This window comes from Triturus cristatus, chromosome 5_1, assembly GCF_964204655.1.
Source record: "Triturus cristatus chromosome 5_1, aTriCri1.1, whole genome shotgun sequence".
Lineage (NCBI taxonomy): Eukaryota > Metazoa > Chordata > Amphibia > Caudata > Salamandridae > Triturus > Triturus cristatus.
In genome coordinates, this window is record NC_140587.1 from 147,149,978 (window position 1) to 147,294,156 (window position 144,179).

A 144,179-nucleotide genomic window follows, 5' to 3' on the forward strand; every position below is an offset into this window, starting at 1 on the left:
CCTCACACCGGGTAAACTTAGGAAATACTTCGGGGCGGAGGAAGCAGCGTGCCCTAGGTGCGGCACGATTGGAGCAGAACTAGGCCATATGCTGTGGGACTGCCCTCACCTGCGCGATTATTGGAGGGAGGTGGGCGAGACGCTGACCGAGGTAACGGACAGGGATTTGCAATATAGCAAAGCGGTCTGCGTACTGCACTGGTTCCCGCACACGCCCAAGAACAAGACCACGAGTAGATTCATAGACATGGGCCTCCTTTTAGCAAAGAGGAAAGCGACGAGACTTTGGAAGTCAAAGGTGGGTCCTACGCATAGCAGATGGCTTAAGGAACTGCAGAAATGGGCGGCGAGTGAAAGTACACTTAGATACCGACTGGCGAGCCGCAAGGACGATGATAAAGCGCTGGAAGCGGCCACAGCATGGGAGGTGTTGGTGCAGGCCCTGCGCAGCAGTGCGGTTGAGGAGGAGGCGGGATCCGCGGACCTGGGGGATAGTCCCCGGGCGATTCCGGCCACACACACACAGTAGATAGTTATATAATTCTGATACACACCCGAGTCGGCATGCCCAGGCCGGGTCCAGTCGTAGGCGGGGACACTGAAGGGAGGTGAGGGAGGGGGATGGCAATATAGAAGTTGGGGGAGGGGTGTGTTGGGGGGAGGGGGGGCGGACATAAACCTCAAAGCGGATCATAGACATCCTCAGATGACACCAACAACAGTACAGGATGCCATAAATTATATATGCTGACCTACATGTTATCGCTGCCCGGCCTCTGGGATGTGGGAGAACAAGCTGTATATGAGGGCCTTATGGCACAGAAAAGAAACAGCACTGGAGTCTGCGGTGCAGGGCCTCTGTGTATGTATGTTGCCTATCCTGTGATTCCGCAATAAAAACGTTTAAAAAAAAAAAAATAATAACATGTGCCCGAGAAATCAGGGGGCAACCATGTATATGCTCGGTCATTGCAGATAAAATATGTACCCTTGGCAGCCAAAAACGCAGGGGAAAACGGTGACGGAAAAGTGTACGTTTCAGTACAGTCACTTCTTCCCAGTTGAGCTCTAGGATTCTGACCATTACCTTGCAAACAGAACCGACCTATGTGGGGTACGACCCAGATTGGGGATGAGATTTTTCGCTGTCTTTCACCCAGGCTAATACTATACCCCGTTGCGTTCCACCCTACATAAGCTCTCAACTCTTCTTTGGGAATAGATGAGTATGCATCGATATCTCTGCTCATATCAGCAACTCCTTTCATTAAAGCTTTGTTATTGGTGCTAGGTCTGATGGAACGCGGCTGTCGCGGGGAGTACGCATCTAGTGCAAAGAGAAACCTGGTCTGGAATGCCCATGACGATCCATTGTAACTAAACGGCAGCACTAAATAGGGAATACCCTTATTAATGGTATGTGGCATTAAACCACACACCCAGCAATTGGTTGTATTCATGACTAGTTGGTGCTGGTGCAGGAGCTGAATAAACGAGTTGTTTACAAACTATGATCGTCTAGCTTGTTCGTGTTCAGGCAGAGGGTGAAAAGAGTGTGAGGAGATAGTAGGAGGAGGTATAGGCTGTACAGTGGGTGCAATAGGCTCTTGAGAGGAGAAGAATACAAATCCTACAGTAAACACAATCATACTACATAATATAAACAGACATAATAATACAAAACGTTTGCTTCTCATTATTTTACACATTCTTGCTTTAAAGTTCATTTCCTCAGCGAGTCTCTCCATCTTGAAAAACTCCATCCTCTAATCGTGCCGCTCGCGGCGGGTGAGTATCTTCTGCTAAGGAGTACGCCTGTCAGTCCAGGGAACGCCCTAGACCAACCAGAACCGTTGACCTAACGTCTTCGGCCTGTACCCCAAAGTCTTGGCACCGCGACCCTGCGGCTGAACCCGGATGGTGGTTCGAAAAACAAAAATCAAGAAAGTCCTTCAGATGGGAGAGCTCTGGTATCAAAAACAAAAGGGTAAGGAAAAAGAATATTTATTTGTCCATAGGCCTTGGTCTTAGATTATAGTGGAGACGGCCAGGTACTGTCTGATCTTGAAACAAGAGTTCAGGCTCTGTGGTGTCCAATCGAATTGACGGTGGCACAGCTTCTTGCAAAATATCGTCACTTTCCTGTGCTGAAGTTGTGCCTTTTATGCGTGCATCACTGAACGGCACAAAACGAGGTACAGTGTCTGTTTCAGAGTCTGCGATACCCTCCTGGACCCGCTGGTCATACGGCAGAGGCAAAGGGATCCTTTTCACGTAGGCGCCGTGGATCCAGTTCTTCTTCCCCTTTACTCGAACAGCTGATCTTGTAGATAGGAGTACGAGATGAGGGCCGATCCAACGAGGCTCATCGTTGCTCTTGCGCTGAAAATTTTTCACCAAGACCCACGTGCCAGGGTCGATAGGGTGTCCTGGAGCCTCAGGGGCCTGGGGAAGAGTATCGTGCACCTGTTGGTGTAAAACGCGTAATTTAGCCGTCAATTCATACAAGTAATCAAGCAGTACTGGGTGTTCGATTTCACTGAATTTTGTCGGTCTTGGCACACCCCATACATTGGCCGGGCGGCCAAAAACGACCTCGTAGGGACTAAGTCCCACTCGTGAATGCACAGTCATTCTGGTGGACAGGAGTGCTAGAGGCAGAGCGTCAGGCCATTTGAGACCTGAGCTCGCTTGGATTTTGGCCAGCTTGAGTTTTAGAGCGCCATTGTAGCGCTCTACTAATCCAGCTGATTGGGGGTGATTTGCAGCGTGGAATTTCTGCTTAACCCCTAATCCCTCACACACATTCTTCATCACTTGACCCACAAACTCACTCCCATTATCACTCCACACCATTCTTGGCATTCCAAACCTAGGGAAGAATTCCTTCACAAGGGCTTTGGCTGTGGATAGAGCAGTGTTGTCTTTTAGTGGATAGGCCTCTATCCATTTTGAGAAAGCGCAAACAACCACCAATACATATTTCAGGTTGTTGCACCTTTCCATGTGGATAAAATCTAGCTGCAAAACTTCAAATGGATATGATGGAGGCGCAAAATGACCAGCTGGAGTTGGGGTTCCCCTACCAGGGTTGTACTTCAAGCATACCATACAATTCTTGACCACATTCTCTGCACACTTAGGAATTCCAGCATTCTGCCATACTGGAGCCAACAACTTACAGATTCCTTTCATACTGATATGTGCCATCCCATGTGCCATAGTAACCACTGGAAGCACATATGCATCAGGTAACAACCATCGCCTATGTTCTGACAAATCAATCCAACAACCATTCTCATCCAACTTACCCATACTTTCTCTCCACTTACTCAACTCTTTCTCTGTGGCTTCAGCTTGAAGGGACTTTACACTTTCTATTGTGTTTTCACACATTCCAACATCACCAACCCATCTGGCAGGGCCTGCAACATACATTCGAGTCTTCACATCTTTTGCTGTTTCTTTTGCGACTTCATCAGCAAACGCATTACCACGACCAACATCATCAGTGATTTTCTTGTGCGCACTGCATTTCATAATCGCAACTTGTAACGGTAGGGTCAGTGACTCAAGGAGATCATTCACCAACTTGCCATTCTGAATCTTAGCTCCATGCGAAGTCAGGAACCCACGTTCCTTCCACAATCGCCCAAAACTATGAGCCACGCCAAAGGCGTACTGGCTATCCGTATATATGTTCACTTTCATTTCTTCAGACAACACAACATGATCTCGTAAGGGCAATCAATTCTGCTGCTTGAGCCGAATTATGTGGCATACGTGCAGTTTCAGCAATCGTGTGCAAATCCCTTTCACACTGATATGCGCCATTCCATGTGCCATCGTGACCACTGGAAGCACATATGCATCAGGTAACAACCATCGCCGGTGTTCTGACAAATCAACCCAACAACCATTTCCATCCAATTTTCCCTTACTTTCTTTCCACGTGCTCAATTCTTTCTCTATGGCTTCAGCTTGAAGGGACTTCACACTCTCTATCGTGTCTTCACACATTCCAACATCACCAACCCATCTTGCAGGGCCTGCAACATACATTCGATTCGTCACATCTTTTGCTGTTTCTTTCGCGATTTCGTCAGCAAACGCATTACCACGACCAACATCATCAATAATCTTCTTGTGTGCACTGCATTTCACAATCGCGACTTGTAAGGTCAGTGATTCAAGGAGATCATTCACCAACTGACCATTCTGAATCTTAGTTCCATGCGAAGTCAGGAACCCACGTTCCTTCCACAAGCGCCCAAAACTATGGGCCACGCCAAAGGCATACTGACTGTCAGTATATATGTTCACTTTCATTCCTTTCGACAACACGCATGCTCTTGTAAGTGCAATTAATTCTGCTGCTTGAGCCGAATTTTGTGGCACACGTGCAGTTTCCACAATCGTGTGCAAAGTCGTGATAGCATATGCAGCAGTCGTATCACCATTTGGAAGCTTGAAACACGAACCATCCACCCATAAAGTACCATCACACTCAGTCAGGGGAGTATCTTTAAGATCTACTCTCCCTTTCGTCTCTTCTTCGGTTCTGAACAGACAATCATGTTGCTCAATCTCATCTAGGTCTGCTGGAATTGGTAATAGTGTAGCTGGATTCAATGTGTTGCATCTCTTTATGTGTATATGATTTGCTAACAGTGTCAGCTCATAACCAGATAATCGCGCACTAGTTAAGTGTTGTGTCTTGGTCCTGTTTAACAATGTGTTCACAGCATGTGGAACCATAACAATCAATGTATTATCCATTACTAGGCCAGTAGACTGTCGAATAGACATAGCTGCGGCGGCTGTGGCTCTCAGACAACTTGGCAATGCCCTCGCTACCGGGTCCAAGGTTGACGAAAAATATGCGCATGGACGTGGTCTGTCGCCAAAAGGCTGTGTTAACACTGATAATGCGCAACCATCTTTCTCATGAACATACAATGTAAAAGGCTTGCTGTAGTCAGGGGTACCCAACACAGGAGCTGAACATAATGCATTGCGCAATTCCAAAAAACTTTTCTGACACTCTTCAGACCATGGGATAGGATTCGGTGTGTCTTTACATGTTAATGCTAACAAAGGTTTTGCCAACAAGGAAAAATTAGGAATCCAATGCCTACAATATGAAGTAATGCCTAAGAAAGCACGCACTTCTCTCTGTGTTCTTGGCACACTCAACTGTGCAATGGCTTGAATTCTTTCTGGGGTCAGTTTCCTTCCCTCCTTCGATAAGAGATGACCTAAGTAGGTCACTTCTTGTCGACAATATTGCAGCTTTGAGAGAGACACTTTGTGATGGAAGGCAGACAAATGACGCAACAATGACAAGGTAGCGTTTTTGCAAATCTTTTCAGTATCCGCGGCGATTAGTAAATCGTCGACGTACTGAATAAGGATAGCGTCACTCGGTAAAACAAGTGCATCAAGCTGCGCTTTTAAAGCCTGACTGTATATTGATGGACTTTCACAGTAGCCCTGGGGAGCGCGTTTAAAGCGGAAGCTTCGACCTCCTAAACTAAAGCCAAAAATGTCTCTGCTCTCCTCTGCAATTGGGATGCTAAAGAAGGCATTCTTTAAATCGATCACTGAGAACCATGCAGCAGAGGCTGGAATCATGGTTAACAAGGCAGTTATATCAGGGACAACTGGAAACTGTGGCACAACAATCTTATTAACCTCTCTAAGATCAATCACAAATCTGTAAACAGGTGGCTGTGAAGGGTCCGTTCGTTTTAAGACAGGTAAAACAGGACTATTGCAAACGTTGCCTCTTGTCTCTTCAATTACATCCTTTTTAATCAAATCACTGACAATTGCTAACAATGCTTTCTGACCTTCATTGGAGATCTTGTACTGGGGAATACGTGGCAATCTGACATTGGCTTTTAAAGTGACCACATATGGCGGTATTTCCAAAAGACCCACATCATTGGGACCAGTAGCCCAAAGGACATCCGGAAGGGATGACAATTCAGGTGGCATTGCATTTTTAGACAAATACATCGGGGAAATCACTTTCTTGCCTAATGTAAGTTGTACTCCTGAGGGAGAACAATATAGCGTTGCATGCAATCTTTTTAGCAAATCTAATCCTAGCAGATTTTCACCACATCCTGTCGTTAGGATGAGGGGTGCTCTTAGCTCACAAGGTCCAACAGAAAGTGACATAGGACTAGAAATCGGATTCCTAACTGGGGCGCCAGAAAAACCTACTGAAACATTCATTTCGCCAGACAAAGGCGCGCCAGGGAGTTTTGAATGCATGATTGAACTCTTTGCAGCACCAGTATCCAGCAGAAAGAGCTCCGTTACATTTGCTGTAGTTACTTTAACATAAGGTCCGCTCTGATCCACTGGCACTGAAACAACTCCCTCTCTCTGTCTACGGCGGTCCTAGTAATCATCATCTTCTACATTGTCGTCTTCTGCATAATAATCATTATTGTAGTACTGAGCTGTATTACGAGTCGCGTTGGCTTGCTGATCAAAGCTATTTATGGTATTTTGAGGCGGAAGAGGACGCGCGTTCTGGGGAGCATTTCCACGCCCTCTACCCCTAGGAGCTTGCTGACCACCTCTACCTCTTGCGCCATACGCATTACTGTTACGCTGCATTAATTTAGGGCAACTATATTTAAAATGACCTTCCTCCGTGCAATATGAACATTGGTTGGGACCTACAGGGATTCGTGGTTGATAATACCCATTCATTTGCTGATTATTCTGAAAGTGTTGGGGCTGCTGATAGATACCTTGTGTTTGCCTAAAATTATTCTGTCCTCCACGTGGCGGATAGGCCTGCTGTAAAAGGACCTTTGTTTTAAGTTCTTTCGTTTTCTTATCTGTTCTATCCTTCTCATCTTTGTCTCTATTCTCATAATACTGTGCAGTAGCCAGTATTTGCGCTGAAGAGGAAACAGCCCAAGAACTTTCTGAGTCTTTTAATTTTTTACACAACTCGGGAAGTAGATTCTGCACAAATTTATCAACAAATAACCGTTGGCCACCTTCAGTGCTCATGTCTTGACCACTGTGGTCGATAAACGTTTCTTCAAACCTGGTGAAGAAATCAGACACTGTCTCATCTTTCTTCTGCTTACATGCGGATAGTTTATCCCAATTTACGCGCATCGCAGGCATTATAGTTTTCATGTAGGTAATAATTCGACCAGGGAGTTCTGCTACTAAAGGGTCAGGTTTCGCGCCACCAACTTGGCCAGCGTCTGCAGCAATGATATTAGCCCATGTGTTACCCAATTCTGCAGCGTGATCTACATTACGAATGGATCCCCATAAAGGCTGTGGAACAACATTCCCAAACAACATGTCTATGTCAGCCAGATTCATTACACATGATTCTGCAGTTTGTGATAACTCCTTATAATAACCTGTAGGGTTTTTACGGGGGTCAGGCAATGTCTGTTTAAGCGCTAAGACCTCAGAACGCTTCCAAGGGACATGCACCCAAACACGCTGAAAATGAGCTAAGACAGGTGGAACAGCATTTGGATCAGCAGGTCTCCAAACTGGAGGAACCTCACGCATCGGATATTGGCGCGCTTTTACCTTTTTCCCCACAGGGAGTTCCTGTTCGAACAATGATTGCTGACAATCGCCATTTCTGAAGGATAGTAAAGTCGCAACTGCTTTATCTACATTGGGACCCACAATTGTACCTTTTTCAAAATCAAATCGCACTCGACACAATTCCTGTGGGTTTGGGTTTGCACCATTATCCTCCAATTCCTCACAGAGGAATTCACACATTTTGTCAAAGACATACCTCTGTGTTGGGGCATTGGTGAAAAACGGTAACAACTGATTCCACATTATAAAGTAAAGGGAAACCAATCCACCTACGCGCCAGATGATCTAACACCTCTTTCTCGTCGGGACCAGGCAGCTGACTGCGCAATTGCTTACGCTGTAAGGCAGGAGTCGCACTAGATGACCCAAAGAGAGGCGACATTAGACTAGTAACTACATTAGCTAGTCGTTGTCGTGCTGAAGGAGAGGTTGAGGCGAAAACAGGGGGATAGACAGAGGGAAGAAAAACGGAGTCAGATACAGGTACCTGGGTAGTGTAAGAAGGAGCGCCAGGGGAAGCCGCTGGCGTGCTAGGCAAAGTCGCAGGAAGCGCGGGGGTAACAGGTAACAAAACTGGCGACCCTTGAGAGGGCTGCACTGCAGGGATAGGAGCCAGCTGAAGAGGAGCTGGCGGCTGCGGGAAGGCTTGCGGCATATTTACTGGAGGCTGCACATTTACAAGCTGTGGAGGTGCGGTGGCATTTTGCGCATACGGGGGTGGTGAGCTTAACAAATGGGACATTAGGGAATCTTTTTCTTTCTCTTTTGTCTCATCTTGCACAAGGGGTGACAAAACAGGGTAACATTTATCGATCCCTAGTTTGTGCTGTCTATGTAACTGTTCCTTCATTTGTTCCTCCTCATTATCTTTAAATTGCACAGCTGCTTGCATCACTGACATACCTCTTTCTCTCTTATTCCTCTTTGCTAGCTTAATTTCCTTCTGTTTGGCTTCCTTTCGCCATAGGCGGAAAGAATCAAACATCGCCGGCCGGGCTTTCTTTTTAAACAATTTTACTTCCAAATTATCTAAGATATCTGTATCGAAACTACCATTTTGGGGCCATTTTAAAACACCGTCCTTTCTGGTGTATCGGATCCATACTTCATTATATGCAATGGGGCCCACGCCATGTTTTACATAAAGCTCATAAGTTGGAGTTCCAATTGGAGGAACCGGACATGAATCCTTTAATTGGGAATCCCTTCCACAACTCAAACAAAACCAATTACCAAATACACTAGCACCAGGCATCTTCGCTCACTAGTCTAGTTCCCAACTTCAAAGGATTAAAGATTATGATAGTCTCGTGAATACACGAGTCCTCTGGCTTTGGGGTTTGCAAACTCCAAATAAACCAAAATTATCCCGAAGGATACCAAACAAATTGGGGGACGCTCCACCTATACTTAACTGAATATCGATGATCAATGGCGTCACCAGAAGACTCTCTCGATTGTTTCGCTCTACCAAAATCGTCAAGGGTCCAAAACCGGGCGATTAATCAGGGCAGCAGTCCTTCGTAGCCGTCGGGACGCGGAGAACCTCGCAGAAAAGACTTTCGGACCACGTCGACATGCAGGGGTCGATGAAGTGGCGGCCTTCCTCCAGAATTTCCACACGAAGCTCCTCACGAACCTCTGGCTTGGACCGGTACCGCTGAAATCGCGCCGAGTTGGGCGCCAACTGAAGTACTGGGAATTTTAAGCCCAGCGGTGCAGGGGAACACACCCTATGACTTCGGGTTCTTCCTGTTTCAGACCTACAGAAACACAGAGTCTTCTGGGTGAAGTCAAAGATCAGTTTATTGGCTGCAGACCAATTACAGGTATCCTAGAAGTACAACAGCGTGTATGTTCTCAGGAGACTGCTAAAAATCACAGAAACGGGCTTCTCCTTAAATACAAAATATCCTGCTTCAGGCATACATTCCTAGTTTTATGGCATGGTCATTTGGATGTATACATTTCAAACGAAAAGGCAGAGTCATGATGACCATCCCACATTCCAGTCAAACCAGCCCACAATTATTTACCCAGTAAGGCTCAGATCCCACATCAGATATCGATAGGCCCCAATAAACATGAGCATCTCCTGTTTGGAAAACAAGCCATAAAGCAGGAACAGTCAGGTGAGAAAGAGATTAGCTGGAGGCTCGTGTTTAATGTAAAGGCTTTATGGTGTGTCAAGCCCTGATGCTAATCACAGGTGGCCAGAGGACGGGGAGCTCGTGAGACCGGACTGACCTGGGGCAGCGGAGCCAAGCTGCCCAGGTCACAGAGAAGTCAAAGGAAGGCACATGTGCTCTAAAAGGCCCGTATTTGCTTCATGTTATGTAGCCTATGTGAGGGCAACCATAAGATGGCCACCGCTCTAAAATGGAACCCACGTAGTGATGTATAATAACGTATACACAGTGCATTCATAGCTAAAATGTTATACAAAGCACTTGTACATACCGCATTAACCATTCGCGGTTCACTAATACCGGGATAGACAGGGGTAGGGCCCTGCCTCCTACGCGGTCCCAAATTCTAAAGTACGACAAATTAAAGACTCCTTTCTCCACAGAGGAGAGGCTGGACTACCATGTAACACCTGACTTTCATACGACGGCCACTATCTACACATAAGCGAGCAGTAAATGTCCTTGAAGCTTTCTCAAGAGTTAACGTTATACAAAGGGAGCATTTTGGAAAAAGAATTCCACAGATGAAACTGTTTTGGTCTACTTGCAATAATGTGTCACTCTAAGTGTCACACATAAGCATTCAAATATCAGAGTTAAGAGCACAGAGAACATGGAATTGTCACATGTAACATCCCTGCCAAGTACTACTCATTGGGGGGGTTAGAATAACGCATTTTAGTGCTGGTGTCCGCATCACACTAAAATGCATTAATCATGCTTATTATCGCTCTCCAAGGACTGAAGAGGCGCTGCATACAATAACAAAAGCATAAACCACTGCTAGTAGCTGCGCTGGTGGCTGCCCAGGCCAGCCATTATTAGCTCATACTGTCTGATTGGGAGGGGTGAGCTACGGGTTGTTTCAAACCTGTGATTTTACTCACAGTGTTTATTCAATAAAGAAATTCCAATTAAGCTTGGCCCGCCTTGGCCAGGTAATCATGCAGCATCAGAAAATATTACACCCAGACAGGAAAGATCCAGACCCAGCCTCACATGAATCCAGTGCCTTCTGTCATTTTCTGGATTGCGCCCGCAGTGATTGGACCAGACAGCAGCACTTTGTTTCTTTCCCCTGTTGCTGCCCCCACCCAGACAAGGTGGCATTGCATGACCCTCGCAGAGTGGTCTGTGTGATGGTTGGGCTGGAGGACTGCGGGTGCTGCACAGGATGTTTTTGCTGCCTACAGGAGCTCCAAACTGGTACCGCCCCTCAGCCCCTGGGCAGAATTGATTTCGGACAGAGTCGATGGTGAGATTTAGCAATCCCCGCTGTATTCTTCTCTCCTCCGAACTTCCCAGCTGCTCTCACTCATGCCTGTGCTCCTCACCCTACCAGGGACTGTACCTTAGTTCCTTGGTCTCATTATTCACCCTCTGTTCAGGTGTTTGTCGGGATTGGATCTATAGTCTGGTTTTGTGGTGGCACCAGCCAATCTGCACTTACCTGCCACAACCGGAAAGTCCTTTTTTAGAGCAAAAAGGTTCTCCCTATATGACTTAAGGCCCCAGAGGAGGGAGAGAGCAATATAAACAGGGATATAAATGCCTCTGAGACGGCCTATATACTTAGACAATTGATCTATTAAGATTCCACATTATCTAAACAACATTGCCAATTGTCACTTCAGATTTTATCATTGTCTTTGTAAAAACATAAATGGTCTTTTATAGTTTTTGAATCCAAGAATTTTTTATTTTTTATTAGAATCAAGCAAAAAATACATTTTTTTCTTTTTTTAGAACACTTACATTTTTAGTTCTAACATGTCACATAATCGATGTGATAAAAAGTATTCATGACATCCTAGTCAGCAAATAACAAAATAATTTTTTCTAAAATATCCTAAACAGCAATATACACATATTACTAATCATTCATACTTACATACATACAAGAAAGAGTTTTTCTAAATGCTAAAGGAAAAACAAAGGGAAAAGGGGAGACACCGGACCCTTGAATTGGTCAACTTAGGTCAGATTGACAAGCTGGAGTTTAACAATCTTCAATATCACTGAGGTGAAAACAAAATCGCGGACAACCGGAAAGTCCTCCTGCAAAATACACCATTACCCTGAGATGAAGAAAGACTAACAGCAACATGACAAAATCAGATCAGCTGCCCTCACTGCAGTTGTAATACGGTTTCCACTAGAAAAGTTAGGTCTGTGTACTAGGATGTCAGAATGCAGGGACTGAGTCCATCTATACGATCAGAGACTGTTGGCCCAATTCCTAGCTTGCTAACAGTGCCTCACAGGAACCCCTAACCTTCCTGGGGTGCCAGGTGATTTTAGCAACCTAAAAATCATGACACTGTGATCCCCTAGGGAATCGTGGAAAACAGATCTTACCCCTTTCATTCTCAACTCATGCATGCCCTTGGTAAACATAAGAAAGATATGAATTAAGTTTTCAGTACATTTATTGAAACAATCGTAATCTTGCATAGAGGGAATGAGCTGTAAATATTAGGCAGATAAAAACAAAACAAAGTAACCAGCATTATGAACTTGGTGAAAAGTATTGACAACCCAACCATGGCAGTCAAAATATATTTAACCTGGCTAACATTAACCTATCGGCAGCTGAAGCCCAAATTCTAACTCTGGGATTGTCCCACTGCCAGGAGTCAAACTTTCAGTATACTACTACTCGTGTGGATGTCTATCAATTCATACGGAAACTGAAATTACTCAAATTTCACCAGCTTAGAGCATCCACTGATCAATCAGACGGGAAAACCAACAATGTGGAACAAGATAACTACTCGGGATTGTTGGTATCTGATGTGGAAACATATCGTGATATGTTGGAATTGGGTGAGGTGGCACAAACCAATGGAGCCTGCATGTCCCCCTTGGAACCTTGTGTTAGACCAACTACCCCGTTCAAAAACAAATCTAAATTCGTACCAATCATGGCAAGGGACGGGCTTGATGCATTTAATGAACATGTGGTCAACCAAATTAAAAAACTTAACCACATAGTCAATAGCCCGGACAGGAAGTATACCAACAAAGAAAGGAAATATTACCAACTGATTGCAAAATTACAGAAGGAAGACATTGTTGTCAGGAATTCAGACAAGGGGGGTAATATTGTTTTATGGTCCATGGAGGAATATCTCAAAGAGGCCTATACCCAACTCAATGATGAACAATGTTACAGGAAGAGCACTCCTACTAAATATAAGAGCACACAGGAAATGCTGGCCAAGTATCTGCTGGCATGGAAAGGCCTGGGATTATTGAGTGGAGATGAGTACAAATTCCTCAAAAGAGAACACCCTACGATCCCATGTATATATTTCATACCTAAAGTGCATAAAAACATGAACAAACCCCCCGGCAGACCAATCATTGCTGCTTGTGATGATCCACTGGAGAATCTATCTAAATACATAGACTACTTTCTGCAGCCATACATGAGGAACTTAAAATCATATATTCAGGACACGTGTGATTTTTTAAACAAAATTAACAATCTACAATGGAGCACAGATTACCTGTTGATAACCTTGGATGTGTGCTCACTATACACATGTATACGTAATAAGGATGGCTTGAGAGCAGTAGAGTATTTTCTCAGCAGTAGATCCATCGTGTATGCTCAACACACAAAAATGATTTTGGACATGTTATTATTTAGTCTTGACAACAACCTCTTCCTTTTCAATGGACAAATGTACCAACAAAGGCAGGGTGTAGCCATGGGGGCCAGTTTTTCTCCCAGCTATGCTTGTATTTTCATGGGCTGGTGGGAGGAGCTGGTCCTCATGCGACAATATGACTACACCTACAACAACAATGTTATCTGTTGGTACAGATTTATTGATGATTTGTTTATTGTCTGGAGGGGAACTGAGAGGGAAGCTATCGAATTCATTGATCAGATCAATAATAATGATATTAATTTAAAATTTACTCATACCATCAGTAAACAAACAGTGTCCTTCTTAGATGTACAGATAACAGTTGAAAATAGCAGCTTAACCACTACATTATTTCGAAAACCCACTGCAGGGAACACTATCCTCCATGCATCAAGTGCTCACCCTCCTCACCTAATTAAAAGCATTCCGTACGGGGAAATGCTACGTATTCGGAGAATATGCAGCAGTGAGGAAGAAATGAAAATCAAACAACAGGAGAGCCGTATTAGGTTCCTAGCTAGAGGATATAATGCAGGAGTGGTTGACGCAGCCATCAGAAGGTCACGTTCCAAGGCGAGAGAGGAACTTTTAATTTACAAGGCCAATCGTCCTGAGCAAAGGGTCAACACTTCCGCCCAACCGGTTAGATTGATTCTGTCATATTCTAAACAGGAAAGGCAGATCAGAAACATTATTAGGCGGAATTGGCATTTCATACAAGATGACCCGGTGATAGGAGGTAACATGCTTACTAATCCCTCCATCACTTATAGGAAAACAAAAAGTTTGGGTAACAAATTGACAAACAACAGTCAAGATGTGAGTCGCAAGGATATGTGGCTCACTGCTAGAAAAGGTTTTTTCAAGTGTTCCACTTGCAAGGCCTGCAAATTTGGTAACAACACAAAAACATATACTACAGCATTCTCACCTAAGATCCGGGAGATTAAGCAACATCTTACGTGCAAAACAGAATTTGCAGTATATGTTTTGGAATGCAGTTGCCATCTGAAGTATATAGGGAGTACAAGATTAGCTGCACACAAGAGAATATTGCAGCACATACGAGCGATCATTAACAAAGATCAGAACTATCCAGTCGCAAGGCACTTCCAAACATTTCATGACAGTGATCCGAATCATTTAAAATATTTTGTCATAGAGGCTATCCCGGTCACCAAGAGGGGAGGGGATAGAGAAGCGAAGCTTAGGCGGCTAGAAACTCACTATATATTAGAATTTGACTGTAAGCACCCAAGAGGATTAAATGCAACTGAAGACCTCTACACCTATTTGTAATTTCCAACTATACTAGAAAAATGGATTATATCTGAAATAAGGAATCTGTGAATTATTTGCTATGTACGTTTGGCCTTGGGTATTTATAGGATATCTTATTGCTCTTATCCCAATATTTATTGTATTTTAAACTTTTTAGACTTACATTTTAGACATACGGTTTTAATATTTTATGTCTATTGTTTGTTCTGATGGTTTATAGATCAAGGTCATCTAATGATTCAGTAGCAAAAAATATTAGCTCAATCAGCCTGACTCCCCTATTAGCGTCTCTATTTGGCATGTATGCAAAAATATCAATCCCTCTTGTTTTAGATTCTGTGGCTCTTTTGAACCAATTAGCACTTTCTGCACCTTTTTCAAATTACTGAGTGCCTCATGTTTGCATTAATGAATTTACAATTTGTAAATATGGGAATTTTATGCAATGATTACTCATCAATGCATTTTTCTATTGTATTTAACATAGACGCCCTTAATACAGACAATTGTCATTAAATTGCAACCGAGGTAGCACTCAAGAAGTAGTTTATATAGATAAATGGCAAGTAGATTTTTATCATTCACTTAATTATTCTTTTTCACAATCACGCATGTAATATAACGACTGAAAATATTTCCATGAAGGATATTTATTTCTTTATCTGTATTTAAACAGTTATTTGATAAACATCATATTGATTGAGAATAGCCCTATGTGGGATATTTACCATTCTGTATTCAAACAGTTAACCGAGGGAAAGTATAAATACCATCAATGTTTTTCTAATTGTTATAATGGCCTTCATGGGCATGTATGAAATGTACTAAGGAGGTATTTTACCAATATTGTTTTTTAATTGCATTCTTGCAATCAAGTTTATTGTACATGAACTACATATGTGGATCCTCATTTATAGGATGTTAGTTCAGTCTTTCTTCACTGTTCACGTATTTCTACATGTGTGATAGGTTGGTTTTGGAAGCACTAGCACTTTAAATAATGGAAAAAATGTCTGAACATTGTCATGTGATCAAGGCCGCTTTTGACGGCTGAAACGCGTAATGGCGGACAAGGAGAAATAAAATTTTGAATTATACAACGAGGTCCACGTTCGTTCTTGTTTCTCTTGGAAGAAACGTGTGAGCGAAGCAAAGCTCATATATATATATATATATATATATATATATATATATATATATATATATATATATATATATATTGCAGTAAACCTTTCTTCGAGCGATCCTCTTTACCCTGGATCAAGAAGGGGACGGACTCCACTTAGATTGTACCCAATTTGTTTATTTTTTGTTCGTGCGCTATGCCGCCATGACGCGTTTCGGGCTCAGCAGCCCTTGATCACATATATTTAAGGAAGGAATTCGGTAGCATCCCCCACCAAGGTATCCACGGCACCAAGGAAGTCCACAGCACGGCAAGGTCAGTCAATATCGTTTATTTCATCTACTTCACAAAGTGCACAACAACAATGCCTTCAACTGGACCATAGAGTCCCAACATCTAGACAGTCTTTTTAAAGTGACAGAGTGCAATAAAAACAAAGAGTTCACCTTGTGTGTTTCAGTAGGCTAGAGTTTTAACCCACACTCAACGATGGCATACATTAGGCGCCATTTTGCATTTCAATTTTATTTTTATATATTTTTTTATTTTTTTATTTTTTTATATTTATTTATGTGTTTTGTTGTATATATAAGAAACATTTCCTATTTATAGTTTGGATCCTTAAACAGATAACCAGACAGCATTGGCAGGTTTATTGAGTAAAGTACTCATCAAATTTGGAAAACTTTTTTATGAGAGACATAGAACATTGTATATGCTGTGATTATCAAGATCATGCATATATTCACATTCTGAAAAGGATCCTAAAAAAATCCAAAAAAAATCCTAATGAGATATACAGGGAATAAATGGATTTGAGTTTAGACTAGTTTCAAGAAATGACCTCAAAGCGCAAGGGAAATGTCAATAATTATAAAAAATTATTAAAAACCATGGTCTCGAGTTAATCATCTCCCGAGTTTAAAAAAAGGTTCTAAAAGTTTTTAAGGGAATGATGGAAAAGTGATTTGTGCAATGTGCAAATTGTATCAATAGGGTCAGCAACCTGCTAAGGTATTTAATAAAGTGCAGGTGTATCGTGCAAATTTGCAATTATTTAGGCTTATGAGATCCAAGCTGCCGTAACTATTACACAGTGCATTTTAGTAAGGTGCAAGTGTATCGTGCAAATTTGCAATTATTTAGGCTCATGAGATCCAAGCTGCCATTACTATTACACAGTGCATTTTAGTAAGGTGCAAATATGCAAGTATATTGTGCAAAGTTGCAATTTTTTAGACTCGTAAATACAAAGTGCCATAGCCATCATCTAATACAAAGATATTGTGCAAACAAGCGGTTTCAATCCTATGGGATATGTCATTTGATGCTGCAAGTAGCATAAGTTCACATATAGTCCTGATACATTGTGCAAATTTGCAATTTCAAATCTACCATCAATGTTATTGTCTTTGCCTTGAAAACTGTTTTATTTTCTCGGGGTAGACCACAGTTCATTTCTTGGCATTTCAGTTGGTTTCAGTCTCACTTTAATAGTCATGATTTTATAAAAACTCATCCTTTTGTTCCCCTGAATTTCTCCACTGAAAGCAAAGGGTCAGGGTTAGATCTTCCATGGTTTTTATAAATGAACATGTAATTCCGCATCCAGGTTATGGCCAAAGCGCTTTTCTGTTCCTAGTGCTAAAATGAATCTGGACTCAGCCCTTCTTAATTCCAGAGTTATATCACCACCTCTCTCATTAGGTTGCATCATTTTAGCTCCGAAATAGCGTAGCCCTAGTGAATTCCCTTGATGTTGTTCGGAAAAATGTTTGGCCATAGGGTACGCCAGATCTCGTTTTTTTATTGCTCGCAAATGCTGTAGAATGCGCAGTTTTAATTTTTTGATGGTACTTCCAACATAAAGTTGTTTACACGGGCACTCTAGAACATATACCACGTATTTTGTTTCACACGTGATATGTGCAGTGATCCATTCCTTTTTGCCATTGGCCAATGTGTATGACAGTGTGTTATTTCCATGTTCACATGCTTTGCATTTGGAGCATTTCCAAAAACCAGGTGTGGTTAACCATGTTACTCTTTCCTTCTTTGGTGTTTTTAGATGGCTTTGTGTCAAAATGTCACCTAATGATGAGGTATTCCTATAGGTTATTTTAGGAGTTGGTGGTAAATTTTTCTTTAGTGAGTCATCAAGCAATAAAATGTTCCAATTCTTTCTGATGATTTTCCTTAGGCACTTATTTTCAACGTTAAAATCCATAATGATCCGAATTGTTTCGTCATTGTCAGTATGATCTCGTTCTTTCAGTAGTTCTTTTCTGGATTTTTCCATAGTTTTGGTCTTTGAGTCATTTATGACCTTCAGGGGATATTCTCTTGCCAGGAATCTAGCACTTGCGTCTTCCAGGTTTCTCTCTATGTCACAGGTCTCCGAGCAATTCCTCTTGATGCGGAGCATCTCACCATACGGAATGCTCCATTTTGATGTTGTGGGTGTCCACTGTTGGCATGGAGGATGCTGTTTGTTGACGTGGGTTTCCGATGGATTCTGGTGCAGATCTTTTGTTTACATATAAAAACTTCTACATCCAAGTAGGTTACTTGATTTTTGCTCCAGTTGGATGTGAAGGATACATTATAGTTGTTCTCGTTCAGGCTTTAGATGAAATCTTCCAGTGTCGATTCGTCTCCTTCCCACACTATAAACAAATCGTCTATGTACCTCATCCACGTTTTGATATTAGGCCTGTATCTGCTTCTCAGGATGCCATCTTCCCAAACTGCCATGAATAGATTGGCATACGTCGGGGCAAAGGAGGTCCCCATTGCTGTGCCTTGTCTCTGAAGGAATATCTCCCCATTGAAAAGAAAAACTTTATGTGTCAGGCAATGATTCAACATGTCTAGGATCATTTGTGAATGTTCCAAATAACTCAGTGATCTTGTGTCCAGAAATGTGTTCACTGCTGCCAGACCATCTTTGTGTACAGTGAGGTTACATCTACTGTGATCAGAATCTGATGCTTGTTCCAGTGGATGGTTTCCAATTTATTTAGAAAAGCCGTAGTATCTTTTAGGTATGAGGGCAATTTTGTCACGTATTCAATCAGGAACACATCGATATAATGAGATGTTCTTTCCAAGAGTGAGCCCATAAAGCTAACAATTGGTCTGCCCGGAGGGTCTACAATTGACTTGTGCACTTTCGGAAGAAAGTAAATTGTGGGTGTAATAGGATTGTCAACCTTGAGGTACATAAATTCCTCGAAGTTGATTAGTCCTCTCTCTTTCCAAATTAGTAATTGTTGATGGTATTCTATGGTCCATTGTGTCATCGGATTTTTATCCAATATTTTGTAATGATCCTGGTTCCTCAGTTGTCTGTGGGCTTCAGCAATATCTTGCTCTCGGTTTTGTAGGACAATATTGCCGCCTTTATCGGTGGCTTTTATAATGATGTTATAATTTTTTTTTTTTTTATTATTATAAAATTTTTTATTGTGCAGAGAAAAAGGGTACAAGCACGGGCCTACAACCTCCTGGGCCGGCCGCTAGTATTCAGAGATCAAGCAGTTCAAAAACAATGACTGGCCCGCAGGGGCTCCACTAAATAACAGGAGATCAGGCTGCACATAAGGGAAGTCAGGATACACCATTTTTACATAAATATCAACAAAAGTAAAGAAAAACAAAAAGCAAGGCGAAAAACATTAAAAGGACGTCTAACCACAGCAGAGGAACTCCACATAGGAACACCCTAGGGTGGTCAATAAAAAGGGGGTCTGAGAGGGAGGGGGGGCCACGGGAAAACCAAATCTATACTCAGATGAACAAATTAAGCAAGGAACCCTCAAGGATCAGGGGGACAAGGCAACATCAGAAGTATCCACCAGGGGGGGAGAACAGATAGTCCCTCGATACACATTCCACTGACCCCAGATTCTACCCCACGCCCCCGGTTTACCACGAGCCACATACACCGTCTTCTCCCTGAACATGCACCAGTCCATGTTCTCCTTCCATACGGACACGGTGGGAGGCCGTTGGGAACCCCAGAGCTGCGCAATATCTCTCTTTGCGATCATGTTCCCAAGGGCCGCCCACCGAGCCTGGGCCGCATTATAGTCATTGGGCTCCCACACATTCAGAACACATCGGCGCACCTCCGGCAGCAGAGCGACCCCAGTGACTCGTTTCATAACATCATGCACCTGGCGCCAATATTCCGCCACCGCGCGGCACTCCCAGAGCATGTGGAGAAAGGTGGCACTGAGCCCGCAGCCACGCTTACAGAGCCCATCGTCAGAGAACCCCATCGAGACCAAACGGGGACCCGTCACATAGACACGATGGAGAATCTTAAGCTGGACCAGACGGAGACGGGCCGGGATGGCAACCTCCTTAGGGGATGACAGCGCAGACTGCCAGTCCTCGTCGTCCAACTCAACCCCATCTCCCGTCCATGCCTCCCGAAGACGCACCAAGAGATCAGCCCGATTATTTATTAGTTTTTTATAAATCAGGGAGATAGTACTGTCGGGGACGTGTCCGTCGAGTATACGGTCCTCGAGAGGCGAAGAAACAGGGACCGTGGTCCCCTCCCCAAAGACCGATAGTAGGGCGTGCCGAACCTGGGCATAGCGGAAGAACTCCCGTTCACTAAGCTCGTACTCGCTCTGAAGCGCCGCGAAGGATTTAACCGCGCCTTTAACCCATAGGTCCCCCACTCTGCTAATGCCGATCGTATCCCAGTGCTCAAAGCCTTTCGTTGTCCAGAGGCTTCCCAAGCGCTCTGAGGCGAATAGAGGAGTAGCACACGTTAACCGCTCACTCCAGCCCACAGCTACATTCGCCGCCTTCCACACACGTACCGCAATCCTAGTAGGGCCCGTGAGGGTCCTTCCGGCAGATCGAGAGTAGAGCGCTCTGTTATAGTTACCGCCGGGAAGCAGGAATTTATCCATCTCATATGCCGGGTTCGAGCCAGGAGCGTACGTAGCATGGTTAATGGCAGACAGCTGGGAGGCCCAATAGTACCTTCTAATGTCAGGAAGCGCGATGCCCCCGTCATACCAGGGAAGAGTCAGCTTTGCCAAAGCGATACGCGCACGACCGTCCCAAACCAGTCTCCTCTGCAAACTCTCCACTTCCCTAAAGTAGGCCGCCGGAATGATATCGAAGGAGTTCTGGAGTGCGTAAAGAAATCTGGGAAGGGACATCATTTTAAACAGTGCTGCGCGACCAAGTGGAGACAAGGGCAACTTACACCACCGAGCCGTATCCGCCCTCAAACGCCGGAGGGGAGACAGGAGATTCTGCTCGTAGCGGACAGCCGGATCCAACGAAACGTATACCCCCAAGTATCTAAAGCCGGATTGAGATGTTTGGATCGGAAGCCGAGGCGGCAAGAGAGGAAGACCACCGGAGATAGGATACACGCAAGATTTGGACCAGTTAATTATCAAACCCGAATTTCTCCCGAAGGAAGTAAGGACATCAAAAAGAACATTGAGCGACTTCCGCGGCGAGGTGAGGTACAGAAGAATATCATCCGCGTACAACGAGACCCGATCCTCGAAGCCCGGGGCCCACCGGATCCCTCTGATCGAGGGCTCCCAGCAGAGCCAGGCAGCGAGCGGTTCCAGGGCGAGAGCAAAGAGCAGAGGGGACAACGGGCACCCCTGCCTAGTACCCCTCCCGAGAGCGAAGGGCCGAGAAACCCGCCCATTGACAACAACCTGAGCCATTGGACCAGCATAGAGGAGCTTCACCCAACTAATAAATCCCTCCCCAAAGCCAAACTTCGCCAATACGGCCCAAAGGAATGGCCACTCGATGGTATCAAAGGCCATCGTGGCGTCTAAGGAAACCAATATGGCCGGTTCAGAGAAGTACTCCGCCCTAGCGAGGACGCCATGTAGACGCCGCAAGTTGAGAGCGGTATTACGATGAGGGATAAAGCCGCATTGATCCGGATGTATCAAATCACATATAACTCTCAGCAAGCGATTAGCGAGGACCTTGGCAAGGATTTTCGGTTCGGCATTTAGTAGGGAAATAGGCCTATATGAGGCACAGCGGTCTCGTGGCTTACCGTCCTTGGGAATAACAACTATAGTAGCCAGACGCTGGTCGTCGGGAAGGGAACCCCGCTCGAGCGACTCCAGAAACATACGATGGAGGAAGGGCGCGATTTTATCCGGGCGTAGTTTATACAGTTCAATCGGCAGTCCGCTGGGGCCAATAGCCTTGCCCGAGCGAAGGGAACGAAGCGCGGTAGCAATCTCGTCGACAGACAGGGAGGCATCCATCTGCTCACGGTCCTCGACGGATAGGCCGGGCAAGGCAATATCCCGCAGCAAGAGACGAGAGTCATCCTCATCTCTATCAGACACCGGGGAGTACACCGCCCGGAGGTGGTCAGCAAAACACTCCACAATCTCACCAGGGTCAGTCACACACACTCCATCCGAAACCCGAAGCTCCGGGACCACACGATTCACTCTCACCTTCTTATCCAACCAAGCAATCAGTTTACCCGCCTTGTCCCCGGCATCATACAACCTACCCTGTTGCTCCCTATACATGATCTTGGCAGCGTCAGTGACAAGAGACTTATATTCAAACTGCTTTAAGCTGAGGGCATGAAGCCCATCCTGAGTGACACCCGTCTCCAAAGCTGCCTCCAGCCCCGATATTTCAGTCTCCAGCTTCACCACCGCCTCATTCTTAACCCTCTTAGCCTCCACTATCTGGGATAGGGCATGCCCGCGGAGCACTGTTTTGAAGGCTTCCCACAGGGACACTGAGGACAACACCGACCCCTCATTCTCGAGAAAATACTGATCAATCGACTTAACAAGGCTATCACGAATCCTGGGGTCTCGCAAGTACCAAGGGTTAATAGGGGCGATCCGCCCAGCGGACCGCATCCCGGTGTCGAAAAGCAACCACAGTGGGGAATGATCAGAGATACCCCGGGCCAAGTGCTTTACCTCTCGAATCCGGGCAGTCTGGGCCGCGGGCATGAGAAAATAATCCAATCTGGAGAGACTCCCATGGGCCCCAGAGTGAAATGTGTACTGACACTGTGTCGGATGCATTAACCTCCAACAATCCACAAGACCGAAGGTATCCAAGAGTCCGCCGAGCCACGCCTGTGCAGCAGGGAGGGCCCTGGGCGGGTGGCGATCCAAATCACCCGAAACAACCGAATTAAAATCCCCACCCATAAGCAAAAGACTGTCAGGAAGCTCAGGCAGCATACGACCCAAGTCTGAGAAAGTGGAGTTCTGGAGGCCCGGGGGAACATAAACCGAAACCAAGGAAAGGGACTGTCCCTCCCACCTCCCAGTCAGAGCCACATAGCGCCCTCTATCGTCTAGGACAACCCTGGCGATCTCTAGCGGAAGTGAAGATCGTAGGAGAATGCCCACCCCTCTAGAGCCAGTGGTGAAACCGGAATGGGCCACGAGTCGGTATCCCCCCCTGTTCATGGCATGACAAACATTACCAACCAGATGCGTCTCCTGTAAGAATACCACATCAGGAGTCAAACGACGCAAATACTGCAGCACAACACCCCGTTTGATACGATCCCCCAATCCGTTGACGTTCCAAGACATCAGTCTCAACCCGTCCCCCCCCACCCCCTCCAGTAGATCAAGGGTCCCCCAGCAAATAGCGCGACACCTGAAACTGAAACAGAGCCAATACCTCGCCTTGAAAACAAAAAACACAAATCCAAACAACCCCTCCCACCCACCAACCCCCCCCCAATTTCAACTCCCCCCACCCTGCACCCCTGCTGTCCAAAAAACCACCCCAACTTGCAGTGTGCCTGTCGCCCTAAAAACCCCATTCTACGAAAAGACCCCGGAGGAGGAAAGGGACCCGTCCCCGCCCGCCCCCAACACAGATCATAATTAAACAAAATGTACAAAAGAAGTAGAACCCAGCCGAACAAAACAAAATATCAAAGTCAAGGACCAAAAGTCACTCCGAAGGAGGCCCGCCACCCTCGGTACCACCAGAAGGCCCAGGCCGGTCACCCCGGTCCGGCAGAGAATCCAGCCAGTCACTCACGGTCGCAGGACAGTCACAAAAGGTAGTCCGGTCTTCGTATTCCACTCCCTGGAAACCCATCCGCTGTTTCTGGACAAGTTGGGTGAAGTCCGGGAAAAAGTTAACGGATGAGTTCTCATATCGGACCGGGCCATGTACCCGTGAGGCCTGCAGAATCGCATCTCGGTCTCTGTAGTGAAAAAGTTTTGCGACAATAGGCCTCGGGGGAGCTCCCGGTCGCGGCCGACCGCCTGGGACTCGATGGGCCCGCTCCACGGCAAAGAACTTACTCAAGCCAGTGGGGGCAAGCTGTTTGAGGATGAGTTCCTCAACCATAAGATCCACCGGGCGATTGTCGGAGGTCTCCGGAACACCTATGACGCGGATGTTATTGCGTCGAGCCCGTCCATCGAAGTCCTCCAGCCGCCGGGCCATCAGGTCGTTGGCCGACTTGAGATCGCCGAGAGCAGTCTGCAGGTCCGACACATCCGTACCAAGGGTGGACGTCCGCAAATCCAGCGATTGAACCCTCTCATTGGTCTTAGAGAGATCCGCCCGAATTAGCGTAACATCAATGGCTACCGTGTCGATTTTACGGGCCAAGGCCTCGTACTGCTGAGCGATGGTCTCCTTGATGCCGTTAATGGCGCCCATGATGTCCTGCAGTGACAAATCCGGAGGGGCGGACGGAACACCCCCAGCGTCATCCGGGAGAACACTGGCCGTCCCAGGGGACCCTTTACCATGAGTGTAGCGGTCCATGTTGTTGGTCTGGACCGGTCCCCCACGTAGGGATGTCTTGGTCTTACGCCTCTCGGGATCCCCTCTGCCTCCCATGTGGAACCACGCTCGCCGAAGGGGACCACCGAGCAAGCGTCAAAGTGGCACAGGCGAAGCCGACACGAGCCGTACCAGGGACCGCAATGTGGCGGTGCGAGAGGATCAAAGTCAATGGGCACACTGGTTTCAGGCGGAGGCAAAGGCACGAAGCGAAGGCCGAGTGAAAACCCAGCCGCACAAAGCAACTCCACTGTCCAGCCACTCAGAGATCCAAAAGTGAAACCGAAAGTGATGAGACGGCCGCTGGCACAGCCCCGATGCCGTTGTTGTTCAACTATGCCCCGGCTCCACAGTTCACCTTCGCACCGGGCACAGCCATCCGTTGGGCCTCAAAAGTTCAAACCACCATAGATCAGGTCTCCCAGGTCCGATTTGGTTTCTGAAAAGAGTTTAGGGTTCAGCCAACGTTCATCCTCCAGAATCCGTCAACCAAGTCAGGATAAAGTCAGGATAAGTTCCGAGGAGCAGCGAGGGTCCGGGGAGCCCTGTGCTCACGCGACCATCTTGGATGCGTGCTAGGCTCCTCCTCCAATGATGTTATAATTATCTCTCAATTCCTTCATTGCTTTCTGTTCCCCCCGTGAAAGGTTCCATGAGGGTTTATTATTCCTCCTATGTTTTCCCATGGTGATTTGATTGATTTCATCTACCACGATCTCATGAAATAGGTCAATCTTGTTTCCTGGGGGTAGCTGTGGACAAAATTTGGACTTGGATTTTAACCCACTTTCACCACCTACATGAGTGGTGATGCCTTCTTCTTGGCAGAATTTTAGATCATCTTTAATGCTAGAACCAATACTGGTGCTTTCGTCAAAGTTCGAACTTCCAAGATTGGACAGTGTCTTTAAAGCTGGTAGATGTTTGCGATTCAAAGGGGAGATGTCTTGAGTTTTAGAGGTTGGAGCCCTTCCTGCTGATGTCAGCTTTTCTTAAAAGTATTTCTTTAATTTGGCTTTGCGGCAAAATTTGTATAGGTCAATGCGCATGTTTGGAATGTCTAAAGTTGTATTTGGGCAGAATGTGAGTCCTTTATTGAGCAGGCTGATATGGTCTGTATTTAAAATCATGTTGGAGAGATTGATGACCAAATTTTTATCAAGTGAAGTTATATATATATATATATATATATATATATATATATATATATATATATATAATTTCCAAAGTCCAAGAAGTATGCAAATAATGCATAAAGCAGGGACAGACCACTCCGTGACTAGAAAATAAAGTGCTTTATTCTTCAAAGGAACAGCAGCATGACGCGTTTCGACCAGGAAATCCCGGTCTTGATCACATCACATATATCACTACTCCCATTCTGAGAGCAGAGCAGTGGTACCCTTTGTCCGATCTCATAGGTTAGCTTCAGAACCCATATCTGGATGACTTTGTCTGAAGCAGGATTGGCAATCTCTTTCTGATGGTAGATCAGCGTTACCAGAGCTGCATGTCAAACACAGCCTTTGTTCCAGGACCATCGTGGCTGGAATGCCCCTCTCACCTGTAAAGGGACAGTGCAATGTTTATATAATAAAACAACTATGTTAGAGGTACAGTTTTGATGCAATGATGTATCTAAATATTAGAAGCTGTCTCCGAGAGGGCAACACAAACACTACGATATCTTGTTCTGTTCTTAGCCTTGAAAAAAGTGTACAGATTATGTGGCTGGAAAGCCTTTCTAAAAACAAGCAGCATGTACAGTGTCAAAAATAGAACATGAAAATAAAATATGGCTAAAACTAAGTCTATTAAAACGTGTAAAATATAAATATAAAATGGAGAATGAAAGTGGGTCCCAGAGAGCCTCACTACACAGTCAGTTCCAGTGACAGCGAAACGATCACCATCAACACCATCCACGAAAGCCAACAGCCTTGCCTGCCTGCAATCAGCACAGCAGTGTGACATCTTTTGCACTGTGGTCCCTAGTTTACCCACAGATTCAAAGATGCGGTCTGCTGGCTCAGCATGGCAAACACTGAGTCCAGCAGACTCTAACTGGAAAAGTGCTGAGTTGGAGGTAGTGTGTCAGAGTGGATGGGGGATATTTGACATGGCTAAAGTGACAAAATCTTTTTATTCTCTCACAATTTTGTTGATCTTCAGGAATCTCATATAACACAAATAGTGTAAAATAATGGCACACGCATCATAAAACTAATGATAAACGCAAGTTTTTTTTTTTTTTTTTATGAAAAGCTTTATTCGGTAAGGAAATTGCATACCATAAAAGCACATACAAATATACATATAAAATAATTGATCACAATTCCTTACAAATTTTTAAAACATTAAAAATGTAAAAATGTACAGACGGTGCTCGAAAAACAGAACCCCCCTGTTGCAGGTTTAGGGTGCAAGGGGGGCTAATCCCAGTTCATCGTAGGGTATAATTAAGTGACTCGAGGGGCCGTCTGGATGAAATTTCATTTAGAGATTTGCTCTGTGTCGCACGCAAAATTTTAGGAACTTCGCCATGTTAGTTGCCAACATTTCTGTTTCTAACATTTGAAGAGTCATGAAGGCTGGTCTACATTGGGTTAAGCCCAGATGCTTCAAAACAGGAATCAGGTATAGCTTTCTTGCCTCGGTATAAAATCTACAAAACATAATTGTGTGCAGGGTCGACTGAACAGAGGAGTCGTCACAAGGGCATAGAGCCAATTGGGCTGACCAATCATTTGTCACAGGGAATGTAATTAAGCGGTGGAATATGTTCAAGCGCAATCTGGTCAATAAGAACTTCTCGTAGTTGGTTAAGACGGAGTTCAGATAAGGCTCTATTTGATCTGTTGTCTGGATGTGAAGAAACGGTTGCACAGTAGTTTTGTTTGATTCAAGTGCCAGACGTAGGTCTGTTAGGTGGGTTGAGCATATGTCACGTATTTTCTTTCTTGAGATTTGTTTAGTATTTAGGGGATTGGTAAAAAAGTGTTCGAGTCCTAAGTCAGTAAGAAAGTTTTTGACATAGGTGAGCCAAGTAATGCGTGATCCGTATTCCAATTTCATACAATCTAAAATAAGTGACTGTGTAAATTTTAGTTCCGGTGTGGACCAGATGCGATGCCATAAGAGAATTGGCTGCATTCGTATTACGTCTGTGATAAATGGGAGGCCCAGTTCACTGTGAATGTTAAAAGTTGAAGTGGATCGCGGGGCTGCCAGCAAAAATTTCAGGAAGGAGTTCTCTGTTTTTTTAATTGAAGAGACTCGTGCGCTGCCCCAAATCCCTGCCCCGTAGATCGCCACACTAAGACATTTTGAGTTGTAAATGTCAAGCATTTCTTTGGATGCTCTTTTTCCCAGTCTCCAAGCAAACATTTTCAGTGCCGTTGTTGTTTTTAAGAATTGTAGATTTCTATTCTCTACGGCACTATTCCAGGTGGATTTGTTATCTATTATGACTCCCAGGTAGGGATAGGTAGTAGTGTGTTCTATTTTGGAGTCGTTTGAGTAGATGTTTTTCCTTTTACGCAGTTGTTTACCTGAAGTCATTGTAAAGGTTTTCTTGGCGTTGATGTTTAAACCCAATGAGTGCATAAAATTTGTGTATCTGTCCAAGGTCCTTTGAAGTTCCAGAGGGGTGCGGGCTATTATAACTGCGTCGTCCGCATAAAGAAGGGCGGGGATTGGGCGCAGTTGAATATGTGGGTGGTCCTGGCTACCTTTTAGCAATGCTGCTTCTAAACCATTGGTGTAAATGTTAAAAAGAAAAGGCGCCAGGACACAGCCCTGCCTGACTCCCCGTTCAATGCCGAAAGATGAAGTAAGCTGGCCCCCTGTGCCAAATCTAACTCTTGTTGTGGTATTCGAGTAGATTTCTCTGATGTAATTGACTAGGTTTATATCAGTTCCCAAATTAGTCATTATGGCCCAGAGCTTGTTATGGTCTACGCAGTCGAAGGCTGCCGATAGGTCAACGTATGCCATGTAAAGGCTGCCACCCTTTGCATGGACATACTTCCCTCTCAGGAGAGTGAGGTTAAGAACCTGTTCTGTGGTGCCTCTTCCTGCTCTGAAACCAAACTGGATGTCGGATAAAATATTATTTGTCTCTGCCCAAGTTTGTAGTCGTACTAGAAGAATTCTACCTACTGCTTTACCAAAGGAGTCCAGTAGGGATATAGGTCTGTAGCACGTAGGGCAGTTCCTGTTTCCTTTTTTGAAAATAGGGACTAGAATCGAGTCTGACCAGGATGTTGGCAGTCCTACCTGTCCCAGAGCCACTAGAACGTTTAGTAGCAGGGGGGCCCATAAGTCGGTGTTTGATTTGTAGAGGTCCATAGGAACCGAGTCTGGTCCTGGGGCCTTTCCTGATCTACTACCATTCAGTGCTTGCTCTACCTCGGCAAGATTGAAATTCATCGCTACAAGGTTAGTTTTGGCCGGTGGTAAAATTGACGTCTGTGGGGATTGATCTGTTGGGGCTGAAAATATTTTTGAGAAGTGGGTGACCCATTCTTGTTCAGAGATGGTCGACTCAAGCGTTCCACTGCCTTTTGGGCCCGTCAGGAAGGGAGAATTTACAATCTCCCAGAAAGTAACCGAGTCTTTGCTTAGGCAGCTATTATGCAAAGCAGTCCAGTATTCCTCTTTTAATTCCTTTTTTCTGGATGCTATTGTTTTATTGTAAGTTTGCCTGGCCATTTTGACCTCGAGCGTGTTTCTGGGGATTTTTTTTAAAGATCTTTTAAGATGTTTATAAGCTTTGGAACATGCTGGGTTAAACCATCTGAACTTAGGTTTGTCCTTTGTCAGTTTTTGTCCCCTGGGGTGCACTATCAGGGCGTTTCTTACCGCTGAGATTATTTCTTCGTAGTTGGTCACTATCTCAGCGGGAGAAGAAGTTTCTGTTAGGCAGACTTCAAAAGCTGGGCGAGCTGTGGTGATGACAGTTTTTAAAATGTCTGCGGGGTCGATGTTTGACCATTTAAGTGCATAACCGTTTAAACGGGACATGGAAATGAAATCATCATGAAGTATTGTTTGAGCATTTGCTCGCAATGTGGTAATTTGAATGGCAACAGATAGTGGGAAATGGTCACTAAAAACACAATCGTGTGTAGTAACATCAAGGATCTGCTTTGGGCGAATGTTTCCCACTAAAATGTAGTCAATGCAGGAAGATAGGCCTCTGCCATTGAAAGTTGGAGCAAAGGGAGTTAGAGGTACAGTATGTTCGTTTGCAAATGCTAATTGCAAAAGAATCATAGTCTCGTTCAGGATTGACCCCTTGTGGGAGTGCACGAAGTGGGGGATATGATTTTGTTGATGGTCCGTATAGCCACAGTTTCCGTTTAAGGTACTTTTACATTGTGTCAAGTTAAAATCCCCCCCCCCAGATTATTATAGGGTCATTTCCTTTCCTTTCGGTGAGTTGTTTTTGTAAGAATTCACGAATTTCTTTAATAACCTCCATAAAGCTAGAGTCAGTGAGGTTATTATAGATGTTAACTATTAAAATTGGTGGCATTCTGTTTATGGTAACTCGTAGGATCTGATACTGTGATTCGTTTTTAAGGGGGTAAGCTTCCAGAGTGGGTGTTAAATTTGAGACGTAGATGGTTAGTCCTCCTTTTGCTCTACCAGATGTTGAGGGGAGTGCTGGACTAAAGAAAGTCTTGAAACCGTTTATGTGGATAGGAGTGGTTACCCATGTCTCCTGAAGAGCAATTATTTCGGTTGCTTTCATAAATTTGATCCATTCTTCGTTCTGGATCTTTGAGAGAAGGCCCGAAATGTTCCAAAATGTTATAGTTAATACGGAGCTTTCTCCGTTACTTCTGTTAGGGGTCCTGGATGTAATTTGTTTGCCCACGAGAGTGTACTCTGTGGGAGTGGTGACGTCCACCCTGCAGGATCTAGCTGTTTGGAACGAGATGTTTTCAGGGACACTGGTATGATCGGGGTTTAAAAGGGTCCCTAGTTGAACTGTTGGTAGTGGGTAATTAAGGCGAGATATGATCGAGATCTTATTTGTGTCAGGATGTAAACTAGGATGCTCGTTTGATGTGGGAGGGGACAAAATGGAAATTAAAGGAGTAGGGATATCCGATGGTATTAGTTGTCATTCCACCTCCTCTAACATGGAGAGTTGTTCGTACCTGTTTTGAGTGAGGATGCACCCGTTCCCTCTGGGGGGTTTCGTTTGCTCGATTCGATAGAAAAAATCGAGTGGCACCAGATTAATGTTAGTGGTTTCATGTATTATTCCCCTATTGATCCTAAGAAGGGAGCGAACTAGACCTGGAGACCTGAAATTTATGACTATGCAGTCTCCAGGGTTTTGTTTATTAAGGTCCCCAATCCAGCCCACTCTTCTCACCATCAGGATCTGATTTATGTGCCTGGGGTGAAAATAGGTGTTGTTAGTGAGCCAGTTGGCAACCTTGTTCCTTAGTGAAACCCATGTTTCTTTAGAATCTTTTTGTAGGGGCGGGACGTTTGTTAGGACCAAAACATATGGTCGTGCGGCTGGCGGTAGATGTAAACTTTCTTTGTTTGGGATTGTGGTAGTGGTCAAGTCTGCCCTGCTCTCATGGTTTAAAATTGTGCAAGGTGTCACAGATTGTTCCATTGCTGTGTGTGGTGTAGAAACTCCCTGTGTGCTCTGTTTGCTCGGTGGTCTTGCTGTTGAGACAGTGGTGGAAGTCATTGAAGTGGGATTAATTTGGTGTTCTGTTGATAGAGATGGATTTTGTGCTTGCTGGGGATTGGGTTGACTTAATGCTGACGCGGTGTTTGAGAAGTGTGATTGTGTTCTGCCATCGAGTAAAGTTTTTGTAAGTTGGACAAATTTATCCTCAAAAACCGAGGAGAGTAAAGATATCATTTCACTCAGTTTTTCTTCTATACCATGGCTAACAACTGTTTGAATTTCCTTCATACTATTTTGTGCTGTCATTTTAATCATTTCTTCGAGGGTATCTAATCGAGCATGGGTGAGTGGAATTGGTTCATCTGTTTGAATACCTATGTCGTGAGTAATTAAATGAGTTGGTGTCCTCCCAGGTTTAACAGATTGGCCCTTTCTGTGCGCCCCCCTCCCGATACTTGGTTTAATGTTAGCTTTCCCCCGAGTTAAGGGCCCTTTTGGTAGTGGAGAGGTGGCTTTCTGCTGTATTCCTTTTGAGCCCGGTGACGCAGAAGGGAGATGGACTAGAGGGTCCGTAGTGGCCATTGACCTGATGGGGGATCTAGTCGGTGAGGGTGGGCTGGAAGCGTCAGAGAGTCTGATTGATCTTAATGATGGTTCTATTGAAAGTCTTTTTTCGGTGGATTGTATTTCCTGAATGAGTAGAGATTCAGCTCTCAGTAGATACGCATCTAAAGTGCCCACTGTAGTTTTACGTGGTTCCATATTAATGAGCTATGAGGAAGAGTTAAAGTGCACGATACCGTCTGATGTCTTCAGCTGGTCCGAGTAGGGCAGTCCGACAGTGAATAGTTTCCAATGACCAGTCAGGATGATTTTAGCAGTACATCAGGGGGACGACGCAAGGGTGGTGGGCCGACCCGGCCTCCTCTGGCCCCTGACGGCCACAGACGGCCCGCCCTCTGCCCGGGCTCAGCCCGGCGCCGCCCGCGCGCGTCCCGCGACGCGGAGGCAACGGCGCTCTTTTGAACGCCTCGTGGCGCGAACACAGCGTCAGCGGGTCCGGTGGCGCACAGGATGCTGGGGAGTGTAGTCCGCCCCTGTCCCCACACTGCGGCCGCTGATGGAGATGGCGGCGGCGGGGGACTGCAGCACAACAAGGTAGGCGGCGGTGGCGTGGGCAGCAGGATGGTCCTTCAGGGAATGGCCAGCTGGACACAGGAACCCGCTCCGTCGAGGCAACGGCGCTCTTTTGAACGCCTCGTGGCGCGAACACAGCGTCAGCGGGTCCGGTGGCGCACAGGATGCTGGGGAGTGTAGTCCGCCCCTGTCCCCACACTGCGGCCGCTGATGGAGATGGCGGCGGCGGGGGACTGCAGCACAACAAGGTAGGCGGCGGTGGCGTGGGCAGCAGGATGGTCCTTCAGGGAATGGCCAGCTGGACACAGGAACCCGCTCCGTCGAGACAACGGCGCTCTTTTGAACGCCTCGTGGCGCGAACACAGCGTCAGCGGGTCCGGTGGCGCACAGGATGCTGGGGAGTGTAGTCCGCCCCTGTCCCCACACTGCGGCCGCTGATGGAGATGGCGGCGGCGGGGGACTGCAGCACAACAAGGTAGGCGGCGGTGGCGTGGGCAGCAGGATGGTCCTTCAGGGAATGGCCAGCTGGACACAGGAACGCAAGTTAAATTAACTGTTAAGAAATGCAGTATTTTACATTATGAAACGTGTGTATGATAACTGAGAGAAAATTCATTAAATCCTAGTTGGCACGGGGGGGGTGGTTCATGACTTGCATACTTTAAAATTGTATTACACACAGTTTATAACATTAACTTCCATTGTACAGGCATTTTAAAGTACATTTTATAGACAGACCTTCTTATTGCTCATTCAGTACTTAGTTTCAAATATATCTCTCTATGGTATTCAGTCTTTTGACTTAAGTTACTTTTATCCTCCCCCAACTACCATGGAGAAATGTGGATATCCAGGCAAAAATAGGGAAGGGAGAGCTCAGCTAGATAATGCCTCAAATAGAGGAGTGAATGATGGTATTTGTTTTGTATCCAGTATCCCCTCAGCAATAGATTTAGTGTCTTAGACCAGGTGGATTGACTGACCCCTTCTGACTTTTGCCCACTTATCACGGACAAACAACCATGTAATAGTCCTTTGGGTATGGGGCCTGAGGTAATAAACCAACAAGCCGTCCTAAGCTAAGAGAAGGTGAATGAGGAGACAAGCAAAACCACTAAAGTTAGCGACAGTGGGGAGGCGGGGAAACCCTTAGATGCACCCAAGAATAGTATTGTTACAACCAGTGAGGTGGCACTAAACTCCGAAACATTAGGGACTGCTGATAACAACTGCGAGCCCCTCGAAGTCATAAATAGGGGATTTTATGAGGTGACCTATGAGAGTGAGTTGGAAGCAAGATCAAATGGCCCCAGGATCCTGTCGTGGAATATTGCGGGCCTAATGTCCAGATTGGATCTCCCTGACTCCCACGAGATTTGCTTATTCAAAGAAACTTGGGCAGTAAGACCATTATATAGAGTAGGTTTTGTAGCATATTGTGAAGTGGCAGTGAAGGGCCCAAGGGGCAGACCGTCGGGGGGGTTTGTGTATTTGGGTAGGTACTCACTTGGGTTGTACTGTGTAGAGAATAGAAACTCATTCATCTGATATTTTATGTATTCTTTTCACCCATAGAAACCTTCCAAAGCTGGCCATTATCAATGTCTACTCTCGCCCAGTTAAGTATGGGCAAACTTCGCCGACGCTAGATTGTTTTGCTGTTCTTCATAATTTACTGTCTGGGGAAGCATATTTCTTAATTGGTGGGAATTTTAATTGTCACTTTGAACCCCTCAGCGGGTTGTCAACACCTATTACCAGTGACGAGGATTCATCATGTTCAATTCCTGCGTCTAACACGTACCCGATAAGGGGGTGGACCCCACTAGTCTTGCAATTAACCTCTCTTACCCTCACCTATTCATTGAGGGCATGCAATGGTCTGTTCCCTGGCGAAAATCCTGGGCATCCCACCTTCGATAGAACTGGACTGGCAACAATAATTGATTATATTGTAATAAATGTTGAAATTTGGCATAAGGTTGCGAAGTTTTCTGTCCTCCCCCGTGATGAAAGCGACCACAATCAATTGGTCGTAACCCTAGATATCTAATACAAGACGGTTGGACACCGGAGGGTCAGAGGGAGCAAGTTTAGAGACCGCGCAGGATTGATTCCCCCACTGAAATACTTATAACACAGAAAAATCCTGAGGTCTAATGGTAAAGAGAAAAGGTGGTATGTAGGGTGAGGAGGAGAGGCCTAATGTACGTAGTGGAAGGGAAAAAAACTCCAAAACCATGGTCATACAATCACCGTGGGTAACTAACCCCATCACATGGGATTTTCATCCCAAAGAAAATTTGAAAATCTCAAGGGGCAGCAGGACCCTTTAGCGAGAAATGAGAGCTTTGTGCTGTAGGTATTATGCACAAAGAAGGGGATGAATCCACAAATGAACGTGAAGTGAGTGGGGGTTGCAGTGCTGGTGTAATAGTAGTGTGAACAGAGTGTATTAAAACTAGTGACGGGACGGCCAGGAGACTTCTGTTGAACAATGCCGTACCGATGCTAGATTAAAAGGAGTGGAGGCAACACTAATCCGGTTTGATCAGTGAAGCAACATATGAGATAGTGGTCGACATGTTTCAGCCGTGGCGCCTAACTAGGCTCGGCTTTCATCAGGACCTGGAAGCTACTGCAAGAAAGAAACAACGTGACAAAGGATATAGAGGGCACCCTCAACTTGCTTGTAGGGTGCACGTCTCCTCAAAGATACACACGACACCTTGACAAAAAAAAGGGGGGGGAAAAGACAGTGTAAAAATGTGGAACATATTTGCTCAGTCGTGACAAGTGTGCGAGTTTTTAAACTTAAAGCAAAAATCCACTCACCCGTACACACGGAAACCCAGTGTGTACGGGTGAGTGGATTTTTGCTTTAAGCAAGAGCTAGGACATTATACAGAGGAATTAAAGGCTGTAATGTCCACTCTGGGGGCGGGTAGGATCCCGTGGTTCTCCTTTATCAGAGACTCATTCCGTGCGATAGGAAGGGAGGACCTATCGTCGGCACCGGAGGAGTCATGCTCAGCTATTTCAAAAAAATCCTTGGTTTGTGTACTGGAGGAGTATAAATTGTCACGCGTTTTACAGACCGCTAATTCTTCTAGTTTAACCTATGGGTTCCTGGACATAAAACAGCAATATAAATTGGAGCAGGTGTTGGATTTTATTCAACCGTCAACAGCAAAAAAACTGTTTTTGCAATTTAGATATGGGATGCTGCCGCTCCATGCACTTACCAACAATTGGGCAGGCGCTACCACCCACCTTTGCCCGGGGTGCCTAGTAGAGGAGGAAACTGTAATTCATGTGTTGTTGTTCTGCTTGGCATATAAGTGGGCAAGGTTAAAGTGGGTTACTCAACTGTATAGGAACCTGGGTATTAGAAATTATAAGGAATCCTACCGGGTTTTAAAATCTGATACAAACCCGGTTTTTGTTGTTGCAATCTCTAAGTTTCTTTTTGCAATCTGGTGTAAGCGAAGGTATCTATTGAAAAATTGATGTGAGAATTAGTAATACCCGCTTCCACTTATTAACTATTGTGACCCTAGTTTTTGGCAAAAACCTAGCCTGAAAGCGTAGGTATTTTATCAAACAACTGATATGAGATCTATTAAGATCTGCTTTTAATTGGCTGCTACTGTGACTTAGGTTTTATATAAAAACATATAAAAACATAGGCTGTGAATTTCCTTTTAATATTTTTAGTTTAATTTATACTTTTAATGATTGGTGTGCACTGATTACATTTCCCATAGTGATGATTATCATTTTATTCGTCTGCTTCCGAATGAGTGATTATTACTGCTATCCATATCTTTTATAATAAGTGGTTCTTACGACATTGTATTCTTTCTTGATATTAATTTTAAGTGGTTGTGTATATGTATGTACTTTTATGGCCGTAATAGCCGAAATAAAGTTTCATGAATGAATGAACATCTCTCTATGTTGCCTTCATTGTTTAATTTTACTCCCGATAAAACATCAATCAAAATGTCACACATGGGGATTGAAATGTCACTCCTACGCACAGTGAAACCATGGAAATGTCACACATAAGCATTTTGAAAACTTGGCAGCTGTGAGTAAGCACACTGAAAACTTGGCAGCTATGTATTTGCTTTGGTCCACTGTATAACCTATCCCAGTATCAAAGCGAGTGTGGAGTTAGAATAGTAACATGCACTCTCGATTATGGTCAACAAGGGAGGAAAGCTGGGGCAGAAGTAGGGTGCATACATGTCAATATGCCCCATTACATAGGGACACTCCCGATTTTTAAAGGCAAACATATCTTTATAAGATCTTTCTCCTGCCTGGAAATTTCTCCCATTTTAATTCAAGTCAATATACATAGTTAATTCCCTCAATTTAATTTTGAAAACTTCCCAATTCCAAATGTTGCTATGTATGGGCGTGGTGCCTCATAATTCAAGTTTACATTTTACAGGACGGTTCATTCTTCTCTGTTTGAATCAGGCCATCTTAGAACCATATCTGATTTTCTGAAAAATGTAATCATCGTATAATTTGCAGTACGCCGTTTTAATCGCCTCTAGTGTCCAAAACAAGAGATCGGAACTAGAAAAGAGAAGATTAAGCTGGGCTGCACTCTCCCTTTATGGCTGCCATATTAAAAAACATTTCAGTATTAAAGCCCTAACCGAAGAAAGTTAAATATATTCCATTAAACGTTTGCCTAAACGTTTAGAGCTTAGTATAAACAATGTTAACGTATCTACAGCTACTAAATTAGTCAGTGAATTAAGATACAAATCCATAGAAAAAAATTACATACGTAGACTGGAAATTAAACGCAAGCAAATGCATTAAAGTGTTCTGGGCTTGATAAAAATTATATTTGGATCCGAACTTCTATGGGGTGGGCAAAAATCGTACGCATGCCGTACATAACATATAAACACTATTTCTCATCCAACATGGGCGCTTTTTATGACGTCCTCATGGTTACGTCATCAGCCTGCGACCTCCGGAAGCGTCTATGTTCTACACATTCACCAGCCTGTGACCGACGGAACGAAGTTTCTTTGTGGGATATTCTGCAATAACCTATGGTGTTCCTTGGCTTGGAAGCCGTTTAGGAGGAGGTAAGGAGCTGTGTACGCTTACACGAGAGGGAGGGGGCGTTAATGGCTGCTGTTGCCATACGGAGAGGTAACGACCCCTGGGCAGGAAGAGTAAAAGATCGGTGGGGGTGAGGGGAGTAGAGGATGCTCTGAAAGGAGAGGAGGTGATTTGTGTGAGAAGATAATCAGAAGCTGCGTTCATACTGTACTAATCGCAAGTGTAGCTATCCAGGGCATGTTTAGACAGGAAGTGTCCAGGGAAGGGCATTGCGCCCCTTCGCGGAAACGAGAGGTAAGGAGCTTGTTGTATGTTACTCTATTACACATTGTTATTCCTTGCATGTTATGTTCCTTTAATTCCTAGCAAGTGAGCAAGACATGGAATCTCGGTATGTTCTTGTTTAGATTCTAATTCAGGAGTCAGTTGCACTGGCGTCCTGGAGAAGAAGCTGTTACCTGGCGCTCACCTGTTCTTAAGATTTACTTGATAAATCTTCTTCCTACATTCGCCTCAATTGCATCATTACAGAGCTTTGAACATTAGGGTTTGTGATAAGTGGCTGGGGAGGGCTGTTGTACATAGTTACATATATGTAATACATGACCATAAAACATCGCATACATACAATTATTCAGGCAAACATTTATACAGTTGTGCACACATAACACATACATTCACTCATGCATCTGCACACACTTCGTATTTAATGAGTGTTGACTATGATGTTGACCCACGTAGAATGTTATTATAGTATTTATATGAGGTCACAGAATGTTCGAGTTGGAGCAGGATTGTATTGGAACTGGTCGCTTTACTATTGTAATTGTATGTGGGCCAACTGGTCTTATATTTGGCAATTAAATAAGCTTTTGGAAACTTTATATAACAGGGGGGCCCTGCAGAGTGATGTATAGATTTCATCTAATTTCTGTGCCTAGAATGCAGAGGTAAAGGGGTGTAGCACAGGCGAGTGACTCTGGGAACATGCACAACATGGAGAGGTACATTTTCGTGCTTGAGTGGTATGGTAAGTTACTATGGTAACTACACAGCAAGAGGAGAGTGGAAATATGGCCTTGTTCACAGAAAGCAGAGGTGTGGTCCATTCGCAGTAAGGGAGGGATACATTACTGTGCAAACCTGCACAGTAAGGCAACGATCAGTGGACTTATGCACCTAAAACTGTGACGTTATTGTGCTGTGGATCACTGGTAGGCCTGACATCTTACTCCATATCGACTGGACATGATGTATTCTGTACCAGGCTTACATTTTAACAATGTAATATGTCGGGAGCTATAGTCTAGGGTTGCATCAATTGAACTAAACTGACTGACTCACTTAACAATGATCTGTAACAGACCAGCGAAGGACTGAAAGCACTGTGTCCCTGCCCATATGGAGCAAGGCGATGACCCTTAGTAATGCCCAGTAGGAGGATGTGGGCGTGTGTGTATGCATGCATAGGCAAGCTTAAATAAGGATCTATGGACCTTCGGTCACTTACAGGATTGTGGTGCCCATAGGCATATGCACATGAAGTTTGGGCTGCAAGGATTTGATCTCGTGCTCAGTAAGGAGAGGTAAGCGACTGATCCCACTTTCATCTTAAAGACAGAAATAAAGATTTATGTTATGGACATTTATATAACACAGTGCTGATCACCTCCGAAAAGGTCTCTTGGCACCGAAAAGGTCTCTTGGCACTGTGGCACATATGCAGGAAGAAAGAATTAGAGGGAGAGTCAGAAGAGCCAAGTTTTGAGAAGGTTTTTAAAGCTGGCCAAGTCGGGGCAGGACCGAACGTGTACTTGTAGTCTGTTCCACTGTTGGGTAGCAAGAGAAGAGAAAGATCTCCTAAGGTAGGGCTGCAGTTTCTTTTCTAAGCAAAGGGGGTTGTTGTTGGACAGAGACTTCTGACCTAGGCAGAGATGTTTGAAAAGGGGGCGCTTTATCACTTGCAGACAATGAATAGATTTCAGAGTGTGCTCGGAAGATGTGCAGGGTGGAAGTTTACAGACCAGACGGGCAGCTGTGTTCTGAATTACCTGGAATGTAGATAATAGAGCCTTATTTGCAGCTACCATAAAAGCTTTGCCATGGTCTAAGCAGTTTCGGAGCTTTCGTGAGGAATTTTCTAGTTTGGAACGGTAGCCATTGTAAAGCTTTCCTGAGCAGGCGCATAATTCCAAAACAGAACACATAGGTAGAGCCAAAATGTTCTTTGAAATAAAGATACTCATCTATAAAGATGCCCAGGTTTCTTACTACCTTTTTAGGGAGTGGGGGGCCTTACCCAGTTTTGGGAGCCACCAGTCCTCTGATCAGTGAGCATGAACATTACAGAAAAGCAGTATCTCTGTCTTTCCGCTGTTTAATTGTAGACAGTTGGACGACATCCAGAGAGCTATCTTCCTCATACAAACGCTAAATCTGATCTTGGTAGATTCAGGATTGTATCCTTTGGAGATTATCAATTTGAGTGTCTGCATAAGAGATCACTTCAAATCCGCAGAATCTTAGCACTTCAGCGGGGTGGGGTGGGGAATGGGGGTTAGTCATGCAGATATTGAAGAGTGTGGGGCTCAAGGAGAAGCCCTGTGGCACCTCTTTGTCTAGGGCCATGGTACGGGAGTTGGAGGACTCTAGATGTACATTTCGGGTCCGGTCACTAAGAAAGTAGGCCTGACCTGAGCTGATTCCAGCTCGAAGGAACAGTTTGGGCACTCAGAGAGTGGTTGAACAGACCTGTGATAGCCGAAAATAGTGCTGAGGCAAGGGTTGCCACAATGTGTGGGGGTGAGGGATCAACTGGTGATCCTGATCTAATTTTGTTCATCAAGGGCTAGGACTTGCTCTGAAGTAATCAGATCAAAATCCTCCAAGAAAGGTAAGTGGTTAGTGACAGAGTGGGTATGAAAGGGCAATTCTACTGGTCTGAGGCTACTGGGTAGATTACAGTAGAGTTTGGAAATGTTTTCCTCAAAGTTATCTGTGAGGGTATCGCATAGGGACTGGGAATCTAGCATAGGAGAGGTGCAAGCAGTAGGTTTGGTAAACTCTGTTAGCACATTATATAGTTCCTTGGCTGAGTTTCCAGCATTGTTAATTATATTTACTATATAGGGCTTTCGAGCTTCCCTAATGTTTTTGAGGTAGATGCCTAATGCTGCTTTGTAGGCAGTTTTGTCGGGGTGGGGTGGATTTTATGGTTCGTCATTTCCTTTCAAGTTTTCTACATGCTGATTTTTCTGTTTTGAGGTCCTCTGTGTACCGTGAGAGCGGGCTTTATTCGGTTTTGGGCCGCTAAGTTTTGCAGGAGCAATGATATGTAAAGCCTGGGAGAAGGAGCTCTGGAAATCTTTCAGAACGAGGTTAATATCTGAGCGCATTGTGGGTTGGGTGGGAAAATGCGTCATGAAAGAGGGAAGCAATACCTTCCTCCATGGCCTCATCGCTCAGGGGACTGCTTTCATGTAGCCTATCGGTTCCCCAGGGGGAGGGGGGATATTGGGTGGGTGAAGGGGAGGAATGCTATAGTAAAACTGGGAACTGCTGAGGAATGGAGCCACGTTTCGGAGATGAAGCAGATGTCAGGCTTGTCAGTAAGAAGGAGATCCCCATAAATCAACAGCATGTTTGGAGATGACTCGAGCATTACAGTAGATGCCACAAATCTGAGACTGATCTGTAGCGAGATTTAATGGAGGATCTGCTGCTGAGCCGTGGTGGAGAGAGACTATTCTGTGCTCTGGCTGGCTTGGGTTACCATTACTCCTCCAATTCTCCTGTGAGGTGGGCAGAGCGCACATGAGATTGGTGGCCATTGTGTTCCAAAGGAAATATCGAGGTACTGAGCAGACTGGGGGTATAGCATTGGACAGCTTTATCCCTATTATCCATTAGGTTTGCACTGGTGTATTGTAACAGTCATTTTTAGTTACCTTTTTTAAGAAGGAGCAGGGTGGATGGGCTCAGATGGGCTCGCCTTTGGTGTGCCGGCGCTGCGTCTGCGCCAGGAAGTCTCTTTTGTAGCCCTTGGAATGAGAAAGACTAGACTGTCAATCACGCTATAAAATTGTGGTCGCAGTAGTCTGACAAGCCTTTTAATGTTAGACTGGTTCCCTCCGCTCAAGCAGCGTGAGCCGTGGCGGACCACAGAGACCTTAACTAAAGTGCAATGTTTGCCAAGATCAGTGCGGGCAGGGAAAGGAGCGTATAAAATTGTGGTTACAGTAGTCTTTAAAGTCTTTTAATGTTAGGCTGGTTCTCTCCGCTCAAGTGGCATGAGCCGTAGCCCTGGGGGTGTGCCAGGCCGTTATTTTTATTTTTCCCCGATCAAGCGAGAGTCAGCATTTCTTGTTTAGTTTTTTTGTTCACTTTTTGTTTTGGCCCCAGTGGGTCCCTCTGGGTGTCCTCTTACCCCATGGGGCCTACTGGGTCAGGGTATCCCTACCCTGCCTCCTTATACTATTTAAAAAAAAAAAATATTTCAAGACCTGGGAATAAGTCCCCAAGTTCTGTAATGACTGCCAGCAACATGTTTCTTAAGCTGCTGGCAGCCAATCAGAGCGGTTATTCTGGTGGGAATCTGACACCCATGGGAGCGATATGGGCCATGGGAAATAAAGCTCCCTGGGCCAATCAGAACACTATTTTTAATTTGTCACTCCAGCAAGTCTCTCTGGAGACTCTCGCAGACCCAACCTTCCAGGTATACAATTATTTTCAAACCTTAATATCTTAAAAACTGCTGAACGGATCTACATCAAGCATAATCTATACACCAAGATGCTTTCTTTCAAATTTGGTGTAATTCGGTTAAGCAGTTTTTGCTGTAACACGTCTTAAAGAAGTCCATGGAAAATGCATGGGGCCTTTGCATTTCGGACCCCCCTTTTTTCATGGTCCCTGCTTGATAGATCACCCCGAAAACTCCCAGGAAGCAGCTGATGTGGGTGAACTTGTTTTGGGTACGTCTTGTGAAGATTTGTCAAACTGGGCCGAAGTTATAAGCAAACCAAAAGCTGTTCTTTCTATGAAAAGCAGGCCCAACACCTATATATCTATCTGTCTGTCTATTCACTGGAAAAAAAAATAAAGGTTAAAGTAACTTTATAGTTAGGGGAATTTGTCAATGTGAACATTCATGTTTTGAACCAAAAAAAACAAGCATTTGCAATGCGATAGGTCTCGCATTGCTGAAAGTTTAAGCTATTGGCGTTGCTAATAATAATGCAATGCTAATAGCTCAAACTTTCAGCAATGCTCGAGCAATTGCATTGAAAATCTTTTTATCCCTAGCAATTATTGTTAATGCGCGAGCTATCGCCGAACCCGAGGCCAAACGCAAGTAAGAAAATGCATGAAGCAATGATAGGGTGCACTAGCACATGCTGTTACTAGGTGTCCCTGTGGGTGAAGTTCCTTATGTTGCTAATAGAGGTCTGTTTATAACTCCGCAGGGACACCTAGTAACAGCCTTGTACTGCACTCTTTCTTTGCTTTGTGGATGGGGGGAGATGCAGTGCTGAAGCTGCAAGCAAAATAAAGTGTGGCACTCGTTAAACGGGCATCACGCCCACAGTATGCATGATGATCTAACGGAAACAAAATGCGGAATGCTAAAGCAGGGAGGATGGAAGATGGTGGTGTTGGGACGGCACTGGGGAGATTAAGTTGAGCAATGACGGGAGGGAGGGAGGGAGTGCGTGCGGGCGAGAGGCAACAGATTGCCAGAGCTGGCCAACCCCCCAAAAATACAGTGCTCATCAACTTATAAAGCAGACCGTGTAACAACACCAGTAAAAAGTCCAGTCATTATGGGAGGTTACAAATGCAGACAAGGCGGTACCAAAGAGGGGCTACTAAGCCTTTTCACAAATGAAAAGCAACAATTTTGCAAGGACATTAACAGGAGCCACTTAAAAAGATGGGTGGGAAATGGGCAGAGCTTCTATGGCGCACCTCAATACAGCATGCCTCGCAGAGCAGCGCATGCGCTGCCCAGGCTTGACCTAAAAAAATACTGAAATTTACCAGTTATAGTTAGCCGCTCTAACTATAACTTGCGCCTCCGCAATGCACTGCTTATGACCTCTCATGACATGGTCTATGACATTTTTGCTGAACATCCAATGAGAGTGCTCATTTGCTTTATAGTTCCGATTGTGGCGGATAACTATCATATTACTTTTCCACTTAAGTTTGTACTGTTTGGGCCCACCTAATGGGTGTAAGTATAGAAGATTGTGTGCACCAGGTACCAACCTATGTACGTGTGCTTGTTTTGCTTCAGAAGATGGACTATCTGTAAAGTTTTCACCGTATTATGAACGGTGCAGGTAGTAGAATGTTTAGCACCTTCAGATCTTGGTTATTTTTAGCAAGTGACGTAACGAAAGTTGAGGTAGCCCCCCTGCAAGGTATATGGAGGGGGCCCCCTCTCCGGATTTAATCCGGAGCTCTAAGGCCTGTGCTGAGGGGGACCCCCCTGCAGCTCGGGGTCCCCCGCACCGCGGGGGCCTGTATTACGGCACTGTTTTTAGTGAATAGTGTCTTTTTAGGTCTCTTCGGGACATGCTGTATTCAGGATATGGCTGAAGAACGAACTTGGGTTTTGACTCAATGGCAGCAAGGCCAAGCCATATATAATCAACAAAACGAAAATAGTGCCAATGCTGCACTTAACTTTGAAAATAATTTTAACCATGAACTGAATAAAACAGGTTCACTCTCAGCCACTTTTTCCGTTGATTTTAATCCAAATTATTTTCATGCAATAAATTGACTTATTAATTTGCACGGTTTCATTATGACAATTGTAGCATATCACAAATAGAAAAAACAATACACCATTGATATTTACATTACATAGATATATGTGAACGACACCTCCACTAGCATACTCCAATCACTCAGACAAAAACAAACACACTTCTCAATCGCACTGACTAAACACTGTTTGAAACAACGAATTTTAATGTAATAGAAATACATCAGGCCATCAGCAAATCTCATTTAGGACAGTTATAAAATATTGCATTTGATTGTTTAGTGGATGATTGGCCAAAAGCGAAGATAGGTCTACGCGTTTCGAATCCCTTCGCATGCGGGGATTCTCATCAAGCCGACCGCTAAACCGTGAATACAGTTCACTTACACCTTGACGCCAGACGACAGAAGCACCTTTGAGACACCACATTAGCCTGATAAGGCTTTTGACGGATTTATGTTCCACATTGAAAGCCTTTATTGTGCACATTCAGTTGTAGAGAGTGTTGGTCCTGATGAGAATCCCCGCATGCGAAGGGATTCGAAACGCGTAGACCTATCTTCGCTTTTGGCCAATCATCCACTAAACAATCAAATGCAATATATTATAACTGTCCTAAATGATATTTGCTGATGGCCTGATGTATTTCTATTACATTAAAATTCGTTGTTTCAAACAGTGTTTAGTCAGTGCGATTGAGAAGTGTGTTTGTTTTTGTCTGAGTGATTGGAGTATGCTAGTGGAGGTGTCGTTCACATATATCTATGTAATGTAAATATCAATGGTGTATTGTTTTTTCTATTTGTGATATGCTACAATTGTCATAATGAAACCGTGCAAATTAATAAGTCAATTTATTGCATGAAAATAATTTGGATTAAAATCAACGGAAAAAGTGGCTGAGAGTGAACCTGTTTTATTCAGTTCATGGTTAAAATTCTTTTCAAAGTTAAGTGCAGCATTGGCACTATTTTCGTTTTGTTGAGTATTCAGGATATGGGCATAAAGCTCTGCCCACTTTCTGCCCATCCTTTTAGTTGGCTCTTGTCCTTGTCCTTTGTAAATGGTGGCTTTTCATTGGTAAATAGGCTTAGTAGTCCCTCCTTAGTACCGCCCTGTTTCTTCTTGTAACCTCCCATGAGGACACCCCCCTGTTACATGTGTTGTTACTCCCTAGGTTGTAATTACAGCCTCAAGGCACTATTTTCTTAAAAAGGCTTCAGGCAGGACACACACTTGGTCAAAAGCTAGGCTGACAGTGGTTACTTCACTCAGTAGAACATCTCACATTTATATGAGACTGTCTATAAATTTCCCTTCATCAGCTCATCACAGAGTACAACCTAACCCGAAATTGATGTAATAATTATTTTGTCGCGTTTCAAAGCTACTATTTGTATATATGGAAATAGTTATTTGAATGTACTCGTAGTACTGTCTTGCATGCAATGCACTATGGGTAGGGTGGATTTACCATATCTTCTGCAGGGTGCAGTGCCATATGTGACTAAAAGAGGTCCCACTTTGGCCACATATGGTACTGAACCCTGCAACATGGCTAGGTAAAAAAAATTGCCATTTATAATACCAATAACTCCAACTTTGTAGACATGCAGTGCTGGTGCATTGCTCACTAGGGACCTCTAGGGGCAGTTTGTGGTACTGCACCTTGACATGCAGTGCTGGTGCCTTGCTCACTAGGGACCTCTAGGATCAGCTTGCGGTACTGCACCGAGACATGCAGTGCTGGTACCTTGCTCACTAAGGACCTCTAGCAGCAGCTTGCGGTACTGCACCGCGACATGCAGTGCTGGTGCCTTGCTCACTAGGGACCTCTAGGAGCAGCTTGCGGTACTGCACCGAGACCTGCAGTGCTGGTGCTTTGCTCACTAGGGACCTCTAGGAGCAGCTTGCAGTACTGCACCGAGACATGCAGTGCTGGTGCCTTGCCCACTAGGGACCTCAAGGAGCAGCTTGCGGTACACCACCTGGACATGCAGTGCTGGTGCCTTGCTCACTAGGGACCTCAAGGAGCAGCTTGCGGTACACCACCTGGACATGCAGTGCTAGTGCCTTGCTCACTAGGGACCTCTAGGAGCGGCTTGCGGTACTTCACTGAGACATACAATGCTGATTCCTGGCTCACCACGCAAGCATTTGCAATGCACTAGGTCTCGCATTACTGAAAGTATGAGCTATTGGTGTTGCATTATTGTTTGCAACGCCAATACCTCAAACTATCAGTAATGCAAGACCTACTGCATTGTAAATGCTTTTTTAACAACTGTTGCATGGTGTGCGCACTTTGTTTGTAGATATTTTTCAATTGTCTGTAGTGTGTGTCTTATGAAAGTTTCAGGGTTTGTAAACTGTGGTATAAAGTAAACTCTCACTATAGAGTAATCACTGTTTACAGTACTCAGTTCTCTAATGATATCAACTTCATTTCTTTATGTAGGTTTGGTATGTGTCATGGGTTTGATACAGATAAAATCTGTCCGTAGTAGGGCATTTGTTTCAGAATTGGCATTCACTAGTTTTGCTTTCTCTAAACGGTTGTATAGAGATTTAACACCATACTCAATGAGATTTTCTCACATATCTTTGGTTGATTGGTAATGTGAACTATGCTACGTGTAAGGCCATGGCAATTTATACAGCAATATGAGAGAAGACGAAGCTTGGATGATGTCATCAGTGATGTCATCAATAATGTCACAGAGCATGTCATGAGTGACGTCATATGTGAGTTCATAAGAAGCGCATGACAGGTGTGAGGGGATACTGCCCTCTCCTGTTAGGCCTCTTTCTCAGATGATGGGTGAGTGTAGTTGGGTGTGTGGAGGGACTGGCCTCTCTGCTGAGACTTCTCTCTGTAATGATATCTGTGCGTAGTAGGGTGTGAGGAGGGACTGGGCTCTCCTTTCAGACCTGTCTCCCAGGTGACTGGTGTGAATAATAAGATGTGTGGTGGGACTGACCTCTCTGCTGAGACCTCTCTTTGTAATGATGGCTGTGCCTAGTAGGGTGTGGAGAGGGACTGGCCTCTCCTTTCAGACCTTTCTCTCAGATGACTGGTTTGCGGAGGTACTGGCCTCTCTTCTGAGACTTCTCTCTATAATGATAGGTGTGCATAGTTTGGTGTGGGGAGGGACTGCAACTCCTATTAAGTAGGTCTTGGGAGGGGGGAAGAAGTGCAAGATGCCATGAGCGTGAAACCACTTCCTGTGCAGATAGACGATGAGAGATCCAGTCAAGTCACTTCCTGTGCAGATCAGAGATGAGAAACGTTGGTGTTTCCTGTTTCTTTAAGCAGACCCTCCTTGTGTACTGACTGAACGCGCCGCAACCCTAAGTGTGGATTCTTGATCTAATTCGAGCTTCAATCGCCGACCATTGATGGTGAGGATCCTAGCACCTGCTTTATCCTTCATAGCGGTAAGGATCTTCATGAGGCACTGCTCTGCACCCTCACTTCACCCAACTTCAAGCCAGCAGCTACACACTTGATTTCTCAGTGATCTGGCAGTATAGGTGGTTCCTGACTGCGACTAAGATTTTTTTTTTTTACCACTGATAAAGGCTCTTCCTTTTATGTAACTTTGTTACCACTGCATTATCTTGAATTGGCTACCCTCAAGCGCAAGCCAACTGCAAGAGCCTAACCACAGGCCAGCTGGTACTCAGGCTGACTAGACACCACTGCAGCAAGTGGAAAGCAATTCAAGACACCCAGATAAAGACCTCTTCTAATCAGCCCTAATTCACTATCACCAGCAGATACGGAACACAAAGCACAGAGCTCTTGCAGTTCGTTTCGATGCCGTCACTAAACAGCAGCAAGAAAATCTTCACCATCAAAGACTTCACCATTCCTCTGCCGCCTCCAGCAAGATTACCTTCTCACAATACTTTTGCAGCAGGCTCTCGAAAATTTTCTGTAACAAAATCACCTCCGTATACTGCAATTTTGACCCTCAGCTATACCTGTCACTGTCGCAACTCAACACCTCCATCGACTCAACCACATTCCTGGACACCTGGCAACATGCCACCATAATGCTCTTGCCCGAGAAACCATCCTCTGTCCCAGCTTCGCTTTCCAACTTCAGACCCATCTCCTTCCTACTATACCCTACAATGGTCTTAGAGAAACAAATCAACTGACACCCCATTGAGAGAAATAGATCAACCGATGCTTCTTTGACCACCTCAGCAAACAGCAGCTCCTCGTCAACACGCAGTCTGGATTCAGACCTAACCAATGTAGAGGACGGCACCCATTGTCTTGATCCTTAAAGAGAAGCCAAATGCAACCCTCATTCCCACTACAACATTTGACAGGGTCCCACACCCCATGCTCATGAGGCGCTTGCAACATATTGGCATCCAAGGACCCACTCTCCCCTGGAACTGCTAATGGATAGAACACAAGCTGTCATCCTGGCACCTTACTTTTCACAAGCCAGCAAACTCATCTGCTGTGTGCCTTTAAGGTTCCACCCCACCCTCTTCAAAGTATACATGATTCCTCCGGCCAGTGTTATCCATGCACACGTCAACATCCTCTCCTAAGCTGATGACTCGTACTCTGCTCAGACAAGACCCCCAACACAAGAAACAAGTTCACCATCTGCATGACCAAATTAGCTAAGTGGATGAAAATCTCAACTCTTACAAGACAGAAGTAGTGACCTTCGGACAGAACACCTCACAATGGGACTCCAACTGTTGGCTGTCTGAACTCAGACCCACATCCACACCCAGCACCAATGCAAAGAACATTAGAATAATCATCGACAAAAAACTGGACATAACTGCACAAGTCGGCGCTGTCAGTGCATCCTGCTTCCACACCCTGAAGGTGCTGAGGAATATCTTCAAATGGCTTCCAAGCAACACTAGAAAAAACTGTCACTCACATCCTAGTCATCCTCAAGTTTGACCATGGGAACACTGTGTACGCCAGAATCACAAAGCAACTCAATAAAACACAAACTATCCAGAACTCAACAGCCAGAGTCGCCCTCAATCTCCCACAGAGAGCTTATATCACGCTTCACCTCCAGGAGTTCCTCTACCTCCTGATACACAAACAGTCATTTCAGACGTCTCACACACACATGCAAGACACTATACAAGTTTGGTCCTCCTACCTGAACAGTTGCATCTCCTTGCACCAACCACCCAGACACCACCTCTCTGCAGGAACCACCCAGACACCACCTCTCTGCAGGACTCGTACTCACACACATACACAGGACGCTATCAGGAGGACAGGCATTCTCTTGCATCACTCCTAAAGCATAGAACCGCCCCCCACTCCACATCAGACCTCCTCCTATATTCTTGAATTTTACAAGAAGCTGAAGACCTGGCTTTTTAATTGATTCAACCTACGTCAGGCAGGGCTAGGCACACACGCCTGTTCAGCACCAGGATACTCTTGCGGGTGATCTTGCGCATTACAAATGCGTATGACATAACATGAACAGAAAAACGAAAAGGTAAGCAGTGGCTTTGAATAATGTCGTGGTAACAGCGAAAAGTATCCTGCAAGTCCTTAACTCTGTCACAGAAGTGGAAGAATTGTAGGAGCCTCACCGCCAAGGCTTGGTAAGTGGCATGTCGATTCAATCTAGGAGTACGACATTTAAGATGAGGGAAATATTTTATCAAGAGGGCAGTCGTGTGGTGCAAATGTCGCAGTACTTTTAGAACTAAGTTATACGAAATAAAAATGTATTTGCAAGAATAGACTTGTACTTTAATGAGATTATATGTTTCATATACTCGTTTTGCTATTCAGGTAAAAGTTTAAAATATCCACCACGTTGCAGGACACATTCTATTGTAGGGTGGCACACTGGACAGAAACGTTTCTGTGTTCTAGTTGCACACAGGGTGCAACATCCAAACTTCTTCAGAGAAGTGTGATGCAGTCAAACAATGAAAAAATGTACTGACAATAAGCTGCCTTTGTTTTGTATACCTGACACCCCTTCTATCTTTTATTTTCCATCCACTCACAATATAGTTGCCATAAACATGTTCACCTTGGTATGCACATTCTTATTCCTTGTGCAACGGTAAACAAAACGGTTAGTTATGTAAGGTTTTCCATCCCTAACGAACTGTTTAAAAGATTGATATAGTAGAGAGTTTTGAATTTGTAGACCTTATATAGCATATACGTTTGCACAGAAATTAACCCCTTCATCTTCTGTCTTCTGCCACAGATGAGCAGAGTCCTGCCTGTCCTGCTGTTTTGACATCATGTGCTCTTTGGTGTTCCTCTGTGCTCAGAAGGCTGTGTCTGACCATTCATCCATCCGCAAGGCGTTGGATTTTATTCCAAAAGAATTGTACCCAGTTTTATTCAAAGCTGCCTTTGTCGATAAAAAGACACTCGTACTTCATGATCTGGTCCATCGCTGGCCTTTCAGTGTCATCAGCTTTCAAAAGCTCCTACAGAACACTGGCGGTCATGGCTCCCAGGAGAAGCCCAGCAAGCTGTGTGTCCAGACCGTGATACTGGGAGTGATCGCCTACCTGAATGACAGCCTTAAATTGGGTGACCAACAACACAATGCAAGGTAACGAGTTTCTTTGTTCTGTATAACACCTGCTGTAGTTTGGCTTAAGCAGTCATTTTCTATGTGACTGCAGTGACAGGCTACAAAATCCCCAATTAGTGGGAGTGTGATACTACAGATGGTGAATGAAGCCATAAAGAGTGTCTTTTGTGGAGATTTACCGCCGTATACCATCGGATCCAAGCAGACAAAACTCTGGGTACCAGAGGTCTGGAGCAGGGGGCACGAGAAAGCGGAGTGAAGGTTGCTCATTTATTTCTGTAAAACAATATTCCGTTGCCTATTCCTTTGGTGTCTGCTCCGAATTGAGAAGTGATCAGGAAGGCTCTTTTGCTTATTGGGAGTTAATATCTCCACAGTTAAATCAAGCAACAATCATTTTAGTCGCAGCACCTCTTACGGCTGAGAGTCTAGACCAGTGGACAGTATCTTGAAAACTCTCACTAAAGCAAACTAGTAATTACTAAATTCTCTGAGTGTAACAGATGTTTTATTCGTAAATTTTTCCCATAAAAGTCAGACTGGAGAAAGTCTTTTCATGTATTTTATGCATGATATTCTCATTCTCTTGCTTCATTAAAAATAATTCAACTTTATAATTATCATCTAGTTTGTAACTTGGAAGGAGTTCTACTGCGTATATGTATGCAGGAGGAGGGTGTTGCTCTAAGGCACACTGTTCACCACCTACTCATTAGAAAAGCTTTTTTTGTCTTTTACAAGCCCCAAAACCTTTGTTAATGATTACGTCTAAGCACAAACAATGCTTTTGGGGTGACTCCCCTACCAGGACAACATTCTATTCAGCCTAAACAGCACATTTCCAGGTGGAGTTAGTGGGTTATAAGAACTATGGCGCAAAGGAGTTTGACTTTATGTAATGATTAACATTAAGTAATCGTGCCATCACTTCCAAAGAGGCTGTTCCTCAGTCTGTTCCTTACACTAAAGATCAAATATCACAGTATTCCATGATACCTGAGCTCTAAGAAAAAAAGAAGAGCTAATCGGCATCTTTCTTCTTTTGTTGTCCAGCAGTGCAGACAAAAATGCACTCTAATACAGACAGCGAAAACGGAGTACCTAAAGTGGTTTCTGATGCCCCTCCTTATAAACCCTGCAATGATAGCTTAAGGTATTTGGAGGAGACCATTGTAGCTTTTGTCCTTATTACCATCACAGACGCTCCTGATTTGTTATGCTTGCAGTCTATTTGTTCTATTGATCTCCATCATTCCATGGGACTCTCATGTATTCATGTTTTCTCAAAAGTAGTGATTAGAGCACAGCTTTCCAAACTTTTCAGGTTGGTGACACACTTTGTGGACATGTATTATTTCGCGACACGGTAATGCAGTGTAACGAGCGAGCCCGAACCACCTAAGGAGGGTTCAGGGGGGGAGGGCGGGAGGGTTTAACACAACCTCAAATTTATTATCTGCACCTTGAGGACAGCATCATAAGCAATAGCTCCCATAACGCAAAGCTGTATTTTTTTTTTTTAATTCTACACCTTTAACTTAAAATTTAAAATCTTGTTCTATTTTCAGTAAACTTTTCCCTATTTAAAAAGCACATTTTCAAGCTAACTATCTTTAAACTAAACAGGTGATATATAAAATGTATAGTCGCATGTTACATGGTTTACTGTTGCCATCTGGTGTGTCACAGACTGAATAAATAAACTGCATTTTATTACGCTGACAGCTTGCAATCTGGCGTTATGATCGGGCACTCTGGGGGACGTCACATACTGCTTTGGAGCGGGGACACCAGGGAGTTTTGAAAAAAGCGTGGCTCTGAGTTGGTTTGATTTACGGACAGCGCCGCAAATTCAATGATCATAGCACCGCTCGCCCGCTGCCCCAGGCAGGTCGTCGTCATGACCCACATCCTTGTAGCCTCCAAGATTTCTTTTTTGTTGTTGCACATCTTTGATTAGATTTGGAAGAATGGAACAAAGCCAATGAATAGCAAAATATATTATTACAGATATCGGCATACAGGGATAATCAATCTGGCACATGTGATAGTCACAGTTATACAAACAGATTATGGCAGAAAAATGCTTGGATATTGTTGCATAAAATGAGAACCACAAAGAAGGTAAAATGAGGGGGAATGTGTTTCCAACAAGGGGTGGCGGGGAGGCGAGAGGGAGAGAAAGGAGGATCCACTGGAGGGGGTGGGGGGAATACCCAACAAGATCATCCACTCTGGGATTAGGTTCCCTGTCGACAGAACTCTGCAAAACTGAGGAGTCCGCATAGCTAGCATCCCTGACTACATGCCTGAGGGTGGGGGAGTGATACAGTAAATCGGTAACACTACAACCGTGCCGAGCACGTCATTGACCACACTTCATATAGGACGACCATATGAGAAGAAATGTGTCACCCTAACTTGCTGATTGTAAATGATTTTCTCGTAGCAGTCTGTTTTATACATTTCAATGAACCCTTCGTTGTGCATAGGTGCCTGTATGGAGCACCAGTGGCGGAGAAAGCAGATTTTCACGTCTGTCAGTGCTGTGTTGAACAATCTGCGTTCATGGTGGGACAATTAGGGCGAATCCATCATGTCGTGAAGCAGAATCAGATGGCGCGGTATTGGGTTGGATACAGCTATTGTTCACCTCAACGTGGAACCCACTTTGCCCCAGAGGGCATGGATGTCAGGGCAATCGTGTAGTATGTGAACAGTATCACAGTGTCGATTTCCACACTACCAACAAGAGGAGTGGGGTAGCTGCTCGCTGACTTTCACTTTGTCGTGTCCAGTGCCACTCCTGCAAGATTTTAAAAGGGCAGAATTTCATCCGGGCCTCCCACTTATTCAGCTAAGGTTACCTAGGGTCTCGGTCCAGTCATGCACCTCATATTCTACCGGAAGCTGACTCTGCCATTTCGCTACCAGTTGCACTGTCTGTAGCTGGGAGTACAGATGGCGGATCAGAAGATTATCCAGTCTTGACATCACACCTCTGAACTGCCCCAGGTGGTGAGATAAGTGAACACCATGAGGGGGGTAAGGTGGGTGGGGGGTTCCAAGCTTGAGTGTCCAGTCTACCTGTGAGGTAATGGCGTAGTTGCGTGCATCTCCACTATTGGTTGGGGCCAGGTCGAATACTTCCTGGAGCGTCTCGAAGGATTTTAGCGTCCCCTGAGAGATGAGATGACTCTGGGTAAGAATTGCCGCCTCGTGCCAGGGGCCCCAGTTGAGCATTTCCTCCCCCATGCGGATACTGACGTTGCAGCATATGGGCGCCTTGTCATGGATGTTTGTGTCTACCAAAAGGAGCCTATCAGCCTGCGTTCATGTTCTGAAAATTTCCCGGATCAAAGGGTTATGCAGGCCCTGAAGTTAGGGCTTCTGACATATACAGGGAGCGCAGGCCTGCTGGGCCCCTCGTGATACAGTTCTCTATCTCGACCTACAGAGGGGGTGATATGGTTCCCTATAAGTAAGTTGCACCAATTGCAAGGCCATGCAGTAGTGCTCAGCAGAGGGGAGACCAAGGCCTCTGCAAGATCTGTGGGTGACTATTTTACCAGTGACCAAACGGGGCCTCATCTTCCCCCATATAAAGCCCTTAATACACCTTTCTCAGAAGCTTGAGACATAGATAACCAAATACTTATGTTGGGAGGACTTCCATTGAAATGTATAGTTGTCTATGGCGGCTCAGGCAGTCCCTCTCGAAGTCAGCAGGGCTTCGCTCTTCCCTTAGTTAACCTTTTATCCAAATATGGGTGCAAAGGTGGTGATAGTCTCCAGCAGTGCCGGGATGGAAGAGGAGAATGCTGAGAGTGTGAGCAGAATATCATCTGCATACAAGTATAGCGCTGATGTGCCACCTGGAGTGGGGATTCTTACTATCTGCTCCGACTGGCGTATTGCAGCAGCCAAAGGTTCCATGGCAAGGAAGAAGAGTAAAGGCGGCAACAGGCACTCCTGCCATGTCCCCCTGTGGACCGGGAAAGGGTCCAAGAGAAAAATGCTGCAGTTGACCTGTGCCATGGGTGAGTGGGGGATCATAAACCATTGGACCTTGGACATAAAGTCCACGCCATTACGTAATCCCATTCTATCCTGTCGAAGGCCATCCTCGCATCCAGTGATAGAGCCAGAGCCTCCTCCGGCAGATCCTTGGCCAGCCACACGGCATGAGCCAACATGCGAAGATGATTGTGCGACGATCGGCTCGGAACAAACCCTAATTGGGTATGATGGACCCGGTAGAAAAAAAACCCTTTGAGACGGGCCACCAGAATTCCTGGCGGATCTTGATGTCTCCATTAAGGAGGGAGATGAGCTGTTGGAGTGGAAGCCAAAGGAACCCGTCCGGCCATCTTCCTTCTAGGCATCATCGAGGAAATCCACGACTTCATCCTGTCTACCTGTGAGGTAATGGCGTAGTTTCGTGCATCTCCACTATTGGTTGGGGCCAGGTCGAATACTTCCTGGAGCGTCTCGAAGGATTTTAGCGTCCCCTGAGAGATGAGATGACTCTGGGCAAGAATTGCCGCCTCGTGCCAGGGGCCCCAGTTGAGCATTTCCTCCCCCATGCGGATACTGACGTTGCAGCATATGGGCGCCTTGTCATGGATGTTTGTGTCTACCAAAAGGAGCCTATCAGCCTGCGTTCATGTTCTGAAAATTTCCCGGATCAAAGGGTTATGCAGGCCCTGAAGTTAGGGCTTCTGACATATACAGGGAGCGCATGCCTGCTGGGCCCCTCGTGATACAGTTCTCTATCTCGACCTACAGAGGGGGTGATATGGTTCCCTATAAGTAAGTTGCACCAATTGCAAGGCCATGCAGTAGTGCTCAGCAGAGGGGAGACCAAGGCCTCTGCAAGATCTGTGGGTGACTATTTTACCAGTGACCAAACGGGGCCTCATCTTCCCCCATATAAAGCCCTTAATACACCTTTCTCAGAAGCTTGAGACATAGATAACCAAATACTTATGTTGGGAGGACTTCCATTGAAATGTATAGTCGTCTATGGCGGCTCAGGCAGTCACTCTCGAAGTCAGCAGGGCTTCGCTCTTCCCTTTAGTTAACCTTTTATCCAAATATGGGTGCAAAGGTGGTGATAGTCTCCAGCAGTGCCGGGATGGAAGAGGAGAATGCTGAGAGTGTGAGCAGAATATCATCTGCATACAAGTATAGCGCTGATGTGCCACCTGGAGTGGGGATTCTTACTATCTGCTCCGACTGGCGTATTGCAGCAGCCAAGGGTTCCATGGCAAGGAAGAAGAGTAAAGGCGGCAACAGGCACTCCTGCCATGTCCCCCTGTGGACCGGGAAAGGGTCCAAGAGAAAAATGCTGCAGTTGACCTGTGCCATGGGTGAGTGGGGGATCATAAACCATTGGACCTTGGACATAAAGTCCACGCCATTACGTAATCCCATTCTATCCTGTCGAAGGCCATCCTCGCATCCAGTGATAGAGCCAGAGCCTCCTCCGGCAGATCCTTGGCCAGCCACACGGCATGAGCCAACATGCGAAGATGATTGTGCGACGATCGGCTCGGAACAAACCCTAATTGGGTATGATGGACCCGGTAGAAAAAAAACCCTTTGAGACGGGCCACCAGAATTCCTGGCGGATCTTGATGTCTCCATTAAGGAGGGAGATGAGCTGTTGGAGTGGAAGCCAAAGGAACCCGTCCGGCCATCTTCCTTCTAGGCATCATCGAGGAAATCCACGACTTCATCCTCCATGAAGCCTGCCTCCCCAGGGGATTTATGATACAAGAGGTTAGAGATGACTTGCGCTATCTCCGCTTTAGGGATCTCTCCCTGGAGTTACTCCCTACCCTTCTCGGTGAGGCCGTGTAAGTGGATTGTCTCGAAGAAGGTACCTATCCTTTTCAAATCCGTAAATATGTTAGGGTAGAGGTCTCGGTGGTAGGTTGAGAATGCATTCGCGATTTCCTGCGGGAGGCTGATAATGGAGTTTGTTTTAATGGCGGGGATGGCCTCGTCGCTTCCCTCTGCTGCAGCTGCGCCACCAGCAGCCTGCACGCCTTCTCTCCATGCTCGTAGTGAAGGTACTTCAATCTTTGTGACACGTATTCCACTTTGGAGGTAAAGAAAGTATAGCGATCTATGCGTGCTTTCTCAAGGCTGCATCTAATGGCAGCTGAGGGATAGGCCATATAGAGATGCGTGAGGTCAGCTATGTCTCCCAAAAGTCTTTGCTGCCGTGCCACTCTGTTTATTGAGCACAGCTGTGTCTCATCAGCTGGCCTCTACTGGTGGCCTTAGTCGCTGCCCAAAGGGTATGAGTCGCGGTCACTGGCCCTTTGTTATACTCTATGTAGGTGCCGACATGGAATTTAAGCTGTTCCTTGCCTGTGGGCTATTTAATGTGGGATGGGTTGAGGCGCCAAGGCTTGTGAATCGATGTTGCAAGGCTCAAGTCAGTCGATACATGGATGAGTGAGTGGTCTGATAGCAAACCCTTAATTATGGCTGCATCGCTTAAAATGGGGAGCTGGGTCCGGGCGACGAGGAAAACATCCAGCCTTGATTGGGAGATGTGCACCAGTGAAATGTAGGTGTATTCTTTGTCTGCAGGATGAAGGAGGCACCACGGAGCATCCTGTTCCACTAGAAGGTTGCACAGAAGGGTCCAATATGCATTGTTGAATGCATCGACCGGACCGGTGCGGTCCAAGATCGCATCCCATGCCAGGTTCCAGTCACCCCTAAGAGCAGATTGGTGGCATCGATCTCTGTCAGCACATGGTTAAGGAACAGGCATTTTTGGCCCCGTTGGCGCATAAATTGCACCTATATATAGCACTCTGTCACCGGCACACACAGTTTTACTAAGGCGTACCAACTCTCTGGGCCGATCAACATCTTGAGTACCGTATGCGGATTGTCTTTCTTATTAGTATAGCCACCCCCACAATTCTGAGGTGTTGTCAGCCTGTCTTCCCGCGGCAGGCGGCAGCAGCTATGTATCACCTTGCCTACCCAGTCACACCGGAGCTTCTCAGCCTCCGCGCTCATTATTTGGGTTTCCTGGAGTAACACTATGTCTACATGTTAAGAGTTAAGGTAAATAAGCACCTTTTTGCATTTCATATAACGTGTAAAGCCATTCACATTCCAAGAGATGACATTCAGTACTTACTGCGGCAACATCTTGAAGTACTATGTCGAAATACTATGCTAAAATGGAACCAAAGGATGGAGGATAAAAGGGGAGGGGAATGCCTCGACTCTCTAAGCGCAGTGTGCGGTCAACCGCTAAGCTGCTTCAGGAGAGATGTGGGGCACAGCTAACGAGTAATGAAGTGAGATGGGAATGGAAGGAGAAAAAGTGTAAGAGAGGGGGCAGAAGGGGGGCACCCATACAGAAGTATATGCCCAGGGGGGTGGGGAGATATGGTACGGAACGGTACCAGAGGTCCCACCCATGGATGGGGAGTGGGGATCAAAAAAGGGGGAGGGAGACGAGGAGGGTAGGGACTGTGCGGAGCCGAGGATGGGTGAGGGAGGCTAATCAGGTAGGAGAACAAGCAAAACTGGCAACATATGTAAAGATGCAGAACCAGACACACAATAACTTAAATCTGCCGGTCTACGGAGTCCGGGCTTTAATCTGGTAAACTAGGTAACAAGCGTGGGTCCTGAGAATGATACCTATGGTGGGAATTATGGCAGCCTGGGTGGGAGGGGTGGTGGGGCGAAGGGGTTGTCCACGCGGTCCCTGCAGCATGGGGTGGGGTAGTACGCTTTACCAGATCTCGACAACTGGAAAAGGAGCAGAGAGGGGAGTAGGAATGTCTAGAATGTGCTGCAAACTCACCCTTCGCAGGTCCCGCAGGAGCGAATGGTTGTATAGACTGGGTTAGCGCAGTGGAGTAGCCTATGGAGCCACTGGGAGGACCGTAGAGGGCATGGAAGAGTGATCCAGTGATGGGTCAGTTTCAGATGCAACCTAACAGGGTGGGCATGATGGGGTGTGATAAGTGTGAGAGAGACTCGACCTGTGCCTGTGTATTCGGAGGGGAGACCAACTCGCCCGCCTGCCCACGGTCATCATGGCTCAGGTTCCAGCCAACCACACCCACTCAGAAGGGACCAACTTGCCAGGCAGCATGGGAAGGCCTGGAAAAGTAACAGTGCAAACTATAACGAACAAAAGCAAACCATCCGTGAACATTAAACGGTGACCATACTCATCAGTCGGTTATGGAGATGCAAGACAACAATGATGCAACAACATTCACTGGGTATATCGTTCATTGGGTGGGCCAGTCTTCAGCGGCTAGCGGGACTTGTGGTGCCCCTGTCCTGCATCAGCCCACCCAGTCTTGCTCACCGTCACACTGCCGCTCTGTAATTGGTGGGACCTGTCCTTGTGTCTGACTCTGCAGAGCTGGGAGTCGTCAGGCCCTGGTGGCAGCATAACCAGGGCTGGGATGAGTGGGGTGGAGGGAGCCATAGTTGTGTCCATGTGCCGGACTTGCAGTCCGTCCAGGTTAGATCTCAGTTCCTCTGGAGTTGGTGGAAGTCCCTTGGTTTGCCATCTTTCGTGACCCACATGCCAGCCGGTTCAAAGAGGCCATACTTTATGTCACAATTGAACAGCAAGAAGTTTGTCTCTTCTCATTTGTCTCCCTAGAGAAGTCCGAGTAAATGTGGCTCTTAAGTCCTTCAGGGTCATAGGGCTCATGCGACCATGCCGCTGCAAGTATCTGTTGCGCCTGTTCGCGGCAGAGGAAACAAGCTATGATGGGCCTCTCCCATGCAAGAGGCCATCGCGGCCGGATTCTGTGTGCCGTCTGCATTTCCAGGGGGTGAGAAGGTAAGCCCTAGTAGGTTGGGTAGCAGGTCTCGAAGAAAACTAGGGACTTCAGTCTTTTCCGGAATTTCAAAGAAGCGGACATTGTCCCTGCGGCTCATGCCCTCTAGTTCAGTGATGTCACACAAGTCCTGGAGTTTGTGGTTTGTGTTTAGGATGTGATTGATTCGGACTCCCAGCACTGACTGGCATAGGTCCAGCCCCTCCACTTTGTCGTGGGAGCAGGTGATGTCCGCCCAGATTGACTGTGTCTCCGCCGTGAGGCCCGTCATCTTTGCTTCCATGACCCCCAATCTGTATCCCACTGCTGTGGTTTCCTTGAGGATCAGGTCCATTGTGTGTTCCGAGGAGCCCTCAGAAGAGGCGGGCCTTGCTTTGGCCTGCATGATGACCTCCGTGAAAAGGAGCTGTTCGGTAGGCTTCCCAGAGGTCATGGCTGCAATTTGGAGGGTCGGTTTTGCGGAGCCGGCATGCGATCTTGCCAGTCGGCTGGCCAGCATGCCAATCCTCCAGGCAGGCAGGAGGCAGCAAACGGAGAAGGAGAGAGGCCACTAGGCGCTGCTGCCCATGCAGTGTGGACCGCAGGCGCTACACATATAATCCAAAGGGGGAAAGGAGAGGGGGCCTCTCAGTGCGCTCGCCTGCCCTTGTGGTGGGGGTAAGGGGGATGAAATGGCATGGGGGGCACTGCAGTCCTCCCTCAGCACTCGTTGAAGTATAGGTTGGTGGGGGTCCCCCAGTGCTCCGTAGGGAGCGGGTGTCCTGCAAGGCCTGTGCTGAGCCTCCACCCGTCCCACTGGCTCATTCCGTGCGGTGGCTGCTCTCACGCTGCCAGCCCTCTGAGTGGAAGCAATCCTGAGGAAAGCAGAGCAGGGAGAGGACCCAGTCCATTCAGGTCTGAAGAGTGCTGAGAAGGCTGCCGAAGCCCACAGGCCAAGAAAGCGGGGCAGAGAACAGGCTTGCACTCAAGATGCAGGGGCGGGCAGCGTTGGTGGCCCCTCATCTCTCGCCCCGTTAGTGTGGTGTAAGGGTAAGTGGGGGTGGATATGTCCCAGTGCAGCCGGCAGGTCAGGGCGCTCTGTGGGCCTGTTTTGTAGTGCTGTTCCCCGGTGCCGCCGCGATTCACTAAGCCGCGAGGACAGTCTTCGAGCCCCAACTTCCTGCTACAGGTTGTCGCAGCAGGAGAAAGGCGCAGCGAGACCTCCCTTCGAGGGCCGCCTCCCTTGACGGAGCAGCAAGATACCGCCGGATGTCGATGCTGCTCTCTCCAAGGGCTCCCGGATCAGCGGAGCCTCCAAGTGAAAAAGTCTGAATTGTCACATTTGTAAGAGTGCAGTGGTCATTAGCTGTGTTGGTAATGTCATTGGCAGCGCTGGACGGGGCAATGGATGTTGCAAGCTGCAGTGGCCTCCTGATGAGGGCCCTGGTACTTATTTTACTATAAATTTAACACTGCATCTATGTCCACCAAAATATAAGGTTTGTCGTGAATAAGCCCTGGTAATGAGGTTCAATCCTGATAAGGTGAGAACCTTAATAATGGGATGACGTGAAAGCAGCAGCACCTACTTACCCTCCTTTTTCAGAATGATTTACTACTCACTACATTGTCACTCTGTGAATCCTAATGGCTTGAATGGTCCTTCTCTTGATACCTTGACCACAATGGTATAGTGGTTCTGAATCAAGCAGACCCAGGTGAAATTAACTGAATAGGCTTTTATGACCTTAAAGACCCAACTGTTTTAGAGTGGGTTTTTCCACTCATGAGAAAAGAACTGCAGTCCACCTCCAACTGAAAGTCACAGTGATGTAGCTACAGTATATATATATCCCAGGCTTAAATAGGGCAGCTTGCCACTGAAATCAACGAATGAGAGATGCCTGTCCTAAAGGAACTTAAAAGTAAATATAGCGTTAAGGTGTGCAAACACTTGCGTCGTTAAGCATTTACAAAAAGAATTGTAGGACAAAATCCACCATAGAGCGTAATGCAGAAAGTTCTGCAGGGGTGGTGCAAGCTTGGAACATTACAGGTTTTCCTTCTTTTGTTTACAGAATTATGGTACCTTAAACAGAAAGGACAGATATCATAAAGAGGAACTGTACTTTAATGAGCATGATAAATCAGGGCCAACCCTTGAACTAAACACATCTCTGGATGGATTTCAAAACGGGAGAAATGTTCAACTAGTGCAGCCCATTCTGACATAGCACCTTACAAGGAAAGACACAATACAGCTTAATCAGTTTGCTGCATGGGCGGTACAAATGGGAAGAGGGTGGAAAAGAGGCCTTCGTCTTGCTGGAAATAGTACCAGGCTAAGAACACCAGTCCATTTCTTTCAGTCTCTCCAGTGGGCTGAACTTTTTTTTTCTTTCCAGCAGTTGCTTTCGAGTCCCACTGATAGGGAGTTAGTATTGAACAGAAAAAAAAATCAGAGTGGCTCAAAATTATGAAAAAAAGTTAAAAGGGACAGGGCACAGAGAATCCAGAACTTAGGGGCTTTTTAGGTCTCGCCTGGCGAACGCAGCGCGGAGCGCTGTCGCCAGCGAGATCTATTGTTGCTGACTTGCCTCGGAAGTGGGACAGGAGATGGGCACGTGCATGGTCTCGGCGGATTTGAGTTGGTGTACGCGCCTACAGCCACGCGGCGTGCACATCTCCTGTCCCCCTTCCCTCGCAAGCCAGCATGCAGTTTCACTTTCGTTAACACGCACGTCCTAGGCAGCCTCATGCTATTTCATTTTGTTTTTTTAAATGCGCACGCGCGCTCCAAACACTTACCGGCTCTTGTTGGGACTCTGCGCTGCTCCTCTGCTTTTCCTGCCGGTCACTGCAGCAACACGCGGGGCTCCGTTTTGCTCACAGGAGCCCCGCCTGAAATCCTGCTTTGTCCACACCATGCACCATTCACGTAGGCGGGGTGGGCTCCCGCCGGACTTCCTGTACTGTTTGGCGTCCCCCTCCCTGGGCCGCACGAGCTCCGCAGCACTATTTAAAAGTCCGGCGGTGTTGAAGTTCGCACACGCCGCCACTGGGCAGGAGCTGCAGAACACGCAAGGTCTTGTCCCCGGCCCGCATGTGTGGAGCTGCTTTCTCTTTTGCTTGTTCTTCCTGGTACCAGCGCTCGCAGGTTCTTGCTGCTTTCCGAAGAACTGGTTAGTGTCCCTGGCTGCGGCTCAGCCCTCTTTGCATTTTTTATTTTGTTTGCAGCAGTGTGTTCTAGTTTAGCTTTGGTGCCAATTAGTTTTTCGTACTTTGCAACCACCTATGAGAAGTCGATGCTCATATGCCAGCTGTAATCTCTGCAGCAGAGCCGCGCCGGCCATGGTGGAGAACGCGAGCACCGCCCATGGAGCCCTGGTGAGAAGGGGGGGTAAGCAGGTCTAAAATCCATAGTCTCGGAGATAATCGAAACCCTCTCCAGTCTGGGGCCAGGAGCATAAACTGGTCACCTTGCCCCGATGAACCCTGTGCTCTCTCCCTGTGACATCGACCCAACTTTGGATACGCCGATGTACCGTCTCTTTGGGAGCTGGAGGAGTACACCCGCTCTCTACAGTATATTTCGTGTTGGCGACCCAGTTACTCTGGTGACTCCTCTTACTCGGTATACACCTCCCCTGAAATGATTCAATCGGTGCGGCCGTGACCCTCAACACTAGCGGGGCGTGGGGGAGAGGGGGAGCGGGGGAGGGGGTGCGACAAACCCAGTCGGGGGCAAAGAGATAAATTAAAAAAATTTATTACCCCGCCTTTTGCTCCGCGTTTCCTTCTTTTTATATTTATTCATCGCAATTACGCTGGCTGTGAGCGCACTCTAACAGATATATAACGTGTTTTTTCCTTTCCGCTTTGGGGAAGTGGTGGCAGCTGTAAAATGATCACGTGTCTCCCTTGTCGGTTCTCACGCTAGCACCTATTGTTCACTTCAGTCTGTTTACCAGGAAAGGTGCAGGGTTGAGAGAGGCCAGGGTGTGTGATAACACGCACTGTCCAAAGTCCGCTTTCTGTGTTTTTCTGACACACAGATTACTTCACATAATGCTGACTGACATCTCGGTTCCCTTAACCTACACCTGCTCTCACACCAAGCTACGCTGGACAAAAAAGCCAGACTGTTGGTGTGCACTGTAGCTCGTCGTTTCTTTTATTACAAACACAATTTCCCTTTTTTTTCTGATGGACACTGTTTCTGTATCCCAAGGGCTGTGTACATCCTGATGTGCTGCAAAAAGAAGTTTGCATCCAAAACGGAATCCCGGGTGTGGGGCAAATTGTGCACTAAGGGTTTCTACTTGAGTTTGGAATGGATTGTTTCTCGCAGCCTCGCAGACGGAAACATGAATGTATGTGTGTGTGTTTGGTGTGTGCGTGCCTGGGCGTGTGTGCGTATCTGTGTATGTGTGCATGGCTGTGTGTGTTTGCCTGTGTATGTGAATGCATCTGTGTGTGTATGTGTGCGTGCCTATGTGTGTGTGTGCCTGGGCGTGTGTGCGCATCTGTGTGTTTGCCTGTGTAGGTGAAAGCATCTGTGTCTGGAGATGTGTGCGTGCGTGCCTATGTGTGTGCCGGTATATGTGTGCGCATCTGTGTGTGTGTGTGCGCGTGCGTACCTGGGCCTGTGTGTGCATGCCTGGGCGTCTGTGCGCATCTGTGTGTGTGTGCCTGCCTGGGCGCATCTGTGTGTGTGTGCATGCCTGGGTGCATGTGCATGCCTGTGTATGTTTGCCTGTGTATGTGAAAGCATCTGTGTGTGTGTGTTTGCCTGTGTATGTCGAAGCATGTGTGTATGTGCATGCCTATGTTTGTGTGTGTGCGTGCGTGTCCAGGGCAATGTAATCCTGCACTTCTGTCAAGATTAACATAACAATCATTTGCAATGCAATAGGTCTCGCATTATTAAAGTTTGAGCTATTGGTGTTGCATTATTTAGCAATGCCAATATCTCAAACTTTAATAATGCGAGACCTATTGCATTGCAAATGCTTGTTATCACTGGCGCAGGTAAGATTTGAGAATAACTAGGACTGTACCGGAGACATTTTCAGAAAAGGGCAGCTGCCAAAATGTCTAATGTGTTGAAGATGGGTAAAATACACTGAATAGTCTGGCAACATACAATCCAGAAAAGGCAAGTTAGAACCAGCAGCTCACAATGAGGGGACTGATCAGTAAGAGCACATATGAAAACATTGGATCTGTATTCAACTCATTGTCATGTGAGGAGTTCGGTACACTGTTGAGCACTGAGGCTGTATAATGCCCTCTTTCATGACAACATTGCAGTTGTGGCTCTTCTGACGTTGTGGTCTGTTTTTTCTGTACCATAGATAGTATTTCTTTGTTGATCATACAGGCTGGACACCAGTGTCTGCTGAAAAATGCAAGTTTTATTGTGCTGTTCTTGCTGGGGCTCTTTTAATCTTTCTTGTCCCATTGACGAGTGTTACTCGATTCACTAGGGCAGATGATCGATTGTGCATGCTGGGGCAGGATAGTTGATTGTCAATGGACAGGGCTGCTGTGCCGGGCCCACCAGATAAGAAATCCAGGACTGTTCAAGCACCGCCGTTATGTACAACACCTGTGTGTTCCTGTTGGGAATATTTCACTGGTTTGCAACATAGGTGCTGAAAGCTCCTTGCAATAGCCACATTCTGTACATTGACTGATTCTGCCTTATTTTCATGTTCATATAAAGTTAATTATGAGGAATGAGATGACAAGACTAAATGCACTTAAAAAAATGATGAACGGTAATAAAGCACAAGAGCTGCAGGTATGAATCAGACCGAGGGAACTCAGGAGCATACTCTTTCTTGACGAGCTGCTGCTTTTGGTCTTCAAGGCTCTGGTGTCAAACAATGTACTATCTCCAAATCCATAAAATGAAATGTGGTCAAAGATCAACAAGATATTCCATGGCAGTCATCCTTACCAGCCAGCTGTGAATGGCCCTCTATTCAGTTGACCCCAGTGTTCTAAGTTTTACTACCTTGTTTTACCAAACAATCTTTTGCTGTATGTTACCTCCTGAAGGTTCACTACCTTAGGGTTGACTATCTTAATCTACTACTACATTGCAGTCATTACCTCAACTGCAAGGATATTGCTAAGGTAGGTTTTAAATGTAATTTTAAATAAATAATAATATAAAATATATATATATTATCCCCCAACCCTAGCACTTTTTAAAATTTAATGTAAATAATAATAATCCACATTTATAAAGCGCAAACAATCACCCGTAAGGGTCTCTAGGCGCTGGGGGCCGTCCGGAAGATTAAGCAAGCTATTGCCCAGAGTCACAAGGTTCTGGGCTAATCTACCGCCGGCGATCGAACCGTGATCCCCAGATTCCAGGGTCAGTCGCCATGGCCGCAGCACCACACCTCTTCCCCTAAATGAAATTGTTAGCCTAACCCTGTTGCTCATCCCAATCTGAGTCCTCCATTATTGTTCCTATAGTTAAATTTAAAGTAATTTTAACCTAACCCATATGTCAACACGAACACATCTTTAATTAAAATTAAACTAGAATCCTTACCCCATCCCCAAGCCTATTTCTATATTGTTTATTTATACTTAAATTAAATAAAAAGTGACCTTAACCTAACCCTCATTACTGACCAACCCCCTAATTATTTCAGATGAAAGTAAATAAAAAGTAACCATAACCTTCACCCTCATACCGACCGTAACACTGGAGCCATTTTAATAAAATAACTTACTTTTACCTAACACCACTTGTAACCCTGTCTTTTAATGCTGGAGCTCTTTAACATTGCAGCAGCTCCTCACAAGTATGTTGCTTGTGTCTTGAACTTACCGCCTAACTTCTCCTGTGCTGACCTTCCGACTGTTGAATGTTGGGAGCGGGTGGCAGACAGCTCTCATCTTGGTCATAGCACAGTGGGACGCTGGATTTCCTGCCTGCGTGCTAATAACCAAGCAGTATTTTCACCTAACTGTCTCAGGAGCAAAACCAATCTGTGTTGCAGACAATCATGTCCGGGCCACCCATCACGTGCAAATTTGCCAGTGTTTCAGTTATTCTTTTATTAACCTTGGAATAATTAATAGGAGACACCAAAGCTTTCCTACTATTTGAGAATGTCCTGGGTGTGCATAAAACACACCTGAACTAGTCTTGGTCCATAAATCCGATGGAATTCATGTGATTGATCTGAATACCAAGGTCTACCAGTGTTTAATTATGCAAATCTAGAAAAATCAGGTTATTGATGCTCCTGGTAACTTGTTATGGATCTGACTGGTCTGATGAGGATGCTTTCTGAAGAAGGGAGACTACTGTTTAATTTATCACAGTAGGTCCAGTTGTAGTAGGCAAATCTTTTTCACTGCCAGCGTTGGAAGAAGCCTTGCTGTTGCATTTTTGTCTATCTTTTCCAGACCATTTTTTTGCAGAATATTAGCTGAATCTGTAAGGATCCGTGTTTTTCTCACATCAATATTTTCAGGTTGTTGGGATACATCATTGCATATTTTACTTGTCTTTCCCGAAGTATGCTTTTGACTGGTTTGAATGTGCATTTTGCCTCTGTCGCCAATTGTTTGAAATCTGAATAGAAGATTCTTGCCCCTTGGTGTCTTGTATCCTTTTTTTCCCCCACAGACCATATGCATAACCACATCCCTGTCATGGTGGTTTAGCAACTTGGCAATTATGGGACTGAAAGATGCTCCAGGCAGGGGAATAGGGCCATGGAACCGGTGTGCCCTCTAGACAATCAAGGCATCAGAAAGACTAGACATCAGAAACTCTCTTCTTGGCCATGTCCAACCTGGTTGCCTATTTGTTTGTCCATGCTTTCCTTGCGGTGATCCATTCTAATGAATAATGTGTCGATTTTGCCATCAGGCGCCACTAGTCTGTTGTTCATTTCCAGAGGAAATTGCCTCTAGTCAATGCTGTCCTCCAGGCATTGTGTATGATATTGGTCTTGGGACTCTACCGTTGGTCATCTGAGCTTGCCCTGCTGTCCTTTTGTGGTCAAAGTACAGCTTAGTCTGTTTTATATCCTCATCTGTCACTTTTACAAACTGTGGCACTTGGTCGCTTTATATGCATGTTAAGCAACCGCACTTTGCATTCTGTATTTCTTATGGCCATTATGAAGTGTTGTTGGCTAAAGACCCAGTATTGGCTTAAGTGGACCCACTTGGTATGGGGTCAATTAGTGGCTGCAGCTGATGTTCGATCAAATTGGAGTTGTCTTGCAGGATCTTATATAGATAACACAATATTTTAAACAAAAAGATATGGTGCATTCGAGCAATATGCCACACCGTATATAGGCGGGTTAGTAAGGCGCCAGGATTCTTCCAGATTACAGAAACATACAAGCAAATTGTTTGCAGCATTCTAAAAATGAGCTTTGTTGGCAGACCATGAGCTATCAAAACAGTCAGTGGCAAGACAATAACGTCTGCCTTTAATGTGCTAATGAATGCATACATCATTTGTGCATGCCTGTCTCTGTATACATTAATACGTTCAAGCCAGATGTATTCGCTTTGCCAATGCTTTTTTAAATGGATTTTATCTCCTATGGTTTATAGGTGATGGAATGGAAATTATACTTCCTAAACCTAGTTACATTTAAGAAATGCTAAAAATGTGTTTGATTGACAGTATCCTCTGAGTAATGTCTCAATTTTGAGGGCCTCAGCGTAAAGTGCATGCTTTCCTGTTATTGATTGGGGTGTTTACTAATTGGGGTTCATTTGCTGTGGTAATCAATGTGATATACATTTTGTATAGCAGACTTCACTCTGGAATCTTTGAGCCCTGGGGCAACCAAAGAAAAACTAAGCATAAGCTGTGTGTACACACAGAGCTAAAGTCTGTGAAATGTAAACATACCGTTTAGCTATTTTCCGGTAATCATTAATTTTTTGCTTAGAATGTACCTAAATGTGTGAATATTCAGGTGAAGTTGTACATATAAAATTCCATATGCATTATTTCTACCTTTCTTTACTCCAAGGCGGCAGCAGCTGAGACTTTTAGACATGACAGGCCTACAGGATGGAGGAATCGACCCCGAAGCAGTGAGTCTCTGGTCTCAAACTGTGACACTAGCCAAAGCCTGCATTGAGGCGTCAAAGCGGCAGGGCGAAGAAGCTAGGTGTGTATGGAAGCGGAGGAAGGGAATGGGGAATACCTTGGTACCTGCACCTGCCCCCGAGGACCAGATGTATGTGGAGGTGCGTATGGACCTGTTTGTGAACAGCACTTCTGCCGGGGTTCTCAAAGAGGCCTTGCAGGTCAGCAACAACAGCCCTCTGCGCTTGAAGTGCCGGGATTTCCGAGCTGAGGAGCTTCCCATCCGCAGCACAGTGGAGCTTTTGGAACTCCTGGATTCTGGAAGTGTTCGCCAAGTGGACCTGAGGTTTAATAATCTGGGGCTCCCTGGTCTGAACATGCTGCTTCCATATATGGCCAAGTTTACAGGCCTGCTCAGTTTGAAATTGCCTTACAATAACATTGATGTCAGAAGATTGTCTGCTGAGATGGATAAAGGCCTACAAAGTTTTGCCACCGAGCTCGGGAGACTGTCCAGCCTCAAGGAACTGAACTTGGGATCATCAAGACTCTCCGGAAGACTGAGACAACTGCTTAGGTAAAAATCACTGAACTCCAGACACTTTTGTTCATGGTGCTGTGTATGTGCACTAATGTATTTTTTTTTTTTTTTTTTGTTGGTTGATTTTAATTGCTTGATAGGAATGTAGCCCGTTGAACAGTGAAGGCAAAGTTAGGAGGGATTGTGGTTGGAGGTCATGATGAAAATCCAGCGGCAAATGTTCAGATCAATACATGGGTTAATGTTTTCTGATGGGATGGGAGACTTAAAAGTGCAAGGATTGGTTAAGTGATACCTCTGTTAGTAGAGGTTTCTCATTCACTCTGTGTGGTGTATATAGGTTGTGGCGATGAAGGAGCATGAGACTGTCACATGAGGCCAATGGGTTCCTATCGGATGGTGAGCCTGATTTAATTGACCATTTTTAATGCACTGTGCCTTCTGGTCGCAAAATCCACTGATAGCAAAGCTTTTTAAACTCTGCATCAAGACTTTTCACCAACTTCTGATATAATAGTCACGTGTGTGACCTGTCAAAAATACTCCTCACTGGCTCCGACTAGGAAAAAATACTAATTTAATGTTAATATAGAAGTCTTTCAAAACAAGGCAGCCAACCTCCATCAATGACAGAAGATCTCACAGACACTTTGAACCTCCTTATTTTTTTTTTTAAGCACTTACATTTTTGATCTTTGCTAGTGTTCATTGAATTCCTCTCCTTACTCACAGGGTATCAGATGTTCATATGTAATCCTTCTTGGTGCTCACCTACTTTTCTGGTCCTCTTTGCTAAGGTGTTTAAGTCTTTTGAGAGAAATGGCAATTTCCAAATTTCCTAATGAAAGAAATCTCTAGTAGCATCTTTGCATTTAAAAATATTTCCTTGTCGAAAGGCATTTCAAGCAGAAAGCAATAGGCTGACTTTTAGAGCGCAAGATGCCGTAAACTACAATGCACTACCAGCTGCTGAGCACCGCCTAGGATTGAATCAAGCTGATGAGCCTGGGACAAGGTGGAATGACAATCGCTCGTTTGGTGGGTATTGATGAAAAACACTCGGTTTAAATTTTGGAACAACTAGAAGAAGTTCATGTGGTCAAATCAAGGCTGGGTCTATAACCTCTGTTTACCGAGGGACCCCAAAGATAGTCCCTGTCTGGCTTGATGACCTTTCAATCCAAAATTGTCATCGTACACAGAAGACACACCCTAATGCAACACTGAATTCTACTGAGTCTACCATTAGCATAGCTTTCAAGGTTTCAGTTTGCTTTAGTGTGACATTTTCACAACTTCAGTTTACTTATGAGTGACATTCAATGTTATGAGTGAGAATTTCTCCTTCTCCTGCTTGGGCTTCCTTTACTGTGTTGTGCCTCTCTTATCACACCTCTCATCCTTGTCCCGCCTGTCTCTCTTTCCTTTCAGGCACCTCTCTATCCTTTTTATCCATGTTTCATTTCCCTTCGCACCTTTTCATCCCTCTTGATCTTTGTTTGTTTTCCCCTCACCGCCCCCCCCCCCCCCCCACCCCCATTTTGAGTGAATCCTATGCGGATGTGGTCCTCCTTGATCTACAAAAAGCTGTTTATGTAGCGAGATGGTCAGACAGCCTTCTGCAAATTCCTATCAGAGTGCCGGTGACTTCACCTTTGCAAGTGTGAGTGTAAGGAAATTGTGGCACTGATATGCACCTGGACGAAAATAGCATTTTGGAAGCAGGGACCTCGCTCAGCATTCTTAGTCCGCTTGAGCCAGGCAAGGTCAGACAGTGGACAGAATACAAAGAGGAGGGGTAGCCTAGAATAAATGGAGGAATCAGCAGTGTGTTAAAACAAGCAGCAGCAAGGAAAATGTAAGTGTTATATAGAATCTGACATACAAAAGAACAAAATCATTTTTCCTTCCTGCCATGCGTATCAAACACAGAGATGACTGACGTAAGTTTGGGACACAAAGCATGAACAAACAAGCATTTACAATGCTATAGGTCTTGCATTTACACAAGTTTGAGCTATTGGCGTTGTAAATGACAATGTAACACACAACAAAAGCTACCCTATTCAGAAAACTGATTTCTAATACAAATAGAGGCACATTATGCCAATGATTAGGTGGTGTTGGACATTACAAAAATTGTATGGACTGGCCTCACACACCACCAGGTGTCATGCTTCATCATCGGCTGTCCTCGCCCTTTAAAAACCGCGTTTGATAAAGGGTGGGCCTGCACCTGGAGACAGGGAGGCACTTCTAACACTAAGTGGGGGCTCGGGCTGAAAAAGTGAGTGAGTGATTCTAAAAACCGATGCGCAGTACTGCGTAAAATATTTAAATAATGCAGTTTGTGCTCGATATTAAAAGGGGGATTTTTCGGAGACTGGGGGGGGGGGGGGGGGGGTTAGTACCCCATCTCCATCTGTGTTGCCAACATGTTTCTGCCTAAACGGCCCGGGGGCTCCATGGCATTCATCAGGGCGTGAAGAGAAAAGGGCTCCAGTTTCGTCTCCGAGAGACAGAGACAAATCCACTATTCGTAGGTTGCCACTAATCCAACTCTTACAACTATGTTTCAAGACACCTGTAAAGAAAATAGTATATGACATTTATCAGCAGGATTGCATACAATGCATGGCGTAAAAAGAAATCAGTCTGAAAGACTTGCACACAACACAATTTGGAAGTGCATGTGGTGAGCACACGTGTCACTGCAAACGTAGTGCTCAGAAACTCAAGTAGTTGTAAGACCAGCTCACAAACTTACCCTATTTCAGGTGTGGGATTGTCCCATGGGAAGGGGGAAGAGGGACCCCTGTAGTCAAACTCTGGGGGACCAAGTCAACAAAATATGCAAGACCAAAATTCTGAATAAATGCAATAAGATCTGAATAATTGCATAAGTTGTAAAGGAGAAACAAATATTTGCTTCTTCGTTTCATCATCCATCCATCCACACTCTTACTTCGTCAAGGTGCGTCCCTCGCTTTGTACCTATCGTCCGTTGATTGTAAATGACAATGTCTTTTATTTATGTTTTGGTTTTTAAACATAAAAAAAGGCATTGTCATTTACAATGCCAATAGCTTAAACTCTCGCTAATGCGAGACCTATTGCATTACAAATGCCTGTTTGTGAAAGCGCCCCATGCCGTGCTTTCACTTTAATGGCAGACACAACCCTTTCTTTAGACGGCCTGCGTTTAAAGAAAGGTGCGCAGCTGCCATTAAAGTGAAAGCGCGGTATGGAACACTTTTACAAAAAAAAAGCATTTGTTTAAGTTAACAAAAGCTTTGATTTTTATGTAAAAGCCCCCCCATGCCGCGCTTTGACTTCAATGGTGGCCGAGCCCCTTTCTTAAGGACGCAACTTGTCTATAGAAAGGTGCAGCTGCCATTCAAGTGAAAGTGTGGTATGGGGCGCTTTCACAAAAAAAAAACATTTGTTAAGCAGCATAGCGCGCGCAGAAGTGCTGGGCTGTGCAGGGAGCATTTTTCAAAGATAAAGCGCAGCGTCCAGGATTGGGCACGCACGGAAATTAAAACAGGGTGGGTTAGGGAGAGCCTGTCGTGCCTGCAACAGCAGCTAGATTAAAGACATTAAAGAAAATAGTGCTCACATACTGTAGATAAAACAGACCGTGTAACAGCACAAGTGTAAAGTCCAGTCCTTTTGGGGGGTTACAAATGCAGACAAAGCAGTACTAAGGAGGGATACTAAGCCTACTCATGAATCAAAAGCAACGATTTAGAAAGGTCAGTAACAGGAGCCAATGTAAAAGCTGGGCGGGAAATGGGCGGAGCTTCAAGTCCATACCTGAATATAGGATGCCTCCAAAGCAGCACATGCGCTGCCCAGGCTCGACCTAAATATGTAAGTGCATAATTTGCCATGAGATTAGCAGGGTTGAGTTTGACACGGGACACTAGAGGTGCATGCACTGCTGTGACTGTGACACTGATTTTAAACTTAAATAAACAATCAGTCTCTTGTGTTTCGTGCTCTTACTTCAGTGCATGTCTGACTTCAGTATCTCGGTAGCCTGGCTGTCTTTACTTCTTCTCTCGTCATACGTGACTTTTTGCCGTGGGAGAACATTTGACTCAAGCTACAACTTACTTGAATGAAATGTCACTGTTTCCGGCTGATTTTCAGCAGGGCCTTGGTGAACTGACTGTTTCCTGCTGCAGTCTGGGTGCACTGGCCAGACTGCCACTGTGTGCCTCGCTCTGACAGTTCAGCCAACTCTGGAGAAAGTGCACAGTAGAGCTCTGAGCTCTAGTATTGGGTGCAACACTTACTGCCATTAAAAACTCTGATACGTGCAATGTGCTGCTGAGAAGGCCGGCTGTGTATCCGGTACATGTGGTTGTCCAGGTGCGGAAATGACCCTGCTGTTATTTTGCCCGGATCGCACAATGATACTCCTTAATTTCATCCTGCAAAGAAAGAGCAGGACCCAAGTACAGCAGCACAGACGGTGCGGGGGCCAGACTAAATGCAAATAAGAGGAGCGCCTGAATTAAATAGTTGAAAGCCCCCAGTGTCACCTTGTCTCTGTGCCCTGGTCACACCTGTGTCACATTAAAAGGGTAAACAACGAGTGCTGCTGCACACTTGTCACTTTTACAACAAAGCTCCTCGACAAGTGAAGAGGCACTATAAATGCGTGATCAGTATTTGTGATGTGGGAATGTGCCTTTAAATGCGTTAGACTATTACCCGCCCCACTACACTCACTTTTAGAACAACGCTGAACAACGTGGCTAAAACACATTGCCACAGCAAGTAGCTCTCTCATTGGCGAGACCTATTAGCTCTGCCAATGTTCGTTTAAAATTGGGTTTGAGCGACTCTCAAGAGAGTCCCTCGAACCCAACCGTACAGATATACAAATACATTCCAACCTTATTTCCTCAAATACTACTGGATGGATTTACACAAAATAGTTTTTTAAAAAAACACATTCTGCCTAACAAGATCGAGCTTCCTGACAAATTTGGTGTAATTTCATTCAGCAGTTTTTACTGTAACCCAATCTAAAGAAGTCTATGGAAAAAGCATTGTCATTTTTCATTTTAGGACCCCCTTATTTCTGGGCCCTCGCTTGACGGACTACCCCTAAACTTTCCTTGCAGAAACTAGTCCAAATGTATCACCTTTTGGAAAGTTTCTTAGAGACTCGGCAAATGGTGCAAATGTTATTAGTAACACAACAATCTCAATTCCAACCATGCACAGTTTTTTTTTTTTGATCTATCAATCATTTCACTGTAAATGTTGCAGTGATATCAATGATGTCATAGAAAATGTCATGACTGGTGTAATATGTGGGGTAATTAGCAGTGCATAGTGAGGGCACGAGTTATAGTTACCGTAGAACACGAGTTCTAGTTACTTGAGATAACAATAACTGGCTGAATTTCTAAGGTTTTGTGTATGTAAAATCTGAACCTAATTATAACGTTCCGGTAACCTTTTGGTTTTTTTCAGAAAAGGATTAGTGGTGAATTAGTCTAGTGAAATATGAAATTAATTTGAGTTGTGGACATGTTAGTTTATTTGGATTGAAAAGGATAGTGGAGGGAAGGGGTTGAATTTATATAGCGCTTGCTCCCCTGATGAGGTGGTGTAGCACTTTTCGGCGAATAGCAGACTACTCTGGAACCCAAAAAGGATTAGTGGTGAATTAGTGTAGGGAAATATTAAGGAAATATTAAATTCATTGATTTGAGCGGTGGACATGTTAGTCTGTTATTTGGATTGTAAAAGAAATGGTGGAGGGATAGAAGAAGGAAGGGTGTAGGGGTTTGAGATGAATAAGGGAGGGCTGGGGGGGGGGGGAGTCAGGGGGAAGGGTTTAAAAAGGCTTGTTTAGGAGATCCGAATAGTAAAAGAGGTGTGAGATGATGCAGGGAGGGGTAGAGGAGGGAAGAGTCTAGAAAGGGTTTATTTTGGGGATCATAGTAGTGGTTTGGGATGAATAGAAGAGTGGAGGGAGGGGATATATTGAGAGAGGTATAGGGTGAAAAATGGGGTAGTGCATTGGAGAGAGTAGCGGAATAAAGCATGAGATGATTCAGAGTTGATGTAGAGGATATATTGTGAGAGATCTATGTTAGTGTAGGATATGCTGAATTGGAAGCAAAGTAATAGATATAAAGCGACATAAGTACTCGGAAGGTATATCATCAGTAGATGGAAGGTATATATGTATAAAGAAGGTAATATATGTAGATTAAAGTTGCATTTAATAATCTCAGACTTTCAAGTTTTTAAGTGTTGCTGTACTTTTTATTTTCGTTTTGTAATTCGATAGTGAAGCAGTTGTAGATAAATAGCTTTGATAAAAGATTTACTTGTTTATGCAGTCACCTATATACATGTTAAACATAGAATAATGTAATTATAAATAATATGTACATTTGTTGAGCAGAACTAATGGATATCTACATTTATAAAAACATAATTATTATACATATTTATACAAAGCACAAAAAGTATGCAGGTACACATCTGTAGGCCAAATAAATGCTTGTATATAGAGGGATATGATGTATTTCTATTTGCGTATGGTGGTTATGTGGGGAAGAGCCAATTCTTGAGTAGTCTTCTGAAGATAAGGTGGTTATCCATGGATCTTTTGTTTAGGGGTAAAGAGTTCCATAGTTTGGCTGCTTGAACAGAGAAGGATGTGCCACCCATGTTTTTTTTCTTTGTATTGTGGGATTCTGAGGTGAGATGCCACTCTAGAGCGGAGGTTATTTTGTTGAATGTATTGCGTGATTTTATTCCTGATGAAGAGCGGTCCTGTTCCATGTATCGCTTTGTGGGGGATACAAAACGCCTTGAACATGGATCTTCTGGCAACCGGTAACCTATGTAGAACTTTCAAGACAGCGGAGATGTGGGCTTGTGGTTTTATATGTAAGGATAGTCTGGCAGCAGAGTTCTGAATCCACTGTAGTCTTTTCATAGTTGTTAAAGGTGATCCGTGGTAGATGAAATTGGCGTAATCGAGTTTGAACAGAGCAGGAGAGATGGTAGTTTGGACCTTGTGTGGGAATCCCAGGTGGGGCAAGATGCGTCGCAGAGTTTTTATCGTAGCAAAGCTTGATCTTGCTAGTTTGTCCACTTGGGCAATCATTGATAGCTTGGCGTCCATAGTCATTCCGAGGTTTCTTACTTCCTTTGATACTTTAGGCAGTGTTCCCGGATAATCGGGACATGTGGCGAGTGGGTCATAATTTTTCAACTCGTCACACGTGAATATTTCCGTTTTGGAAACATTAATTTTGAGATGGCTCCATGTCATCCATTGATCCACAGCTTTGGGACAACTGAAAATTGGTGAGTTTCCAGTGTCTTTGGGGCATTTCAGTTGCAGGAGTATTTGTGTGTCATCTGCATAGTTCTAGCACGTGAGGTGAAATTGATTGATCAGTGCCGGTAATACCTTCATGTAGATGTTGAAAAGCATGGGTGAGATGATAAAGCCTTGGGGGACCCCTGCTTTTGTGAAGTACAATTTGGCAGAGAAAGGTGGGGTATGGATGACATTAGTTCTGATCTGAAGGTAGGACGTGATCAGTCGAGCGCAGTCCCCTCAATGCCGGCTTTGTAGAATCTTTGTATCAGTGTGTCCTGGTCAACTGTGTCAAATGCAGCTGAGAGGCCCAAGAGGAGTAGTGCAGCAACCCTGTTCTGTTCAACTGAGTTCTTAAAATCATCCCATATGCGAACGAGGGCAGATTCTGTGCCTCCTCCTGGATGGAATCCCATTTGGAAGTCTGAAAGTATGGCATTTTTGTCAATGAATTGTGACATCTGGGTGAATGCTGCTCTTTTTATCAGTTTGACCAAGAAAGGTCCATTTGCAATCTGTCTGTAGTTGTCTGGGTTCAGCATGTCCAGGTTTGTTTTCTTCAGAAATATGCATATGTATCACTTTTTTAGTTCTTCTGGTAGTTAAGCAATTGTTGATGATTCTTCCTACTTGTGTGGCAGCAGAGGTTGTAGAAGAATATTTTTTGAAGGTTTGTGGTGCACGGGGGTAAGAAGGGCTACCGGCAGGGCTGTGTGCTTTGATCAGGTTCATAAATTCATCAAAATTTGTCTGAACGAATGGAGCGGTGGGGCTATTGTATTCTTGGATTGTTGTTTTGGAAAAAGGTGGCTGGTGGTTTTTCTTTGTTTTAAATAGGAGTCAAACATGCACTATTGAAAAACATTTACAGAATTAGTCCATTCCTGCATTCTTTTTATCCATTCTATGTGTTTGTTTTGTTTCAGAAAACGATCATATGCAAATAACTGTAAAGTACACTAGTTATTTCTCCAAATTTATAAATCTCATCAGAAATGTATTTTTGTGGATGGGAGAAAAAAGGAAAATAAAGGTGAGGAGAGAGGTACATAGAGGGAAACAAGAGGAGCAAAAGAAAATGGGAGAGAGGGCAAATGTCCCAAAGAAGAGAAAATACATTTCAAATTTATACAATGTACAATCTCGCAATTAAGAAATACAAAAGCCAGTAAGTGTACAAATAGCAATGATGTCCTTTAGGATTTAATTCTCAGTGAATTTTCACCCTGTCAATCCATCTGTTATGCTATTCAAACCATAGTGTTTACCCTGGATTTAAAGGAGGGGGGGAGGGGGTCATTTTGAATTTTCATGAACAGTGTACAACTTAATGCTTCTTCTCCCCCAATTCATTGCATATAGGAAACTTAGATTGCTTAAGTAGCTGTACCTTTCTAAATATAATTTGCTTTCTCATGCAAATTGTCTTTCATATTTCTTCTTCCAGAGACCCTCCTCTTTTTCTCTTCTCTGCTTTATGTTAATATAACCAAATTCCCTCATTCTTCGATCTATCTAAAGTGCTATTGCGTACAGTTCTCCAAATAGAAATGTAAGGTGTATTTAACCAACTTCTTTCATATTAAAGGTAACTCTACTCAAACTTATTAGCTCAAAGTGCAAATTTGTAAAATACATGAAAAAAGTATTCAGTGCTTACAGTATTTCAAATCCAGTTTCATCTTTGTAGAGTACACTATTCTCCTATTAGAAGCAACAATAATCCCAACCATTGTCTTAATATGCATATTTGTTTAAAAGTAAGAAGTGTGTGCAGCTTTGCAAAATACATGAATCTAATTAAAGTGCTATATACATGTAGTGCTCAATATAGGAGATCCTGTTTAGTAAGCTACTTTCCTATTCGTGACAGCTTGTCCAAGATGTTACCTTAATTTGCAAATTTGCTAAATATATAAAGAAAACGGGGGAGAAGGAGACAGGTTGTTACATATTAAGATATGATGAATAAAAGAATTGTTTATATTATAAAATCTAGCAGTATGGTTCGACATTCCTATGTTTTGTTTTTCTGAATAGCTTAATGTGGAGGATCCACATTGTATTCCAAATTCCATTCTAATGCAATATTTTTTATCGCAGGCTCATCTCTTCTTCTTACCCTCTGTAGGTAATCCCTGCCTAAAACACCTCACCATCCGGCTTTTAATACCCACTAAATAAATACACAAATGCTTTTTCTATTATTTATCTCTCACTGAACAAGCTAAACCATTTGATTTAATAAATAACAAATATGTCTACTAATGTTCATAATTATGATCCATTGTTCGCAGCTCCTGTTCACGATTTCCCCCACGGGGCTGCTTTCGAATGAACTGGATACCATAGGATTGCAGATTCCTAATGTCACCATCATGTGATTCTCATAAATTCTTGGCATTGAGTGTGAAAATTCCATGTTTTTTATGGCCCTTATGTGCTGTAGAATTCTTAATTTTAATTTATTCACCGTGCTGCCCACATATTTTTGTCCAAAAGAGCACTAAAATATACACTACTTAAGTAGTTTCACGTGTTATCCATTCCTTAATGGAGTTCAACCTGCCATTTTGAGATGTAAATGGTGTCTTATTAAAGGCATACTGACAGGCTTTACATTTTTGACATTTTTAAAATCCTTTTCTGGTGGTCTAAAGCCAGTTCCTCATAGCTGCTTCTTCTGTTTGTATATTTGTTAATCTGTCCCCTGAGATGGAGTTTTTTGTACGTGATATTAGGATATTCTGCAATTGCCTCTTTCAAAGTTTTGTCAATTCTTACAATTGGCCACTTTTTCCTCAGAAGTTCCCTTATTTCTAGGTGGGAAGGTTTATATTCCTTTATAAACCTTATCGGTTCCTCTCCATGTCTCTTAGGTTTCACTACAAGTAATCCTTCTTTTTGCTTGGTCTAAACTCTTTCCATCCATGCTATCATTTAGTACTGGTTTGGGTAACCTCTTGTTTCGAAACGATAGTAAATTTCTCCAACTTGTATTTCAAATTCTTCTGTCTCTGAACAATTTCTGTTTGCTTGTAGAAATTCCCAATAGGGGACACACCATTTCAAAGCTTTGGGGTGCGCACTATTGGCGTGGAGAATGTTGTTACTGCTGGTCGCTTTTCTGCAAATCTTAGTGCAAAATTTATTGTCTTTTATATACACATTTATATCTAAATAATGTAATTGTACATTGCTGATTTCAAAAGTATATTTGAATTTCTGTGGGTTGTCGTTCAGAGATTCAATAAAATTCTTAAAGTCCTCCCTGTCTCCTTCCCACAACAGAAACAAGTCAATTCAATTCAAAAACTTTATTCGGTTTATAAGCATAAAACCATAAAAGTACAAAGTAAAAACCAATCCTTGATTCACATTTACATACAAATAGTACAAAGTAAAAACCAATCCTTGATTCACATTTACATACAAATACGTCTTCCTCCTACAGATTCCCCAGAACACTTATGATTTGCGGACATAGAACTGTCTCTTAGGGACCAGCAAAGGTCTATGTAAGAGTCTAAGGGCCATTACTGATCGCGTAGCTTCAGACCCTACCCAGTATTTATTCACTATAAGTGATAGAATTCATACTATACAATTGAGCTGGGAGATACAAGTTTACTCTGATAACTCATAGGTGAAAACCTCCCAGTGTGCCAATTTTTCCCTTCTTCCTATGCCCATTGTAATGAATGATATAGCAGATTTCACTATTTTCGAAGGCACATAAATAGATAAAAGCATCCTGATAATAGATATATTTGCCAGTTTTAAAAAGAGGTAATAGCAACAAGGGGGTAGCCCTAATACTCCGAACGCATCTGGGCATATATAAACTTATAGAAGGAAAGGGAAATGCGTAGGAATCAATACTGAATCACCATTAACTGGACAGGAAAATATTAGTTAATCCTTCCACAGAGACAATTTCTCAAGTTTCTTTAATATAAATAAATGTCACTACCACAAGCTGTAGTTCTCCATATTAGGTCTCGGCTAGAGAAGGCTGCGCTTGCGCAGTCTTGCTTGCGGGATTTAACGTTTTTCAGTAGTGGGGCTTGAACCCGCCCCTCTTCTCCATTGGCTGGCCTCTTAAATGCTGGTCAGCCATTGGAGAAGAGCTTTGTCTGTCACAACAAGCCCTGTCTTTTTCGGATTCGGGGGGGTGTTTTTTCGCTTCTTTCTCTTTTTTAAGCCCGTCCCTTTTACACTGGTGGGCGTGTTGTGTGGTTTTTTTTTTTTTTTTTTTTTTTTTTTTTTTTTTTTTTTTTGTTTTACAGGGACCTTCTCATGTTTATTAGGTCTCGGCTACCGAAGGCTGCGCTTGTTGATCCTTCGGTTCGAGTTCGCGCTATATTAATATGCACACAAAAAAAAAGGTGGCTTTGGAGAACGCTATTCATGTTCTTTTGTTGGCGGGGAGTGCTTTGGTTCTGTTCTCATGGCGGCTCCCTCGGTCACAGGACGGGTGCACAGTTGATCAAGCCGAAGCCCACTGTGCCGAAGTCCAGCTTGAGAACGTCGAGGTCACGCTAACACACGGGTAAGTGAAAGCGGCCCGCCACAACCCACAACAACCTCCTAATTATAGGGGCTGTTGTTTTTAATTTTGTGCTGCCGCTCCAGTCCTGTATCTGTTGCTCAGCCGGAGGCTTCCTCCGCCCACTGTCCCCAGACCACCCCTTCTATTGTCCACAATTTGCAGTTCCCAGTCACACACCCTTTTCCGTCCCTCGGCAGACCCCAGGCCTTCCCGCCTGCTGTTCTCTGGTAGCCTCTCATAGGTGGCTTTGGAGAACGCTATTCGTGTCCTTTTGTTGGCGACGAGTGCTTTGGTTCTGTTCTCACGGCGGCTCGCTCGGTCACAGGACGAGCGCACAGTTGATCGAGCCGAAGCCCACTGTGCCGAAGCCAGGCTTGAGAACGTCGAGGTCACAGTAACACACGGGTAAGTGAAAGCGGCCTGCCACCACCCACAACAACCTCCTAATTATAGGGGCTGTTGTTTTTAATTTTGTGCTGCCGCTCCAGTCCTGTATCTGTTGCTCAGCCGGTGGCTTCCTCCGTCCACTGTCCGCAGACCACCCCTTTTATTGTCCACAATTTGCAGTTCCCAGTAACACACCCTTTTCCGTCCCTCGGCAGACCCCAGACCTTCCCGCCTGCTGTTCTCTGGTAGCCTCTCTTCTCACTAACTCTGTACTCATCTCCCCTCACTGCCCACAGCAGATCTCCCTCTCATCCTCTTCAATGGGATCCTCCTGATCTCCTTTCCAGCCTCTTCTCACTAACTCTGTGCTCAGCCCACAGATCTCTCACCCATCCTCTTCTCAGCCTCTCTCCACAGTCCACAGATCTCCTTCCCTCCCCTGACAAGCCACTCCGGAGCCCGCAGGTCTCTCTTCTCACTCAGGATCTCTCTCAGCCCATCATCTGCCTCTGCTCACAGACCGCAGATCTCTCCCTTCCATTCTCGCTCCACAGTCGGCAAATCTTCTGCCCGACTTGCACCTCCGGAGCCTGTCGACCTCTTTCACATCTCACTCGGTGTCTGTCTACTCAGCCCCTCGTCTTCTGCCTCAGTCCACAGACCTCAGATCTCTCAACCATCCTCTCTCCGCAGTCCACAGATCTTTTTTTTTTGTTGTTGTTGTTGTTGTTGTTGCATATTTATATAGCGCAAACTCGACCTGAAGGTATTGGAGCGCTTTACACGAGCACCGTATTTACATTACACATTCAGGCACAGGACAATTAAGTGATTTGCCCAGAATCACAGGATGTGGACGCGATCCCGAGGCTCAAACCATGGTTTCCAACACCAAAGTCGGCAGTCTAGCCGACGGACCTCATCCCCTCCACTTTAAATCTCTCTCTCAGTTCCTGCTGGTCCTCGCCAGGCCCCGCTCGTGGGGGTCAGCCCCACTGACAGGCGTGCCTCGCTCCTCGTGCAATGGCATCTATCCTCTTATAGAAGAGCTGGGTTCAGTTTAAGCCACCAAGATTGGTCACCTAGGGGCTAAAAGCGTGTACAGATCAGAGAGCAACAACTCTCCCCCGCCCCCTTTCCAGCCATCACAACCGTGTGGCGGTTTCCGAAGTGCCAGTACAAGTTAAGGGGGTACTGGTCAAGGAACTCAAAACCATACACTTTGGGGGAACGTGTAACAGGGCCCCACATTTGCATGGAAAAAGGATGTTCGCTAGCTATATTAGTCAGCAATACTTTATTTTTATTTTTAAAGCAAAATTAATCTAATACATCTTTCAATAATAATGTTCATTTGTTGGCAGTAAAAGGTTCCCAAACAATCTTAAAACGGTGTCCCTTTGACAAGTGGATCACGTATTCCCACACTGTGCACGCCGTGAATTTCCTCTCACAACAGTCATAGTGCCGGGAAAAAATATGACACTTTATTATCTGTGACACAGCAGCAGCGTGTGTGGCTCTGTGTGGGTGGCTCTGTGCGTGTGGGTGGCTTTGTGTGTGTGGCTCTGTGTGTGGGTGCAAATGCAATAGGTCTCGCATTTGAGAGAGATTAAACTATTGCCATTGTAAATAACAATGCTGTTTCTTTAAATGTTTTAAAAACAAACAAAAATAATGTCATGAGCAATGCCAATAGCTCTAACTTTAACAATGCCGAGACAATTGTAAATGCTTGTTATATATATATGTAATTGAAAACAATTGAAAGCAATAGTTGTGAAAAATAATTGAAAACAATCTCAGGTACATAATTTTCAAATGGCCAATACAATATTTCACCACAGGCTGATAATCCTATGGATAGCCTAAAAATCCCTAATTACCCTATTCACTAATAGAAATGCTATTCATTTATACTCAAAAAGGATTCTGTTATGAGATCGCCCCTTCTTATCACTCGGGAGTACAACAATGGACCACAGTTTATAAGTTCTTCTCTAATCTTTTAGTACTCTCTCACTTTTAATGTCGTTATTTCAATTTAAATAGGGCTTCTCCAGGAAAGGTTGACGCGTTTCAGCCTGACCTATCTTGGGCCTCATCAGGACTGGGGTAAAAAACAGGGTTCCTTTAAGGTGTTTCCACACCTCCGTGCCGGAACTACTCTCTTTGCACGGTTCTTTTGCGGGTGGGCTACTGGATATTTAGAAATCCCCGGATTTTCGCAATCAATTGTGATGGATTGGCTTCACAATTAAATTCTTGCAGCCTTTAAGCGCGGCTCCTGTATATTTAAAAAACCCGGGGTTGCGTGTTCATTATTCGTTCTTTGCCTTCGGTCTCTTCTTTTCCTTAGTGCTGATCCTTGTGACTCGTGGCAGCCATAGTATCCCCGCTTCTGGCTCTCGTCGACAAAGTTTATTTATATTAAAGAAACTTGAGAAATTGTCTCTGTGGAAGGATCAACTAATATTTTCCTGTCCATTTAATGGTGATTCAGTATTGATTCCGACGCATTTCCCTTTGCTTCTATAAGTTTTAAAACGAGGGGTTAAAAAAGGTTCCTAAAAACCTTATAAAAATCACAAAATAATGTGCATTGTGTTTTGTCGTGATTTACCGTGACGTGCACTTTGGTAGGCTGATATTCCATGCCCCAATGTTTGGTAAAGCGAACTGTATAAGCAATATGCCTAATTGGAGTCTAGTGAGGTAAAATCTTTGCTGACTATTTTTAACAATTGTCAGGTAGTTTGGCTGGCCCTCTTGTACACAATGTAGCAAGTGGCTAACTACCGTAGATTTTTTTACTTTAGTTAAAATCTCTTTTTTTCTCTTTGTCCCCTAAGTAGAGTCCTAACTTCTGTTTTAGAGTAGGTAAGAATTTTAACGGTGTCTTTTACTCCTATAGCGGGGTCAATTGTTCTTCAAACAGCCATTTAATTTTCTTCCAAGCATCTAGCCTGAGGCAATCTAAAATTATTTCCTTTGTAAACTGTGTCCCTGTTTTGCTCCATATGTTGTACCAGAAGATAATGGGCCTAATATGTAGGTCGTCCACTAGAAAAGGTGCTGCCATGTGTTATCAACGTTGAGCTAGATTTCGGGATGGCCACTATCCTTTCAGAGAAACAGGTTTTCTAGTATCTGCAGCACCATAGCCAGCGCTTGGTAGGCATTTACTATTGTACATCGTTAGCATTTCTCTAATCTGGTGTTGGCCTATTTTACTAGAGAACCTAAAGATTGATTCTATCACTCTTAAAAATTTCATTTCAGACATATTTAATTGGCTTTCCCAAGTCCCCGATGCAGTAAACTGAATGCCCAACTATTAAACAAAATATCTCCTTTAGCCTCTCCCCCTTTATATGATGTATCCTATTTTTTGCTCTTCCTTTTCCAGCTCTCATAGGATGTAGCCTTGCGGCTAGAGCGGTCGAACTCGAAGCTGAGGAACCGTGTTCGAGTCTCGGCAACGACACTCAACATCCTGTGATTCTGGGCAAATCACGTAATCTCCCCGTGCCTAACAAAACAAGCATTTACAATGCAATAGGTCTTGCACTGACATTATTTTGAGCTGTTGGCATTGTAAACTTTTTTTGTTTTTTTTAATCCTTTGTGAAGCATTAATCAAATGGTGTAATGCCAAATGGCAATAGCTCAGTTTGTTGTTATTCTCTAATCTATTGCATTGCATTTGTACTAGTGTGAGTTTTCTATTGTAAATGGTACTGGCTTTTAGTATTGAATTGTTTTTTTATCATATTAATTTAATGCATAAAAAATGTTAATACCCCCTTAGGACTAAGGACTCTTAGTGGATATTACATTTACTGATGTATTGTTATTATGATTGCAGTTAGAGGTGTGAGATCACTATCACTGCAGATGTAGGTGTGATATTATTATTACTGCCCTCTATCAAACCAAGTTTTTAAAGGGCGAGCACTGGCCGATGATGTAGCATGACACCAGGTGGTGTGTGAGGCCAGTCCGTAACTTTTAGTGAGATGTCTACACTCAGTCATATAACACTACTCAGTTTTCTTTAGATCATTCTAAATAGGAGCGGCCCCATTTGTGTGTATCAATATTATTATTACCGCATATATAGGTGTGAGATCAGCATTTCTGCAGATATAGGTGTGTGATTATTTGTTTAGCTAGGTGTGAGATTACAATCACTGCAGATGTAGGTGTGAGGTTACTATTATTTGAGTTATAGGTGTGAGATTACTGTCACTGCAGCTATAGGTGTGATGTTAAATTACTGTTGGATAGGTGTGAGATCATTATCACTGCAGATATTGGTGTGAGATCACTCTTACTGCCGATGTAGGTGTGAGATCAGTATTTCTGAAGATATAGGTGTGTGATCCTGATAGTTTAGATAGGTGTGAGATTACTATCACTGTAGATACAGGTGTGACAGCTTGGGTACTTCTCACCAAGACAAGGGAGGGTATGTCAATATTACTTCCTGGAGCTTTTCATTGCTCCTAGCCCTAATTGTCCTCACCCCAAAAGCCTGAGGTTGGTGGGTGACGACAGTAAGCACTTGCAAGACACAGTAATGTGGGTAACTAAATATACACCGCCTCTACAGTCTACACCAGTGGCACAGCACAATTTATTAGCACAAGCTGCGTCACTCAGACCTAATCAACACTTTCCCAACAGTAGGGACACTGGGACCCCGCCTGGAGCCCTCCAGTAGTGTGCATGCGTACTACACAGCCCTCCCTTTCCTTTACCACTCTTGCCTACCACATGAGGCCTGGCATCTCGGGAGAATGCTAGCCCCTTTCATGCCACTGAGATTTCTGAGTGGACATGGTATTCACCTTTCTTTACTGAAGTTTATTTATCCTGTCTCAAAGTGCGTGTGGGGGCAGTGGGGAGAGCTATGCATATCACCAGTGATGACTGGGGCGCGTGCAGTTAGGACTAGGAGTACTGAAGAATATCTTTGGTTCAAGTTCGTGCTATCGTGCTAAACAAAAAACAAAAACAGTTAAGCTACAACCTCTAAATACAATGATTGGTGAAATGAAATCCCTGACCTGGGAAAGTTATATCGCGATGACGTCGAGTCAACTGGTAGCCATACGCCTGGTTGACGTACACATAAGAAATACACACCACCCCAATACACCCACTTCCCCAGAGAGGGGCCGCAAATACAGAGTAGGCACACGGGTGAAACAAGTAACACAAGGCTAGCACACCTGCGCAAAAGACATATAGGTTACACTATATACTGTCTACAGTTACAGCAGTATTAAAAGACAGGCTGAAAACACATACAGGTGACAACTGTGTGCTGTGTGGAACGAAAGCGAGATCAGTGCTGCCTGCTCTCAGCAGAGAGGTGGGAGAGGCGGGGGAGGCGTCTGGATCTCGTCCCTCGATTAGTGGCAGATGGAGCCCTCCGCAGACTGACAGATGGAGGGTATCCGGGGTGTGAAGAGGACAACAAAGAAGGAGGGGAAGGGCAGGAATACAGCACAAGGGGGAGGGGTAAATGGTGAGTGTAAAGGGAGGGTGCGGGCTTTTAGTTTTATTTAGCGCAAACTCAACTAAAAGGTATTCTAGTGCTTACGCGTCCATCGTTTTAGGCACAAAGAGATAACGTGATTTGCTCAGAATCACAGGATTGAGCCGTCCCCTTATTCCACAATGCCCCGGCCCCCAGGTCGCATCTTCCATCCAGAGCAGGAGCTCGGGGTCTGCAACTAGCGTGCTTGGGCCGAGGCCTCGTGCCGAGGCATTGATGTCTCAGAATACAACCAAATCCCTTCACGTAATTGAATAGAACAAAACATCACCCTGCCCTGAGCAGCATCCCACCCCCCATGCTCTGAGGAGGTGGAGGAGATTTGGGGGGCTGGAAGTTAGACGGGCAAAGTAAGAGTAACTTGCGGAACTAATTCCCATAGAGAAATGAAGGCTACATACATAAAACAAGCACGGCCGCGAAAGTTAAAGCGAACGCGCTAAGACCATGCTAATTAGAAATGGATGGCCCCCCTAAAGATAAGGAATTTATTCACGACAGCCGAAAGGCAGAAGATCCAGTCCGGATGCGCTGGACGAAAAGGGCGGTAACAAAGAAGCCTCATTTTCAATAGGAGGCCACCGTTTACCATAAACGAGGATTCCATCCAATGAAAATGAGCGGTGGGGCTTCGAGCCCCCTTCTGAAATCTCCTCTCTAACAATATGTCTCGCAGAGCGAGCAGTGTATGCGCGCTGCAATGCTAGGCGAGACCTAAAAATGAATGTCCTTCTGTAACAAAACTAGTGCTCATGTAAAGCGCTCTGATACCCGATTTTCTCGGGTCTAGTTCGCACTCTATAAAACTAAAAAAAAAAAATGTTTCTTCAGATTCACCTTCATATCTTTATTATCCATAAATTTAACAAACTTATCAGGAGCTGTAGCCCATTAGCTGTTCTGGATAGGACTGCATTATCTGCATATAAGAAGATGGGGACAGGGCGAGTACCGACAATGGGGGCATTAGCTTTGATTTTTTGTAGAGATTCATCCACCCCATTTAAATAGTGTGGGAAGAGCAGGGGAGCTAGAACACAACTCTGTCTAATGCCTCGGGTGACCTTAAAGCTATCTGTACGTTCCTCATTTGGTCCATATCGCAACTGCGCAGTACGGTAGGAATACCATTGAGACAGATACTGAATAATGCCCCGAGGGGCTCTCAGATCCGCAAGTGTTTCCCAGAGCTACTTATGGTTTACCAGATCAATTGCACTGCTCAGTTGTGCACAGCATTTGTGCACCTGGCCTGTCTTTGCTACTGTATATTTATTTATTAACAGATGTAAATTAGCACCTTGTTCTGTGGTACCAATATCAGTCCTGAACCCATATTGTGTATCAGTAAGTATGCATTTTTCTTCAACTCATTGTTCTAACCTACCCAGAAGAATTCTACCCATTATTTTCGCAATTAGAGTCCAGGAGAGATATTGGACGGTAGCATTTTGGATCCCCTCTGTTACCCTTTTTGAATATTGGGACTATTATATTTTCTGTCCACAAAACAGAGATAGCCCTTTAAAGTAGAATTACATACTTGGGTCAGCATCGGAACCCATAAAGTGACACATGCTTTAAAAATATCTATTGGAACACCTCTGGGCCAGAGGCCTTTCCACTTGCTGCTTTATTTAGAGCATTGATGACCTCCTCTAAAGTTATATTGGGAATGTCCACAGCTTCAATTTGATATAAATGTGTAAGAGGCAAATTTAAAATACTACTTTCTAAGTTAAAAATTATATTAAAATGTTCTATCCACTCCCCCTGTTGTACAGATGTCTGTCTTTGGGTCTCCTCTCTCCTTTAGGAATGGCTGGTTTATTATTTCCAGAAAAGGGAGTTCTCATTTAGATCAGCCGCCTGAAGCAGATCTCCCCATACTTTTCCCTTTACAACTCTTTTCCTCTTATCTAGAGCATTTTTATACATGGTTCTCATGTTGATTTTTCCTCTGTCCCTTGGGGTGTCCCCTAAGGCTTTCCTTAGTCTTCTATTTATCGAGGAACATTCTGTATTAAACCAGCCCCTGTTTCTGTTACCTTTCCCTCTGGTTGAACACTTACGTTTCTCTGAGATTCTAGCCATGATTTTACAGAAGGTTTCCATAATAAGCATCAGGGGGTGACATAAAATCCGTGCTTATATAGAAATCTCTAAGGGACTCTGCCATAATTTCCTCTGTTTTCGCTCTCCCATCAATATTAGTCCGTCTTAAAGAGAAACCTCTTTTTCCCTGTATTTTGATTTTTTTCATATTTTGTAAGCTTTTCGACCTTGTAATATTTATATTAAGGACCAATGTCAGTGCAGCATGGTCACTAAGGGCATTTAGGGTAACGGTAAACAAGCCTATTAGACATTCACCATTTTCTGTCACCAAGATGTGATCAATGACGGTGCTTCTTCTTCCATTCCCATAATATGTGGGTTCCAGGAGAACCAAATTAGATTTGTGAATCAATTCATTTAGTGCCTCTCCGTACGGGTTGTGCAGAAAGTGTAACATACCCTCTCCATTTGTTTTAACATAACCACAACTTTCATATCCCTGTCTAGAACATTTACTCAAATTAAAATATAATAGTCCTTAATAAGGGCTAGGAATAGTTTGATTTCCCTACTTAAATCCATTATAACCGTTACTTTGGTTTTATCAAAGACATTGTTATAAAAATGTGTTATAACCAGGTTATCCTTTTTTTGAGTAAATAGATGGATAAGTTGAAATTAGGAGGAGTACAGATATGACCTTAATACTTTCAATAAAGGGGTTGTAGATAATAATACTGCCAAGCCTCACTTGCCGCCCCCCGCAAATTGCCGGGGTTAAAAATGAAGTAAAACCCTCCACACAAAAAAGTCATCTGGTGTCCACGTCTCTCGCAGACAAACTAGTTGTGTTTGACTGATAATCTCCAGCCAATCAGGATTTAATAATTTGTTTTTTATTCCTGTATTCCAGGTCTTCATTACTACTTTTGAGTTTTCCATATTTGGGCAGTTTGAAGTACCCTGATCAACGTTCTGTAGGTCTTGTACTCTTTCCTCTATATTTATCCGTTGCCAGGTTACAGTACCCATGTCCGGGGCCCTTGTTTCAAGGTCTACATAATAGGGACCACTACGATAACTGCCATATCCTCCCACAACCTCCTGTTGTCAATCCTGTTCGTCATAGTAGGATAGGGGGAGGAACCGGTTCATTGTTGGGATTGTAATCTGGTGTTTATTTATAGAGCTCATATTGTGTCGATTAGTTTTCTGTCCAACTTGGGATACTGCTTGTGTAGGAATATCAGTTTTACCCAAAAACATTTCTGACCTATAAAAATAACCCAGAGGCTCGGCTCGAAAAGGTCCCGTTATTGCACCTGCCACCAGATTTATTTGCAAGAGCAGAGCAGAGGGATCTTACCACATAAGTGGTACAAAAGTTCACCACAATACAGCCGGCTTTGCTACTTTTCCTATCCACCCAACTCTGCTGACCATTATAATTTCTTTAGCAAGGCAATTTGTGCTTTGTCATTGTTTAGGCAACCAGTGTATCACCTTGTTTTTGAGCTCAGACCAAGTTTCTATTACACTGGGCCTTAAGATAGGTGCATTTCCCAATATGATTACAAAAGGTGTGGATTCCGGCGGGAGATGTAAAGATATCTGGGTTTCTGGATTTTGATGTTGGTGGTTATCCTCTGCGGGCAAAACTGGCAATTTTTGTATAGGGGCCATATCTGGGACTGTGGATATACCTGTATTGCTTTGTATAGCATTTCTTATAGGAGGCTGCCCAATGTATAATTTCAGGTGATCTAATATTTCCTTAACAGTTACCTCAAGTAGACCGATCCCAGATTTTATGACCCCCACTTCCTTTTTGTCAATCTATTATGTACATTAAAACCTTGGCCCTGAGCACATTCAAATGAGTGTCCAAAAATGTATATCCAAAATAATCTTCATGTCTTTATTCTTGATTTAAGCCAGACTTCATTTTTATTCATGTAGTCTCATCAGCCTCACACCAGCCAACACTTGTTTCGTCTTTGAGTTCAAAGTCACCCTACGACTTCTTCAGGGCTGTCAACATTTTAGGTCAGCCTCTAATATATGACAGTCCTGTCTGCTATGTCCTATTCAAGTTTCAGTCCAGGTAAGTAGATATTCATGTGTCCATTGGTGACACTTCCCGAGTGCGGTAAGCAACTTCCACCTCTATCCTTGTTATCCATTCTGGCGTTCAAGCATTGAAGATAGCCAACAGGACCGTCCTATATTAGAGGCTGACCTAAACTTTTGACAGCCATGAAGAAGTCGTAGGGTGAATTTGAACCCAAAGACGAAACACGTGTTGGCTGGTGTGAGGCCGATGTGACTACATGAATAAAAGGAAGTCTGGCTGAAAACAAGAATAAAGACGTCAAGATCATTTTGGATATACATTTTTGGACACTCATGTGCTCAGGGCCAAGGTTTCTATTTAAGAGTATCTAAGGTGCTGGCTTGACACCCTTTCCCTTGGAGCACTACCTACATTTGGAGTTATAACATTTGGTAAACACAGACTGAGCGCCGGATTGCCCCATTTCATCTCTACCCCCCCTCCCCCCCCCCCCCCCGTCCCCCTGTAGTCATTGCTATTATGTACATTCTTTAAAGAGGAGTCTGTTACTTTTGAGGTCTTCAGTGATTTCCCTTTATTATTAGGTCTGGGTGTTTTAAATTTAGCATTATTTTCCTTGCCTCCTATAGTTACCTTCCTCTTTTTTTAAACTGTAGGAAGTGTATCTGTTGGCTGACAGATTTTCTTTGCTGGTGGTGGGGACAACACCGCGGGTGGCAAGTCCTCACTAATCGTCAGAGGGCTTTTAAAAACAAACAGTGTCGCAGGTTTTTTTTGCAGCTAGAGGCTTCACTGGCTCTGTTACAATGTCTTTCTCAATCACCTTATCCATAGCGTTGTGCAAGGCAGTCTTTGTAATATGCAGGCATTCTTCCGCATTAGTGATTTCACTATTCAATATACCCATGCATTCGTTAGATAATTGGTAATCGATTTAGTGGAGGAAGTCGGTTTTTGGACCCCTTCCCCAATGGCTGTCATAGTTTACTTTTACCCATTGCTTAAGGTCTTAATGCCTAATAATTACTAATTACTAAGTAAGGTGATAGCAGAGCAGGTGGAGATAAAATAAGAAAGGGAGTTTGCACAGACCTGTCTTGTCTTCTATCTTTTTCGGTTTCTTTTTGGAGGTTCCCCTTCAATCGCCCGCTCCAGAATTCGTAATTGTGCTATATCAAAGAGGCAGGACTGAAGAGGGTGTGCCCAGCCCAGCCTCATCCAGCCGCGGATGGGCGCAGACAGATCTGCCCTTGGTCCGGGCTATGCCCAGGTGCGGTGCGGGCATGCCCAGGCGCATCCTGTGCTGTGTGAGACGGCCACGGTGTTTGTTGGAGGGAGGGCCCTTCCTCTCCCTCAGGGAAGTGCAGCAGGCAGCAGCAGAGCAAGTGGTGATGCGGGCTAGCAGAGCCTGTAATTCCCGGTCAGCTCGTCTCCCAGAAACAAGTCATTTATATAGCGGACCCATAAAATGATCTGGTCCGCAGTGGCCATGTTTACTTGATACTGTCTCCGCTTCCCCATTGGCCAATGGTAAGATTTGCATAGGTCGGTGCTCCTGAAGGAAGACCTCGTTGTTAAGAAATTACGTTATGCTCCAAACAAAATTTCATCATTTCCATGATTATTGTGGAGTGTTCTGAAAATGACAATTTCCTATTCCTCAAAATTCAGGCTTTCATTCCATCTTCATGTTGTACCGATTTATATAAGGATACTGCGTCACCCGTGGCCATCCAATAATTCAATATCCATGGTATGCCATCTTCCTTATTTAAAAAATCTTGAAAATCCCTTGGGTACGATGGCATGGTAGTTGCATATGGAAAAACAAAGATCAATGAAACGTGAAGCGTTTTCTAGGAAAGCTCCAATGGAGCTTAAAATAGGTCTTCCTGGAGGATTACTTGGGTTTTTATGGACTTAAGGTAAAAAATAGACTGTGGGGGTCACATGATGATCCGTTTTGGATACCTGTACTCGTTATCATCCATAAGTCATTTTTGGTACCAGGTCAACAGCTTCTTGTCAATATCTTTAAATTGTTCCTTGGGATCTGATGGAAGTTTTTGGTAATGCTCAACATTTTCTAACTGGTTGCTTCCATGATATACTGATCTTTATTCAGTTTATTAGGATTTAACTCCTGCTGTCCATGTACACCCTTCGTGTTTACAATATACTCCATTCCACTGCTGAAAAAAATATGTATTCTCAATCTCCGGTCCAGTCACCCCACCCCCCTTTAGAGATTCTACCAAGATTTATTGCAGTGAAGATCTTCTGCCTCTAAGATATTTCAAAGGGGGTAATCGACACCAATTGCCTTGCCTACTAAGGTAATCGGTAAGATTCCATGCAATAAAATACGTTTATTTATTTTTTAAAATGGTGTTTTAATAATATACCCTTACAAGTCTATTGACTTTGATATATGGTAATATGTAATTTTTTGTCGTAACATTTCATGATAAACTGACCTATGGCTTCAAAGATACTTTTTCCCCAGTGAACCGAACAGGCTTATCACCTTTATCACTGACAGGTCACCAAAACCAGCTCAAGACTTCTATATTGAGCACAAGCTTTCCAACAAGACAGCCATCAGGAGCACAGTAATAAAATTACAAATATATAGAAAATTACAGTTGTCAAAATCTGTGAGAGTTCAAGTAGCAAAATACTTGTTTATAACTAGTTGCTTATAACAGTCTAATAACAGGATGCCCTTAACTGTCTGTTGGCTTTATAAATTATTTTTCATGAGATCAGACCAATGACATCAGATATAACTTTTCCCAGTGAACCAGTTCGGCCTAAAAGCTGTATGATAGATTTATCACCATAACCAAATCAAGCCCAGCATTGAGTGCAAGCGTTTTACATGCCAGTCATCGGGCATACAGTGCTAAAATTACAAATATATACAGAATTACAGTTGGCTAAACAAAGTAATAGGTCTTGTAAAAATGCTTTACAGGGATTATCATAGTACACATCTCTATACCCAGGGTTTTTCAGAAGGGGTAACCAACACCAAACCCTTGCCTTCTACGGTAACCTTTGAGATTGCCTCTAACAAAATACCTCTCTGTAGGGTTTAATACAGTAACAACTCACACTTGAATGCGTTTTTGATTTTAACATGATTTAATCTCGGATTATTCCATAATTAACAGCTCTGTCCTACAGACTTGATCATTAGCTTGCCACAATAACCAACTAGAGTCCAGCTGTATTGAGCATACACTTCCTCACAAGGCAGAAAGTGCAATACAAGCACTCTCTTCAGTGGAAGCATACAGCTTCTGCCCAGTCAAATGTTGTACTGAAGAGGGCCAACATTGGGCAGAGGCCTCTCTCGTGGCTCTTTTTCTGTTGGTCAGATTCTGTTTGAGACAGTGAAAGAGCCACTTACCTTTTAGGACTTTGTAAGTTTAAACAAATTTAAATGTTGAAGAAATGGCCAATGTTTTTCCAGTAGGTGGTGCTGCAGCCTAAATCATGAAATCGACTTTTTTGCTTCGTTACTAATTCAGTTTTCTTTTATTAGGTTTAGACTATACATATGGAAGTCGACACACATTTGAATACCATCAATATGCTGTTTGTTATATTGTTAAGTGCTATTTAAAAGAACATTTCATGATGCGTACACTACTGCAGATAAAAAAAGAAAAATATTTAAAAGTTTACTGGACACTGCCATTGTAAACGTCCATGTTTCATTCCTCCTCGTGCCAGTTCTTGCTGTGAGAGTCGCAGTATATGTCAGTCACACCCCACGGACACATTTTATGATGAAATCGGCAGCTTTCCCTCCTAGGAGTGGAGTGACATGAATTGAAAACGTTCGTGATGGCAGCAGCTTGAATGAGGCTTAGGGCTTACAATGGCTGGTGCGGACCATCTCTTCCAACATTACAATGTTTGTTTTTCTGTTTCTCCCCGAAGATTGAACATTTGGACCTCAGGGGGTGGAATGTTGTAATAGCCTTTTGCATCGGGCTATATTGGTTCTTAAAGGCCTCCCACACATCATAGCCCGAGCTGCAGCAGTATCACAGCAAGCTGTGAGCTTTTTTTGGTAGGAATAGGGTCAGCGGTGTTGCTGGAGACCTGGAAGGATTAGAATTATCATTATTTTTTAGGGAGTGGTGTTGGTGACGTGATGCCCGGTATGAGCATTTTGCATGATTGGCCCCAATTTTAAAGACTGAGAAATGGGACTCCCAATTTGGTGCGTTGTGGGCTGAAAAACAGGGATGGGGGTTGTTTAGAGGTGTGGGTGCCAGGTATTTGTTGGATGTGGGTTTAGACAGATGTAAGAGTGTAGTTTTGTTTGGTGGGTCGAGTGGTTTCATGACACCAAACATACATGCCTGGATTCCAGGTATAACCTTATTTGGAGGGTAGCTGATCACCGGGTCTCTGGAAAAGTGTTACCTCTGAATAGTTGGGCGAGAATCAGGTTTGGGTGGTTGGAGATGGGACGCATGAAGACAGGAATAGTTATTTTAAGGGCCCTTCCGGATATGGGGTAAAAGGTGGCCTGACATGGGCTTTTTGTGAAGGGTTGTTGGGATGCTTTAAGCCAGGTTTGGTGGAAATAGAACAGGCAATCCTCTCTGGGGGTTGTTTATGCCAGTGTGAGGTTTAGTGTGCCAGGAATGAGGTAGTTGGGGTGTCTAGATCCCTAAAATAGCTTTATTGAGTGATGGGACAGAGTGGCCGGTTGCCAGGCTTTGAATTCTTTCTGGAATGTCATGTGGGTTACAGGAAGCCAGGTCTATGTATTCCACAGGGTGGTGTGGGGAAGAAAGCCAGTTACCTTGGGCTGGGTGGACAGATTAGGTGTCAGGACGCCAGGGATGAGGTGGATGTGCAATTCTCATAGCATGGGCATTTTGGAGGAGTATAGATCGGGTTGCATAATGCCACATATGAACCTCGAGGGGTCAGTGCGGGTGGCCGGTCCTCGGAATGCAAGGCATGAGCTGTTCTGCAAGATGTGGTGACTGTGGCAGGAAGGCCAGACATCCAGGTTGTTTGTAGGGACTGGAAAGCAGGATGGCCGGTATGTGTTTCGCCTTGGCGAGACTATTGTCGGTTTGGTGCGCGAAGGGAGACAAACCATGTGTGCGCACGGACAGGCGATGTGCATGGCGTCTCCTCTCTGCCTCACACGCTCCCACCGTACGCTCACACGCTTCCACCGCACGCTTGATTGAGCTTTTAGTTTCACTGCGTGCTGCAACTATACAAGGCAGACACGCGCTTGTTTTGACTTCTCGGAAGAAAGGCGCCCTTTTATGTTCACGGAGCTCTTTGGAAGTGTCCGCCCCCCTTGTGAAAGTGCTTCGCTGGCGAGTGGGGGAAAACATAACTATATTTTCACAGCAAAGACAAGTTAATGTGTAGGTTAGCTGCATACCAGAGGAAGGAGTCTCGTTCCAAGCACAATGAATCTGAAACCTAGCGGAGCAGTTCGAGCACATTGAAGAAAATACATCCTGCCTACGGTTCCAGATTGGGCTGGCTGACTCACCGTGTGATCTGGGTCCTATGTGCGTAATGTGTTTAAAATTACCTAAGAGTGTGAACTTCTTCCAAGTTTAAATGGGGGTGCCTGCCGCACGCACTTGGCCAGTCGGTGAGGACGCCCTGGATTGCTTGGTCAGATGGCCGCATGTGTGACACTTGTGCAGGGAGGCACACAGCTGGTGGTAGTTTAATAGACACATCGGGTTTCAGACGGTAACCAAGTGCGGGACACCCCTAGTCAGACGAAAGCATTACAAGACACTGTGCAAATGCCAATAGCATAAGATAAAATAACATGATTTTATTCACAAATTTGATATATTTTGATCTTGGGAAGGCCTGGAGTGAGACACATTGTCCATGAGCCCATTAAAACTAGCCAAGTGAGAAGCTCCGTAGTAGCAAGAAGCCATTAAGATTGGCTAGGTGTGAGACTCCATTCTAACATGGGGCCATAAAGACTAGGTGAGACACTCTGTTCTAGTACGGGGTCCGTTGAGAAGAGCGGGTGTGAGGCACCATTCTAGTGTGGGGCTGTTGGGAAGAGCAGAAGTGAGTCTAGAAATGGGTCAATAGATGACCTAGTGTGACTCCCCGTCTAGATTGGTGTCGTTAAGACTGACAAGCAGGGTCGGATTGGGATCACAGTTGGCCCGGGCACTGTAAAAGCAAGCATTTGCAATGCAATAGGTCTCGCATTTACACGAGTTTGAGCTATTAACATTTCAAATAACAATGCCTTTTATTTTTGTTTTTAAAAAATAAATAGAAGGCAGTGTCATTTACAATGCCAATAGCTTTAACTTGCGTGAATGCGATACCTATTGCATTGCAAATGCTTGTTTGTGAGTGGCAGAATTGGGGAAGGTAAAGAAAGCAGGTTTGAATGTTTCTGGGGTGGCATTGGAAACCAAGGATTGGAGCGATGGTTGGTGAGAGGACCCCTGATATCGGCTTGTGTTAAAAAAAAAAAATGAGGGGTGCACAGTGCCTCGTTTTCATGTTTGGGGTAGTAATCAGGGCGTTTGTTTAAGAGGGAGACTTACTTTGATTCAATTTAACCATGTGCACTAAATTACCCGATATTAATTAATTCATAAAATAGTCCCAGTTGTGAGTGTGGGCAGTGGACGGGGCACAAATGCAAATTGGCGGAACAAAAAGTACTGCTGGTGCTACAAAATTTGACAGTCCACACTACAAAAATCTAAGTGTAGTTTTAAAAACGACCTTATTTCATTTCAGGGTTAAATATGCTGCAGTTGATGATTTTTCATTGCTTCATTTGTGGCATGGCATTCAAATTATGAGGTATTTTCATTATAACTGGACTTAAAGCTGTAGCTCTGTGTCTGTTATTCCAAGTGATGGGCACTAATAAATACATTGGTTGAGTTAGTTCATCTCTTGCTGTTTGTTGAAGTTTATTTTCCGCACTCTTTTGTCTGACAAGAGACAGTTCTTAGTTGATGGTTTGGACATCACTAGAGTATGGCTATCACTTTGGCCTCTGATAGCATCTGTGTGCAAGTCTTCAGTCTGGATCCACCCATATGACCAGGCCTCATTACAGAGGTGTAAGCCAGCTGCAGTAGTTTACAGTCAAAACTGTGGCAGACTATAAGGTTTACTTTTGATCTGTCGTTCACCTACCACATTTTATTTGGTAACAGACTCAAGTCCTAGTCTCGCATCATGTTATATCCTATTTGGTTGCAAGAAAGCAAGTATGACAGTGTTTTGTGTACACCCTGTAACTGAGCCTTTGGTAGTCAGAATTGATAAGGTTAGTGAAAAGTAGCGATTGTGATCACTTAACTGTTTTCATATTAAATATTTACGGATATTTATTTTTATTCTAGTGGCTTGCGTAATCCGTTGGAGAGCCTGGAGCTAGCGTTTTGCTATCTTCTCCCTTCTGACATGAGTTACCTCTCCGAGAGCATCCATGTCTCATCGCTGAAGAAGCTGGACCTCAGTGGCAACAACCTGTCCGATTTACTCCAGCATCCCTTCCAGAGGCTACTAAGTCAGGCTTCTTCCACCCTGCTCTACCTGGACATCATGGAATGCAAGCTCACTGACCAGCACCTAGGGGCAATAATGCCATCACTGTGTCTCTGCAAGAAGCTGCGCTATCTGGGCATCTACTGGAACCCAGTCTCCTGCCAGGGGCTGAAGACCTTGCTTCTGCATACCATACGTTTACTAGACCTTCAGCTTGTGATCTATCCATACCCAGTGGATTGTTATGATGACAGTCTGCCCAGGCACCCTTCCTTGACCCACTACCGCCATGGTATCTTCAGGCACGAAAAACTAGCCGAGCTCGCCGGGGAAATCCATCTTATGCTGGCCGAAGCACAGAGGACAGACATGATCTGGACCAGTGAATTGTACAAGGAAAATGAACTGGAGTATTTGAACCTGTAGCTGTGACTTGTGCGGCCATCCATTTCTTGAACCTGTGACTGTGACTAGAGGGACCTACCCTGTATAAACCACCCCAAAAATGAAACTTCAGCAATTCTTATTTAGCTTCTATGCCTTTCATATTTGTGCAATAAAACATGTAACTAATAGGAATTTAATTTACCAACCTCATTGAAGGGAGTAATGGCCTTTCTCTTTAATACATATAGGATGCTATTTCTATTTAAATGGGCCCCTGCTGAAAATGACCTTTAAAGTTAGGAATGTGGCCGACTTGACGTAACATGGCTTACGGACAGAAAAAGAGAAAAAAGGAAGGGTAAAAGTTGAGAGAAGGCACTTGTGGTTGCGGCTCAGCTGGAAAATCATTTTGATCACGAGTAACTGACGTCCAGTCTCATGAATCGGCACAAAATATCCATATATTTGACCAGCTGAAAAAAGTTGCCCACTTTTGTGTAAACTGGTCAAAGCGGCACAAGTTATTGGGGATGATGGTAGACAAAACCAGTTTACCATAAAACGTTTCAGAGATAGTTTTACTCGAGTACAGTGGGAAGGGTACTGGGCAGATTTTGCACAAACATGGCAGAAACAAGGGCGTGGTACAAAATGGAATCCCTTTGTGATTCCAGCTTGTCCAAGCCCTACTTCCTTGCCTTGTCTACACTTGAAACAGCGGTACTTGTACCTCCAGTTTTAAAGACCTGCTTTTTTAAAACATGAAGTCTCTATAAACTGAAATGTTGTTTTCTATTAAACCTTATTTTTAATTTGACTCCTTTTTTTCCCTGAAATCTCATTACATCGCTCTTGCACTTTGTTCGGCATTTGTTTTTTACACTTTCAGAAGAAGCCGGTCAGGGGTTTGTTTTCCCTATTTCTCTCTCGCTTGTGTTTTTTTAGTCCTTCCTTAATTTCTAGCTTAAAGTGTCTGCTTCCTTGGGGTGATGGAATCGGGACCTGTTGCACTTTACCGGTTTAGGATATGAGGGAGAAAATATTTTTAAACAATGGGACATGTGCATATAGCGGACATTCCACATGCGCGTACAGCGGGCACACTAGAGGACTGCCAAAGGGAAGCCCGTCTGTACCCATTCTCAGCTTGACCATGCCTGAATAAGCCCCTCAAATGACTTACAGCAGTGTACTGTTCCTACACTATGCTCACATAGGAAAGATACATGGAGTATGCTCCTGGCAGGGCTGTGAAAGTTAAACAGATTTCAAATATTATTTTGTGGCTTCGAAATTAACACCGCACAGAACTTAAACTCATCTAACCTCAATGTCCACACCATTGGCAATTATAAATATAATTAATATTAGAAGGGAAAGCAGATAGTAGAGCAAACAAAAGCTTTTCTGATTAATGTTCGGTCTCTGGTTAAAAATCAAATTGAATTAATTGTCTTTATTAAAGCTAACTCAGCTGACATATTGTTTCTTATTGAAACTTGTTTATCTGAGACAATCGGACCTGACATTAAGGAGGCTATAACTCCACTGTATAAGATTATCGGGAAAGATAAGGAAGGGAAAAATAGAGGCAAAGTAGTCATTGTTTTAAAAGGTTAGGCATGCTTCACTTCCAATAAAGACATCCTTTTTCTGGAAGTTGTACTTTTACTATTAAAATAAACCCTAACACCAACCTCTCGGGGGCTGTAACTTATTGCCTCCCTGGGTCCAGTGCAAACTTTAACTCAGTTGTTGGGGGATTAGTTGGGCACGTGACAGTGCGATCTGCCAACTTTATGTTGTTGGTTAGCCTGAAATATCAGATTGAACATGTTGAGCATGTAGATGCTATGTAGCTTACAGAGAACCTTGTAGGCCTTAAACAAGTGTTGAAGGCTATCACATGTTCAGTTGGACAAACACAAGACCCTATCTTTACTAATCTCTTCAGGATTAAGGTTGAAGCACTGATACCTCTCGCATGGTCAGACCATGCAGCGATACTCTTCACAATGGAACATTTAGCCGGCCCAAAATTCCGACTCCGCATTAGGGAGAGTTGGGAAATCCCGCACCTGGAGAAACAATAATGAATATTTTGGAAAGGCTCTAGAACTACTCAATTTGCCTTGGGCGGCTGACACAGAAAACAGAGTAGAAGAACTTGATGAATGGATCTCTGGCGCTCTCAGTAAGGTTTCCATAATGCAGGAAACAAGGCCTAAAAGAATCTGCCTGTCTGTACCTTGGTTCTCTGAAGACTTAGGGAAACTAAGGAGGCAATTTCTACATCTAGAAAGGAAATAGAGGCACAATTTTAGTGAAGTAAACAAGTTGCAGTATAGAAGAGCCATACCAAATTATATAACTGAGATAAGTAAAGCTAGAGCAGAATACATTGGCCATGCTATTACTAATTCTACAAACCCTACTAGGGAGTGTTTTTTGCGATAGTAGACAATCTCACCAATCTGGAGATGGAAAACACAATGATCCTCATCTCCTAATCTCAATGCAATGACCTCTTCATCTCCCAATCGCAATCCAATGACCGTGCAACTTTCTATAGCGAAAAAAATCAGGAATATGTCTCTTTTCCTCAAAACGCTGGGATTAATCAAAATATTGATGTCTTAGGAAGAGAGATTCGTAAACTGTCCCCCTCAGAAGATTTGTTACCTGTTGGGTGGAAAAAGGTAGGCATAAAGCCTTTACTCAAAACAGCCAACTCCAGATCCTCAGATGATGTGTAACTACTGACCTATTTTCCTGCTTCCACTCCTAGCTGGGAACCTGAAAAGGCTGGTTAATAGTCAAGTCATTGACAATTTGGAATTCAACCCCTCACTTGACCCAGCCATATTTTAGAGCCCGCTTTAGTACTGAAACACCCTCAGTGGCAGTGGGTGGCAAGCTCTGAAAGATCATCGACCAGGGAGGACAGGCCGCCCTGGTCCTATTGGATCTCTTTGCAACATTTGATATCGTCTCCCACACCATTCTCTTGGACAGACTGCTGGAAGCCACAATAATTGGGAAGGTACATAAATGGTTCTCCTCCTCTTTGGATAATGGAACCCAGCATGTATTTTGTCCTTTTTAAAAAAAAATGTTTGTCTTCCTCATACACCATTGGATGTGGGTTTCCTCATGGCTCTTCGCTCAGCTCATCCCTAGTCAATGTATGCATGACTCCCTCAGCAGCCGTTGTTAAATGAGCAGAGTCTGATGTCCTACTCGGGCAATGCATAAATTGTGGTATTTATAGAGCACTGTTGAGACAACCGGATAATGAAGAGTTGCTTAAAACATAACCGAGCTAAAACTGAGGTGCTGCTGTTTGGCAATCACCTGCATTGTCCCTGGCATGGTGACTAGAACAGCTTGGGAATGCTTCCATACCGGTAACATGCATGAGATCATTGGGGATCCGTTTTTACATCCATTTATATTTTGGAACCTAGATTGATAAGATTGTCTCAGTATGCTTTGTTGTCTTGGGCATGCTATATACAATTGTTCCCTTGCTGCTAGTGAGCATTGGGTAGACAGTCTTCCAGGCTCGTATTGGCTTGAGCTAGGCAGAGTGAATGCACTTTATATCGAACTGCGGCTCTACTTCACTGAGAAGCTTCAATTACTCCAAACTTCAGCCGCCAGACTGAGTCTGTTTCAGGATTTTGTGCTTTGCCCACAAGAGCGATTATGGCACTGGAATTTCCTACCTTAGCTGTAAGATCCAGAAATATGTTCCCGAAAGATATCTCTGCTCAGCAAATTAAAGCCAAGGTGGTATTTTATTAAATAAGGCACCTACTCTTTGGAAGGATCAGCTGTGCAAGCTTAAATGTACCAGCAATCAACTTTCTGGCAGCTGCTAAAAACTTGGCTGTTTTCCAATAGAGTCCGCCCTGACTATAGGTTTATGGCTTTGGTTCTCTCTTTGGGTTCGTCTAGCATTGGGACACCCGTGGGTAGCTGCGTGTGCTTGAAATCTCTAGACAATCAATCAATCAATTTAGATCTGTAAAGTAATTTCTGATGGATACTTCTACCTGACGTTTCTTCACCTATTGTATCTCCCACCGTGCTGGCTTTTGGGCGGTGTGAGTGGTGCCAACTCACCGGATGCCAAGGACAGGGGCGCCGTTAGTGTTCGAAATCGGAGCCTGTCCCATCGCCCAAAAAGCCTGCATTGTTGAGCACTATAGTCCCTCTTTCATTTCCATGATGTTGGTCTTTGTAGAAATAGAAGAGAGATAAGTAGTAAACAGATCACGAGGTGTGCTTATGCCCGGCCCATGCGCTGCAGTAAAATGTTTGCTCATGAGGAGTCAGAAAATAAAACAAAAGGTTTTGCGCGAACGTTCGGTGATTTAATTTAATTGATCTTTGCACAGAGAGCGGAGCTCCGCTCTCTGCAGCATATGGAAGGTCAGAGTGATTCAACATTTTATCCTAAGCAAGCAATGGCCTGTTAAAAATAATTCAAATGATAACGTGCAATTTTCTATTTAAGTAATGTGTTCAGGCATTTGAACTTTTTAAACGTGAATAAATGCCTTTTTTCCCCGTGTATCTCGCAGCATTAGTTCCCATAGATCTGTTTGTCCACTTTAACAGCTTCTTTAGGACTTCATTAGGGAATCTGAACCCAGGGGCATAGCTTCCATTGGTGCAGCAGGTGCAGTGGCACCAAGGGCTTGAAGGGCCCATTGAACACTGAATATTGTCGCCTTGCGCGATGCAACAGCAGGGTAAGGCCTTAGTAAATCTGGGCATCAGTGTTTAAGAAAAACAAGTGCTTTCAAAATGTATATTTTAGATTTGCTGATTACTAGTTGCACACATTTAACTTCTTCAGATAGCAGGAGCCCTGATGAGAGGGCTTGTGTTTTTTCTTAAGCTCCCTGTCTCTCCTTAAGCTTCACAGGGGATCCTCCAGTCTTCTCTAGTTGGAGGCATCTTAAGGTCGGCATCAACTTTTCAGGTCGAGGCATTCTTTCAAATAAAATGCGGGTACTGTTTTTGTAAATTGAAAAGGCATGCTAACATCGTTCCCCCATAGATACTGCCCACTTCAGTCTGTGTGATAAATTTGCAAAGAGCTTTGCTCTTGGCAGAGAGGTTCTGGTCAGATGCTCATTATGATCACTGGCACAATCGCCCCTTTTGTATGTCTCACATATTCTGTACAGGCTCTCATATTATGTGTGTGTCCCACACCTTACTATACATTATCTCCCATATGGATTGAAGTTCCATTGTGCAATAGAGCTTAGGGCTTGAAGGTTGTCTTCTATTATTATGCAACCAAGGACGTGGGGCTTTTTGTTAATTTTTGGCAAGGGGTCTGTGAAACATGGGTATGTATGTGGTATTTGTGCAGCACAAACGTAGCAAAGCGTCTGCAAGGCACTGTCCAGGATCAATGACAAGCATACAGGCAAAATGTGATAGGAGAGATAACTGGGCTCTTGGTGCAGCTGTGCACTATTATTGTTCTATGATGTAGGATTCTTTGAAGAGGTGCATCTAAAATGCTTTCCTAAATGAGAGCAGCATTTGGGGGCATGTTGTCCATGATCGTGTGCGTGGATGGTAAAGTTAGTCACTCTGTTTTTTCTTTCATACACTTCTAAGTCACCAGTCTGGTAATGTACTAGCTGTGGGTAGGCTTAGAGTTACCAGAGATGGTGAGCTTATCTCAGGTTAAGTATGGTTGGTGCTTGCAATGGTTTTGTAAACAATGCAGCTGGTTTTTAATGGGAGCTAATGGAGTTCCAACAGAATGGAGGTGATGTGAACATATTTCCTCATGCCCTAGATGAGATGTGCAACAGCTTGTAGGATACCCATACTATGTTAAGAAGAATAAAAAGGATTTTGCATAAATTGTTAGTCACGCACCAGCTATGGGCCCTTTTAGGACCCCAAAACATGCACAAATGGCAGGTATTTTTCTTTGAGAAATGTGGCAACCCTAGTTTGAACTCAAAATGTTAGTGCATATATGTAATTTGGAAAGCTTGCCACAGATTTGCACTGAATCTATGAAATGTATGTACTCTGGACATTAGACTGAAAGGGATACACAGGCCATATGCAAAGCAGGAGGAACTGAAAGATGCCTACAGGCATGTTTGTGTACAGAGATTCTATTTTATTGCAACAAAGGTGTACCACTTTTAATCTTCCCATATTCCTAGAAATTTCAATGCATTACTGATAAGTCAACATTGCACTACTATACCGTCCTCTCTGTAGCAGTTAGTTTTTTGAGAATAGTATGTAAGTCTGAATAAGAAGAGGGACAAATTATGTTATCTATTCAATAATTTGTATGCACTGTTTGCACACCTAACACATTTTATTATGAAAATATTCTCTCCATTTGCATGATCTCAGTTGGTAGTGCCTCTCTTCAACCAGGTACCCTTCTACAACTTAACCGTAAAGTGTATTGGATAATACCAATTTGAATGAAATGCCTGGTACAGTTATAATGAAGTTCAAGATCTGAGAGCCCCATCCCAGCCCTACAATATGGAATTTAGCACATCAAACTGATGCATAAATGTTGTGCATTTTTCAGGATTACATCTGGAACTGTAATTTTAAAGAATAAGCCCAAAAAAGCTATCAGGAGCACAAAGTCAGAATAGGAATGCGGAAAGTGAAGCACAAAAACAGAAAGCTGCGAGAAGCCTTGAGCAATTTTTATGACTTATTGGACCATCTGAGATTTAATGTGATGAAAGAGCAGGGTCATCTTTTGAGTGTCGGGATTCTATGAATTTAGAATTAGAATCATCTTTTGCTTCAACTTACAAAGAAATTGAAGACAACGTGACAGCTGTGCTTAATGACTAAAATGCTAGTATCCTGTCTGCTGAGCAGAACACCTCATCATCCTCTGAGTGTGAGGATTCTACAAATGTTGAATTGGTCATCTTTGGCTTCAGTTGAAAAAGTTCAGCTGCTGCTCTAAATAGTCAAACTAGTACACTGTCAGCTGTGCACAAGACCTCATCGTCTACCATATATGACACAGCTGCTCCAGCACTGTGGCCAGACAAATTAAATTCTACATTTTTGGATCAGATTGTAACTTCTGGTCCACCTGAAATTCAGGAATGCCCATAACATTCCCTTTAGATAAAAATAAACTTCATTTTTCTAAACTCTTTCATATTAGGAAACTGGACATTGGTGAAATAATGAAGCACAGATGGCTTGTTTATTCAAAAAGTTCAGACTCTGTATATTGTTTTTACCTGCAAACTTCTTCCATCTGAAAAGTCACAGACTTCTCTAGGAAGTATAGGATTTCGTGATTGGAGACACATTAGTGTTCGTTTGAAGGAGCATGAAAAATCACAGAATCATATGACCTCTTATTTATTTTTATCGGAGCACAAAGTGACCTTCAGGGGGATCCTCTGATAAGCCGGTTACGCCAAATACATTTCTTGGGATTAGTACAACATTTTGGCTGGTTGGATGTTGTGACCTAATAACATTTGAGACGTGTTTGTGAAGGAGAATACAGAAATCCTTGGTAAAAACATACAGAATGAAATAATCAATCTTTTAGCAAACCAAGTGCTTAAGGATATTCTACTTTGAGCAAAGACAGCACAATATTTTTATGTTCTATTTGACTACACACCTGACATAGGTGATTCTGAAAAGCTATCAGTGACCATAAGTTTACTGATATCACAAAAAAGAGATATCTGTTAAGGAGCATTTTATTGGTTTTAAAGAGGTGAATGACTCCACAGGTGAAGGACTAACAGAACTGCTATTAGGAGTGCGGAAAGAGCATGACTTGAATTTACAAGATCTACGAGGTCAAGGCTATGATAATGGTGCCAACATGAAAGGTCAAAATAAAGGTGTCCAGGCCAGAATACTCTGAATTAATTCCAGAGCATTTTTCTTCCATGTGGTTGTCATTCCTGGAATTTAGTGATATTGGATGCAGTATCTATAGAAGCGGTTTCACTTTTTAGAGTGATGCAAAGAACTTGCACTCTGTTTTGTGCTTCAACCAACTATGGAGGATTTTACTAAACCATGTACCTGCCCTAACTCTAAAGCTATTAAGTGTAATTCGTTGGGAACGCCACTTCGAAAGCGTGAAAGCACTTTCAATTTATTCTCCCTGATGGTAAAAATACTCCTCATGAAGCATTGCAGTTTCTTCAAGACATGAGGATGCAAGCTATCTTTCCTAATATTTGGGTGGCTTTCGCATACTTTTGAATCTTCCAGTGTCAGTAGCTAGTGGAGAGAGAAGTTTTTGTAAGTTAAAGTTAATAAAAACATAGTTAAGGTCCACAATGACAGATGAAAGGCTATCATCTTTGGCAATCCTATCCATTGGAAATGATATTGCACAACAGCTGAACTTATCCACATAAATCTTGGCATTTGCAAAAACGAAAGCCCATAAAGTTACATTTACTTGGCATTTGTAAATTGTATTTTACAAAATTAATACGGTTAGAAAATGTAATAATTACATAAACAGGATATGTATATTGTTTTAGGCTATAAAATAAAAGTTATATTTGACTGATGGTGTCGTAATATCTGTTCCCCATCTAATCCTTATCTCATTTACATGATATGTGAGCATACATTTTATATACTTTTAATTTATCTTATATATATTTGGTATGTTTCTGAAAAACCATACAACTCAACATAAAAAATGTTTGTTGGCAGGGGTGGGGGGCACCAACAAAGATTGTTGCACAGGGCGCGCAACCCCTAAAGCCACCCCTGTATCCATCAGTAGAAACGTACTTTATTATTTTTTTAAACAAACTTTATTGATTTTTACATAGCTAATTGCAGCCAGTTATGCAACAATGTAGGATTCCAACAGTAAATTCACGTTAATTATTCAGCATAACAAGAGCTTAACAGTCCCACTCCCTCCTAATACACTCCCCGCCCCTTTCCCCGTCATGCTCCTACACCTCTTATCATAGTTATTGTTTCGACATTAGGCTTGAGCATCGACATGCAGGGTATCTTTAGGTGTCTAGAGTTAATATTGTAGTGTCTACTCCAGTAACACAGTCCCAAAATCCCAGGGACCATTGTTCTGGAGGATGCGACCAATCAATTCTATTGACTTTCTAAGGGGATCTCTCAGATGCCTCAGAGAGCGAGGGCTCCGGGTGCTTCACACTATCCATCAATATCTCCCAGGCGCTGGCCAAGTCAGGTGAACCCTGTCCTTTCCTTGCTTCCCGTAGCAGCACTGCTCCCTCATCTCCCACCCATTGTTCCAATTCACTCCACCAGACCATCACCTTAAAGGCCCCTGTTGCCTTCCAGTTTCATGTTATGTCCCGCTTTGCCAATATGAAGGCTAGGTGCTGAAATCGGCTCGTAGCTTTAGTTTTTGGCAGTGTGAGGTAACCAATGTAATAAGCAATATTCAGGGGTGTAGGGGGTTTCCTCTACTTCCTCAGTGAGTGCATTTGTGATCTCCCCCCAGTATGCAATAAGGGTTTTGCAGTACCAAAACATGTGCATGAATTCGACCCCCTCCTTGCCACACCATGAGCTTTTCATATTGGTCATGTGAAAATGTTGATTTAGATGCCCAGGAGTAAGATGGGCCCTATGCAAAATAGAAAAGTTTTTCGGCTGAAAGCTGGCGTTTCTCGATATTTTAGGGACCTTTCCAAGTATACTCTCCGAGTTATTTTCGGGTATAGAATTCCTGAAGTCTTCCTCCCAGCAAGTCCGGAGGGCGGTGAGGGGGTGCAGCATGTCCTCCCTTATTGCTCGATATATATAAGTAACTGCCTTGAAAGTTCCTGATGACGTTGGCATGTAGTGATATCTCTTATGTGGCGGGGGGGGGGGTTCAGAGAGGCCCCATTATTTACGCATTGCTGCTATTACAGCGCCATGAAGCAGGAAGTGGCCTCGGAGCAGATCATATCCCGAAAAGAATTCCTCATAAGGGAGGAGTACCTTAGCCTCAAACAGGTTGACTATCCTAGTCACTCCTGCTTCCCTCCACTCTTCTAACCCCCTCAAGTATCCTTTGTGTGGCAATACCTCCACTGCGTCAGCCTCTGGAGCCACCCTGCCAAGTAGTACGATTCAAAGTCGGCTGCTAGTCCTCTGTCGTCCACCACCCTCTGCAGTGTGGTCCGGATCACCCTGCTACTGCCTGTTCCCCAGATAAATGCGCTAAGGAGGGAATCAAGCTCTTTAGATAGCGTTTGAGGAATCCAGACAGTCAACTACGTGAAGAAATATAAAACTGGGGGAGTGCGACCATCTTTAACAACGCGACTCGGCCCTCAACTGAGGGGGGAGCGTTGATCAGAATTCCATATTCGTGTTGAGGGTATAGCTCGCCTTCGCGACATTCCCCTCAAGTAGGTCAATCGGGTCATGAATTACTGGCACCCCGAGATATTGTAAGCATCGGGGCTCCCACTGTAGTAGCGCCAATTTTTGTGGAGGGTCGCAATGCGCCAGAGTTGGAAATAATCGCAATTTCTGCCAATTTACTTGCAACCCTGAGAGTGAGCTGAATTTCTCCATCATCTCTCGAGCCACCTCGAGTGCCATAGTGGGGTTACTTAAAAAGATCAAGAGATCATCCACATATAGCGCCATATAATGGACGTGTCCTCTGAACTCTATCCCCCTGTAGGCCATCCCAGTCCATGCCTAGCATGCCAGCGGCTCAATCGCTAGAGCGAACAGGGGTGACAGAGGGCACCCCTGTCTGGTTCCACGGCTCCCCTGAAATCTTTCAGAGATGATTAAACCTCACCGGACTCTTGCAATTGGGCCCATATAGAGTAGGCTAGTCCATGTCGCACTCCCCGTTCCAAATCAAAGCACTCCATAACTGCATAAAGAAACACCCACTCCAGGCTTTCAAAGGCCTTCTCTATATCTACCGCAGAAACATGTCCTTCTTCTTGATCATAAGTGTCCGCCTCTTCTAGGTTTGTGAGGAGCCTCCGTATGTTGATTGCTGTGTTGCGGCCAGGTATAAATCCTGGTTGGTCTGAGTGTATGAGTTGGGGCGTGTATGGGAGAAACCTAGTGGCTAGAATTCAGCTGAGGATCTTGTAGTCTATGTTCAACATCGACAATGGTCGATAAGCCTTTTAATCATGAGCAGGTTTCCCAGGTTTAAGCAGTGGCACCACCATAGCTTCATGGGTGAATGAAGGCAAGAGTCCCGTTTCCCTAGTCGCCTTACACAGGGATACAAGGTTAGGGGCTAGGGCTTCCCCGAAAGCAGCATAGAACTCCATCGGGAATCCATCGGTCCCTGATGTTTTGCCCAAAGCTATACCCTTAATAGCGGCCAGGGCTTGTTGTTGGGTGATCTTCCCACGGAGCACCTCTGCATCCTCAGGAGATACAGTTGGGAGCGTTAACTGTGCCAGAAAAGCATCCATTTCAGCAGTGGGCCCGTTTGTAGTGCTTCCACAGAGGTCTGAGTAACAGGTGTAGAACTCATGGTTAGTGTCCGCTTGTCAAGAGACCCTGGTGCCCCGGTCAGTTTCAATCTCCACCACCACTGAAGCCCGCTTAGTGGGGTTTGCAAGACAAGCCAGCAGCGAACCCATGTGGTCCCGCTCAGCATGCGCACTACTTATGTAGGCCTTATGATCGAAACAGTGCAATTGTTCTACCTTCTCAGTGGCTGCTTCCTTGGCCTCTAGCAGTTCCAGATGTCCTAGTCTGCACTGTTCAATTTTTCTCAGCACGTCTTCGGCCGATAGCACCTCGGGTAATAGCATGCAGCACACCCTCATGGATGCCCTAGTGCACCTCCCTTTGAGCACAGCCTTAAAGGCACCTCACTCCGCCTGAGGGGACAAAGCTGTGCTAGCATTTTCCTCAAAACACTTTTGGATGCTTTCTCCCACCAAGGTCCGAAAGGCCAGGCCTTCTAGTGACTGGCTTTAGTTTCCATGTCGGGGTACTGGGTAGAGTCCTTACCCACCCCAGGGTAAGTAAAACTGGGTTATGATTGGACACAGTTCTAGAGAGAGATTCAACACCGTGTACTGAGTTAAGTACTTCTTAGATACAGAGAAACACGTCCAGACGCACGTCATTCATGTAGTGATGAAAAAAGGAATAGTCTTGTTCGTGTGGGTGTTGCAAGTGCTAGGTGTCAATTAGTCCCCATTCTATCCGCCAGTCTGAGAACACTCAAGCCACCCTAATAGTGGGGGGAAGTCTTTCAATGGGGAGTGGGAGCAGTCGAAGTACGGGGTGCGCCATACAATTATAAACTCTCCCCATGAGAAGTGAGCTTGTCAGTTAAGGTGTCAAAACTCTCCATAATGCTGTGAAAAATAAGCCTTGGTCCATATTAGGTGCACACATACTAAGTCTATGTCCCGCCCCTCCAGTCGGCCAGTCACTGCCACAAACATGCCCTATAGATCAATAAGTGTTCCTGTGCAATGTGAAGCCCTAGTAGGTGGTATAGTATGCCTGTTCCTCCATCTGCGCTGAAGTGCTACCCCTTCTTTGGCTATTAGATGTGTTTCCTAAAGGAAAGCTATATGGACCACTCCTCTCCTGAGGCAGGAAAATACCTTATATCTTTTGGTTATGGTGTGCATCCCCCACGTGTTCCAGGACAGGACCTTATAAGTCAAGGAGGTCACCATCTGGCGAAGGGGAGAACTGAAGACTGACAATTTGTTTTCTAAGACACAGTTATTAGTGTTCATCAAGCTCTGTGTCAACAGTTGAACTGTCCGTGGGGCATGACTTGTATACTTCCCTGCAACATTCGAACAACAAACAACCCAACTCCCCAGGACATGTAGGTAAACTCCTCCCAAACAAACTTGCAACTAGTTCATTGAAAATCGCGGGTGCATCCACGAAAAACACACACAACAAAGGGGGGTGATGAGCGTTCTAGAGCCCCTCACCCATCAGTTAGTCAATAAATGCGAATGAAGGATGTGCCCAGGGGGGTGGCACAATGTCTTCCCAGTTCATACAGTGCCCCCCTCTGCATGACTGGCAAATCCGGCCCACCCATCAAATAAAAGCTCCAGTCTTACATCTCGGCGTCTGATTCAGATCAGGTCATCCACAGTGCCCTGCGTCACCACTGTCCTGTCGATGTCTGAGTCACCAGAGGAGCAGGAGGCCTGTCATAGCTCGGAATCACGGATCTTGTCACCGTCCACTGACACAGCCACCATTCAATGCTGCCACCATCTCCACTGCTTCTCTTTCTGGATCTCTCCCCCTGAGGGTGTAATCGTATGGGTGCCTTTTTCCCTGCGTTGTGGTACCTCTCAGAGTGGAAGCTCCAGGACCAGAGTACCTCGTCCGACCCGAGGTCTCCCATATATATTAGTGTGGTAATGTTAAATAAGTCCATTGAGGCCGAGGTGTAGATGAAGATGATGGTATTTATTGAAGATGGTAGATATCAATTAAGTGATTATAATGTAAGCCCCACCAGGAGCAGCCTCCTTGCTGCTCAGCCCATCCTCCAACTGACACTCCACAGGCATCCCAACACTCTGTGACCTCACCACTCGTACCAACATTCTACAACATCCACTCTGGCTGAGCAGCATGGACCATGAACCAGGAAAGATGCATTGCATTGAAGACCAGATACAACAATTAGGTATCTCTGTTCGCAACCAATCTGTCCTTCGCAGATGGGAAGATTGTCCAGCATTCTCCATATTGCAGGTGGCTGTTAAGGTGTCACTCCAGACCCGGCCTCCGCGTTCTCAAGCAGGGGACGGTGATGTCTCATGTCGACAAGGTCCGTCTCCCCAGCCCAGTGCAGGTTTTCAGCTTCACAGGCAGGACTCGGGCATCTTAGGGAGGGAGTCCCAGTGTATACCATTGGAGGGCCCCGAGTGCTGCTGTCGTGTCTTTCTCCTGTGGCCCCTAGTCTGGGCAGGGTGTACTGTTACTAGTGAGCAAGCTGAGGAGTCCCATGTCCACTCATGTTTGACGGCCAGGCTCCGGGGCCTCTATAGGTCTCTTCCAGGGATGTCACACCAGCGCCACCTATAGCACTCGTGTTAGCTGTGCTCCAGGGCAATGGGGGAAGGCTGGGGCCCCGCCAGTGCCAGTTGTTAGACCTCCCCTCCAGGTATATATTACTTTCCTGGCGTGTTATCAAGTACCTTTCGGCTGGTGTCTATTGGAGGGGACTGGTAATGTCTCCACTTCCAGTCTCTCCCCCGGGGCATGCGGCGGGCCATGGGATTGCCCCTGCAGTAGTCCTGGAATCACAACTGACCAGTCAGTCAGTCAATAAACTTTATTCGGTTTTTATTAAAACCATGAAAGTTACACAGATACAATACAAACAATAAATTATGACATATTCTAAAAACAGGCTCCATTGCCACACAAGGATTAATCTGAAAACAAGTCTGGATAAAAAGACTCTACATGTCCATAAAGTGCCTAGATTTCATAATTGCCTTTAAAAACCCTATAGTAAAAATAATACAATCACCCTTCAACAGTTGGAGATGCATTAATGCAGGTCTAACCTGTTTAAAATTCAATTTCTTTAAAATAGGAACTAAAAAATGCCTCCTGGGGACTTCATACAGTTTGCAAAAGAACATAAAGTGCAGCAAATCCTGAGGAAACTTTCCGTCGCAGCCACAGGGAGCTAGCACTTGACCTCTAGAAGCCCCCTTGGGTCTTGCTAACAGGAGATGGAAAAGATTCATCCGGAACCTGGTTAAAAGAAATTTTTCATGTGACGTCAAGGACCCTGTAAGGTGTGGTTCAGACAGTGGCGTCGATTTAAGCAATAAATATGCCCGAACACTCGGTTTTCGTACCTCTTCTGCATCCCGATCTGCTTGCCTCCTGCTCAAGAAGGCTGTCTTGGTTAATTCCACATCCTCTTGTACAATAACATCTGGTTTAAAAAATAAAACTCCCCGCCCAATCAATTCAAATCCTCTTTTAATATAGTTAAACCAGGGGATACGAGCCATATTATCTAAAGACAAACACTCTCTTGGGATCAATTGAGTGAGGAATAGCTCTTCATTTAACCAACACGTTAGCCAAAAAATCAAGGGACGCAGAGCAAGTGTATCACTTAGGTAGGAGACCCCCAATTCCTCATGTACCGCCATGTTTGCAGTTCCTCTCGGGACACATAATAACCTTTTTAAAAACCCATTTTCCACTACCTGGAGGGGTTCCGTTGTCGTATAGCCCCAGATCTCACTGCCATAAGTTGCTATAGCTAAGCTTTTTGCTTGATAGACTTGAAGCATAGCTCCTGTCTGTTTCTTTCCCACTTTAGAGGCAAAATTAAAAATTGCACCATTGACCCGCACCAGTTCCCCTTTTTTCCTTTTGATTAAGGCATCCCACCCAAGTTGATCATCAAATAAGACCCCTAAATAAGAAAAAACCTTCGTGGGGGGAATCTTGTCCTGGCCAGATCTAAACTGGAAACTCTTTTTCGTATCTTTCCCTACTTTCATGACATAGGACTTTGAATTATTAATGGCTAAATCCCGATCTGTCATGAATCCAGAAAATGCAGTTAAAAGGGTTTGTAAGCCCAGTTCGGTTCTGGATATTAGAACGGCGTCATCCGCGTAAAGCAGAACTGGGATGCCCCGCCGTCCTACATAGGGGAAATCAGCGCCAGTTGCCCTCAACACACTGTCTAATTCATTAATATAAAAATAAATAAAAATGGCGCCAAGATGCAACCTTGCCGGACACCCTTCTTAATCTCAAAGTCCCTGGATACCTGCAGGTTCTGCGCGAACCTGACGTTCGCTTTGGTCAATAAGTGCAGGTCCTCAAGAAAATTAACAATACTGTTATCCACCCCCCAGCGGCTTCAGTTTTGTAAATGCTCACTTGGGTCTGCTGGAGGCGCTTAGGCGGGGTGCTGTTTCGGTCTCTTGCAGCCTTGCACCTCGTGAGAAGGGGGAGCGAGTACCACAAATTGCCAGGCCGGAGGAGGGGCCAGAACGCTTTCCATGTCAGCCGCGTCCCCCCACTTAGTGCTGCTGCCTGCTCGCACTCACGTCCGTTCACTCCTGCACAGGCCTCTTCCCGTCTTCACCACGCACAGCGGCTGTCGCCGGAGACAGCCGCCTGTCTCAGGGAGAACCACTCGCGTCGAGCTGCTTCAACAGGTGAGCAAGCAGGGCGCTAGCTCCTGTTGTGCTCCCCAAAGCTGCACGCCATCTAAAGCCTGCACCTAGCAATGTCACTCGGGGCCGCGGAGCTCCTTACAGCCCGCTCGCATTCACCCCTGGTTACTCCTGCACAGGGCTCCCTTTGTCATCAGCACACCCAACGGATGTCGCCACACACGAGGGGCGCAACACCCATTGGACTCAAAGGGCTTCAGCCCCCCCGTCGTGTGTGGCAGCCCGGGATGAGACAGCTTTCCGGGCACACACAGCCGCATCCGAGTACTTCACAGGTCTTTAAAAAGACCATTTGCATGTTAATGAGGCCGTGCTAATGTTTCACCCCATCTAAGAGCCCCTGCAGCTCCACTCTGCCTATTGCTTAAAGATACAGCCACCCCCGAAATCAGCTCCACTCTGCCTATTGCTTAAAGTTTCAGCCCCCCCGAAATTTTTTCTTAGGCCCCCCCCTTCCCCCACCCCCCCGCCCTCGAAATTTGGCTCTAGTTGCGCCTCTGCCGCACACAGCCACAATTCTATGGGAGAATCACTCCCCGGGGGCTGCATCAGCAGGTTAACAAGCTCCTGTTGTGCTTTGCAGTGCTGCACATCAAAGGAAGGCCGCACACTGCCTCCATCCACAATTTGCAGGGCTCCACCAGCGCGGCCCGTCTACAATACCGTCGTAGGAGCTACTCCGCGATTTTCAGAGCAACAAACCGAACAGGTGGCGACACGGGGGCTCAGGTGTACAAACAGCCCCCACCCCCGTCCCCCATATAGTGCAGGATGCTGATGGGTGGGGGCTTGTTCCCGGGAGTACACTCTGAGTGCAACTCATTCTATTGCCGCTTGGCCATGCCCCCCCCTCCCCGAAATGTACTTACCTTATGTTACAATCTTTCTGGTGGATACACTCTCTACCTACAGATTCCTCACCTGTTCCACCCATCTGCTTGTGCTGAGGGATGGTCCTTGGCTGTACTGGAAATGTTCTGGTTTAGATCTCAGCCCTGCATTTACAATAACAATAGCTCAAACGCTTGCAAATGAGAGACCTATTGCATTGCAAATGCTTGTTTACTTTATGCTCACAATATGCTTACTGATCTGGCACTTTGAGTAACCAGGATAAACTGATTGGACAAGTGCAAGCTGCACTCCGGGAAGTATCATTAAAATGTAGAAGCAACAAGTTTGAGACATAAAATGTCTGGGACTGAATTGGTACGTCAATGCAGGGATTTCAACGCCAGGAAAATACGGTCAGTCCTAGCTCATCTGGAGCAAGGCTGAGTTGCCATGTTTTACCCTGCTGAATAAGGTGGATGTTGTTAATTGGTGACACTAAATGTATTTCATTTGGGTGGTCTAATTTTGACTAAATCAATGCATTGATCAAATGGATGTGAGCTGAGACTTGATAAAGTTTTCTTTTCTTTCTCCATTTTCACCTGGCTGAAACAGGTTTAAGCCCCTTTCAGCCAGCTTAAAAGTATCTTCTTCACTAATGATCTTCAACTAATGAAGAGAAGGAGCAGACCCCTTAGAAGATGGTGGTTCACATCAAACTAATGCGTGGACCTAATTGAGGAATAGAGCCCCTATCCGGAATATATATAAACGTGCACTCATGAGACCTGTCCCCAAGCTTGGATCATGTATACCATTAGCTCCTTCAAAGAACTGTTTTGAAAATACAATGATCAAGAGCCCTAATAATTTTAGTTTGAACTGCATTATGATAATGGACCACTCTTGTGGACGGACTGCATTATTGAACAGACGCCTTATGTGAAGAGAGATATGCTGTTGTGCTCCGAATGGCGGGCTGGTCGCTTTCCTACATCCTGGTTCATCTGGGTAGCCCGGTAGCGGGCAGAAGGTTCGATTGTGTTACTCTGTGAAGTTCAATAAAAGTCTGTGTAAAAAAAATCAAGAGCCCTAATAAGAAGCATAGGCTATGCAAAGAACTTCTCAAGAACTGAACCTCTTTGGACTAGCATTAAAGCATCTGCAAAAACACAGACCTTCTGGACAACTAGACCACACCAATCAGCCAAGACTCGTCAAAAGCTCCAAAGCCTCTGAGGAAATCGCCTAGAAAATTCGATCTTTAAACAAAAAAAACAAATCACACATTTGTATGTAATGAAAAGGAAATTTACTTGGGTCTAACTGCAACATACCAAAGATTGGTATAGCAAAATTATCACCCTGTTGAAACAGCCAAATGCGCATTATGGCCATATCAGGGATTCTCTGCATTTCCAGAATACCGGAAAACTGTAAGTCACTCCTCTTTTCTCAGACACTTCAGAAACATTCCATACCAAACACCACATTGTATAAAACATTAGGTGCTAATCCACTGCATTGCTTCTCTTATCTGTGGAGGCAGAACCACCCTATCCTAGTTTTCAGCTTCCTGGGCAACCAAACAGGTCAAATACAAATCCATTCTCCTGATATATAACCACCACCATCAAAGGAGCAGTGGAACATGGATCAGTCAATTTTCAATTTATAATCTTTATTCGGTTCTTAAAAAGACACCATAAAAGCGCAAATACAATATATATTTACACAAATTAAAAACACAGCAAGTGATATTCAGTTTAAAAATATAAATATTAAAATTTAAAAAAATTTCTGTACTCAGGTAGAGTGCCAGGGGTTTTGAAGAGTTTTAAATGTTCGAATCACATTTAGGGGCCAATGTCTCTGGTGTTCCTCAGTCTTGTTGCAATTCGAATAAAATTTATCGTGCAAAACAGAGTGTAAGCGTCCTCCGCTTCCTGTAGGAATCTCAGCGCCAGTTTTGCGTGTTTAAATTTTTGCTCTTTCAGGATTCCCACCAGGAACTTGCGTCTTGGCATCGTGTAGAATGGACACAGTAAAACAAAATGGAGGGTGTCCTGCGGAGATCTAAGATCGCAGCCGCAGGTACCCTTCTCTTCCACTGTGTGGGTAAACCCAGATGGCACTGCAAGGATATGGTGTAACATATTAATTCTGAAACGGGTCATGAGGTAGCGATCCTGCGCGTTGTACATGACCCTCAGATAGGGTTCCATACCTTGCTTCGCAGTGAGGTCGTTATACGAGCGATTAGTGGGTTTATGCTTCTCTTTTTCAACCCTTAATGTCTTCAGGTGTGTAAGAAAAGGTTTTTGACCAAGATCTTGCTCTCCTGGGTCAGAGAGTCGGGGGTTGAGAAGTATTTAGAGCAACCAATCTCTATTAACGACTTCTTGACAAATTTCAACCAGGGGATTGCGTGGCCTTTGTCTCTTTTGAGGCAGTCCTCAATGATTTGTCTTGTAAGGGCCGCCTCAGGGTTGGTCCATACTTTCACCCATGCCAGGAGAGGTTTGGATTTGATTTTATCCTCTAAAAAGGGTTCTCCTACCTCTTCGTGTATAATGTGGGCCGAAACACTCTGTGGAACTTTTAGTATTCTTCGTAAGAATTTGTTTTCTTCAGTCTGAAGCGGCTGTGCTTTTTTGCCCAGGAAGCCCCACACTTCTGCCCCATAACTTACTTTCGCACAGCAAATAGATCTATATACGGTCAGAATTTGTTCCGGGGACCATTTCCCTAATCTTTGCCCATACCCCATGATTGCTCCTACTGCAGCTGCCAGTTTTGTAGAGTGCTTCTCAATCAGGGGTTTGAACGATAAGTCGTGATCGAATAACACCCCCAAGTACGTAAAAGACTTGACCTGGTCTATTTTATGTGACCCGATGTTATAGGTGAAAGTTCCTTTTGTGGGTTTCCCAGATGACATAATATAGGACTTTTCCAGGTTTGTTGCCAGATCCAGTTTGTCCATGAATTTGACAAACCCGTCAATTAGTTTTTGCAGTCCCAGAGGTGTTCTAGAGAGCAGGACCGCGTCATCGGCGTAGAGTAGTACGGGCACTGCTCGGTGACCAATTTGGGGTGAGTCAACTTTAAGCTTAAGGAGGTCCTTTTCCAATGCATTAATGTAAATAGAGAAAAGGAAGGGCGCAAGAATGCATCCCTGCCTTACTCCACTATTGCAGGTGAAAGGGTCGGTCTTTTTACCCTCCTGGCTGTACCTTACACTTGCAGAGGTGTTCCGGTGGAGGTTTTGTGGAGTGTCGACTAGTGATTGGTCCACTCCTAGATCCTTTAGCATAGCCCAGAGCTTTCTCCTGTTTACACGATCGAAGGCCGCTGAGAGGTCCATAAACCCCATATGTATTGTCCCCCTCCCGGCGATGGTATATTTTGCAATCAGGAGGTATAGATTTAGGCATTGATCGGTGGTAGATCTGCCTTTCCTGAACCCGTATTGGATTTCGGAGAGGATTTGTTGCTCCTCTGCCCAAGCTTGCAATCTCGATAGGATGACTCGCTCCAGGACCTTAGCTGTCACGTCGATGAGGGAAATGGGTCGATAGCATTGGGGGTCATCACGGTTGCCTTTTTTATAGATGGGGACTATGGTCGCCGTTGTCCAGGACTGTGGGAGACCTACCTCCCCCGCCTCATTTAGCACCCTCGTAAGTAACGGAGCCCATAGTTCAGGTCTACTTAGGAATAGGTCTGGTGGAATTCCGTCCGGGCCCGCCGCTTTATTTTTGCTGAGCCCGGTAATTCCTAGTTCGACCTCCTTCAGGGTAAAATTTAGCTTTACGGGCTGATGGGCCTCCGCTAGCTCCTCCTGGGGTGCCTTGTTTGGATGGTTATATAAGCTCTGGAAATGTTTCTGCCATTGTTCCGGCAGAATGGTGTTCATGATTTTTGGAGCCCCTTGGTCCTGGAAACAGGGGGCGTTGATCACTTTCCAGAAGGCAATAGAGTCTTTTCTTTCTGCGGCGTCCCTTAAGTCTTCCCAAGCCTGGTTTTGTATACTTTGCTTTCGTGCCTTCAGAGCTTTTTTGTATTCAGCTCTGTTCCGTGCCACCTTCGTTTTGTCCCTTGGTTGGGCGTGGAGGCTATCCTTCAGGTTTTTCAGCGCCTTTGTACAATTTGAGTCAAACCAACGGGGGTTTAGGGGTATTTTATTCTTAGCTCCTGAGGTATGTAAGGAGTTATTTACAACCTGCGCAATTTCTTCAAATGCCTTCACCACCTCAGCTCCGATTACACAGGGGTCAAGACATTTATCGATTGCTGCTGGGGCTTCGAGTAATAATCTTTTGAGAAAAATGTCCGCATCAATTTTGGCCCATTTAATTCTTCTACCCTGGTCCACTACTCTTTCCATAATGGCAGATCTCTTTTGGAGTGAAAAAACAAATCCTTCCATTTTAATGATCACCGGATTGTGATCACTGAAGCTGCTGGCCTCTATGATGACTGTACTAATGTTTCTTTTTAGATTGGGAGAGACTAGTGCAAAGTCGATGTAAGAGTGACAACCTCTTCCTTTGAATGTTGGGGTTAGTTCTCCTTTCTCGTTTAGGGTAACAAGGTCTAGGGTTTGGATTAGGTTGTGCCTTTTCATAAGTCTTTCTAAATCCCAGCCCTCTGTTGAATGGGTAAAGTGAGGGCCTTTCATGATCGTGCATCTTGACCAGTCCTTGTTGAAGGGTATTAGTTTCTCACAAAGGTGACAATTGAAATCTCCCATTAGTATTAAATCCGTGAGATTTGGTGTCTTGGATACAGAATTCAAACAATTTTCTAGTTCATTTATGGCTATACCCTTCTCCGTTATAGCCGGAGCGTTGTACCAGTTCATTAGCAAGAATGTTAAACTTGGTGAGGTGAACCTTAGTACTTGGAGGTTCTGTGTGGCCCATTTGGTGTTGGACCAGGTGCCCTTGATGTCTAGATTAACGTAGACCGCGAGCCCCCCACTTGCTCTCCCCGAAGTAGCTTTTTTTTGCAGGGACAAAGAAGCTTTTGTAGCCTTCCAGGCTGTAGGCGTGCGGTTCAGTGGCCCACGTCTCTTGCAGGCATAAAATATGGAATTTGCTTATATAGCTGCGCCAGTCCTGGGATGCGAACTTGGCCGCTAGCCCTGCGATGTTCCAGGTAGCTATTAGTAGATTGTCACGGAACATGACCTTGGGTGTTCTTTTTCCCTCGCCTAGCAAAGGCTTTGATTGTTTATCCGTTGCGGGTGCAGCAACCCGGCTTGGTTGCGACCTGTAGGGGGTGACCATTCTTCTATGAGTGGAATGGGAGTTAACTGTTGTGGGATTTATCCCCTCCCCTTTTCCCCAGTTGGTATTCGGTGGTATGCTACTGCCTCCTATGGTATGCACATGATCCAAGGCATCAGTTTGGCCCTGGTCGAATCCTTCTTTTATCCCTGTTGATGGTAAAGTTGGCTCCTTCCTGTATTTGACTTTTGGAGGTGAACAGCCCAATCTCTGTCAGTCCACCCCTTCAAGTGTACTGAACCTATTCCAGTGGGCGTACTGTGTAATGGAGGAGTCATAAGTTGGAAATGCAGGATTTGGCCTTTGCCATTGGGGTGGGCCATATTGGGAACCCAAATGCGATGTTCTATCAGGGCCAATATTCTGCCTGGGACTTTGAGGTGCAAAGGGGTAAAAGTAGGATAGATGGACCGGGTGAATTTGTGATCGAGTATAACTCGGGGGAGCGTTGCAGATGAAGTTAACAGCCGCCCTGTCTCTAAAGTTCACCGTAATGATATCCCCTGCAATGGTCTTGATACCTTTGCCGATCCATTCGCCCCTTCTCACTGCAAGGATTTCCCCGTGGATGTTTAGGGGCAAAGGTCTATGTATTTGCAGCCACTGCATACATTTGTTTTTTAGTTCAATTTGTGATTCCCGTTGACCCTCCTTTAAAGGAGGAATTCCTGTTAGGACGACTACAAAGGGCAATGCCTCAGGCGGAAGGTTAATTGTCCTGAAGCATGTTGCAGTTTTCTTATCGTTAGTGGTTGTCGCGGTGGGAATCCGTGGGGACTTAGGGTCCGCCTTAGGGGTTAGGGCCTTATTTTCTTCTGGCATTTGTGAAGATCCGGGTGGAAGTTTATTATTGCCAGTGGGTGTTTGATTTTTATTTTTGCCTACTTGCGGGGTAGAGGCAACCTTTTGTTTTTCCTGAGCTCCCTTCTGCGTGACACTGTTGTTATTGAGCTTAGCCCCCCCATTGGTTGCTAAGGGGACCTTATCACTTGGTAAACTTATTGGTGTGAGGTCCTTTCGTTTTGTCGAGTCCCGTTCCTGCACAGTATGAGTTTTCGGGCTGATCCCCTTATTATTGACCAGTGATGTCAGTCTATCTATTTTTGCTATGAGGGGTTTTAACAGCACCGTGATGGAGTGCTCCAGGTCAAATTTAAGATCCGCCACCATGTTGGTTATCCAGCATGGTATTCCAGGTGTAGATGGGTTTAAAGGCGTGATCAGATTGTGATTACTGGATTTTACGTGACCTTTTTTCCTCCCTTGTATATGGCCTTCCCTGTGCGGCGTTTTTTCCGCGGGGGACATGTCTTTATCATAAGTATTTATTTGAATACTTGTTTGTGCACCAGGTCTATCCCTGCTGGTTTCAGCGGGCGCCTGGGCACAAGGGAGGTCAGCAAAAGATGGTGGGGTTATGGGCCGGCTAGTGTCCATCTCCTCAGCCAAGTCAACGGAGGCTTCTGATAGATTAATCAGTGAATCCTGAGTTTCTTGAATGATAGTTACAGGTGGTAAGGACAATCTTCTCTCGGTATTAGCTATGGCATCGGAGACCGCCCCTATAGTCTGTTTGAGCATTTTGTCGATGGCAGTAAGGGTCGGTAGAGGGGGTGGATGATCCGATTTGGTTTTTGTGCTCGATCTTAGGGTAGGCATCCTGGTTTTCTTGGTAGATTTCCTCATTGCTAGGGGTACTATATTGGGGGGTAGCGGGCAGATGTAGCTTGTCTCGAGGGGGTGGCCAGTAATCAGGCTGGTTGCCGTAAAACTGTTAGCGGTGTATTTTTTAAAAGGGCAATTTTGGGGGGCTGGCCCAGCCCAGCCTCTTCTGGCCCCTGAGGGCCACAGAGGGCCCGCCCTTTGCCCGGGCTTCGCTCGGCGTCCCGCTAAGCGTTACCGCACTTTGTTTGTAGAGGGTGTTGCGGCCGGGGGCGTGGCTTGCTGGGGGTGCGGCCGTGCACACCTGTGCAGCGCGGGGGCTCCTGGTCTCTGTAGTCCCTGCGTCACTCGCCCCCAATTACCTTGCACAGTTCTTCGTTCCTCCCGGGTGCTGGATGCTGGGTGTAGACCCGCTGCCTCGACCCCACACCTGAGCGCCGCGCAGCGGCACCCGCGAAGCGGGTGCTGCAAGCTGTTAACGCGGGACTCCGGCGGTCAATCCCTCCTGGGACACAGGGAGGCTGCGGGAGCAAATGTCAGTTTTCAACAGTAGGTGAGTCCCAGAGAACTCCACACAGGGCTACTTGCCGTTACTTCTTGGTTGCAAGAGATAGACATACTATGGGTACTGCTTTCGTTTTTTTTGTTAATTGTTTTCTATGCCATTTTGTCTTCTCAATAAACACCACAGATCTAAGATTGTCTTCTCTAGATGAATTTAAAAAAATACTTTTCGTAGCCTCCTAAAATCAAACCAGGCGTTCACCATGCTCTCAGATGTGGGCTATTGAAATTACAGAACATGGCGAATATGCGGTACTTCTCCAAGAGGGCGCGTTCTCCACTATTTCCATGCTAAAAACGGACAGTGTGGGCAGGCGCTGGGGCTGCTCCTGCTTCCTCCTGGGCATTTTACCCCTTTTCTCACATTCTCCACCCGGAGCGGGTGCGGGATCGGGGAGGGCAGCCTGTTGTCCTCCGCCCTCGCCCCCGTGGTCTGGGTGCGTGCGAGGGCTGGGTCTGTGCGCGCTTCTGCCTGCTGGGCTCTCCCGGGGAGCCTGCTGGCTGCACCTGGCTGTCCCCCCATGGTTGTAAATATCCCTCTGGATGGGGCTCTGTGTTATCACGCGTGACCGTGCCCCCCCATGACGGTGCGCCCCCGGTGCCTGGCCACGGGCTCGATAGGGTACCGGAGAGAGCTGCCGATCGCCGCGGTGTCTATGGCTGCTCTCTGTGCCTTCCCAGCCCCTAACACTAATGCAGGGGATCAAAGGGCAGAGGCGGTGTGTGTGTGTGTGTGCGCAGCCTGCACAGACACAGGCTGCAGAGAGAGAGAGAGAGCGAGAGAGGCAACCCAGACACACATACAGAGCCAGGAGCTAAGGTGCCCCCGAGCTCCCAAGGTGGACCTGACACCGCCACCTGGATCAGTCATCTCACACATTTTCTTAACATTTTAAATGACTGGAGTGCACATTCTTCGCCACCTCTGTGCTGACAATACTTGTATCTACCTAAGAAAGGAAGTGGTATAGAAAGTGGCAAACTGTCATAGTATGCCCACCACTGGATAAAAATAAAGCGGCTCAGCCTAAATGACCAGTCAACAGAGATTTGACACACGAGTCTAGTGGCCTCCTTCCTCTTCAGTTAAACAGGTGCACACACACACACACAAACCAAAGCCCAATCCATAACACAACTTTTCCTCTACTTGCCAAGCAAATACAAACATAAAACATGTGTTCTTGCACTTTTGCTAAGGAATCCAAGCCTTCCTAAGAAAACTGCTTTAGCTATAGTGGTTGTAACAATCAAAGTTCACTATTCGAAGTCTATAAATATTGGGTACCCTAGAAATTAGAACTTCAGCAAGAAAAAGGGCCCAGCTCATTCGTGGTCTGAAATATTGTAGACATACCACATTCATCTTCAAAACTCTTCAATCGTTTTCCAAAGATCACAATTTAAGTTACTCTGTCTTACTCGCGTGACACTATATGGAACTTCCCAAGCTACTGTTCCAAGATGCTACTATCAATTGAAAGGCCATACATAACCTAATCATCATTCAGATCTAAAAGATCTGGTCATGGTTTGCTGCACATGCACACTGCCAATTGATCTGGAATGCCCTTCGTACACATCTGAGGCTAGACGAGATTGCTATGAATTATGGAAAGGCATAATGACTCAGCTCATCCGAGTGACTAGTAACTTAGACTTTCTTAACTCCAGGTTCTCCCCATCCTTAATTAAAAAAACAAAAAAACAAAAACTCAGTCGTGCTTCAAACTCGGTGGTTAGCTACCAATACTCAGCTTTCCGGCCCTAAATAATGTTGTGCAGCTCTCCATTATTAGGATTCTCCTATAAAGTCTATGATCTGTCAGTGAAACCTATTGTTATTTTTTTTAAAAAGCCAAAAAAATATGCTGCTGTGCAACTTGTCTAAAGAAACATTAACAAAACCAATAGATTTCGCAGCGGCAAAGCCTACTGGCTTTGTCCATGCTTGTTAATCCTTTCAATTACTCCTCCTATGACGCATCATAGAAGCACCAGACGACCATCCCAAATGACTAGATTCTCTCACCTGTGTAGATACTGGATTTCTTTGTACATTCCCCAACAGAGCACTTTGGGGCTGGTATCAATTGCATGCAAGAACTTACAAAAGTACAAAATGAAATATAACTAACAATGGCAAAACCAGCAGATATGGTTTAAACAGTACTATGAATTGAAAAAGGTAAGCAGAAATTGTCTCCATGAAATAGCACATTAAAGCTCAATCTAGTGGCTTTGTCAATGCTTGGTTTTGACACTGTTGTAACTTTGATTCTGACTGAGTACTGGTGCTAGTGGTATTATTGCTATTCCTGTATTGCATGGCATTGTATTCTAACATTTCTAGTGTGCTTTCCTACATCTTGTTGAGCCCTTGAGGCACTTTCTGAATGGTCCAGTTAGCAATTACTACATCAATAATTCATGGATGGTAGCAGGGTACTGGTAGTAGTCGGCGCTTTTAGTTAAGTTTTAGTGCTGTGTGTCTGGCTAGAGAGTGCTATAGTCGAAGGGTACTGTAGTAGTCAACATCTATTAGTATTGAGGTTTGGTGTTGTGTTTAAAGCCAGAGTGTGTGCTTCAGACTTGATGCAGTGACAATTACGTGCAACTTATATGTATTGTTGTAAGCAAAGGAGTGTGAGGATAGGACAGCAAGCAGCATAAAAAAAGCAGTCAGTAATTTCGGAATAGGGCTGATGGTGGCAATGTGGTATTGGTGGTGCAATGTGTATTTTGATGGTTGTGTTGGTGTGTGGTGTTATTATGGTGAAGATACTGTTGGTGGCAATAATGGTGGCAGTGGGGGTGATACTGGGAGTATTGCCGACAGCATTGATGACGGTATTTGTAAGGTGTGGCGTTACTGCTGGAGGTGACACTGGAACTGTGGTGGCATTAGTGACATTGGTAGTGGTTTTCGAGGCATTTGTAGTGGTGGTGTGGTTATGGTGGTATTGTTATGATGACGCTGCTGAGGCATTTATGTTATTGCTGATGCATTGCAGTATTGGCATTTGTGTATGCCATTGAACAATAAACTGTACAATCGATATCATGAGAGGAGGAAGAACTACTTCTCTGGGCTGATCTGAGGTGTGATAGACAATGTCTCATGCCAATCCCTCTGCGACCCTGACCTGAATAAGCCAATGATTGACGAGGGCTGACACAAAGCCCACTTTATGTACACCGTAAGCAGTACCTGCAGACACATGTGCTGTCGCCCAGGTCCAAAACATATACATTATATAAAATTATGAGTGGCCATGTCAAAGGGCAAGCACTGATTATTTAAATAGTCTTCGGAAACTATAGCTTTCAATACAACTTTTTTTTATGGAATTGCATTGTAAAACATTTTATCCCATTTTAAGTACTCGTCTACAGATTGTTTTTAGTGGTTTGTGAAAAACAGTTTGTGAACCATAACAAAAACTTAAAATAGGCTAAGAGCCAGCCCCTTGATTAACAGTGGGTCCATTTCTTACTTTCGGGGGAGATGCCGTCAGCATGACGCTCACTAAAGATGATCTTATGGCCTCCCTAAGGGAATTTAAATTAAACTCCGCTCAGAAACCAAGTTGGATACAAAGACATCCACGGATCAACTTAAAGCAGACCTAAGCGAACGCATGACCTCCCTCCAACAGTATGTAGGTTCCATCGGTACTAGAGTGCTGGAAGTAGAAGCCCAGACTCAAGAGCATGACCAACGCGTAACGGCCACCCACGACTAGGTGCAAGACCTCCAAACGCAATTGCAGATGGCCCTACTGAAGACTTGGAAAATAGGTCACGAAGAGATGAAATTATAATCCGGGACCAGGAGGAGGGAGCGGAGGGACTGGATTTGGAGGCTTTTATCGAAGGGCTCTTCGCAGAAATACTGGGTTCTCGCCAGATGAAAATCGAAAGGGCACACTGCGTGGGCAATCTACCAGCTGAGGGAACGTCGTCGCACAAGCGACATCCTAGTCAAGCTTCTTTCCTTTAAAGTAAAAGAGGTGATCCTGCAGGCGGCCAGGAAAAAAGAAGAGATCTCATTCCAAGGGTTTCGATGCTTGCTATATCACGACCTGGCACCATCCACACTATTGCAAAGACAACATTTTAGGCACATAACATCAAAACTGGGATCAGATAACATCAAATACAGATGGACCTACCCCTCCGGGCTGGCCTTCGAATTCAACAACAAAATGTGCCAAATCACAGAACTAGAAGACTGATTGGGAATTTTAGGGCTTCCGACCACAGAGGATGACAACAGCCATGGAACCGCAAGAGGGAAAGAGTCTGAAGGCAACACGTCATTGCAATGGCATACGACCCCCAAAGACAGACATTCCAAAGCATAGCAAGAAAATTGCAACTAGAGGTGGGCCGGTGGGGGCCCTACAGACAGGAGCTCCACCAACGGAGATGAAACATGGGGACTATTAACAACCAGGAGAATGAGGAAGAATCCTGGTGCCAGCATGTTTAGGTCCATAGATACACCTGGTCCCACTTCAGGATAGACACTGTTCGGCTACCTGTAAACTGCACGTGAGACAGCCGAGGCTGCAGGCCTTGACCAAGGAGCCCGCCAACACAACCTCAACCTTGAAGGACGTTTCGGCTGGGGACCCTTGGGCCGCACAGCACAGGTTAATCTTGACTTTCACTTTTAACTGTTGGGGTGGAGGGTGACACGGGGGGAAGTGGTGGTCTCAGTAGGGGTAGCAGACTAGCAACGCCACTGAGCCTTAGAGGGTGGCATAGCGTCACAGGGCCAATTGAGAGCTCCATGGAAGGGATGTTGAGAGGGGGCAAGGAGCTAACATTAAGGGGTCTGGTATCAAGGGGGAGGGTGGGGCCAGAGACAAGATGATTTTAATAGCCTCGTGGAATGTGAGAGGTTTGAACTCGCCCTCAAGCGACATAAAATATGGAAATAGCTGGTGGATCACCACTTTGATGTAGTTGCACTCCAAAAAACAGACCTAAAGAGATCGGAGGAGCTTCGGCTTCGCCACTCCCTAATTTATAGGTCATCAATGGGAACCAAACAAACAGAAGGGAGTGGCAATAATGTTCCACAACTCCACAAAATTCCAACCAGAAGCCATAAAAGCACACAAGGAGGACAGGGTAATCATGGTGAACGGGAAACTGAGGGGAAGAGTGTGCACATTCATCTCGGCTTATGCACCCAACGCAGGACAACCAGTGTTTCTGACTTCCCTCCTCAATATGATGTGTGGGTTTGCCAAAGGCCCGATGGTCCTGATGGGGGATTTTAATCTAACATGGCATGCAGAAATAGATAACACTCACCCCCATAGAGCCTCCACGGGCAGCTTCAACAAAGGGATTAAACAGACTTTTCAATCCTGAGGTCTTGAGGATGCATGGAGATTGCTCTATCCCACCTCTAAAGATTATACTTTCTTCTCCCTCGTTCACCAAACGAATTCACGGCTATACTACATATTTATAAGCAAAGCCTCTTGGGGGCCCTCCAGGCCGCAAAAATCCTCCCGATTACTATTGCAGATCACAGCCTTATCACTATTTGTCTAACCTGGTGTGGGGCCCCACCAAACCCGCCAAGATGGTATTTCCCAGTCTCCTTAATGAGAGACCGAGTATTACGGGATGAACTGCAGTCGGCAATTACAGAGTTTTTTCAATTAAATCGGCCGCAGGCAACTTCTCCCCTGAATAACTGAGACGCGTTTAAAGCGGTACTGCGAGGTAAATGCATCGAGCTAAATTCCACACTGAATAAACATAGGGCTAAGGAGAGGGTAGCCCTTGAGGCAGAACTGGGGGAAATAGATAGGGAACACAAAAAGACCCTCACCCAGGCCCTACAACATAAACTAAGCGCCCTAAAAGGGAACATCACAGCAATCTACTCCAATACGGCAGAATACACCCTGCTGTGGCTCTGCCAGATCACATAAGCTCAGGGGAATAAGGTGGGTTCCCAAATAGCCAGACAGCTTCCCGAAAAGAGTGAGAAGGAGCATATTGGAGGTATTTGTGACAGAGCGGGCAATGTGGTACACTCCAACACAGACAAGGCTAACTTATTTGGGTCATTCTATAAAGAGCTTTATACCAGCGCGCCCAAAGACACAGCCACACAGCATTAGTACCTACAATCACTTGAGGTCCCTCAAGCCTGGAAATACCAGTTAAACGTGCCCGTCATTGACGACGAGGAGGTAGGGAGGGTGATAGCGACACTCAAACTTAGCAAGTCCCCAGGGTCAGACCGCCTGACGGCTCACTTCTATAAAACATACGCGCCATAAATTATCCCGCAGCTTAGCTCCCTGTTTAATGCGATAGCGGAGGGGCCCATGGTGACAAAGTCAATGGCGGAAGCCGTGATAACCGTAATCCCAAAGCCAGGGAAAAACCCACAGAGCTGTGCCTAGTACAGGTCAATCGCACTGTTAAATCTGGATGCCAAATTATACTCTGCCATTTTAGCGGGCAGAATAGAGGACCTGATGCCAGACATAATCCACCCTGACCAATCGGGCTTCATAAAGGGGAGGTAGACCCATGACATTATCTGAAGGACATTACACCTGGTAGAAAAGTTGACTAAATACAGGATCCGGGCGATTCTCGTGGGACTGGATGCCAAAAGGGCCTTTGACAGGTTGGATTGATTATTCCTTTTTCTCACACTTGAATACTTTGGATTTGGGAGGGAGTTTATTAACATGATTAAGGCCATCTACGCACAACCACGCTCTAGAGTGCAGGTTAATGGGACTAGCCGTTCCCCCTAGCCAGAGGGACGAGGCAGGTATGCCCGCTCTTGCCCCTGTTCATATTAATCATAGAACCATTGGCGGTACAGATCCGGGCAACCACAGGGATTTCGAGGATACGTTTCGGGGTTGAGGAACACAAACTATCATTATTCGCAGACGACGTGTTGATGATGCTCACCCCTCACTGCAGGCCCTTCAGACAGAATTAGGAGAGTTTGAAAGTGTTGCAGGCTTCAAGGTATATTTGACCAAATCTTCCATATTAAATCTCACTGTACCAGAGGGTGAGGCTACCCTTCTCCATGGGATCTCCTTTTCAGTGGACCAAACACACTCTCCAATACTTGGGAATCCAACTTACGCCACGATTAGAGGGTCTTTATAGGGCTAACTACCCGCCACTACTGCTTCAACTTAAATAAGATCTCAAACGCTGGAAACCACTATACATCTCCTGGCTAGGGTGCATCCACGCTATTCAAATGACAGTGTTACCCAAACTCTTATATCTGTTCCAGGCTCTTCCAATTGATTTAGAAAGGGACCTCCTCCCCAGGCTACCCTCCCTTATCACCTGATATATTTGGCAGAACGGTAGGGCCGTCTCCCCTTTCATACTTTAAGACACACAAAGATTGAGGGAGGAGTGGCCCTTCCAGATTTTAGTTTTTATTTTACAAAACTGCTCAACTAAGGACCATTGCGAAGTGGTCTAAGAGGGAATCAGACAAACATTGTTTACACATGGACAAGGCAATTGTAGGGGAGAACAATGTGGGACGTGATTTGGAAGTCTAAGAAAGACAGACCCGCAAACGCCTACATAAGCACACCTACCCGCACCACACTCAAGGTCTGGGATGAGGTAGAGGGATGGGGTGGACTTTGTTCCCTTTCCCTAACACCCCGATTCACTTCAACCCGGAGTTTCCTCCAGCACTACAAGAGGGACCGTTTGACACATGGAGGGAGAGAGGTTGCCTGATGCTAGCAGACCTATTTCACAATCCCGACATACCTTTGGGAGTTGCCAAAGGGATTTCCACATAACCCCTAGCGAACACTTCCATTACCCTCAGCTCAAACATTGGGCCCGGCACCCACAGGTTAGGGAAGCGGCCACGCAAGAACGAACACCAATAGAAAACTTTGTGCGGAAGGTGGGCGCTATGAAGGGGGTGATCTCCTTCCTACATGGACTAGCACTCTCCTCCCTACATTCTTCGAGGCCCCGTTATTTGAGTTTTTGGGAACACATAGTTGGGAGGGGGATATCTGAAAAGGAGTGGAAACATTTATGGTCAGATATTGCCAAGAGCAATCACTCCCTAGACCTGTGAGAAGCCCACTACAAAACTCTCTATGATTGGTACTCATACCCCACTAAACTCAAAACGATTTTCCCGGAAACCTCCGACCTGTGCTGGAGGGGTTGCAGTCTGCTCGGGGACTTTCGCCACATCTCGTGGGACCGCCCCACGATCAAACCTTTCTGGGAAGAAATCTTGGCGCAAATCAAAGATATGCTAGGATACCCCATCCCGACCTCCATAGAAGGAGTCCTCTTAGGCATTAGAGACCCAGAGCTGGAATACCAAATGAAAGCAGATAGGGCTATATTGTGGGCATGCTTAGAGGCCGCTAAAACTGCAATAGCAACCACATGGAAGAAGAAAGCAGCTCCAGTGCTGTCCCAATGGCACTCTCGCCTGTGGAAAATACTCACCATGGAAAGATTGGCAGATATATTTAGAGACGAGTATACAAATTTTGAATATAAATGGGGACCGCTAGTCACTTACCTCACACAGGGTTTTTCCCCTAGCGGTATGCCCACCCTTGCTACCGGCTATGCACTTGTTCCAGTTTTAGGCTAAACAGAGCCCAGTGTCAGGTACTCCAAGCGAGCTCGGTGGGGGCAAACCCTATAGACCATTGAATTGACCCCAGGGACCAACAACGCACTTTGTCACTCACACGTCTCAAGGCCAGTGTGCGTATCACATAGTCACCTCCACAGTTGTTTTTGGGTTAGGTTACGGGTGGGGTGGGGGTAGTTGGGTAGGGGTTATAAGGACATAAAACTCAAGACATTCAAAGCAGTTGTTTGTAGGGAAGGCATGTAATTGGGATCCTGTTGGTGATAAAGTCACCCACATGTGGAGAAACTGTACCTTCATTAGCTTCTATGGGGACTGTGAGGATTGTACTTTCTATACAATGTTATGCCACCTTGAAGAATGTTTACGTTTAATAAAAAGAATTTTGACCCCAAAAAAATTATGGAAATCTGATTTGAAGACACATCAAACATTCTGTTATTCATTGCACGGTTTGAAGAACTCAGTAGCTGGTTCCCAGAGCTACACAATGTTAATAGGGCAACAGACGCTTCAGCTGATGGGCTATGAGAATTAGAGCATTGTTTAACCTTGGCCATTATGGGTTTCAAGAAGAAGTCCTGTTGACTTGTCCACAAAAAAAAGGGAAAAAAACCTGCATTCATGTGGATGTCATGAGCGCATTCCCCTTGGGGTAACTGAGGCATTCCTTGGAGAGGTAGAATAGTCCTGATTTCATTACTAATAAAAACATTTAAAAAAAGGGATGTGGGGTTTGATAACTCCTTCGCAAAACTATTAGAATTAGTTTAAAAAAATACATTAGAATTTCTGTATACCCTTTTAAGTGATAGAAATTGGCAAAAAATTGTTTTTCTAGGTGGGCAGAACTGCTGAGAACCCGAGTACGTCCAACTTCCCTTGGAGAAAGAAGGTTCTGCTTCCCAGGGACATGATCTTCCACCATAAGGTAGCCATTTAAATGGTGCCTGGAAGGGATACAAGAGGGGTGTGTGTATCCATTTGATCAAGGAGCAAAACCCACTGGCTTGGAGCCAACATATCTCTTAGTAGCTGCTCTGCCTTGTCCAGGGGTTATGCAGATGAAAGGCATGTGAGAAACCCTCATCAGACATGTACCTTGCATGTCCCCAGACTAGTGTAAGGGAAAGGGCAGTGTTTTTAATCTTCTATAAACAGGTGTCGGGCCAGGCCATACGGAGCCTCCTGGACACGGCATCTGGCAGATCTGGCAATAGGGAACTAGACGTAGCTTGACTTTTGAACAGGAAAATGTCCAGATGCCCCCCGCCTCATCGAGAGCTCACTGGTTTATCCCTGTAATCCATGCACTATGAAATCTGGTGCCGGGAGACCAGGTGCAGACCCAAGCCAGATACCATACCCTCACCCATGGCTCACAGAGCTGGTTCAAGGCAGCATCCTGCTGACCATAGGTCCAAGGGAAACGGGTTGTGGGAAGGATGTAGATAAAGGCCACACCCTCTGTTTGAGATTGATTGGCACTGCCAAAGTCCAGGTTCTCCCTTCTGGATGACAGAAGGGCTGGCTGCAGGGCCTGGCTAAAGGCTTTCTGTGTCCAAGGTGTGAGAAGTTGGCCTGGTATATGCTGTCCACTAGTTATAGTAGGAACCCTCTACCAGTCCAAACAACCCCTTATTGGTTATAGGTTAAAGACAACCTTTATTGAAAGCTATCCTAGTGGCAGCTATGGATAGCAGCCTTCAGGCTAAGTCTTGAAGGAATGTAAAGCAGCTTGTTTTACCAGTCTATAATCTCTTGAGTGCCTAAATGAAAGACAACCACACCAGGTATATATATAAAATATATGTATTTATTTCTAAACACACCCTCGTAGTCTCTTTATGAGGCTAGAGTTCAAAACACATAAGTTACACTTCAAATATCACAGTAATAAGCACAAATACACGTCAGGCCCTAGGGGCGAGCCAAACCATATACTAAAATAGTGGTATAAGAACCACGATTTAACTAGACACAAGGCCTAGAGCCTGTAGAATCCCAAGGAACCACCCAAGGTAGTGACACAGGGGACTCACGGGGGCCGTGTGCAGTGTGAGAACACAGCCGCGAGCTCCCGTTAGCTTCTATGGGGAAAGTCGCGGTTAGATTTTTAAAGATTAGGGACACTTCAAAACGAGTCAGGTCCAAACCTTTTGTGACTTAGGAAGTTCTAGGGTCAACACCCACGGGAGCACCGGAGTACTCGAGTTACCTCACCCAGGGAAGCCGGGTGCATAAGTGTCAAATGGTGTCGGGTCGCGTCGTCGATTTCAATGGGAGCTGGCAAAGAAGTGCTGCTGCCGGGAAGATGCGAAGTGTCCGAAGATATCCAAGCCTGGATCGAAGTCGAGAAGAACCTGAAAGCAGAGGGGACAGAGTCTGGGTCACTTGCAAGTGACCAGAAAGGCGATAGGCGGATGACCACCGATGTTGGGTGATTTCAGTTGAGAGAGGTGAAGCTTGACTCTTCAGCCACGAGGACCAGGAGGCGTCGAGAATGACCAGGAGCTGGATTCGAGCTGTCCTACAAAGGATGTAGAGTAATGCAGCATCGGTACCTGGATTGGACACAACAAACCTTGGCAACAGCGACCCACACAGAAAGGAGAAAGATGCTTCGGTGAAGACCAGCAAGGCCTGAGTGACTCACCAATTGGTAGGGAGTCAGGGCATGTCTGGAGCAACCAGGGAAGCCCAAGGAAATTCAAAGTTACCCCCTCAGGGACCCACCAGTCGACGGACCAGGGATCGCGAAGGGACCTCAAGAGGAAACACAAAATGGCGGCCCACAGGTCACTCGGGGTGCCTAGGCCGACAATCTTCGGTGGATCTTCTGCTCGAGGTGGAGGCTATAAGTAACCCCAAGCACGACTTCAAGAGACGTTGAGAAGTCAATGCACTTGCAAAAGTGCACAGTGACCAGGAGTTCCAATTCCACACTATTCACGAGAGCTGCGGGTCCCAGCTTTGCTGGGGACTCGGGTCAGCCTCTGAGATGTCTGGAAATCCTCTTCCTGGGCTGCAAATACTTTGGAGTCCGGCGGGAGCTTCGGAAATGCAGACCAGCAAATTGCTTTGTTGGTGCCTGCCAAGCAGGGGAGTCACTCCCTGACCCCAAGGGAGATTTCTTCAGTCCTCTAGTCTTTAGTAGAGCGTCGAAGTTCCAGGATTCAGCTTCAGAGTTTCATCCAGGGATATCTAAAGTTCTGGTTACAGAGGTTCCTTACTTATACCTAAGGAAGGGGTTGGACTAGCTCTAGGGACCCACCTATGGGAGGGTTTGGAAAGAGGGGTGGCTACACCCATTTTCTTTGTCCAGTTTTGCGCCAGAGCAGGGGCTTGAAGCCCCTGAACCGGTTTGAGCTGGACTATGCACAGGGACACCAAATGTGCCCCCAGTGCAGGACTTCGAAGCACACAGAGAGTGCTCCACCCAGCCCCAATACACATAAGCCTGTCTGAGAGGTGGTTACACCTCCCTGTGACAGGAAACCTATTGTCCAGGCCTCCCCTGCCAGAGTTTCGGTCAGCAGCAGGAGGCCAGACCCGTGTCTGTGGCTGCAGCATCCATTTTGTGATGCCAGGGCTCTTTTAGATTTCTACCGGGTATACCAGTACTGCCATGTCTCTCCCTCTAGAAGGGTGGGATCATATCTTCACATCAAGAACTGGTGTGGGGGTATGATTCCAAGGTGTTTGACACCAAACACAACATGTTTCCTTGCAGTCAGTCCAAAGTTAGCATTAACCTTTTGAGATATAATGCACTTAAGAGTATATGGTCAGGCTGCACCACTGACAACCCTGGAGAAGAGATTCCGAAGGCTGCAGAGGGGCTCAGCTCATACCTAGGCACCCTCTCACATATAACCAAGCACCCTGCCTTCAGGATTGATAAGGCCTGCCATAGGGGTGACTGATAGGTTACTATGTGCAGTGATAGGTGAGGTATAGTGAACCTATACCTCAGTAAGGGGTGCATGCACCACCTTACCCAGGCTGCAGTAGCAGACCTGTGGTGTCATTTTGCATGGCTTTCCAGGGGTGGCACAACACATGCTTCAGCCCCTGGTAGGCCTCTGGGGTACCTATGCCCTGGGTACAGAGTATACCATATGCTAGGGACTCACAAGGGTACCCCAGAATCCAATCTGGAGTGTACCTAAAGTACATGCAATCAATTTAGAGAGGAAGCAGCTAGGCTGGGGCCCTGAATAGCAGGGTCCAAGCCAGACTAAAGTCGAAAAACAGTGAAACACTAGCAAAAACTTGGGTTAAATATGTGAAGCAGATCCTACTCGCCTACACAAGGGGGCCTCAGATTTGTAACTGCCGTTAATGCAAAGATGATAAGCATTGGTAGTGACTAACTTCAGCAGCTGTGCTTTCACATTAATTCGCTGCTAAGACTTGTAGTTGCACTCTGTAGTGTATCTAGAGTTATTGAAGAGCCTGTTTTGAGAAGGCACATGTTTTGGTGCACTGATTTTACGAGATTATGCAAATGTACACAGTCATTTTAAATATGTTAGTGATCTGGTTTAGAGTCAGTGTAGATTGAAAAGGCATTTTGGGACTTTATTATAACTGTGGCACTGTCTAACGAATGTGCACACAATTTGGCAGACAGATTGCTCAAGGGAGGATCATAGCTAAAGCGGGTCGCAATTACAAATGAGTTTTTGTTTGCTAAAACATTTTGTAGTTTTTCAGGAGTCTGCAAGAAGTTTGTCAACTCAGAGTAATGCAATTACCAGAAAGTAATTGAAGCATTACCTCCTCATTACGTTTCCCCCTAATTAATTACTTAATGAGGTGCGGCGGCCTCATCAAGTAATTAATTAAGGTGAAACGTACCCGGTGTAATGCAATTACCAGTAAGTAATTAAAGCAATGCCTGTATCATGTTAAAGACGGCAATAAAAATGAGCTATACAAAAAATAAAAAAACACTGAAGAAAAAGAGTTAAACTGTTTATATGGTTCCAGTGCACAGTTTGAAAACCCCTGAAATTGACCAGGTATGGTGTTCTGTGCAAACCATAACTCACACCCCGTCTCTGATGACACCTCAAAGAGCATCATCATCAATTTCACACATGACATCTACAGTGACATTCTGGTATTCTCAAGGATAATGTAGATGTATACATCACCGTTGACTTCACATATTGCATCTCAAAGGACGTCATTGATGGCATCACTGATGAGATCACATATGACATGTACAGTCAATCAATCAAGCTTTAATCGATTAAAAGAATAATCATAAAAGCACATTTAAAAGAACACTTAGAAAGAAAAATAAGTCATACAGTACAAATTCTTACATGAGGATAGTCTTTCTACAATTAAAAACAGTCTTTAAAAACAATGTAACGGATAAAGTCACAACTTCTTCCCGCAGGGATTGCATAACTATAAAAGCTGGGCGGCATTGTCTCAAACCAAGTGTTCTGAGACATGTACAGTCACATTCTGGTATCAGAAAGTATCAGTGCACTTCAAACATGCCCGTGGGCTGGTTTTAAGCCACATTGTTTTCCTAAAAAAAGAGTTGAAATACCCTGACATTCTACAGGAACTACCATGAGAAAGCGTGGCGCTTCAAACAGAGTGTGCTAGAACCACATGGTGCTTGTACAACCCGTACTAGGCACAAATGGTGTCCGTGCTCAGGATACAGAAAGATGGGCACTTGTGCAGGAGCAGGTATAAGCCCAGTTCGTAACAACGTACCTCAACCCTTTCTCAAACGGGGCCTTCACAAAGTAGTTTGCGATGTATGTATTCATATGGTAGTGGTCTTGGTGGCTAAACCCCCTTTATCTTTTACTGTGCTGATGTAGCTGTGCCTTCAAAGGCCTGAACGCCTTGTCAAACGGCGCCCAGCCTGATACCTACCCACTGACAAGGCCTATGTGGCTTCATCAGGAAAGGTTCCTCCAGATGTGGAAGAAGAAGCTGGGCATATCATTGGCTTCAAAGGGAAAATAATCTATTCCACTGGGTTCTCTCCAATGGTGTGAGCACGAGATGGGTCAGCCTGGGATCTGTCCAATGGTGTGAAAAAGAGATGGGTCAGGATGGGTTCTATCCAATAGTGTGGACAAGAGATGGGTCAGCCTGGGTTCTATCCAATGGTGTGAGCACGAGATGGGTCAGCCTGGGTTCTGTTCAATGGTATGAGCAAGAAATGGGTTGGGCTGGGTTCTCTCCAATAGGGTGGACAAGAGATGGGTCAGCCTGGGTTCTATCCAATGGTGTGAGCACGAGATGGGTTGGCCTGGGTTCTGTCCAATGGTGTGAGCACAAGATTGGTCAGGCTGGGTTCTAGCCAATGGTATGGGCCCGAGATGGGTTGTGTTGGGTTCTATCCAATGGTGTGGACACGAGAAGGGTGAGGCTGGGTTCTCTCCAATGGTGTGAGAACTAGATGGGTCAGCCTAAGTTCTGTCCAATGGTGCGAGCACAAAACAGGTCAACCTGGGTTCCATCCAATAGTGTGAGCACGAGATAGGTCAGAATACGTTCTGTCCAATGGTGTGAGCACAAGATGGGTCAGCATGTGTTCTAGCTAATGGTGTTAACATGAGATGGGGCAGCCTGGGTTCAATCCAATGGAGTGGACACGAGATGGGTCAGCCTGGGTTCAATCCAATGGAGTGGACACGAGATGAGTCAGCCTGGGTTCTGTCCAATATTGTGAACATAAGATTGGTCAGCCTGGGTTCAATCCAATGGTGTGGGCACGAGATCAGTCGGGCTGGGTTCTATCCAATGGTGTGAACACATGATGGGTCGGGCTGGGTTCTATCCAATGGTGTGAACACATGATGGGTCGGGCTGGGTTCTATCCAATGGTGTGAACACATGATGGGTCGGGCTGGGTTCTATCCAATGATGTGAACACAAGATGGGTCAGCCTGGGTTCTATCCAATGGTGTGAACACATGATGGGTCGGGCTGGGTTCTATCCAATGGTGTGAACACAAGATGGGTCAGCCTGGGTTCTATCCAATGGTGTGAACACAAGATGGTTCGGGCTGGGTTCTATCCAATGGTGGGAACACAAGATCGGTCGGCCTGGGTTCTTTCCAGTGGCGTGGGCACGAGATGGGTCCGGCTGGGCTAAAGGCTTTGTGGTCTGCTTCTGCTGGTTCAAGGCTACTCCTTGCACATTCTTTCTTGTTAACATTTGTAAAGGTGAAATGTGGCCCCTCCTCACACCTCATGTTGAATGTGTTTAGAGCTGCTAAAGGTCCATTCAGCCAGGCCCGCTTAAGGCTTATCAGTCCATCCCTGCTAATGAAAGTGACTCTCAGAAGGCAGATAAGCATTGGCAAAGGCAATAGTCTGGTCTGTGTTTCAGGCTTGACAGCCTGTTCAAGTGAAAAATGAAACAAAAACTGATTGGTTTCTGTATACAGTGCATCTATTAGACAAAGAGTTGAGTATGTGATGAGTCAGAGTACTTTTAAGATGTAGAAGAGTCCCTCATGCATTATAATGCACTCCCTACATATGACACGGAATGATGCACAAAGGGTGGGAAAGAAACACTCCGGGATGGAGCCAACGCATATTCAATGTACACTTTAAAGAATTGGTAAGAGGACCTTTGAGGAAAAACCTAGCACTGTGGCCCTCAGCACAGAATCTAAAACTCCACTGATAGGATCCAGAAGGAGGTAGTGTGCATTTGGAAGCATGCACCCAAGTGGACAAATGCCTGATGCGTCCATTGTACCTTTGCAGGTCCTTGTTGTTCAAAGTTCAATGTGCGTTAGTCAGTGGTAGCTGGCACGGCTCCGGTTTGGGCGAGGGCTAGGGGGTAGTAATATTTTTTTTTTTAACTTTGCTTATCGCCACGTCTCTCGTCGTTTCCCCCTTGTTGTTGCTCTGCTCTGCCTGGAAGCAGGAAGCACCCAGGCTCCCCATAGCCAATCACAACTCTGCAATGCAGCGTTGTGATTGGTAAGCACTGAGGTTCCCCTGAGCCAATCACAATGCTGCAATGCAGCGTTGTGATAGGTCTGAGCGTTGTTTTTCGGCGCTCAGCTAGGGACTGGGGGCCTGGAGATGTTCTCCACCCAGGCTGTAAAGCAGCCTGGGTGGAGAACATGCAAAGTGCACATGAATGGTTGGCCGGCCTGAGGCGGCCAGCCAAACAGACATGCACACTGATAACAGTGCATACCACTCCTCATGTATGCCGTAGTGAGGTGGTTTTGCAAAGTAAACTGCTTTCTTTTGCCTACAAAACATAGCAAGTGTAGTACAATGTATTTATTTTCTTATGCATTTTCATAAAACGCGATCTTTACCCGAAGGTGTCCAAACGCTTTACAATAGAACCAGTTACATTACATAAGGACTTCAGAGTACATGCATTACATAAAAGATACAAACAGCTAAACTCTAAACTCACAAAGAATGGTAGTAAGTAAATACGTCTGCTACAGATACTAGTGGTTAGAGTTACATATATGCCAGTAGTAAATTCACTCTAGATTACATTTTAAAAGAGTTGAAGTGGTTAGGGTTGGACACAAATATATTACATATTTACACCGCAAGATCTTCTTGCCATTGCTGGGGTTCTTGGGGTGCTCGTTCAGCTGGGCCTTTAGGGTGCTGTTGCACTCACAGGCGGTGACCTTGGGCCTGGAGGGATCCCCAATCTGGGGATGGCCTTAGGGGTAGAAGGCCGGGTCCTGGTGGGCGAAGGCGGCGTGCTGGATCTGGTCTCCAGCTGTGGGGCATGAAGGCTCCACAGCCGGGGTAGGGGAGTTCATGAGTCATCACTCAATGGAATGTGGTGTCACCAGGTGCTCGCCATCATGGCAGCCCATTGAAGAATGTGTTTGTCCTGATTAAACAGGAGTTTTTGTTAAATTACTGGTTCCTTGGTCCAATGCCATTGGTGTGAGGGCTGCTTCTACCAGCACGCGGTCACACCCATCGCAAAGTAACCAGACTTAACCAACTGGTCTGGAAGCATGCCATGAGGGGGGGGGGGAGTGGCCGTCTGTGTTAAACGGGGCCTGCTCCGTCTCACAGGTCACACAAGTCTATCGCCTTGGGCATGGTTCAGAGGAGGCACTCTCTTGGGAGGGGCTGACCTCTGAACCATGCCCAAGGCGGTAGATTTGTGTGAACTGTGAGACTTAACAGCTAAGGCGGCTGACTTTGGAGCTGGGGAAACCAGGTTTGAGTCTGGCGGGTGCTAAAAGATCCTGTGATTCTGGGTAAAGCACGTCATCTCCCCGTGCCTAAAAATGATTGTGTCCGTCTGTAATGTAACCGGTGCTCAAGAAAAGCGCTCTGATACCTTCGGGTCGAGTTCACGCTATATAAAACTGCAACAACAAAAAGTAATCTCACCACCGCAGTCTGCACTGCAGCCGGTGAGACCTGCCGAAATATGTATTTTGGGGGGTGGGGTAATAAGAGGGTTGGAAGGTAAGTCTGAAACAAGATGAGGCACGCAGAGTTTGAGTTCTGGGCTCAAATTCCTCGTTCTGGGCCTCATTCTAGGTTAATGAGAATTTACTCTCGCATTTCATTCATTATACATATATATATATGTATCATTATCTCACTGTTGATTGCATTTGTTGGTATCAGGGCTGGCTCTAGGGTGGTGCGATTGGTGCCACCGCACCGGGCGCTGACTTCAGGGGGCGCTGTGTTCTCAAATATATTGTGGATTTTGAAGCACCTGCTGCCGCGTTCCTTGCCTCCAACAGTTTTCAGGCAACAATAAAAATGTCAAACCAACAATGGTGATTAATGGACCTGCTGGAGAGGATTGAGTTTTGTCTAGTGGAAGCTTTGACTCATCACAAAGTAGCGCTGAGGGTTAATATGCCTGCGGCAAAGCACGTGTACCATGCACATCACAGAAGCGCATAAATTGTAAATAGTTTAGTGGGTTACTGATTTTGTCGTAGAGATCCTTTTCTTACCTGCAATTTATAAATTCAAGCCTATTATAGAACAGTGAGCTATTAACTGTCATCAAAGAGCTGCATGCAAATTGCAAGGTATAGATTAGAGCGTTTTGATTTTCTCCCCGGTCTGTCATTATCCTAATGTTGCAAAAATGGGTGCATATGGGTAGAAATCAATTCTTATTAGTAAAGACAACCCCCAACTATGGTGGTACATTTTAATTGCTGAGTGCGTCTCCAAATCAAGCACTCTTAAAGCATACTGCCTACCAGTATGGATGAAATGCGACTCCTATACCTTGTAGTCGTCTTTCTGATGTAGCCTTTCCTATACACTGATTTACAGACATGTGATTCTTTGTCTCTGTGTAACTTGTGTGTGATGTATAGTGCCCCTATACTGGTATGAGCAGCCCTATATGCCAAAAGAAAAGCATGTGAGAGACAGTGGTTATGGAGATGTGCGGGTCATTGTTAAAGGGTAGTAGTGAGGGAATTAATTGAGAGGGAGGTCATTGGGGGGGTGGGGGGGTGCCAACTAATATAGGGGCTTATTTACAAGCCCAGTGCTCCCCTGGTGCGTCAAGTTTTTTAGAGGCACCGGCGGCGCAGCGTGCCTGCCCATATTTACAAGGCCACGTAAAACCACCTTGCATAGCTTTCCATGGCTTTGTAAATATTGCCCCCTTTCCCCGCATTACTCTGCGTGAAAGGGGCGGTCCATGGGTGTTGCTGTGGGTGTTCCCATCCAACATCCATGGAACAAGACGCATTCTCAGATTTATAAGGTTTCGCAAACCTGGTAATGCGTCAGAGTCTTACACCTTCCCAGTGGAGGGGTAAGGGAAAGAGCACTGGTGTAACGAACCTTGAGGGGGCCTCCCTGCAAGGCATGTGGAGGGGCCCCTTCCGGGCTCAATCAGGAGCTCTGCAGCCAGAGTGCTGTGCTAAGAGGGCCCCCTGGAGCTTGGGCCCCCCGCACCACGGGGCTGCGGGAGCCTGTGTTACGCCCCTGGGGAAGAGAAATACCTTTATTCCTCCACGTTGTTCCTTTTTCTGTGTTCTGCATTCTGCAGCACACATAGAAAAAGGAAAACACGTCTCGAGATTGTTTTTATACAGGAAGGTATCCCTTCTTGCACAAAAATAATCACCCCTAAAATGCAGACACCCTTGCACCATGGGTCGAAGGTGTATGTGTTGGCGCATGGCAGCCTACTGTACTCCAGCGCAGTGGAAAAGGCCAGGAATGCGCCAATCCTGTAGATACGGCGCATTCCTGCCTTTTCATTTGACACACGGCAGCGCAGCAGGAAAACTTACTGCGCTGCCGTGCGTCAAAACATTGTAAGTGAGGCCCATAGTCACACTAGACGCCGCCAGCGCTATAGCCTGCCCTGGTTGGTATCATTAGCTCCTGTAGTTCGTAAGATCTCTCTATGCTTCTGCATGAGGCCTGTTACCTCCCCACGTGAGCTGCGCTGCTTTATGTATTTTGAATGCACAAAAGATTAATATTTTGATTCTAGGGGAAACTTGCAATGCTAACCATCAAGTATCTGTGTCAACTGTTGGCACATTTAGTGCATGCTTAACATGGCGCTGACCCACTTTTTCTCTCCAATCTGTGCGGGATGCCCATGTTGGTG

At 45.0% G+C, this 144,179-nt stretch overlaps 1 protein-coding gene across 2 annotated transcripts; it reads left to right on the plus strand.

Annotated features, from left to right (window-relative positions):
• Window positions 1-37,445: 37,445 nt before the first annotated feature.
• Window positions 37,446-100,146, plus strand: LRRC14 (leucine rich repeat containing 14). Of its 2 annotated transcripts, none has more exons than XM_085604670.1 (4): window positions 37,446-37,592; window positions 50,587-50,943; window positions 68,792-69,427; window positions 98,798-100,146. In XM_085604670.1, the coding sequence occupies exons 2-4, from the start codon at window positions 50,624-50,626 to the stop codon at window positions 99,366-99,368; spliced, it is 1,527 nt and encodes a 508-aa protein (XP_085460796.1). In that variant the 5' UTR covers window positions 37,446-37,592; window positions 50,587-50,623; the 3' UTR covers window positions 99,369-100,146. The 2 variants fall into 2 exon arrangements, with proteins under 2 accessions (XP_085460796.1, XP_085460797.1); XM_085604671.1 differs by lacking the exon at window positions 37,446-37,592 and adding an exon at window positions 37,735-37,863.
• Window positions 100,147-144,179: the final 44,033 nt, after the last annotated feature.

Bases quoted from the DNA above. Each gene is read 5' to 3' on its own strand.
- LRRC14 (XM_085604670.1), top strand. From the start codon at position 50,624: ATGTGCTCTTTGGTGTTCCTCTGTGCTCAGAAGGCTGTGTCTGACCAT. The intron at 50,944-68,791 runs GTAACGAGTTTC...CTTTACTCCAAG, and splicing joins GACCAACAACACAATGCAAG to GCGGCAGCAGCTGAGACTTT. The intron at 69,428-98,797 runs GTAAAAATCACT...TTTTTATTCTAG, and splicing joins AGACTGAGACAACTGCTTAG to TGGCTTGCGTAATCCGTTGG.